Source organism: Pseudophryne corroboree, chromosome 8, assembly GCF_028390025.1.
Source record: "Pseudophryne corroboree isolate aPseCor3 chromosome 8, aPseCor3.hap2, whole genome shotgun sequence".
NCBI lineage: Eukaryota > Metazoa > Chordata > Amphibia > Anura > Myobatrachidae > Pseudophryne > Pseudophryne corroboree.
Genome location: NC_086451.1, coordinates 68,683,120 through 68,827,298, shown reverse-complemented (window position 1 = coordinate 68,827,298; position 144,179 = coordinate 68,683,120). Strand labels below are relative to the sequence as shown.

Here is a 144,179-nt window from a genome sequence, read left to right as displayed (position 1 = left end):
TCACCAAGGCGTCCACCGCCACTGCTTGCGGGTCCCTCGACCTGGAACAATATCGCTGAAGCTTCTTGTTGAGAAGAGAGGCCATAATCTATTTGAGGTACACCCCAAAGATATGTTACCTCCGTGAACACCTCCGGATGGAGTCCCCACTCTCCTGGATGGAGATCATTTCTGCTGAGGTAGTCCGCTTCCCAGTTGTCTACTCCCAGAGTGAAGATTGCTGACAGCACCAACGCGTGTTTTTCTGCCCAGAGGATGATTCTTGTTACCTCTGACATTGCAGCTCTGCTCTTCGTTCTGCCCTGTCGGTTGATGTAAGCCACTGTCGTTACATTGTCTGACTGCACTTGAATGGCCCGATTTCTCGGAAGATGGGCCGCTTGGAGAAGACCATTGTAGACGGCTCTTAGTTCTAGAATGTTTATCAGCAGACTGGCTTCCAGACTTGACCACCTTCCTTGGAAGGTTTCCCCTTGAGTGACTGCGCCCCAACCTCGGAGACTTGCATCCGTGGTTAGAAGGATCCAGTCCTGAATCCCGAATCTGCGGCCCTCCAGAAGGTGAGGGAGTTGCAGCCACCAGAGGAGTGAAATCCTGGCCTTTGGTGACAGACGTATCCTCTGGTGCATATGTAGATGGGATCCCGACCACTTGTCCGAGCATGAAACCTCCCATACTGTAGAGCCTCGTAAGAGGCCACCATCTTCCCCAGAAGGCGAATGCACTGATGAATCAACCTCAGGACTGGCATCAGGACATCCTGGACCATCGTTTGTATCACCAACGCTTTTTCCTTTGGAAGAAACACCCACTGCACTTCCGTGTCGAGGATCATTCCCAGAAAGGACAACCTCCTGGTTGGTTCCAAATTTGATTTTGGAAGATTCAGGATCCAACCGTGTTCCCTGAGCAGGTGGGTCGTGAGAAGGATGGACTGTAACAGCTTCTCCTTGGACGGTGCCTTTATCAGCAGATCGTCCAGATATGGAATTATGTTCACCCCCTATCTGCGGAGGAGAACCATCATTTCCGCCATTACCTTGGTGAAAACCCTTGGTGCTGTGGAGAGGCCAAATGACAGAGCCTGGAACTGATAGTGACAGTCCAACAGTGCGAATCGGAGATAAGCCTGATGCGGCGGCCAAATTGGAATGTGGAGGTACGCATCCTTGATTTCCAGGGACACCAGGAATTCCCCCTCTTCAGACTTGATATCACCGCCCTTAGAGATTCCATTTTGAACTTGATCTCCTTCAGAAAAGATTTTAGGTTCAGAACGGGCCTGACCAAACCGTCCGGTTTTGGTACCACGAAAAAGGTTTGAATAGTAACCTTTGTTTTGCAGATGAGGAGGGACCGGTACAATAACCTGTGCCTCCACCAACTTCTGGACGGCTGCCTGCAGGACAGCCCTGTCTGCCAGCAAAGCTGGCAAGCCTGATTTGAAGAATCGGTGAGGAGGGAGATCTTGAAATTCCAGCCTGTACCCCTGGGACACGATATCTTGCACCCAGGGATCCAGGCCGGACGACACCCAGACGTGACAGAAAGCCTGAGTCTCGCTCCCACCAGCCCCACCTCCGGGTCGTGAGGTCCACCGGCATGCGGAGGACTTCGGCATACCTGAAGCAGGTTTCTGTTCCTAGGAACTCGCCGCAGCTGGTTTCTTGGATTTGGGCCGGCCTCCCCTAAAGAAGGTGTTGGACGGTCTGGCCTTTCGGTGCTTGGCAGCCCGAAAGAGCTGTGATGCAGTTGAAGAAAAGGGTTTCTTCGTAGCAGGTGCAGCTGAGTGAAGAAAAGGTGACTTACCTGCCGTAGCCATGGAGATCCACGCATCTAACATTCCCCAAAGAGAGCCTGACCTTTGTAGGGTAGGGTCTCCACACTTCTCTTGGATTCCGTGTCGGCAGACCACTGTCGCAGCCACAGTCCTCGATGAGCTGAGACAGACATGGAAGAAATTCCAGCAGCCATGGAACCCAGGTCTTTCATGGATTCTACGAGAAATCCTGACGAATCCTGAATGTTACGCAAAAACAATTCTACATCAGATTTATCCATAGTATACAAATCTTCAAGTAATGTGCCTGACCACTTTACTATAGCTTTGGCAATCCAAGCACTGGCAATAGTGGGACATAATATAGCCCCTGAAGTCGTGTACATGGATCTAAGCATATTATCAATTTTACGATCAGCCGGCCCTTTCAAGGCGGTAGATCCTGGAACAGGTAAAACCACCTTTTTTGAGAGTCTGGATACAGACGCGCCAACAATGGGCGGGTTTTCCCATTTTTTTCTAACCTCCACAGGGAAAGGAAACGCCACCAGGACCCTTTTAGGGATCTGGAATTTTTTATCAGGGTTTTCCCATGCTTTTTCAAAAATAGCATTTAATTATTTTGACAGAGGGAAGGTTAGCAATGCTTTCTTATTTTCAGTAATGTGAGCCTCCTCAACCTGCACAGGTATTGTATCAGTAATATTCAACGCATCCCTAATGGCCTCTATCATCAACTGCACCCCTTTTGCAAGAGATGCTACCCCGCTCAACACATCCCCATCACCGTCCTCAGTGTCAGAATCGGTATCCGTGCCATCTTGCATAATCTGTGCAAGAACACGTTTTTGGGAATATACTGCGGGGGGGCCCTGAGGTAACAGAACTGGGCCAGACTGCCATAGAGCTCTGTAAAGCCTGAGTTGCAGACTCATTTTGTGCCACCCTAGTAGAAATCTGAGAAATCATAGATTTGATAAAGGATAACCACTCAGGCTCCCTTGCTGGTATCTGTGCTAAAACAGTGCAATCGTGATTACATGGAATGGGATCATCCTGAGAGGACATATCCTCTGCAGCATATGACACAGAGTCCCTAGACATAGCTTAATGGAGACCACAGACACTCCACACTGGCGAGGGCAGACAAAGTTTCACCCCCAAGAATGGCAAGAGAGAGACAGAGATTGGAGCCTACCCACACACAGCGCTTTTTAGGTAAAGGGAGACCCCCAACATGCACGGATACAGCCTCCCCCCCTTCTACAACCCCCTGGTACCGTGAGAGATAGCTAGAGTTGTTCTGGAGGGACTTGTTCTTCACTGACAGCGTTGTGTAGGCAGGAAAATGGTGCTGAATGCTGCTGGGTCCGCTCTGAGAATCTCCGCCCCCAAAATGGCGCTGTCTTCACGCTCTTCATAGGATTATACTGGCCTGAGGAATTATGCTGGCAATGATCCCGGGACCCCGACAGGCTGTGTGACCAGTGTAGGCGCTGGCTCAGGGCGTCCCTCGCGGTGCCGCACTATGTACCACTGGGCCCCGGAGCACAGTTTGTACTGCGCTCCATACCCTGTTGCCACCATCTACACACCAGCTCCCCGCTTACTAGGAGGGTCGGTGACTCACTCGCCACCAATCTTCTGGCTCTGTAAGGGGGTGGCGGCATGCTGCTGGTGTGAGCGATCCCCTGTGGCAGGGAATGATCGATCCCCTCAGGAGCTCAGTGTCCTGTCAGCGGAGATAGTGGCTCAGACTCCGCAGGGCGGACACTACTCCCCCCCTTAGTCCCACGAAGCAGGGAGGCTGTTGCCAGCAGCCTCCCTGTAAAATAACAAACTATAAAAAAAAACTTTTTCTAAAGAAGCTCTGTAGAGCTCCCCTAGCTGTGACCGGCTCCTCTGGGCACATTTTCTCAAATCGAGTCTGGTAGCAGGGGCATAGAGGGAGGAGCCAGCCCACACTCTCAAACTCTTAAAGTGCCAATGGCTCCTGGTGGACCCATCTATACCCCATGGTACTAATGTGGACCCCAGCATCCTCTAGGACGTAAGAGAAATGTTACTACCGTACCGATCCTAGTTCTTGTATCTTTTTCCGACTAAACTTATTAGTGGACTCTTATTCCCGATTCAGAGGCGTGACTTCATGATTGTTAAATCCAACGGTCACCCCTCAGTCTAACGGAGACAGCAGATCCACAATCTGTCTTTTCCTTTAACTCTCCCTCTCTCCCTTTTCCCTCCCTCTCCCTTCCCACTCTTTTTGGAGTCCTGAACCTAGACTCCAACTCTTGTGTTGCAATTAGGTGCACTCTCATTGGCAAGGCAGAGACAGAGTGTAACCTCCTACTACCATTCCTTACCGCAGACGTCCAATCTCGTCCGATCTTGAAAGCCAAGCGGTGCTGGGCCGGGTCTGTACCTGGAAGGGTGACTTCCAGAGAATACCGGGTGTTATAGGACCAGCCGCTCTGACCTAATGCCAATAGCAGGATCACCACTTTTCCTTCATTTTACTCTAATTCCCATTTTGGGACTTGTATCTTGATTGTCTTTTTATAAGACTAGAGGTAGACTCATTATCGGAATAATCATTGTATATATATATATAGACGCCTTTATCTTTTGAGCACTGAACTCAGGGCAACCAGAGTCCAGTATTTGGTTGCTCCCCAGATGCAGATTGACCTATTGAGGTCTGATTAATACAAAAACCTTTAGTACTGGACCGTATGAGAGGGTTTTGGTACTGATTGTGTCCATATTCCCTTTTTAAATCCACAATTTATGTGGATGGACCAGAACAAACATTCTTTTTAATCATCCATATGTTGTGTGTTAAACGTCCTTTTGCTGCTGGATAAAAATAGGATTTTAATACCTACCGGTAAATCCTTTTATCCTAGTCCATAGAGGATGCTGGGGACCCCAAAAGGACCATGGGGTATAGACGGGATCCGCAGGAGACATGGGCACACTATAAGACTTTGAATGGGTGTGAACTGGCTCCTCCCTCTATGCCCCTCCTCCAGACCTCAGTTATAGGAACTGTGCCCAGGGAGAAGGATTTTTGTTAAACTAAGGGCGAGATACATACCAGCTCACACCACAACACACCGTACAACTGGATTACCAGGAATACCAGATAACAGTATGAACTAAAGACAGCAACAAGCTGAATATAACCGATACACAATCTTCGTGTAACCGAAAACAACAAGTATCAAAACAACTGCAAGTAATAGTCCGCACTGGGATGGGCGCCCAGCATCCTCTACGGACTAGGAGAAAAGGATTTACCGGTAGGTATTAAAATCCTATTTTCTCTTACGTCCTAGAGGATGCTGGGGACTCCAAAAGGACCATGGGGTCTATACCAAAGCTCCAGACCGGGCGGGAGAGTGCGGACGACTCTGCAGCACCGATTGAGCAAACATGAGGTCCTCATCAGCCAGGGTATCAAACTTGTAGAACTTAGCAAAAGTGTTTGAACCCGACCACGTAGCTGCTCGGCAAAGTGGAAGCGCCGAGACTCCTCAGGCAGCCGCCGAAGATGAGCCCACCTTTCTGGTAGAATTAGCTTTCACTGATTTCGGTAACGGCAATCCAGTAGTACAGATCCAGCGTGCAATAGTCTGCTTGGAAGCAGGAGCACCAATTTTGCTGGGAGCATATAGGAGAAACAGAGCCTCTGATTTCCTAATTTGAGCCATTCTGGCGATATAAATTTTCAAAGCTCTAACCACATCGAGAGATTTTGACATAGCCATGGTACCCGTAGCCACAGGCACCACAATGGGTTGTGTGTATGTGGATGGGTAAGCAATGATATGTACAGGCGCTAGCTTTGTAGGTATAAAAACTGAAAAGGTTCCTTAGCTTCTATATGTGAGGGTATTGTCCGATCTTCCCAATGTTGGTCTTGATAGAGTCTTCTAACGGATTAATCCACAGTTTCACGGATTATGCAAAATAAATGAAGAGACCATATAGTGTGATACGTTTCATATAAATTTGCTGCCCCTCCACCAACGCGTTTCAACCCGTACCCGGGTCTTTTTCAAGGTTATGAGTGTGTCTTAGCATGTCCCTGCTATTTAAATCTCCCTTCTCCAATCAGGGATGTCCCTCGCAGTAAATAAGTTTGTTCAGCTGTGTAGATAGCTCAACCAATTATACAGGCTATACCGGATCCCATGACAGATTTTCAACTTACTCCCTCCCCTCGTTGTCAAGGTCACCAACCCAAACATCCTTCGTCCGTTGCCGCTATGTGTCCGCGGGTTCCGTCCTCGCTGCTTCCTGTTAGCGGTTCCCATAGATACCGGTCTGTGCGTCATGGTCCTGTCCTCCCGCGTTGTTTATCGATCTCCAAGACGACCAAACGCTCCCCGGCTCACGTCCTGACCACTTCCTATTACTGGTTCCCATGGTTACAGTTCTAACAATCCTGAACGCTTACGCTCCGTCTTTCAATTTGTCCTTGATCTTCATAGTGACCAGGCGCCTTGCTGTCCCCGCATCATCTTCTGACTGGACAGGTTTTTCTAGTAACAGGGGGCTGCTTTCATAGTGACTCCTTGCAATTATGTGTGCATATTTAGCCTCAAAAAGAAAAGATAGTACATAAATGCGAGACAAGAGTGCACCTCCCTGAAGGGGCCCATGGTGCTATAATGGCCTAATGATGTTGGTCAATTATAAGCATGGAGGTGTACAAGACCTAAATGATGGTCCTGGGTGGACCTAACGGGATGTATAGGTTTGCCTAAAGAAGTTTATAAAAACCACTTCAGTTCGAAATCTGAGTTGAGCCCATGTGGTTTGAGTGTATTGAGTTCGTAAATGATTTTCATCTCGGCCTTTGCTAGTTGTGTACCTGTGTCTTTCTGTCGACTATGTCCCTCAACGAGTTTGATCCCAGCAAAAAAATAAAGAGAATCATCCGGACCATAGGATTCCACCGATGTGGCATGTGTCTAGGATGCAGGAATGTTAAAAGTGAGCAGAGGAAAATAGAAAAAATAAGAATTTACTCACCGGTAATTCTATTTCTCGTAGTCCGTAGTGGATGCTGGGTACTCCGTAAGGACCATGGGGTATAGACGGGCTCCGCAGGAGACTGGGCACTCTTAAAAGAAAGATTAGGTACTATATCTGGTGTGCACTGGCTCCTCCCTCTATGCCCCTCCTCCAGACCTCAGTTAGGGAAACTGTGTCCGGAAGAGCTGACATTACTAGGAAAGGATTTGGAATCCAGGGTAAGACTCATACCAGCCACACCAATCACACCGTACAACTCGTGATAACTATACCCAGTTAACAGTATGAACAATTACTGAGCCTCTCTCAACAGATGGCTCATACAATAACCCTTTAGTTAAGCAATAACTATATACATGTATTGCAGAGAGTCCGCACTTGGGACGGGCTCCCAGCATCCACTACGGACTACGAGAAATAGAATTACCGGTGAGTAAATTCTTATTTTCTCTGACGTCCTAGTGGATGCTGGGTACTCCGTAAGGACCATGGGGATTATACCAAAGCTCCCAAACGGGCGGGAGAGTGCGGATGACTCTGCAGCACCGAATGAGCAAACTCAAGGTCCTCCTCAGCCAGGGTATCAAACTTGTAGAATTTTGCAAAAGTGTTTGAACCCGACCAAGTAGCAGCTCGGCAAAGTTGTAAAGCCGAGACCCCTCGGGCAGCCGCCCAAGAAGAGCCCACCTTCCTCGTGGAATGGGCTTTTACTAATTTAGGATGCGGCAGTCCAGCCGCAGAATGTGCAAGCTGAATCGTGCTACAGATCCAGCGAGCAATAGTCTGCTTAGAAGCAGGAGCACCCAGCTTGTTGGGTGCATGCAGGATAAATAGCGAGTCAGTTTTTCTGACTCTAGCCGTCCTGGAAACATAAAGTTTCAGGGCCCAGACTACGTCCAGCAACTTGGAATCCTCCAAGTCCCTAGTAGCCGCAGGCACCACAATAGGTTGGTTCAAATGAAACGATGATACCACCTTAGGGAGAAATTGGGGACGAATCCTCCATTCTGCCCTTTCCATATGGAAGATCAGATATGGGCTTTTACATGACAAAGCCGCCAATTCTGACACACGCCTAGTCCAAGCTAAGGCCAAAAGCATGACCACTTTCCACGTGAGATATTTTAGCTCCACGGTCTTAAGTGGCTCAAACCAGTGGGATTTTAGGAATCCAACACACGTTAAGATCCCAAGGTGCCACTGGAGGCACAAAAGGGGCTGAATATGCAGCACCCCTGTAACAACGTCCGAACTTCAGGCAGTGAAGCCAGTTCTTTTTGAGAGAAAAAGGGATAGGGCCGAAATCTTGGCCTTTATGGATCCTAATTTTAGGCCCATAGTCACTCCTGACTGTAGGAAGTGCAGGAATCGACCCCCCTGGAATTCCTCTGTAGGGCCTTCCCGGCCACACACCAAGCAACCTATTTTCGCCATATACAGTGAAAAAGTCTTGCTGTCACGTCTTTCCTAGCCTTTATCAGCGTAGGAATAACTGCATCCGGAATGCCCTTTTCCGCTAGGATCCGGCGTTCAACCGCCATGCCGTCCAACGCAGCCGTGGTAAGTCTTGGATCAGACAGGGTCCCTGTTGCAACATGTCCTGACTGAGAGGCAGAGGCCATGGGTCCTCTGAGAGCATTTCTTGCAGTTTCGGGTACCGAGTCCTTCTTGGCCAATCCGGAGCAAAGAATATTGTTCACACTCCTCCGTTTATTACAATTCTCAGCCTTTGGGTCTGAGAGGAAGAGGGAATATATAGACCGACTGGAACACCCACGGTGTTACTAGTGCGACCACAGCTATCGCCTGAGAGTTCCTTGACCCAGCGTAAAACCTTTTTTATCTTTTTATTGAGGTGGGACGCCATGTAGTCCACCTGAGGCAGTTTCCATCAATTTGCAAAACTGCGTGAAGACTTCCTGATGAAGTCACCACTTTCCCGGGTGGAGGTCGTGTCCACTCCCGGAATGAACACTGCTGACAGTGTGCTTACTTGATTCTCCGCCCAGCGAAGAATTCTGGTGGCTTCTACCCTCGCCACCCTGCTCCTTGTGCCGCCCTGGCGGTTTACATGAGCCCCTGCAGTCTGACTGGATCAGAACCGGTTGGTCGCGAAGCAGGAACTCCGCTTGACTTAGGGCGTTGTATATGGCCCTTAGTTCCAGGATATTGATGTGAAGGCAAGTCTGTTGGTTTGACCACAAACCTTGGAATTTTCTTCCCTGTGTAACTGCCCCCCACCCTCGGAGGCTTGCATCCGTGGTCACCAGGACCCAGTCCTGAATGCCGAATCTGCGGCCTCGAGAAGGTGAGCACTCCGCAGCCACCACAGGAGAGACACCCTGGCCCTGGGGGATAGGGTGATTAACCGATGCATCTGAAGATGTGATCCGGACCACTTGTCCAGTAAGTTCCATTGTCCTTGCATGGAACCAGCCGAAGGGGATGGCCTCGTATGATGCCATCATCCTTCCCAGGACTCGAGTGCAGTGATGCACTGACACCTGTTTTGGTTTTCAATGGATTCCTGACCAGTGTCATGAGCTCCTGAGCTCTCTCTATCGGGAGATAAACCCTCTTCTGGTCTGTGTCTAGGATCATGCCTAGGCGAGGCAGATGAGCTGTAGGAACCAACTGCGACTTCAGAATATATAGAATCCAGTCGTGTTGCCGTTTCACTTCCAGAGAAGGTGATACGCTGTCCAGCAACTGCTCTCTTGATCTCGCTTTTATGAGGAGATCATCCAAGTATGTGATAATAGTGACACCTTGCTTCCTCAGGAGCACCATCATATCCGCCATTACCTTGGTGAAATTGGTAATGACAATCCCGTACCGCAATTCTGAGGTACGCCTGATGAGGTGGATAAATGGGGACACGAAGGTATGCATCCCTTATGTCCCGATTCATTTCAGGCTTGCAATGACCGCTCTTAGCGATTCCATCTTGAACCTGAACCTTTTCAGGTATATGTTCAGGGATTTTAATACAATATGGGTCTAACCGAACCGTCTGGTTTCGGGATTATAACATGGTCGAATAATAACACCCTCTTGTTGAAGGAGGGGACCCTTGACCACCACCTGTTGAAGATACAATTTACGAATTGCAGTTAACACTGGCTCCCTCTCTTGGGGGGAAGCCCGCCGGGTCCTCGGTGAGGGGGCATCTTCTCACAGTCCAGCCTGTATCCCTGCGATACAATTTCTATTGCCCAGGGATCTAACAGGGAGTGAACCCACTTGTGGCTGAACTTACGAAGGCGTGTCCCCACCGGGCCTAGCTCCGCCTGTGGAGCCCCAGCGACATGCGGTGGATTTTTGTAGAGGCCGGGGAGGACTTCTGTTCCTGGGGACTAGCTGTGTTGTACAGCTTCTTTCCTCTGCCCCGGCTCTGACAAGAAAGGACGCACCTCAGACTTTCTTGTTTCTTTATTCGAAAAGCTGCATTTAATAATGTCGTGCTTTCCTAGGCTATGCAGGAATATAAGGCAAAATATCAGAATTACCAGCTATAGCTGTGGAGACCAGGCCCGAGAACCTTTCTCCACACAATCCTCAGCCTTCCATATGCCTCTTAAGTCGGCATCATCTGTCCAATGTATATTCTACAGGACACGTCAAGCAGAAATCGACATAGCTTTTGTGTCTAGGACCCAGTATACTCATGTCCCTTTGGGCATGCTTTATAATTATATATTTATCACTTAAGACAGCATCTTAAAATATTTATATGCATACTAGGGTCTCAATCTCTGCTGATAAGGTACCTGTCCACGCTGCCACAGCGCTATAAACCCATGCCAACACAATCGCCGGTCTTTGTAGTATACTAGAATGTGCACACTATCTGCAGGATCCCTGAGAATAGCTAGTGCAAACAGGACACCCAAGGGGAAGATTCTCAACACATCCTGGCCCTAGTGGGGAAAGGATACAGCCTGAGAATTCTCTTGTGGGAAGCTGCCGTCTCTTGTCTGGAGATTCCCGCTCTTTTTCCTCCTGAGAGGAGGGAAATTTACCTCAGCATTCTTCCCCTTAACATGTGTACTCTCGTGTCAGGGACAGATGAGTCATCAGTGATATGCAAATCATCTTTTATTCCAATAATCATATATTGAATATCTTTTAGCCCTCTTGGCTGTAACTTTACATTATCGTAGTCGACAGTGGAGTTAAACTCCGTGTCGATACTTTGTTATTTTGGATAGTGAACATAGAGAGACTCTGAAGGACTCTGTGACATAGGGACAGACCAGGGTAGATTTCCTTTCTGTTCCCTAACCTTTTGTGCAATAATTTTACCTCAGCACTTACACATATCCAAACAGGTGTCGGCGTTGTCGACGGAGACACCCTCCCACACACATATCCGCTCTATCACCTCCTTAGAGGAGCCTTTTACCTCAGACATGTCGACACACGCGTACCGACACACCACACACACAGGGGATGCTCTATTTGAAGACAGTTCCCCCACCAGGCCCTTTGGAGAGACAGAGAGAGAGTATGCCAGCACACACCACAACGCTATATAATACAGGGATGTACACTATACTGAGTGATTTTTCCCCTATAGCAGCTTATATACACAGTTTTGCGCCTAAATGTATGTGCCCCCCCTCTCTTTTTTACCCTTTGTGTACCAGGATACTGCAGGGGAGAGCCTGGGGAGCTTCCTTCCAGCTGAGCTGTGAAGAGAAAATGCAGCCGGTGTGCTGAGGAAGGCCCGGCCCCCTCAGCGGCGGGCTTCTGTCCTTTTATGTACTTTAATGGTGGGGGTTAATGCACATATACAGTTTATCAGACTGTATTATGTGCTTTTCGCCAAGTAAGGTAATCTAATTGCTGCCCAGGGCGCACCCCCCCCCCCCCAGCGCCCTGCACCCATCAGTGACCGGAGTGTGTGGTGTGCTAAGGGAGCAATGGCACACAGCTGCAGTGCTGTGCGCTACCTTAATGAAGACCGGAGTCTTCAGCCGCCGATTTTCAACTTCTCTTCGTTCTTCTGGCTCTGCAAGGGGGACGGCGGCGCGGCTCCGGGACCGGACGACCGAGGACTGGGCCTGTGTTCGATCCCTCTGGAGCTAATGGTGTCCAGTAGCCTTAGAAGCCCAAGCTAGCAGCAAGCAGGTAGGTTCGCTTCTCTCCCCTCAGTCCCACGTAGCAGTGAGTCTGTTGCCAGCAGATCTCACTGAAAATAAAAAACCTAACAAATACTTTCTTTTCTAGGAAGCTCAGGAGAGCCCCTAGGGTGCATCCAGCTCTGGCTGGGCACAGATACTAACTGAGGTCTGGAGGAGGGGCATAGAGGGAGGAGCCAATGCACACCAGATATAGTACCTAATCTTTCTTTTAAGAGTGCCCAGTCTCCTGCGGAGCCCGTCTATACCCCATGGTCCTTACGGAGTACCCAGCATCCACTAGGACGTCAGAGAAAATGGAAATAAATGGGATACAACATCAGGTTGAAGAGTTTATTACATGCAACAGTAGCAACATCATATATGTAATAGAATGCTCCTGTAATCTATTTTATGTAGGGAGGACCTCCAGACCATTGAAAATTCATCTGGGGGAACACCTCCGGAACATTAGAAAGGGATTAGACACACATTCTCTGTCTAGTCATTTCAAGATTAGACACAGTTGCTCCACTAATCACATTAAACAATTTGCTGGGATCAAACTCGTTGAGGGACATAGTCGACAGAAAGACACAGGTACACAACTAGCAAAGGCCGAGATGAAATTCATTTACGAACTCAATACACTCAAACCACATGGGCTCAACTCAGATTTCGAACTGAAGTGGTTTTTATAAACTTCTTTAGGCAAACCTATACATCCCGTTAGGTCCACCCAGGACCATCATTTAGGTCTTGTACACCTCCATGCTTATAATTGACCAACATCATTAGGCCATTATAGCACCATGGGCCCCTTCAGGGAGGTGCACTCTTGTCTCTCATTTATGTACTATCTTTTCTTTTTGAGGCTAAATATGCACACATAATTGCAAGGAGTCACTATGAAAGCAGCCCCCTGTTACTAGAAAAACCTGTCCAGTCAGAAGATGATGCGGGGACAGCAAAGCGCCTGGTCACTATGAAGATTAAGGACAAATTGAAAGGCGGAGCGTAAGCGTTCAGGATTGTTAAAACTGTAACCACGGGAACCAGTAATAGGAAGTGGTCAGGACGTGAGCCGGGGAGCGTTTGGTCGTCTTGGAGATCGATAAACAACGCGGGAGGACAGGACCATGATGCACAGACCGGTATCTATGGGAACCGCTAACAGGAAGCGGCGAGGACGGAACCCGCGGACACATAGCGGCAACGGACGAAGGATGTTTGGGTTGGTGACCTTGACAACGAGGGGAGGGAGTAAGTTGAAAATCTGTCATGGGATCCGGTATAGCCTGTATAATTGGTTGAGCTATCTACACAGCTGAACAAACTTATTTACTGCGAGGGACATCCCTGATTGGAGAAGGGAGATTTAAATAGCAGGGACATGCTAAGACACACTCATAACCTTGAAAAAGACCCGGGTTCGGGTTGAAACGCGTTGGTGGAGGGGCAGCAATGGTGACAGAGTCTTCTTCGGATACCAGGAGAGGTGAGGGGTCCAGGGAGCGATTCCGGAGTGCCGACTGGCAGTACATCTATCTCCACACCTCCAGAGTATTTGTGCTCACTTACTCTGGTTCTCTGGTAATTGATTCAATTCGACTGTTACCCACACTACCCCATGAGTGTGTTTAGGAGTAAAAGGATTTGTTTTTATGTTTCATCATACATTTGCCTGTTACCATTTGTCATCTGGTAATTGTTTGTATTTTACGATCAGGATTCCGGAAAGGGATCATTGCACATGTTTTTAATTTTTTCTTGTGAGAGTATTAAACTATATTATGCTATGCGGTTTTTACACTTTCTTGCATAAAATCCACGGCAGACCTGGCTGTATTCACCCGGAGGGGGACTACCAACTTCAATTAAGGAGGATAGATATATGCTGATTGACTCCGCAGTCTGGTAATACAGCCATACATACCATTATTGTACCATTGCATGGGTTTTACCGTCTGGAGGAGGTGCGAGGCATTGAATTGACCAGTTGCAGGGTGTTCTGGGGGATTACCCACGATAACCAGTAGCTACATGCTATTTTTTCACTGATAATTAAGCCATTTCTATCATTTCCTGCACCATTGCATGGGTGTCATTTTGCAGAGGAGGTGCGAGGCACTTAAATGAGTATTGGCTGTTTTCTCTGGGAATTACACACGATCTCCCACTTAGGACTCCACAGGGGAATGGTGCATCTCTCCCACCCGTCTATATATTGTGTTTCATAAAATGTACTACACCATAGAGTTCTCTATTCATTTTTCATAATCCGTGAATGGGTGCTATCGTCTGAAGGAGGCGTGAGGCACCAAACTGACCAGTTGCAGATCTTTTAGGACAAGGAGGAGAGTTGATTAATGCTAACTTATTCTCCACTCTGGTAATTGAGCCATTTCTATCATTTCCTGCACCATTGCATGGGTGTCACTATCAGGAGGAGGTGCGAGGCACTAAATTGTACATTTGCTGTTTGTCTCTGGTAATTACAAACAATCACCCATTTAGGATTCCATAGGGGATTGTTGTATCTGTCGAAACTATCTACACTTGAAATTTAAATGAAACGTATCACACTATATGGTCTCTTTATTTATTTTGCATAATCCGTGAAAACTGTGGATTAATCCGTTAGAAGACTCTATCAAGACCAACATTGGGAAGATAGGACAATACCCTCACATATAGAAGCTAAGGAACCTTTTCCGTTTTTATACCTACAAAGCTAGCGCCTGTACATATAATTACTTACCATCCACATACACACATTTACGCTTTAGGAGTTTTGGAGAAATTCTCCTTTTAGCAATCATTTACAGGCTGCTGACATTAGCGCACTTCAGGACACCCTTACACCCCTTTTTGCACCACAATGGGTTTGTCAGGAATCGACTTACTGCAGCTGCATCTGTCCGCCGGTGCGGTCTCCGTCTGGGGCTCCCACGTCTCGCTGCCACTGGTCACCTTGTCGCCAAATGTCATCCTGGGCCTAGGGACACTCCTGTGGTCAGCAGGTGTGCATGCACGCCGCGTTCCCGCCGGGCCGCGGCATGGGCGCCGCCATGACAGTTCCCATCAGCCAATCCGGAGCTTGGCCGCACCTCCCCATTCACTCCCAGCCAATACCTGCAGACCGGGGGGTATATCAGGAGCAGCAGGGTGAGTCAGTCCTTGCCTTGGACTTCGTGTCATTCCTCTGACCTGTGTCGCTGGCTCCGTTCTCCAGTTCCTCTGAGTTCTTACTCTGCCTTCCAGTCTGATCCTGCATTGCCGTGGAACCACAAGCACCTGCAACCTGGATGCTTGTGATTAAGCCTCTTCAAGTTCCTCTGTGAATCTACTCTACATTCCAGTCTGGTCCTGTCAGGCTGGGGAACTACAAGCACCAGCAACCCGGGTACCTGTGATCAAGCTTCATACCTTTACCAGCTACAGTGTGCTCCAGCCCTCTGCTGTAGAGACTTTCCTCCAGGTGCATCTCACTATCTGCACCTGTTCATCAGCCTGCAAGCTGCCAGTGTTATTCAACCTGCACTGAGGATTTCAACACTTGTCTCCTGCAATTGTTACCTGGCTTGCTATTCTCACCATCATCCCTGCTGTGTTCCATGATCCAGGAACCATCGGTTTCCACACCGATACATCGATCCCCTGATCGATTGTTACATACCATACAGACTTTGCCATAAGACTTTCAACTTCTTTACTACTTATTCATTATTGCATATCCTATGTTACCATCAAGTATTCCTGCTGCCATACTACCTGTTAAAACTGTTTAATAAACAACTTAGCACACATGCGCAGGAATCCTATCCGGCCTCCTCGTTTTCTCCATCCTATCTCCGCTGACCCACTAGCGCCCCCTCCGGGAACACAAACTAGACAGAACCTGACAGGGTTGGTTTATGTGAAACGAAGAAACCACCTTCAGCAGAAATTGTTGACGAGTTCTCAATTTCGCTCTAGCCTCATGGAAAATCAAATAGGGGCTCCTGTAAGACAAAGCCGCCAACTCCGACACCCGTCTTGCGGACGCCAAGGCAAAAAGCATGACCACTTTCCAAGTGAGAAATTTCAACTAAACCTTTCGCAAAGGTTCAAACCAGTGAGACATAAGAAATTGTAACACCACGTCAAGATCTCACGGTGCCACGGGTGGCACAAACGGAGGATGGATGTGCAGCACTCCCTTCACGAAAGTCTGAACCTCTGGAAGGGCGGCCAATTCTTTTTGAAAGAAAATAGATAAAGCCGAAATCTGCACTTTAATGGAACCTAATTTCAGGCCTGCATCCACGCCTGCCTGCAAATAAAAATGGAGGAAACGACCAAGCGGAAACTCCTCCGTAGGAGCTTTCTTGGCTTCACACCAAGACACATACTTTCGCCAAATACGGCGATAATGCTTCGCCGTGACCTCCTTCCTAGCCTTAAGGAGTGTGGGGATGACTTCACCAGGAATACCCTTTCGAGCTAGAATTTGGCGTTCAACCTCCACACCGTCAAACGCAGCCATGGTAAGTCCTGGAAGACGCATGGCCCCTGCAGTAACAGATCCTCTCTGAGAGGAAGAGGCCAGGGATCTTCTATGAGCAATTCCTGAAGATCCGGATACCAGGCCCTCCGTGGCCAATCTGGGACGATTAGTACCGCCTGAACCCTTGTTCTTCTTATGATCTTCAACACTTTTGGAATGAGTGGAAGTGGAGGGAACACATATACCAACTGAAACACCCACGGATTTACCAGGGCGTCCACTGCACTTGCTTGAGGTTCCCTTGACCTGGAACAATACCTCGGAAGCTTCTTGTTGAGGGGAGATGCCATCATGTCTATTTGAGGAATTCCCCAGCAACTTGTCACTTCTGCAAAAACCTCATGATGAAGACCCCACTCTCCTGGATGGAGATCGTGTCTGCTGAGGAAGTCTGCTTCCTAGTTGTCGACGCCCGAAAGGAAGCCCGCCGACAGAGCGCTCACGTGCTTTTCCGCCCAGCGAAGAACTTTTGTGGCCTCCGCCATCGCCGCTCTGCTCTTTGTTCCGCCCTGGCGGTTTACGTACGCCAATGCTGTTACATTGTCCGACTGAATCAGGACAGGTAGCCCTGGAAGAAAGTGTTCCTGGCTTGACCATTTTCCCTGGTAACTTCTTCCTTGCGTGACTGCTCCCCAGCCTCGGAGACTTGCATCCGTGGTCAGCAGGGCCCAATCCTGGATCCCGAACCTGCGTCCCTCTAGGAGGTGAGAACTTTGAAGCCACCACAGGAGAGATATTCTGGCCCTGGGAGATAGACTTATTTTCCGGTGCATGTGCAGGTGAGACTCGGACCATTTATCCAGCAGGTCCCACTGAAACACCCGAGCATGAAACCTGCCAAACGGAATGGCTTCGTAAGCCGCAACCATCTTCCCGAGCACTCGAGTGCAATGATGAATCGACACTCTTGCCGGTTTCAGGATCTCCTTGACCATGCACTTGATTTCCCAAGCTTTTTCCGTTGGAAGAAACACTCTCTGCAGTTCCGTGTCCAGGACCATGCCCAAGAAAGGCAGCCGAGTTGTCGGAATCAACTGTGACTTTGGCAAATTTAGAATCCAACCATGATGTTGCAGAATCGTCAGGGAGAGTTCCACGTTTCTTAGCAACTGCTCCTTTGATCTCGCCTTTATCAGGAGATCGTCCAAGTACGGGATAATTGTGACACCCTGCTTGCGCAGGAGTACCATCAATTCCGCCATCACTTTGGTGAAGATCCTCGGAGCCGTGGAAAGACCAAACAGCAAAGTCTGAAATTGGTAATGACAATCCTGCACCGCAAACCTCAGGAAAGCTTGATGTGGAGGACATATTGGGACATGTAAGTAGGCATCTTTTATTTCGACAGACACCATAAAATCCCTCCCTTCTAGACTGGAGATCACTGCTCGAAGAGATTCCATCTTGAACTTGAACGTTTTCAAATACAGATTGAGGGATTTTAGGTTCAGGATCGGTCAGACTGAGCCGTGCGGCTTTGGTACGACAAAGAGCTCGAATAAAACCCTTCTCCCCGTTGAGACAGGGGTACCGGGACAATGACACTCTGGTGACACAGCTTTTGTATCGCAGCACTCACTACTTCCCTTTCTGGGATAGAAACTGGCAAGGCTGATTTGAAAAATCGGTGGGGGGTATCTCCTGAAACTCCAGTTTGTACCCTTGGGATACTATGTCTAACACCCAAGGATCTAGGCCCGAGTGAAACCAGACCTGACAGAAGAGTCGGAGACGCGCCCCACCGGTACAGACTCCCGTAGGGGAGCTCCAGCGTCATGCGGTGGACTTGGCAGAGGCCGGGGAGGACTTCTGGTCCTGGGAGCCTGGCACTGCAGGGGACCTTTTTCCCCTACCTCTAAATTTAGAGGCAAGGAAGGACGACCCTCTTCCTTTTTTGTATTTATTAGGCCGAAAGGACTGCATCTGATAATGGGGCGCCTTTTTCTGTTGTGCTGGAACATAAGGAAGAAAAGATGACTTACCCGCTGTAGCAGTAGACACCAGGTCAGCGAGGCCGTCACCAAACAAGACACTACCTTTATATGGGAGAGCTTCCATAGCTTTCTTGGAGTCGGCATCAGCATTCCATTGATGAATCCACAGCGCTCTCCTGGGCGAGACTGCCATGGTATTGGTCCTTGATCCCAAGAGGCCAATATCCCTCGCCGCATCCTTTAGGTAAGCTGCAGTGTCCCTGATATAACTGAGAGTCAAAATAATGTTATCCCTATCCAGGGTATCCATGTCAGATGCCAAATTATCCGCCCACTTAGCAATAGCACTACTCACCCATGCCGACACCACGGCAGGTCTCAGGAGTGCACCCGTAGTGACATAAATGGCCTTTAATGTCGTTTCCTGCTTACGATCCGCAGGGTCCTTGAGGGCAACAGTGTCGGGAGACGGAAGCGCCACCTTCTTGGACAGCCGTGACAGAGCCTTGTCCACACTGTCGTCAGAGGGGAAAGGATATGCCATAAAACTTCTCTTGGGAATCTGCCACCTTTTATCAGGAGATTCCCAAGCCTTTTCACAAAGAGCGTTCAGATCATGAGAGGGGGGGGGGGGGGGAACGTCACCTCAGGCTTCTTTCCCTTATACAAACAAACCCTTGTATCAGGAACAGCAGGTACTTCAGAAATATGTAAAACATCTTTAATAGCCACAATCATGTACTGAATACTCTTAACCAATTTTGGATGTAAACTGGCCTCACTATAGTCGACACTGGAGACAGAGTCCGTGTCAGTATCTGTATCCGCTATTTGGGTAAATGAACGCTTTTGTGTCCCTGAGGGGGCCTGTACCTGAGACAAGGCATCCTCCATGGATTTCCTCCACGTTTGTGTCTGAGAATCAGATTTATCCAGCCTTTTTTGTCAATAACGTCACATTTGCATTCAATGTACCCAACATAGTCACCCAATCAGCAGTCGGCAGTGCCGACAGAGTCACTCCCAAATCCTTCTCTGCGCCCCCAGCAACCTCCTCCGGGGAGGAGCACTCAGCCTCAGACATGTCGACACACCGTAAAGGCACGCACACACACACACTGGCTATAGGGGACAGACCCACAGGGAAGCCTGTTAGAGAAACACAGAGGGACTTACCAGCTCACACCCCAGCACCTATTTCAATACTGAGAAAGAAAATCAGATGTCTGCGCTGTTATAATAGCACCAAATTACTGTGCCCCCCCCCCCCCCCCCCTTTTGCTCCCTGTTACTTGATCAGGAGAGTGGAGGATCCGGGCCAGCGTCTCTGCAGTCTGTGAAAAGAGAAAATGGCGCTGGTAAGCTGTGAGGGCTAAGCCGCGCCCTCAACTCGGCGCGCTGTAGTCCCGCTCAATTTTGAATCTTTATACTGGCGGGGGATTATATTTAGTGCCTAGGCACGTATAATATATCTCTTTAGCCAGTGTTAACCTCAGTAACATGCTGCCCAGGGCGCCCACCCTGCGCCCTGCACCATGCAAGTGCCGTTGGAAGTATGTGTGGGAGCATGGCACACAGCGCTGTACCTCGTTACCAAAGTCTTCTGCCGTCACTGAAGTCTTCTGTTCTTCTATATACTCACCCGGCTTCTTTCTTCTGGCTTCTGTGAGGGGGGTGACGGCGCGGCTCCGGGAACAAGCAGCTAGGCGCACCAAGTGATCGAACCCTCTGGAGCTAATGGTGTCCAGTAGCCTAAGAAGCAGAGCCCTTAACTCAGAAGAAGTAGATCTGACTTCTCTCCCCTCAGTCCCACGATGCAGGGAGCCTGTAGCCAGCAGGTCTCCCTGAAAATAAAAAAACCTAACAAAGTCTTTCCAGAGAAACTCAGGAGAGCTCCCCTAGTGTGTGTCCAGTCTTTCTGGGCACAGAATCTTACTGAGGTCTGGAGGAGGGGCATAGAGGGAGGAGCCAGTTCACACCCATTCAAAGTCTTATAGTGTGCCCATGTCTCCTGCGGATCCCGTCTATACCCCATGGTACTTTTGGAGTCCCCAGCATCCTCTAGGACGTAAGAGAAACAATTTTAATAACTAAATAAAAGTTAGGTCTTAAGATAGATAATACCTCACATTCTTTTCTATCTAATAACTAAGAGTGCGCCCAGACCAAGAGTCTTCTTTTCTCTTATAGCCAAAACAAAAGAAATGTAACCTGGCGCTAGTAATGGGCTATAGCCAACCTATGTTCTTTATGGTATATTACCACACTTACAATTAATGAGCAGCAGTAGGAGAATTAGACTTGGGGTTACAAGTCCAATAAAACACCCGGAACACCAGGTGTATACAATAGACACTAGAAACTTTCCCCCTGCGCAATAAATTAAAATAAATAAACAAACGGTATGGCTGAAATTCAAATGATTCTGATTCCAATAGTTTATATAATATAGTTTAATAAAAAAAGTTTATACATACATTTGACCGGTCATAAAAAATAATAAAAACCACATTTCATATTAAGTATCACTATGGAGGTGGATCCAAATTATTGTGTGCACACAAAATATGTATATATAAAAAAAATAGCAATTTATGAACTATAAAATACAGCTTATGAAGTCCATATTTCTTATTGCGGAACTAGCATGACACCTGGATACTGATTATTTCCACCATGAATTGGTTTTAACATTTCCTTAGTGACTTGCTTGTATTTATGTTAACAGCGCAGTGTGTTTAACAGCTCCAAGACGGAGCCTTACGTGTGGTCTCCACAGGCAGTCAATGCAGCGAGGACGAATCCTAATATCGTGAGAGGTAGACTCTGGCTGCGGGATCCGGCACTCTGCTGGCGGCCATAGTTTATGTTTCTCCCGTCCTTAGCGCTCTGTGAGTCCCGTCCTCTGCTCGTGTGCTGCATGCACCAGTATGCGGTCTCCTCGCGGCTCATAATGGACTTGTCAATCAGCAAAGTTTAAATCCAATAAAGGGGTCCAATACTGCTGACGCGTTTCGCTCCTTTTAAAGGTGCTTTATCAAAGAATGATCTCCAAATGCTTCAGGACCCTATTTAAAGGTAGTATCCTTCACTCCCTATTGGTGTATATTAATACATCAATAGGAGTGAAGGATACTACCTTTAAATAGGGTCCTGGAGCAGGTCATGGTGCAGACTAGCGAGGAGGGACGCAGTGATGGGGAACTAATGCAGAGGGAGAAATAGGAGCTGACAGCTGAGCTCTGGGTCCAGCAGCTGAACAGAGATGGACATAGCCAGCTTGGCACAAAGTAACATGGTGTCTCAGGTCACAAAATCACCAAGTCATTGTATGATGTAAGGGGTTTCTCATACTCAGCCCTCAGGACCGCTGACAGGCCACGTGCTGCAGACCCCCTAGCTGGGATACAGGTGGGCTCATCACTCGCTGTATCTGTCGCATTTCAAAACTTGCAGCGCATTCATTCCTGACTGACAGAGTCTCGGGAGACACAGGAGGTCTGGAAAACATGACCTGGAAGGGGTCATGAGGACCAAGTTTAAGAAACACTGACCTGAACAATTGCTGTATGTGAAAAGGGACCCCCAGCGGAAATTTTTAGAACAGATTGCAAGAAACTGTAATAATTAAAATTTTTATTTATTAAACTTAGTTCTGGTTTGGCAATAAAGTGTACATATATAAAAATATCTCTAAGTTGAGGCGTCACAGTATATTGTCATACACAATTAATAAGGTGTGTGAATGTAGAATGGTACCTATTACCCGTAAACACAAACATAAAAAAAAGATTGATTACTCACTAGAGCAGTGTATGTATTGTATAAAAACACGAACACTTTGTACTCTATGAGATAGAGGGAGTAAGTCGTAAAAGCGCACCCCCTTATCTATATATACTATGATTCACTAAACTGGTGAAGGTGAAAGTTTCTAATACAGTAGGCGATCTGTGAGTGTACCTGGTGAAAGCGTTTCGAATAAGATGAGGGTATTTTTCAGGGATATTGAATGGGAAGGTTTGTTTTTAGGAAAAAATACTACGGAGAAATGGGAGGTACTAAAATTCCTGCTAGCTAAAAATACACTCAAATTTATTCCTATGAGCAGCAAAAAAAGGAATAAAAATCATAAACCGATGTGGCTTAACAAAAAGATAAAGGAACTTATGGGCAAGAAAAGGCGAGCATTTAAAAAAAAATACAAATCTGACGGGGAAGCAGTCATTTCAGCACTATAAGGAATGTAACAAAATTTGCAAAAAGGAAATAAGAGCGGCTAAAGTAGAAACTGAAAAACTAGTAGCAAAGGAAAGCAAAGCGAATCCCAAAAAATTATTTAAATACATTAATAGCAAGAGATTAAAGAAGGAGAGTATATGACCTTTAAAAGACAAGTTGGGAGTCTTAAGCAAAAATGATAATGACATAGCGGACACACTAAATGAGTTTTTTTCAACAGTATTCACTAGAGAGGACCCAATTCAGGGACTGACACACAATCTCAATAAATGAGAATATCCCACTGATAGATACTTATTTAAGCGAGGAAGTAGTCTGTGACCGATTAAAACATTTAAAGATAAATAAATCACCAGGGCCCGATGGTATTCACCCAAGGGTTCTAATGGAGCTTCACTCTGAACTGGCAAAACCGCTATCTTTGATCTTTAAGGATTCAGTTATATCAGGTATGGTTCCCAAAGACTGGCGTATAGCGGAAGTAGTGCCTACATTCAAAAAGGGAAGTAAAGCTGAACCAGGTAATTATAGACCAGTTAGTCTTACATCTATAGTGGGGAAAGTATTGAAGGTATTCTAAGAGATAGTATTCAGAAGTTCCTTGAAGTCAATAAGGTCATTAAAAGGAATCAACATGGGTTTATGAAGGACAGATCCTGTCAAACCAACTTACTTGGCTTTTATGAAACAGTAAGCGCAAACCTAGATCAGGGTAAAGACGTGGATGTAATCTTTTTAGACTTTGCCAAAGCGTTCGATACTGTACCACACATGAGACTTATCTACAAGCTACAAGAATCAGGGCTAGGAAGCACAATATGCACTTGGGTCAAAAACTGGTTAGATAATAGGGAGCAGCGCGTTGTGGTTAATGGATCTTTTTCAACTTGGACTGAAGTGCTAAGTGGTGTGCCGCAAGGCTCAGTATTAGGACCGCTATTGTTCAATATTTTCGTTAACGACCTAACAGGTCTAGAGAGCATGGTGTCAATTTTTGCAGATGATACCAAATTGTGTAAGGCTATAAATACAGAGGAGGATGCCGAGTCTCTTCAGGACGACTTAGTTAAATTAGAAGCATGGGCAGCCAAATGGAGAATGCGCTTCAACACAGACAAGTGTAAGGTAATGCACTGTGGTAACAAGAACAGAAATTACACCTACCTACTAAATGGGGTAAAATTAGGGGATTCTGTACTGGAAAAGGACTTCGGTGTCCTCATAGATAGCAAACTAAGCAGTAGTACCCAAAGTAGGACTGCAGCAAAGAAGGCTAATAAGATATTAGCATGCATAAAACGGGGTATTGATGCTAGGGACGAGAATATTATACTCCCGTTATATAATTTCCTAGTGAGGCCACACCTTGAATACGGTGTACAATTCTGGGCACCGTACTACAAAAAGGATATCCTGGAGCTAGAAAAGGTTCAGAGGAGGGCGACCAAACTAATTAAGGGCATGGAGACGATGGAATACAAGGAAAGGCTTGAAAGACTAGGCATGTTTACATTGGAAAAGCGGAGACTAAGAGTGGATATGATCAACATCTACAAATATATAAGGGGACAATACACAGAGCTTGCGCAGGACCTGTTTTTGGTTAGATCAACACAGAGGACTCGTGGACACTTGCTCAGGTTAGAGGAGAGGAGATTCCGCACAATACGGCGTAAAGGCTTTTTCACGGTAAGGTCAATACATGTTTGGAATTCCCTGTCTGAGGGAGTTGTAATGGCGGAATCTGTCAACACCTTTAAGAATGGGTTAGATAAATTCCTAATGGATAAGGATATCCATGGTGCATAGTCATGCATTATAGTTACTATAAATAGGGATAAAATGCAATGGCTGACAGCAGCATCAGTCAGAAATTTTAGTCAAATCATCATGCATAGGAGACCACAAATAGGTTGAACTCAATGGACAATTGTCTTTTTCAACCTCAGATACTATGTTACTATGAATCCGCAATGATCTTTCAAAGTCCAGCCTGTTGCGGGTACCATCCAAATAGGCTATAGCAACATAATAAGTCTCTGGGGGAATTTATTTGAATGACCCGAGATCTCCCTGTTCAGTAAACGGTTACCCAAAAATTATCTGATGAACACAGGTACTTATAATATAGGGCCTGATTCAGTATGCAACACAGAAATGTGTAAATCGCCGCAGCGTGCATGGACTTAGATTGCGATCGCAATCTAAGTTCTGTTGGGGAGCAGTGACGGGGCATCGTTGCGGCGTTGGGAGGGAGTGGTCCGGACAACTTAGGCGTGTCCGGACAGTTTGCAGGGCAGGCTGTGGCGGCCTCATGACTAGAGATGAGCGGGTTCGGTTTTACTCGGTTTTACTCGGTTCTCAAAACGGCATCTAATTGGCTCACGGATGTCACGTGTTTTGGATAGCCAATAAGATTCGGTTTTGAGAACCGAGTAAAACCGAATCCGCTCATCTCTACTCATGACGTCACCCGCAGCGACCCAAAACATGACGGCCTGGTGATTGCTGCAAAGGCAGGGGGGCTACCCTAATGATACGAGCAACTCTTATTTTAGTGGAGTGGAATGACCTGGCATGCGGGGCGGCCTTGCCCTGTACTGTGCGGCCCCCACATGCTAGGGAAACGAGTTACTCAACTACAACTCAAGCTGAATCGGGACCATAATCTGGTTAGACGTCTGTCTTTCGCATGAGACTGACAGCAGTGAACTAGCTGACGTGCATGTGTGTGACTAAAGGCCCATACACACTGGGCGATTTTGAGCTGAAAGCAGCTCACTTTTGGTGTGTTGAGCTGCTTTCAGCTCAAAGCCGTCCAGTGTGTATGCACAAGCGATGATGCACGCTCTGGCTTCATCCGTGGTGGCCGTCGTTCATCTACTGGTATTACCAGTAGATGAACGGCGGGGTGAGCAGTTTTCCATAGCGTCTTGCTATGGAAAGCCGGTGACATCGCTTGACAGGGAGGAAAAGCTCTCAGTGTGTATGCACCTTTAATGGAAAGTATGCCTTTTTGCAGATGACACAAAGGTATGCAACAAGGTAGACACACCAGGAAGGGTAAAACAAATGACTGAGAATCTAGGTAGACTAGAGCACAGGTTCTCAAACTCGGTCCTCAGGACCCCACACAGTGCATGTTTTTCAGGTCTCCTCACGGAATCACAAGTGAAATAATGAGCTCCACATGTGGACCTTTAAAAATGTGTCAGTGACTAATTAATACACCTGTGCACCTGCTAGGTTACCTGCAAAAATGCACTGTGTGGGGTCCTGAGGACAGAGTTTGAGAACCTCTGGACTAGAGGAATGGTCACGTGTGGCAATTATAGTTTAATGCCAAAAAATGCAAAATCATGCACTTGGGTCTCAAAAATCCAAAGGCCAAATATAGTATTAATTGCACCATACTGGAAACTACTGAGGAGGAAAGGGATCTAGGAGTCACTATTTCAGGTGACTTAAAGGCAGGTAAGCAATGTAACAAAGCAATGAGGAAGGCTAGTCAGATGCATTGGGAGAGGAATCAGCAGCAGAAAGAAAGAAGTAATAATGCCACTGTATAGGTCATTGGTACGGCCTAATCTAGAATACTGTGTTCAATTCTGGAGGCCATATCTTCAGAAGGATATTAATACATTAGAGACTGTACAAAGAAGGGCAACTAAAATGGTGCATGGCCTACATCACAAAACATACCCAGAAAGAAGAGCAGAGAAGGGAAAGGGGACACATGATAAAACCCTTGATATATTTGAAAGTTTCTAACAAAGTCCAAGAGGGAAACATTCTCCAAATGAAAAGAAGCAATAGGACACGAGGACATGCACTGAGACTGGAGGGGGGGAGGTTCAGGGGAAATTTGAGAAAAAATTACTTCACAGAAAGGGTAGTGGACAAGTGGAATAGCCTCCCATCAGAGGTGGTAGAGGCTAAGACAGTAGAGCAATTTTAACGTGCATGGGACAGACATAAGGATATCCTTACAAAGAAATAAGGATCAAATAAGTTTTGAGATAAAAAAAATGGTTAAAAAAAGGAGCAGACTAGATGGGCCAAGTGGTTCTTATCTGCCATCAAATTCTATGTTTCTATGACATGCTTATTACAGGCAACTGATGATGGCTGCGGGGAAGGTTAGGGTTAGGCTGCGGGGGTAGGTTATGTTGCGGGAGGGTTGGGTTTAGGCTGCTGCAAGGGAGGGTTAGGGAGACATTGGGGAGGTACACTTACCTTCCCCATGTGGGGATTCTCAATAGCGGGATGCCGCAGTCAGTATTCTGACCCCAAGCATTTAATTTTCAACCCTTTAAAACACACCTTGCCACGTGCCTGACATTACACCCCAAATAAGCACACATGCAAAGATACATGCATTTTTGGCAGTAAACAGTGTTCTTTATTACATGTATATAGTACATGTAATATATTAACACAAAGGTACAATTATATTGCACAGCAACACACCCTCTTTTCACTTACATTTAAAAGTGTATTTCTGATTGGAATTTGCAGCTTTAATAAGCAATGGCTTAGTTAGTAAATAGTCATAAAATTCAGAACAGTTTAAAGAAGAAAAATTTACTTTACACTGAATTTTTGGCTTTTACAGCAGCAGCATCCAGCTTAGGGCGATTCTCTGTCCAAATGTCCCCATCACTGAAAACACCCGTTCGGTAAAGGCATTGCTTACAGGTATGGACAAGACATATTGAACCACTTTATGCACTTTTTGCACAGATCACACAACACATTTTTTAAATATAAAGGTCCACTTTGCGCCACAGAGCTCATTGTTGCAATCGGAAAGAACGTTGGGGAGAACTATCCTTACACACACCACTCCGTATAGAGAGCATCCATATCCACAAGAAGACAATTTTAATTTAATTACAGCTTCCTCTAGCTCTGCCCAGGTGATGGCGGCTGTGAGACTGAACACTCTCAAGGCATAAAAATGGTTGCAGTCACTGAAGTCGTACGACTGTTGCAAATAGTCAATGGCACGTTGATAAAAACGGTTCAACCTGTTTTGCAGTTGCTCTTTTCTTTGCGCTGAAAGATGCTCCAGACACATGTTAACCTTAAAACCATAGAACCCATGTGTTTCAGTTCATTCGGCAAACTTTCCATTACTTCATACACCTGCAGAGAGGAACCAGTGGCCTTGCTCCAAGTGTAGAATTATAATGTGAAACATTCCTAAAACATTGTAGTAGAAATACAGGTATGCTTCTCCAGGAGTTGGCAGATCTGATTCAGCACTTTCACTGTCCGATCCCCTTGATAAAAATTTCCATAAAATTGGATCACACTCTTCTTCACCTAGCTTAAAAAAAAAAAAAAAAGAGGGATCCGGTCTCTAAGTCGACAGTAACTAGGTTGACCACTATTGGCCGACAGTAACTAGGGCGACAGGGTCTCTAGGTTGACAGGCCAAAAGGTCGACATGAGTTTTTCATAATTTTATTCTTTTTTTGAACCTTTTCATACTTAACAATCCACGTGGACTACGATTGGAACGGTAACCTGTGCAGAGGGAAGCGGCAGCGGAGCGAGGGACCTTGCTCAAAGCATGCTGAGCGAAGCGAGCCATGCGAGGGGACATGGCGCACTAATTGGGGTTCCCAGTCACTGTACAAAGAAAACAACACCAAAAACCTATTAAAAACTCATGTCGACCTTTTGACCTGTAGACCTAGACCATAACGACCTAGAGACCCTGTCAACCAATAGTGGTTGACCTAGACACTGTCGACCTAGTTACTATCTACCTTCCATACCACCCCCAAAAAAATAGGCCTTGATGGCTGCCCATTTCTCTACTAAACGCGTCACAGCGGGATAAATAGACAGCCACTTGGTTGGAATGTGCCATAATACACTGCTCAAAAAAATAAAGGGAACACTAAAATAACACATCCTAGATCTGAATGAATGAAATATTCTTATTAAATACTTTGTTCTTTACATAGTTGAATGTGCTGACAACAAAATCACACAAAAATTATCAATGGAAATCAAATTTATTAACCCATGGAGGTCTGGATTTGGAGTCACACTCAAAATTAAAGTGGAAAAACACACTACAGGCTGATCCAACTTTCATGTAATGTCCTTAAAACAAGTCAAAATGAGGCTCAGTAGTGTGTGTGGCCTCCACGTGCCTGTATGACCTCCCTACAATGCCTGGGCATGCTCCTGATGAGGTGGCGGATGGTCTCCTGAGGGATCTCCTCCCAGACCTGGACTAAAGCATCCGCCAACTCCTGGACAGTTTGTGGTGCAACGTGGCGTTGGTGGATGGAGCGAGACATGATGTCCCAGATGTGCTCAATTGGATTCAGGTCTGAGGAACGGGCGGGCCAGTCCATAGCATCAATGCCTTCGTCTTGCAGGAACTGCTGACACACTCCAGCCACATGAGGTCTAGCATTGTCTTGCATTAGGTGGAACCCTGGGCCAACCGCACCAGCATATGGTCTCACAAGGGGTCTGAGGATCTCATCTCGGTACCTAATGACAGTCAGGCTACCTCTGGCGAGCACATGGAGGGCTGTGCGGCCCCCCCAAAGAAATGCCACCCCACACCATTACTGACCTACTGCCAAACCGGTCATGCTGGAGGATGTTGCAGGCAGCAGAACGTTCTCCTTGGCGTCTCCAGACTCTGTCACATGTACTCAGTGAGAACCTGCTTTCATCTGTGAAGAGCACAGGGCGCCAGTGGCGAACTTGCCAATCTTGGTGTTCTCTGGCAAATGCCAAACGTCCTGCATGGTGTTGGGCTGTAAGCACAACCCCCACCTGTGGACGTCGGGCCCTCATACCACCCTCATGGAGTCTGTTTCTGATCGTTTGAGTAGACACATGCACATTTGTGGCTTACTGGAGGTCATTTTGCAGGGCTCTGGCATTGCTCCTCCTGTTCCTCCTTGCACAAAGGCAGAGGTAGCGGTCCTGCTGCTGGGTTGTTGCCCTCTTCCACATCTCCTGATGTACTAGCCTGTCTCCTGGTAGCGCCTCCATGCTCTGGACACTACGCTGACAGACATAGCAAACCTTCTTACCACAGCTCGCATTGATGTGCCATCCTGGATGAGCTGCACTACCTGAGCCACTTGTGTGGCTTGTAGACTCCGTCTCATGCTACCACTAGATTGAAAGCACCGCCAGCTTTCAAAAGAGACCACAATATCAGCCAGAAAGCATAGGAGCTGAGAAGTGGTCTGTGGTCACCACCTGCAGAACAACTCCTTTATTGGGGGTGTCTTGCTAATTGCCTATAATTTCCACCTCTTGTCTATTCCATTTGCACAACAGCATGTGAAATTGATTGTCAATCAGTGTTGCTTCCTAAGTGGACAGTTTGATTTCACAGAAGTGTGATTGACTTGGAGTTACAGTGTGTTGTTTAAGTGTTCCCTTTATTTTTTTGAGCAGTGTATATTTTGCCAATTCAAATCCACAAATCGGTAAAACTCCTTGAGATAAGCCACGTTTTTAACAGAGATGGAGAATTCATTGTAAATCTTAATAATCAACATTTCAACATCCATATCGCCAAAACCTTTTCCAGCTTGTTTCGCTGTACAGTGAACAATGTGACAGTTGCAAACAGCGGGAATTAAATTGGGATTGTCCCTCTTCAAGTTCTGGACAGCAGATTTATGTTTACCATAACTCATAGCTGCATTATCAGAGGTGTAGGCTGTTACTTTATTAATGTCCAAGTTGTAGTTTTTTAGAATGTCCCTGATGCGGTCCGCAACTGCATCTGGTGTTTCATCATCGTCATAAAAGTCGAGCACTTTGGTGTGAATCCTTTCATCTGTATAAAATTGTAGGCAAAGAGGAAAAACGTGCAGATTTTTCCTGTTGACTGCATCGCTTGCAATGGAGTAAAATTAATCCCCGAGTTTCTTGCGTATTATTTCCACGGAGTGAGGAGCTAATACGTTGCACATGATTGCCTCGCAGTTCGTGCTCTCAAAGATATTTTGGAATCTTGGAAGCATTTTAGAGTCAATTTTAAAGTGCAGTCCTTGACAGATACGAATGGTGGTGTTGGGTGTAGTGGAAGACATTGGCAATCTCAGCTAGAACCACGTCATCATCCTTAATGGTGTTGTTCTTCACAAAAATATTCTTTAGTACTTCACCATGAGAATCGCCACGGACCCTCCCTTTATGTTTCTCAGAGTTTTTGTGTGATTTAACAGCTTTAAGTCCGTCCCATTTAATGAGAAAGGAAGTTAAATACTGAGCAATTTTTAGCCTTCTGCAAGGGCATCGGGAGGTAGGGCATACACTTTTAAAGACGGACTAAGGGATATATTCAATTAGGGTGGAAAGCTGCAGTCTGTCGAAAAAGACGGCAGTTTTCGACTTTTTAAGGTCGAATCGTGATTCGACCTTTTCAATCCCAGCTAATTTTATTCGACAAGTCGGGGAATTCGACTTGTCGAATAGTATGTGAATCGGCGATACAGCTGCAGATTCACGTACTTTTGAGGAAAACAGGGCCAAATTCGACGTTTCAGACCACCTCAGTCCGATATAAAAAAAAGTCAGACTGAGATGAGAGACCTTAGTGGAGGAGAGGGGGGAGAGTCGCGGGGAGATGGGGGAGAGCAGCGCTGGAGGATGTCACAGCCACCGCTCACAGCAGCGTCCACCCGACTCCAGCAAGCGAGACCTCGCTTGCTGGAGCCGGGTGGACTCTGCCAAGAGCGGCGGCTGTGATGCGGGGAGTGGAGGGACGTGGAGACATGAGACGGGAGCGGGGCGGCGGGCTGCAGAGCACTACCTCTGATGGGTCCCCCCGGCTGCTGCAGTTACCTCTACCTGACAGGGAGAGGCAGAGAGACAGGGGGGAGAGCAGCGGGCAGGCGGGGGAGAGCAGCGGCTATATAGCCACTGCTGCAGAGCTGCTCTCCCCCGTCTGTCCGCAGCTCTAAGCTCCTGCATCTCAATTCAACTTTTTTTAAAGTTCAATTGAGAATGCATCGAATAGCCCAGGTCGGATTCATTCCGACAAATGAATGTCGGAACAGATCCGACTTCAATTGAATATACCCCTAAATCCTGACCTCCCAATGCGACCGTTGCAGGAGTGTACCCAGCTTTATATTCCATCAGATATCTCCCATAAGCCATTGGGCACCTCCACTTGCCCTTTTGTATGCCATCCAAGCTCCCAAATACCCCTTTAAATGCCATTAAAACCCTCTCCACATAACCCTTTATATGCCATTTGACGACTCCTCCACATGCCCTTTATATGCCATTGGAACTCTCCTCCACACAACCTGACACGTTCCGTCAGTCCCCATCCTCTGCACCATTAGATCCCCTCCTCCACACAGCCCGTTACGCACCATCAAAACCCCACCGCCATTAGACCCCCTCCATCACTCGCCACGATATGTGCCGTCAGAAAACATCCTCCGCACCCCCAATGTGTCAACAGACCCCCTCCTCCACACAACCCGTTACGTGCAGACACCCGCAGTTCCCCACAACCTGTTACGTGCTATCAGAACCCGTCTTCCACATGCCCCAGTAAATGCCATCAGAACCCCCCTCTTCCACACACCCCGTTGCATGCCATCAGACCTCTGCAATTCCCCACACCCCGTCACGTTCCATCAGACCCCCCTATTTCACATACCCCTTTACATGCCATCAGAACTCCCCTCTTTCACACACCCCATTATATGCTGTCAGACCCCTTCACGGTTACGTGCCATTAGACCCCAACTCCTCCACACACCCCTTTATATGCCATCATACCCCCTCTGCCACTTGCCACTTTATCTGCCGTCTGACTCCAGGTAACACAGCTTGTCTTGCAGAGACTCCGGACAGATGTCCTGATCTCTGTACTGTCCGGATAATCCCGGACGGGTGTCAGCCCTACTTATACATGTGGTGTCCTCTCCAATCCTCCTGCTCGGTTCTCCCCTGCGACTGATTCTGCAGCTGAACGCTGTCTCTTTGCCGAATGGCAACCCCGGCTGCCGGCCCCTGCAGGCAGGATATAGCCCGGTGCCGGCACATTGTTACTGGTTCCCAGTCCTTCTCTCTACCCTTCCTCCCGCCAGCTACAGAATCCAGCCTGTCTGACTCTGTCTGTGTGTTGTTTGTTCCCCTCTCCCGACCCGTCCTCACTTTTTTCCTCCTGAGCGCACGCTTCCTGGGTTTCTCCTCTACCACTCCCATTTCCGGCTGTGCTCCCAGAGCTTGCTGGGAAATGTAGTTTTCTCTTCCCAATGAGGCAGGGAGGAAATGGAAGATGACCATGCTCAGACCAGAATAAAGAGAGACACCCCAGAGATAACTGAACGCGTGGGGAGAAAATAATTGTTATCTTTGTCCGTTCTATTCTGTTTATTATTATTTTAATTACTAACCAACAAGATGGCCGCCGTCCCTCGCTGCCGCGACACCTCTGAAACACGCCGTGCGGCGGCGTTTAGGCGCAGGAGCCCCGCCCTCTGAGCGCCCTGGTGACGTCTGTGGTAAGCGCGCACTGCCCGTCGCACGGAGAATTTGGCGGATTTCGGGTCCCGTCTCTCGCTAGCACCGGAGGAGGCGGCGTCGGTGGTTACCGGGAGGCTTCCCCTGGGACAGGGGCACACGGGCCGCCGACATCATGGGCTTCCTGAAGTTAATTGAAATTGAGAACTTCAAGTCGTACAAGGGTCGGCAGATCATCGGGCCCTTCCGCAGGTTCACCGCCATCATCGGCCCCAATGGATCCGGTGAGTCCCGGCAGCTGGGCGGGGATGCAGGACGGGGACATGGGGCACACTGGGGTAGTGTGACGGGGGTGGCATGCAGAAATCAGCTGCTGCTGTTGCTGTGCAACTGGTCCCTGCTTTTCCAAGTTCCCAGCTAAGCTGTCCCTATTTTTGATGGTGCAGTCCCAGGTTTTGGTTCTGGCTGCTATCAGTTATGTATATAGCACACACGTAGGCCGTAGCGCTGTACAGAGAATTGCCATTCACATCAGTCGCTGCCCCAGTGGAGCTGACAATCTATATTCCCTGCCACATGTCACACTAGTGTCAGTCCACTTTTTGTCATTAGCCGATTAACCTACCAGTATGTTTTTTGATTTGTGGGAATGGGTCAGAGAACTTGGAGGAAACCATGCAAGCATGGAGAGAACATACAAACTCCACACATGACTGGAAATGGAATTAATGTCCTCAGTGCAGTTAGGCATTATTGCTAACCATTACGCCAACTGTGCTGCCTAGTTGTGATACTACTGATGATACCTAACCTGCAACAGTATTTCTCTACCCGATCCATCTGTTTATTTTGTACAAACAAAGCGTATGAATTGGACGCGTACATGATCACAACCGCAACCTGTGTCCCTGCATAAAAACATGAATACACTCACCGATTAAATACTTATTCCCGCAGTATGCAGCAATAAGAAATTATGTTTTTTGGGGGGAAGCATGACATCCGTGATACCTTAGCTCCAAACCATAAACTACATGTCTTTATGACTGTTCTTTTATGATAAGTGAGAGTTTGGCATCATACGAGCCATTTGTTGGCGCAAGCTTGTTAGTAGCCTTGTGTGTTACAAGAAGTATCAGATTGTATAAAGTACAGGAAACCATTGCACATACTGTCAGGAGAAGAATCCTGCTAGACGCAGCTTTCCAATAGATTGATGAGGAGAGACAGGTTATGATGAGAGACAGGTTATGGACAGGCCAGTAAGAAGGGCTATTGCAGTAGTCAGTTTGGGAGGTTAAAGCATGAATTGAAATCATTGCAGTGTATTGTGGAGATAGGCCAAGAATTATTAAGCCTTGGAGCATGTTGACATGCACTGTGATAAAGTATCAGCCAATCATCTCCTAACTGCCCTGTTACAGGCTGTGTTTTAAAAATGACAGCAGCTGATTGGCTGGTACTGTATCACCGTGCTATTTATCACTCTCCAAGGCTTGATAAATCTGGGCCATAGTTGTGCAACTGGATTCAGAGACTGATTGTGTTCGGGATGCAAAGGATATTTTTGAGTCAAAGATGATATCTATGCAGTGAACTTGAGCTGTAGCGTTTATTAGCAGCATTGATAGAGATGCAAGTTCTGCTGGAATTATTAGCGCCATTTCATAGTATGAGGTGGTGAGAAGAAGGGGCATGCAAGGAGAGACTGCAATTAAGATTTTGGCCACGTAGTTCTCTACAGATATTTGGCGTGCTGCAGATTTTGCAACTTTTTGTGTGTTTTTTTCTTTAAATATGTCTTTGCATTACTAATGTAACAAAAGTACAATGCATTGGCTACTGGGGCTAACATTACAGTAACATCTGTGTGCGACTAAATCCCAAATCTAGGTAAAAATAAGCCAGACATAGTTTATAAAGCAGTGATAAATGGGAGGTGATAATGCACCAGCCAATCATTACGGGTTTGAAAAATGACAATTAGGAGCTGATTGGCTGCTGCGTTATCACCTTACACTTCCCACTGCTTTATCACTTCTCTTGCGTTAATACATCTACCACTTTGTGTGCAGCAAAGTCATACAATTCAGGTGAGAGTACGGAAATCTCCATATGATGCAAAACGCTGTGTGAAGGAGAACACGTCTGCTCTCCCAACTGGAAGGGGATAATGTGCCTTCACACAGGAGATCAGGATTATGGCTTCAGCTGTTTATATTTACTATTATTTTCTTTCCTGAGAGATCTCCTTAAACATCATGAAACTGCATAACATGTTAGGGCATCACTCGATGTTGACACCACAGGTTCCTGATCACATTAGGTCCAGTTGCCACAACTAATTTGCATCATTTACTTTGGAACTTTTGCTTTATGATGATAATGTAGTGATCCCAGTTCTTTATGTTTTTTTGTTTTTATCGTTAGGGAAGTCAAATCTTATGGACGCGATCAGCTTTGTGCTGGGGGAGAAGACGAGCAATTTGAGAGTGAAGACGCTTCGTGACCTTATTCATGGAGCACCTGTGGGGAAACCTGCGGCTAACCGTGCTTTCGTGAGCATGGTTTATGAAGAGGACCTCGGCACTGAGAAGATCTTTTCCAGACATATCATTGGTAATACATTGCAAGAGTGCCATCGTGTGGCGGATCAGTAATGGTGGAATGGTTGCAAACCTTTTATAATGCAGATTTCAAAGATATAACAATTGGAGAATTGAAATAAAATCTTTGCAAGTTTTCTACAGACCAAATGCAGTAGTCCACGATTTATGTGAGCCGGCAAGTAGGTCACTAGATTTAAAGCGGCAATCTGTTCAAAGGTAAAAGCAATCTAGTTGCCGCTTTAAGTGTAGTGACTATCGCGCCGAATCGCGGCGTCTCCCGTAGTTTATTCGGCCCCACATGTAGAAATGTTTCCTGAATTCTGTCGAAGTCGAAAAATATTGCAGTACACACATCACGTACAAACGCCGCACAGATGGCCTCCGTGCGCGTACTTGTTCTGCCGTGCGTGCACATATTCGCAATTTGCGTATGGTCGCTCCCGCGGTCCTGCGTATTAGCGCGTGGTATGAGTATTTACGGTAGTGTTTGTAGTCGCATGGAAAAGCCATAAAAACACATTACATATTAAATCCAAATAGTGCACAATGTACACACAGTCTCCCCTGCACTACACCAGCAAGTTACACTAGTTTAAATGGTATCAGAACAAAGGGATTCACCTTTACAGGATAGGAGGGGACAGAACTAGGTTATAAGGTGGTGTTTGGTATCCAGCTGTAGGGTATATTAAGGGCAATATTCCGGTGTTGGTTTGCAGAATATCGCACGTTCCTGCGAATAGTTATGTGCAGGAGCAGAATATAAATATTAACTGTATTTACTGTACATTTGGTATGCATGTACGTATGTACCATTGACTGTAGCCATTATTCTACTGTATTGTTATTGTAACCCCCCTTTCAGTAATTATATGTTGGTGTGTCAGAACCCGGCATTTTAAATACAATCTGGTGTCGTGTTTCCTTTCCCTGCTAAGGTTATAAGTGTATTATAGTCACGTGTAGATGCTAAGGGCTCACGTAGTACCTTTGGGTGTGTACGCACTGAGTGTACTTTGTACGGCCAGCGCGCCGTTGCACGCAAAGTACGTACACGGTACGGGGCTCTGTACGCTAAAGGTGTAAAAAGTACGTAGGCTAAGGATTGAGTACAGCGGCCGCAGCGGCTCCATTTAAAGTGTATTAAATGTCTTTTTAAAGTGTTGCTTTTATTCCTGAATGTAAACCGACGTTTACAATTCAGAAGGTAAATCGCATCAAAGTTATTATATATGAAGTAATTTCATGTAACACACACATCTTATGCAGCACTTTATAGAGAATTTTGCAGTCATTTCCATCGGTCCCTGCAACATAGGAGCTTACAGTCTATATTTCCTACCTGTATACACACAAATATATACTGGGGTTGAGTTTCTTTTTTTTATCAGCAGTCCATTAACCTGTCGGTATGGTTTTGGAGTGTGGGAGGAAACTGGTGCATCTGGAAGATGTACAAGAAAACATACAAACTCCACACATATCCACCATGATCGTGAATTAATGCTGCCCATTTGTGATCATACAAATGATACACAGCATGGAATAATGAAATATCCGCTTTTACTGCCATATTTAACTGGGTTTTGTGTATAAGGGCTGTGCAAATGTGTTGATCACAAATATGCAAATCCATCTTTATAGCAAGAAAGAGAATGTTTCATTGGCATGCTTTATCCTTGTTTTTCTCCTGCTATAGGTGGATCCTCTGAGTACAGAATCAACAGCAAGGTGGTTCAGCTAGCTGAATATAGCGATGAGCTGGAGAAGCTGGGGATCCTCATCAAAGCCAGGAACTTCTTGGTTTTTCAGGTACAGTGATGCTGGGTTTGTACACCCTTGGTGGATGACACATTATATGGGCAGGTGGCAGGAACTCTGTAGTCTCCTCTACGTCATACCCCAGAGCACAGCGGAGTGGTGTATTTTCTTTGTCAGCAGATGGGAAGGCTCTTGTACAGATTCTTAGATCTCTTGGCTTTTTATGCTGAGCTTGCAGGAAGAACCCCAAGCAGCTCGGAGCAGGGTCCTTCTGCTGAACAGGGCAGCAAAGTGGTAACTTGCTATCCACTGCATGCTGAAGGGCAAACTAGGGAATTAATATTTACCATGTTAGTGTTCCCCCTAGGAATTTCTGAGGGTAGGGCGCCGGTTTGTTGGGACACTTGTGCGTGCATCTGAAAAGGGGGTGTGACTGTGCAAATAGTGGGCGTGGCTCTAATATGTCTTTAAAGTGGGCGGTTCGGCCCCCAAAGACATGACTATAGGGGACGTGGACGGCCGGGGGTGTCTCTAAAGGGGGTGTGCCTAGCATCTACAGGGGCACTGGGCTTCCCCCAAGCACTCTCCCGTAGCGCAAATGGATGCTGTGCGCATGTGCACGGCATCTATACACGCTGGGAGAGCAGGAAGCGGGCAGGCTGTTTTAGCAGTGTGCCGCAGAAACGGTAGGGCAGGTTTTGCACTTAAAAAATCGGGCAGGGCACGGCGCCCTGATAAAACCGCCTAGCTTGAACTCTACATATGACTAAACTTCTCGAAGCATATGGGTACACAGAGTATTAATTTGAAGTGTGGCAGACGCTGGTTGTAGGAAGCGGTTATTTTTCTGCTGCGGGGTACACTGGGCTCCACAAGGATAGACATTGGGGTGTAGAGTAGGATCTTGATCCGAGGCACCAACAGGCTCAAAAGCTTTGACTGTTCCAAGATGCACAGCGCCGCCTCCTCTATAACCCCGCCTCCCTGTACAGGAGCCCAGTTTTGTAGTTGGTGCCGCAGATAGCAGGCACATAACAGAGGGGCTGCTCCAGGCAGCCCTAAGAAGAGTTTTTTTATGAAGAAAAGTGAAGACTTCAAGGGCAGCAGCAGTGTTACATGTCAGAAGACATTCACTGCTGCAGCTCCATCTCTCCCCAGCGGCGCTGTACACTCCCGAGCCCTGGTTGCCGGGTACCTACAGCAGGAGGCTCCGGTTTTCTTCTCGTCAGGCACACACGACTGGGGCTCTCCGGGATCGCGTGGCCGTGCTTCGGGAGGTGGTTAGTGGGTCCCGCTAGCGGGACCTGTACTGTATCGCGATCCGGCGCGGCCGGTGGGAGGCGGGCCGCGCGCGCTGGTGGTGGACACTGTGGCATACAGGCGATCCCACTAGATCACCAGGGCATGGGACAGGTCAGGTTTTCTCTATAAACCGTTTTATTAGAGCCTGCAGTACCCGGTGGTTTTGCCAGCAGGGGGATAGAGCTTGGACCTGAACCCCCAGCCCCAGGGCGCCATTTCCAGTAAATGTTCCCGCCCTGGAGCTGCATATCTGTCTCTCCCTCACTCCCTGTCAGTGTTTGGGTGCCATTTCTCTCAGCTACACTGTTCCTGGGACTGCTTGGGCAAATCCTCCTTTGTAAAGCCGCCTGATAGTCAGCGCTGTGACTTTAGAAGACACTTAAGTATTCTACATGTCATTTGGACAGTGATCGTTAAGAAAGAGTGCATTTAGTCAGGGTTCTCTGGTACAAGTACCCTGTGATATACATCCAGTTCTTACTGTGCAGTGTTATATCTATTGACTACATAGAGATATATATATATATATATATATATATATATATATATATATATATATATATATATATATATATCTCTAAGAAGTATAAGACCTTTCTCGCGCTAATGATATATAGAGCTACACCTTAGGGAAAATACCCCCTGTTAGACGGGGTACAATGATTATGAGCAACAAAGAAAAAGTTTCCCCAGGGAGCTGGTGATATTCTTTGGTATGTCAAAAATATTTTCACTTGTACAATAAAATAGTCATAAGAAATAGACTTATTTTTTTTATAAAACACAGTAAAAATGAGCTGTATCACAATATGTCCAAAATGACAATCAACAATGTTTCGTACAGATATTGATGTTGGTAACAATTCATTTCAGTCACATATCGACATGATGATTCATCCTCCTTGAAGGAATGACAAAATCGCTGTCTTAACCCAACGCGTTTCGTCTTACAGATCACATCAGGGGTTTTTATTTATAATCTAAACAATGTAAAGAACATTTCATCAATATATAATTTCGTTTATCTGCAATGTGCTCATGTCAACTGTAATTATAATTTCTCCTTCATCCACTAGGGGCCACTGGAGCGTAGTTACAATGGGAAATAGTAGGTAGTAATTGGGAGCTGGCACTTTAAAAATTCTCACACTGTGGCTAGCTCCTCCCCTACTATCTCCCCTCCAAGCCAGTCTTAGTTTAGTGCCTGAGGTGAGCTGGTTCACTTGGGTTTAGCTGAAGAATTTTTTCTTTTTCTTTATTATTTTATTTTTCTTTCACACATGCACAGACTGGCAGCTCTGCCACTGCCAGCCTGCACCGCGGGAGCTGCCGGCGGGGTCCCATCGCAGCTGCGTGCGGCTCGGGATGGGCCCCGGCTGAGGGAGACACTGAGCTCTCCTGAGTTGGCGGACACCGCTGCGTGCGGCGCGTGTAGGGGCCACTCCATCCAGCAGAAGATTCCGGCAGCATATGGCAGCGGTGAGTATCAAAAATGGTCGGACACCGCTGCGTGCGGCGCGTGTCGGGGCCACTCCATCACAGAAGATTCCGGCCGGACACCGCTGCGTGCGGCGCGTGTCGGGGCCACTCCATCAGAAGGACAGCGGTGAGTACAATCTCCCCCCCTCCAGACTGATGTGTGATTTTTACATAATGTGTGCAGAGTGAGACTCTTAGATGTGATGGTCTTTACTGTGTTGTGTCCTGCATAACCTATCCCCTACATCTAGCAAAGGCGCAACCAGTGTTTGAATCTCACTGAAGGATGATTTACTAACCCCCTTATAACGCTGCAGTGCATCAGCAGAAGAGAGGGCGCACTTACTGGTTTGAACTTGGCGCCATTATGTGGGGGGCGGAGCTTCAGCCCGCTCTGTAAGCGGGCTCAGCGCTCTTCAATCCCCGGCTGCAGCAGACAGGCAGCCGGGTGATACATTTACACTACCCGGCCGCAGCATACAAGCTTACAGGCAGCCGGGTAATACATAGCGGGTTTTTAAATTTAAAAAGTGGCGCCGGAACAGAGGGGCGGAGCTAACTCCCGCTCCGTCCGGCGGGCTCAGACTCTCAGCTGCATACAGGCGGCCGGGGCGGTTACACACCGCTCCCTGGCCGCAGCATATATTACAATATACAGGCGCTCCCCGGCAGCAGCAGACAGGTGGCCGGGGGTTACATTTACCCGCACCCCGACCGCAGCAAGGCGGCCGGGGGATACATTGGCACGCCGAGGCAGGGGGGGTGGAGCTAACTCCCGCTCTGTACGGCGGGCTCTCTCCGCTCCCCGCGCCGCTGCAGCACGCCGCTCCAGTGTGTGTGGGTATGTTAGTCTCACACTAAAGGCTCATTCCTCTCCTGGCTGTGCAGGGAGGATTTCTTTGCAAGGAGGGGTGAGTAAAGGCTTATAACCCGCTTTACTCAGCGGGCTCCCAGGTCTCACTGTCGCTAGGCAACAGACCCTGTCTCTGGGTTTTTTTAGCTTTTCCATACTTCATGCTGCTGAAATATAGCTACATTCCTCCCTGCAGTAGAGTCCTCTACCCGGCATTTCCCTACATGCAAATCAGGGAACCTGCTCTATTACAGTAGCTGGGACTCAGCTCATTAATAATTTAAAAATCTACTGTGCAGTATTTATTTACCTACAAATACACAGTATTTATCTACCCTATTGGGTTCACATAGACAGTATTTATCTACCCGGTTGGTTTCACGGTGGTGTGTGTGTGTGTATATATACATATATAGTTATGTTTGTGTATATATGTATGTATGTATATATACATATATAGTTATGTTTGTGTATATATGTATGTTTGTGTATATATGTATATATATATATATATATATATATATATAATATATATTAAGTGTGTGTGGGTATGTATATAGATATATCCATAAAATACCAGATATAGGGGATAAAACAAACACTTCCGCAATGTTTTCTAATAACAGAATACCCCACCTTGCCACATAACATTTTCCCCCATCTTTTCTCACAGGCTGGTCACCATTTTGAAAAGCCAGCGGAACCTCCGAGAAACATCTGGTGCACCTTAATTAGCGGTACACTAAATACAGGGCGGGGTGTTGCCTTCCCTTTATTATTCCTTGGTGTCACTAGTTACTAATGCTATTAGTAATTTGGGGAATGTGTGTAAGGCATCAGACAAATAGCGCTGTGGCTCAGTATGCTAGTAGCGGGTATCTGAACAGGAGTTTGAATCCAAACAAAACTTTAAGGAGAGTTCCTATAGCCTATGGCTAAGACTCCTGTCCCACAGCGCAGCGTTACTGGTTCAGGTCTCCGCTGCTCCAGAAAGTTTATTTGAATCGTGTCGGTCACTACACATTATAGTGCAGACCTTACATAGGGCTCTGTTTATTTAACCCACCTTTTCTCCTTTCGTTTGTCTCACCTGGGATAGTCAAAGAATTCCCTCTTAGGTGTGAAGTATGCGGTGGAGCCATCTGCAAAGCCCTCCACGCACCTGCAGGACACTCCTGTTTGAACAGCTCAGATTATGCAGGTAATGTCACTGTTAACCAGAGACCTTGTACGTCATTTCACCTTTCCAAAAGGAACCTTGCTAACATTCCATGCATTACTGATGTCTGTTTTCTGTGGATCTGAACCAGTGTCTCAGAATATACAGGTGCATTATACAGCAGTTCATCTGATACTGCAGGTAAAGGAGGCGGACACGTCGAGTCCATCAGGGTTCCACGCCAATGACGAAATGACAGCGACTGGTCCAGTTTCGGATGAGCTGGGCAGGCTCCGGTAGGCGGCCGACAGACACCCGAATACACAATATCAGGTATCAAACAATGTTTGTTTTCCTATCCTTTCCCCGCAGATGGCAGGAGATGGTATCAGAACCTCTCTAGGGTATACACCTCGGTGTATCGCCGGTCCATCAAGCCGCCGTTTTCCTGAGGCAACCTTGCTCAGGGATCCATCAACATATGCGGCAGCGTGGTTCTACCGTGTCCGGAGCAGGTAGGTTGGGGAACAATTGTCCTCTAGGTTACAGGATGCTTCGCATCAGGATCAATTGATACTTTGGTACAGGTCAGAATCACGATTCTGCTTTATGTTCTTTGGAGGTCTCCACGTCTGCAGACTCGGACCCTGCATCTTCGCTTGGGCTGTCTTAACCCGACGACCTCTGGGGCTGCGACAGTGACAGGTGAACATGAAATCCTACGGGGCAGATGGTTCTGGGGAAGGAACTTTCTGCAGGATTTCTTGAACCATTGGAGGTAAGTCCACTTTGCTTTCTCCTACTACTGCCCCAGCTCCAAGACAGACCTTTACCGGTCTTTCCTTTAGATTTTTCCGTGCCCTTTCAGGCTTTCGACTCCACACGGGTGATATCTTCGTCGCCAGGGGTTCTCAGGGTAAAAAGGCTGAAGCAGAGGTTCAACATCCTCGGTCCAGTCTGATTTTATGTCCTCCTATACACCCATTACACAGACTTTCCTACCACCTGGAGGGTCCCAGGGTAGGCGCAGGTCAATGGGAGAAGGCTTGGGCGGTTACAACCGTCTCAGGAGTCCCTCTGCATGGGTCGGCCGATTTACGATGACAAGAGAGTCATACTGCAGGCTGCGCTCCATAGGTTTCTAACCGCAAAGGGTGTTGATCCCTGTTTTTCACATATCATTTGAATTAGGACAGTTCTCAGGCCTTTGTTTTCTTTTCACGTTCCGAAGCCAAGTGGCTCGGACAGGCCTATTCTAGCCTTACAATCCTTTTAGTCTGTGATTGCTAGTTTGAACAAGAAAGGGAGTTTTACGTGTCCCTTGTCTTCAGAGATGCCTGTTTACTGATTTCCGTTGGACAGGCTTTTCTCAGATTCGCATTACAGGATTCTAATTTTCACTGTCAGTCCTTTCCTCTTCTCTCTTCCGCTCCCACAGAGTTTAGGAAGATCACAGAATAACTCTTTTTCAAGGGCAGTGGGTGACGTTGGTTCCCTAATGGGACAATTTACTGCTACTATCCCACTCTGTACATTAGGTGGCTTCGGAATATCCGGAGGATCCAGGAGCTTCTGATTCGACACAGATCCAATTTATGCTCCTCATAGACGTTTCTCAACACGGTCCGTCAGAGGATTTTTCATTCCTCTGCACCAGATACTCTATTCCTTCAGTCAAGTTGCGACGCAATGAGTGGTCGCCTCCATTCCTCTCTGAGCGGGGGACAACAATCTTCTTTCCAGATCAAGCCACCAGGTCAGACTCCTGGGTGAGGGAACATTCCCCGGAGTTTTGTCAGCTGGTCCGCTGTGGGCGGAGATTTCGGATCGACCTCAGGGCGTTCTGACTGACTCTTTAACCCTTTATTACTCTCGGACGTGAGCTCTGGCGGCAGTAGCCGAGGAGGCCCTCAGGGCTCCGGGGAGTTTTCTGGTTATTCTATCCTGCCTCCTTTTCTATTTCTACCTCATGTTCAGTAACACAGGAGGGGATTATGCGTGCTAGTCCTCTCGGTGGCGCTGGTTGGGCCACGCATGACTTGAAGATACAGATACGCCTGTTGTCAGTAGAGGAGCCTTGGCTCCTACCTCGACTGGACTGTCTACTTCAACAGGCTCCTTTTTTTTTTCTCCTTGTTCAATCTTACACTGGTTTCGTTTACCCGTGTGACTGTTCACGAGACCTCAGGAGGGAGGAGTTCCCTAGTTCGGTTAGGCCTACTGGGCCCCGATTTCAGAAGTCTGTTACCTCTTCTCGCTTTTGCCACTTTTGGAAAACTTTATGGGACATAATAAGGATAAAAGGGGTTTTTCCCCCTTCTTCCAGTTACCATTCATCTTTGGTTTCTCTGGGAGGTTTTGCTCCGCTGCGCTTCAAACCACACTGACCGGAATTTTAGGTCTCTGCCTTTTTCGCTTTTCTTCCAAATGAGATTAGCCTAGCGGCCGTAAGTTCGGCCTCTTTTTCAGGGAGTACTCTATTGGCAACTCCCCTGGCTGTGCTTCGGCCTCAGCGGTCGTTTCTTCCAGAGGGGATGTCCATTTTTCATATAAATCTGACACTAGTGTTTTTCAGTCCTCTCTGAATGTTGTCAGGGCTCGCCAACGCTCTCTACAGAGGTCTCAGGCTATTCGATTAAGTGTTTTTCTTCTTTGTTCTGTACGATGCTCCCGTGCTAAATAGCCGGGGTCCCAGCATACGCTGGGCAGTTGGATACATCTGACCATCAGACAGTCTTCTTGGCGGTTACTAGGGAGCCTCCGTTTTCCATTTCAGCGCACTTTACGCGCTTTGTAAGACCTTCGTGGGCAGCTGCCCGCGGGGTCTCCATGAATATTTTGTCGGGCGGCTACTTGGTCAAACCGACATTCGTTTTGTCAAATTCTACAAGTTTGACACTTTTACGGCCTCTGCATCACTGTTTGGCCGAGCAGTTTTTACAGGACTCTCAGCGCTTTCCCACCCGTTTTTGGGAGCTCTGGGACGTCCCCATTGTAACTACGCTCCAGTGGCCCCTAGTGGATGAAGGAGAAATCAGGATTTTGGTACTTACCGATAAATCCCTTTCTCCGATTCCACAGGGGCCACTGGACGCCCGCCCAGCGCTGTTCCTCCTGGTTTTTTGCTTAACGGTTTGCAGATCACCATATGACTGCTTGTTGAGTTCAGGCTAGCCGGTTGTTTGTTAGGTTCTGTTCCAGGTTTAGTTTGTGTTCGCCTGGTTTACAGGGCGTCGCTAACCTCCTCTACCTTACGGTTTGGTTATTACAGCTCTCCTCGGGCACAGTTTTACGTAGACTGGCTTAGAGGGGAGATAGTAGGGGAGGAGCTAGCCACAGTGTGAGAATTTTTAAAGTGCCAGCTCCCAATTACTACCTACTATTTCCCATTGTAACTACGCTCCAGTGGCCCCTGTGGAATCGGAGAAAGGGATTTATCGGTAAGTACCAAAATCCTGATATATACATACCAAAAGATCACAGTATGAACAAGCAACTTAGCGTGTCTTCAAAAGGTAAATAAAAACACTTAAAAGTGATATTGAACTAGATTTCGCCACATGGGATATCTGTAAAATTATAACATGTGTTACACTTATATAATGGCAGGAAAAAAGGATGTACGATGAGGGGTGGAGGAGTAAACTGAATAAAAAGCAATGGGATTTTTCTTTGATGGATCAAAATTGACCTATTTGATATGTACTACCATTAATATTATTATTAATATATAATCAAGATAATTATATCGTTATAGAAACTTATCATATTCATAATTTATAAGCTGGATGGAATGGGGGACATAATATTACTCATATGTGGTAATTTTATATAATTCTATAATAATATTAGTATGATACAATTATACATACCAATTCGACAGATTATTAGATGAGACTCATTTTATGCTTATCCACTGAACCAAACTTGGTTTGGAGGTTTCTAAGAGCAATTGTATTGGAACCTATAATGGAAAACAAATTCCTAATACTATATGGGTACAGCACATATGAATACTGGCCCATGGTTTATTTTTCATACATACCAATTATATTGAAAACAGCTCGTAGAGCAGCTTTTCACTAAATCACATCAAAACGTGAACAGATAACCGTAATCGTACCTATAATGAAGCAGAATGTATAAATGAGGAAACGATGGTGTAGGTACTTTGATAATTCTGGTCAGCATTAGCTATGTCAGAATTATATATAGAAATATATATTTTAAAAAGGTATTGGTATTGATATTGGTCATTATTGGTCATTAACCATTATTGGTCATTACCCAAAAAGACTGAGGATTTTACCACAATTCTTTCATATCAATACTATCTAGCTTAATGTGGCTGGGAATATAAACTCTTTCGCTGTGAGTAGTAATATACTGAAAAATTGTGGTAAAATCCTCAGTCTTTTTGGGTAATGACCAATAATGGTTAATGACCAATAATGACCAATATCAATACCAATACCTTTTTAAAATGGATATTTCTATATATAATTCTGACATAGCTAATGCTGACCAGAATTATCAAAGTGATTATATATTAATAATAATATTAATGGTAGTACATAACAAATAGGTCAATTTTGATCCATCAAAGAAAAATCCCATTGCTTTTTATTCAGTTTACTCCTCCACCCCTCCTCGTACATCCTTTTTTCCTGCCATTATATAAGTGTAACACATGTCATAATTTTACAGATATCCCATGTGGCGAAATCTAGTTCGATATCACTTTTAAGTGTTTTTATTTACCTTTTGAAGACACGCTAAGTTGCTTGTTCATACTGTGATCTTTTGGTATGTATATATGATAATTACAGTTGACATGAGCACATTGCAGATAAACGAAATGATATATTGATGAAATGTTCTTTACATTGTTTAGATTATAAATAAAAACCCCTGATGAAGTCTGTAAGACGAAACGCGTTGGTTTAAGACAGCGATTTTGTCATTCCTTCAAGGAGGATTAATCATCATGTCGATATGTGACTGAAATGAATTGTTACCAACATCAATATCTGTACGAAACATTGTTGATTGTCATTTTGGACATATTGTGATACAGCTCATTTTTACTGTGTTTTATAAAATAAATAAGTCTATTTCTTATGACTATTTTATTGTACAAGTGAAAATATTTTTGACATACCAAAGAATATCACCAGCTCCCTGGGGAAACTTTTTCTTTGAGATATATATATAGATATATAGATATATATATATAGATATATATATATATATATATATATATATATATATATATATATATATATATATATATATATATATATATGCTAGTCCAGTGCAGTATTATTGTTTGTAATAACCTCTGCATTGTACAACTGTGACTATATGTGTGTGCATTAGCTTGCTGGGTGATTTTCATTTCGTGTCTCTCACTCAACTTGCTATCCCTATATTCTATAACCTAAGGGGGCTTGGTGTGCGTCAGGTTTATAATATAATATAGGATATTCACAAGATATACTGTAATTGTATTTCAATAACGTCCTAGTGGATGCTGGGGACTCCGTAAGGACCATGGGGAATAAACGGGCTCCGCAGGAGACTGGGCACTCTAAGAAAGAATTAGTACTAATGGTGTGCACTGGCTCCTCCCTCTATGCCCCTCCTCCAGACAGTTAGAATCTGTGCCCGGACTGAGCTGGGTGCATTTTAGTGAGCTCTCCTGAGCTTGCTAATAAAGTATTTTAGTTAGGTTTTTTTATTTTCAGAGAGCTTCTGCTGGCAACAGACTCTCTGGGGAGAGAAGCAAACCTACTAACTGCGGCTAGGTTGCGCTTCTTAGGCTACTGGACACCATTAGCTCCAGAGGGTTCGAACACAGGATCTTAACCTTGGTCGTCCGTTCCCGGAGCCGCGCCGCCGTTCCCCTCGCAGAGCCAGAAGACAGAAGCCGGCAGAAGCAAGAAGACATTGAAATCGACGGCAGAAGACTCCTGTCTTCACATGAGGTAGCGCACAGCACTGCAGCTGTGCGCCATTGCTCCCACACACTCCGGTCACTGTAGGGTGCAGGGCGCCAGGGGGGGGGGGGCGCCCTGGGCAGCAATTATGATACCTCTTGGCAAAAGTCACATATATACAGCTGGGCACTGTATATATGTATGAGCCCCCGCCATTATTTTTACACAGAAAGCGGGACAGAAGCCCGCCACTGAGGGGGCGGGGCTTCTTCCTCAGCACTCACCAGCGCAATTTTCTCTCCACAGCTCCGCTGAGAGGAAGCTCCCCAGGCTCTCCCCTGCAGTCTCCAGGTAGAAAGAGGGTAAAAAAAGAGGGGGGGGCACATAAATTTAGGCGCATAAATCAGTTATACAGCAGCTACTGGGTAAACACTAAGTTACTGTGTAATCCCGGGGTTATATAGCACTGGGGTGTGTGCTGGCATACTCTCTCTCTGTCTCCCCAAAAGGCCTTGTTGGGGGTCCTGTCCTCGATTAGAGCATCCCCTGTGTGCGCGCGGTGTGTCGGTACGATTGTGTCGACATGTTTGACGAGGAAGGCTACGTGGAGGCCGAACAGGTGCAGATGAATGTGGTGTCTCCGCCGACACCTGATTGGATGGATATGTGGAAGGTGTTAAATGATAATGTAAACTCCTTGCATAAAAGGTTGGATAAAGCTGAAGCCTTGGGACAGCCAGGGTCTCAACCCATGCCTGACCCTACAGCTCAGAGGCCGGCAGGGTCTCAAAAGCGCCCACTATCCCAAATTGTTGACACAGATGTCGACACGGATTCTGAATCCAGTGTCGATGGCGATGAGGCAAAATTGCAGCCTAAAATGGCTAAAGCCATCCGCTACATGATTATAGCAATGAAGGATGTGTTGCATATATCAGAGGAAAACCCTGTCCCTGACAAGAGGGTTTATATGTTTGGGGAGAAAAAGCAAGAGGTGACTTTTCCCCCTTCACATGAATTAAATGAATTATGTGAAAAAGCGTGGGATTCTCCTGATGGGAAAGTGCTGATTTCCAAAAGATTACTTATGGCGTATCCTTTCCCGCCAACGGACCGGTTACGCTGGGAATCCTCCTCTAGGGTAGACAAAGCGTTGACGCGCTTATCCAAGAAAGTGGCCCTGCCGTCACAGGATACGGCCGCCCTAAAGGATCCTGCGGATAGGAAGCAGGAAGGTATCCTGAAGTCTGTTTATGCACATTCCGGTACTCTGAGGCCAGCAATTGCTTCGGCCTGGATGTGTAGTGCTGTAGCAGCATGGACAGATACTCTGTCTGAGGAAATAGATACCCTGGACAGGGAGACTATTTTACTGACCCTGGGGCATATCAAAGACGCTGTCCTATATATGAGGGATGCCCAGAGGGACATTTGCCTACTGGGCTCTAGAATAAACGCAATGTCGATTTCTGCCAGAGGGTCCTGTGGACTCTGCAATGGACAGGTGATGCCGACTCTAAAAAACACATGGAGGTTTGACCTTATAAGGGTGAGGAATTGTTTGGGGACGGTCTCTCGGACCTAGTTTCCACAGCTACGGTTGGGAAGTCAAATTTTTTGCCATATATTCCCTCACAGCCTAAGAAAGCACCGTATTACCAAATGCAGTCCTTTCGTTCACAAAAAAGCAAGAAAGTCAGAGGTGCATCCTTTCTTGCCAGAGGCAGGGGTAGAGGAAAGAAGCTGCACCATACAGCTAGTTCCCAGGAACAGAAGTCCTCCCCGGCTTCCACTAAATCCACCGCATGACGCTAGGGCTCCACAGGTGGAGCCGGGAGCGGTGGGGGGGGGCGCGTCTCCGAAATTTCAGCCACCAGTGGGTTCGTTCACAGGTGGATCCCTGGGCTATACAGATTGTGTCTCAGGAAAACAAGCTGGAATTCGAAGTGATGCCCCCTCACCGTTACCTATAATCGGCCCTGCCAGCTTCCCCCATAGAAAGGGAGGTAGTGTTAGCGGCAATGCAAAAGTTATATCTCCAGCAGGTGGTGGTAAAGGTTCCCCTCCTTCAACAGGGAAGGGGTTACTATTCCACAATGTTTGTGGTACCGAAACCGGACGGTTCGGTCAGACCCATTTTGAATTTAAAATCCCTGAACATTTATCTGAAGAAATTCAAGTTCAAAATGGAATCGCTCAGAGCGGTCATTGCAAGCCTGGAAGAGGGGGATTTTATGGTGTCTCTGGACATCAAGGATGCTTACTTGCATGTCCCCATTTATCCACCTCATCAGGAGTACCTCAGGTTTGTGGTTCAGGACTGTCATTACCAATTCCAGACGTTGCCATTTGGCCTGGCCACGGCACCGAGAATATTTACCTAGGTAATGGCGGAAATGATGGTGCTCCTTTGAAAGCAAGGAGTTACAATTATCTCATACTTGGACGATCTCCTCATAAAGGCGAGGTCCAGGGAGCAGTTGTTGATCAGCGTAGCACACTCTCAGGAAGTGTTGCAACAGCACGGCTGGATTCTGAATATTCCAAAGTCGCAGCTGATTCCTGCGACGCGTCTGCCCTTCCTGGGCATGATTCTGGACACAGACCAGAAGAAGGTGTTTCTCCCGGCGGAGAAGGCTCAGGAGCTCGTGACTCTGGTCAGAGACCTCCTCAAACCAAAACAGGTGTCGGTGCATCACTGCACGCGAGTCCTGGGAAAGATGGTGGCGTCATACGAAGCCATTCCCTACGGCAGGTTACATGCGAGGATCTTTCAGTGGGATCTGTTGGACAAGTGGTCCGGATCTCCTCTTCAGATGCATCGGCTGATCACCCTATCCCCCAGGGCCAGGGTGTCTCTTCTGTGGTGGCTGCAGAGTGCTCACCTTCTCGAGGGCCGCAGGTTCGGCATACAGGACTGGGTCCTGGTGACCACGGATGCAAGCCTCCGAGGATGGGGGGGGGCAGTCACTCGGAAGAAACTTCCAAGGGCTGTGGTCAAGTCAGGAGGCTTGTCTGCACATCAATATCCTGGAACTAAGGGCCATATACAACGCCCTGAGTCAAGCGGAGCCTCTGCTTCGAAACCAACCGGTGCTGATTCAGTCAGACAACATCACTGCAGTGTCCCATGTAAACCGCCAGGGCGGTACAAGAAGTTGGGCGGAGAATCACGTACAAGCACTGTCAGCAGTGTTCATTCCGGGAGTGGACAACTGGGAAGCAGACTTCCTCAGCAGGCACGACCTCCACCCGGGAGAGTGGGGACTTCATCAAGAAGTCTTCACGCAGATTGCAAATCGATGGGAACTGCCACAGGTGGACATGATGGCGTCCCGCCTCAACAAAAAGCTAAAAAGGTATTGCGCCAGGTCAAGGGACCCTCAGGCGATAGCTGTGGACGCACTAGTAACACCGTGGGTGTTCCAGTCGGTCTGTGTTTCCTCCTCTTCCTCTCATACCCAAGGTGCTGAGAATCGTAAGAAAAAGAGGAGTGAGAACAATACTCATTGTTCCGGATTGGCCAAGAAGGACTTGGTACCCGGAACTGCAAGAAATGCTCACAGATGACCCATGGCCTCTGCCTCTCAGACAGGACCTGTTGCAACAGGGACCCTGTCTGTTCCAAGACTTACCGCGGCTGCGTTTGACGGCATGGCGGTTGAACGCCGGATCCTAGCGGAAAAATGCATTCCGGATGAAGTTATTCCTACGCTAATAAAGGCTAGGAAGGACGTGACAGCAAAGCACTATCACCGTATATGGCGAAAATATGTTGCTTGGTGTGAGGCCAGGAAGGCCCCTACAGAGGAATTCCAGCTGGGCCGGTTCCTGCACTTCCTACAGTCAGGAGTGACTATGGGCTTAAAATTAGGATCCATAAAGGTCCAGATTTCAGCCCTATCCATTTTCTTTCAAAAAGAACTGGCTTCTCTTCCTGAGGTTCAGATGTTTGTTAAGGGAGTGCTACATATTCAGCCCCCTTTTGTGCCACCAGTGGCACCTTGGGATCTCAATGTGGTGTTGGGTTTCCTGAAATCCCACTGGTTTGAGCCACTTAAGACCGTGGAGCTAAAGTTTCTCACGTGGAAAGTGGTCATGCTATTGGCCTTAGCCTCGGCTTGTCATGTAAAAGCCCCTATCTGGTTTTCCATATGGACAGGGCAGAATTGCGGACTCGTCCGGAGTTTCTGCTGAAGGTGGTGTCATCTTTTCATTTGAACCAACCTATTGTGGTGCCTGCGGCTACTCGTGACTTGGAGGATTCCAAGTTGCTTGATGTAGTCAGGGCTTTGAAGATTTATGTAGCCAGAACGGCTGGAGTCAGAAAAACTGACTCGCTGTTTATCCTGTATGCATCCAACAAGCTGGGTGCTCCTGCTTCAAAGCAGACTATTGCTCGCTGGATTTGTAACACGATCCAGCAGGCTCATTCTGCGGCTGGCTTGCCGCATCCAAAATCAGTAAAAGCCCATTCCACAAGGAAAGTGGGCTCTTCTTGGGCGGCTGCCCGAGGGGTCTCTGCATTACAGTTTTGCCGAGCTGCTACTTGGTCGGGTTCAAACACCTTAGCTAAATTCTACAAGTTTGATACCCTGGCTGAGGAGGACCTTGTGTTTGCCCATTCGGTGCTGCAGAGTCATCCGCACTCTCCCGCTCGTTTGGGAGCTTTGGTATAATCCCCATGGTCCTTACGGAGTCCCCAGCATCCACTAGGACGTCAGAGAAAATAAGATTTTACTCACCGGTAAATCTATTTCTCGTAGTCCGTAGTGGATGCTGGGCGCCCGTCCCAACTGCGGACTTTCTGCAATACGTGTATATAGTTATTGCTTAATAAAGGCTATGTTATGTGGCATCCGTTGGGTGATGCTCGTTTGTTGTTCATACTGTTAACTGGATATGTTATCACGAGTTGTACGGTGTGATTGGTGTGGCTGGTATGAGTCTTACCCTGGATTCCAAAACCCTTTCCTTGTAATGTCAGCTCTTCCGGGCACAGTTTCCTTAACTGAGGTCTGGAGGAGGGGCATAGAGGGAGGAGCCAGTGCACACCATTAGTACTAATTCTTTCTTAGAGTGCCCAGTCTCCTGCGGAGCCCGTCTATTCCCCATGGTCCTTACGGAGTCCCCAGCATCCACTACGGACTACGAGAAATAGATTTACCGGTGAGTAAAATCTTATTTTTCTCTGTGATTTTAGTCACCATATCTCTCCTGTATCCCTGCTTGTGCTGACTACATTGCGCAGGGGTTTGGGTAAGAGGTATTGTACTGCTGACAATTGTACTGTGTTACCTGATATTGCAAGTTATATCATGTCTGCTTCTGAGGGTAACGGTTCTGGGGCTGAACACACTACTGGTGTTGCTGACGCCACAGATCCCTATGAGGAGAATATAGCAGCTGAGGGCTCTGGTTCTGGGGGCTCCTTGCCCCCCAGTGGGACTGTGGCAACTGGGGTATATAATGACCCACGGTGGGCTACCTTCTCCACACTTCTGAATACGCTAGTTACTAAACTGACGCCCCCTATGGGACCTCCTATGCTGGTTTAACCGTATGTGGTCCCCACGGCTAACCCGCTGTGGGCAGATAACTTGTCTGCTCAATTGAAGAAATTGAACCAGTCTTTGACTACAAAAAAGTCTGACGCTCGCCTAAGACTAAGGGATCCTCTAAGCGAGCTCTTACCTCCTCACAAGCCACTGCTGTCACTGACACCTCGTCTGATGAAGATGGCGACTACACTGACCCCACAGATTCTGGCACAGATACTGCTGATGGGGAGGGTAGGTCACAAGTGGATGTTCCTGATCTCTTGGAGGCTATTAAGTTGATTCTACAGATTACGGATGATCCCGAGCCATCCATCCCTCCTAGGAAACCAGATAGGTTCAAGCGTCAGAAGGTGATTAAACAAGTTTTCTCTTATGTCCTAGAGGATGCTGGGTACTCCGTAAGGACCATGGGGTATAGACGGGATCCGCAGGAGACATGGGCACTATAAAGTACTTTTAGTATGGGTGTGCACTGGCTCCTCCCTCTATGCCCCTCCTCCAGACCTCAGTTAGATTTTGTGCCCAGAGGAGATAGGGTGCATTACAGGGGAGCTCTCCTGAGTTTCTCTGTTTAAAGATTTTTGTTAAGTTTTTTATTTTCAGGTAGCACTGCTGGCAACAGGCTCCCTGCATCGTGGGACTGAGGAGAGAGAAGCAGACCTACTTAACTGATAGGCTCTGCTTCTTAGGCTACTGAACACCATTAGCTTCAGAGGGAGTCGGAACGCAGGTCTCACCCTGCCGTTCGTCCCGGAGCCGCGCCGCCGTCCTCCTCGCAGAGCCGGAAGATAGAAGCCGGGTGAGTATTAGAAAAAAGAAGACTTCAAGGCGGCAGAAGACTTCAGATCTTCACTGAGGTAAGCGCGCAGCGGTAACGCTGCGCGCCATGGCTCCCGCACAACACACACAGAACAGGCACAGAAGGGTGCAGGTCGCAGGGGGGGCGCCCTGGGCAGCAATAAACCTCTGGACTGGCAATTTTGGGTGCATTAGGCTGCGGAGGCAGTAAATACACAAACCCCCGCCATTTTTTATATATTGAAGCGGGACCGAAGCCCGCCGTTGGAGGGGGCGGAGCTTGATCCCTCAGCACTAACAGCTCCATTTTCTTCACAGAAGCTGCAGAGACGCTGGCTCCCCGGACTCTCCCCTGCTGAACTCAGAACAGAGGGCTAGAAAAGAGGGGGGGGGGCACATTATTGGCGCAGTGAGTGTATATCTTATTGATTTAATTATAAAAGCGCTATTCCAGTGTCAGTGGGCCCTGGGTGTGTGCTGGCATACTCTCTCTCTGTCTCTCCAAAGGGCCTTGTTGGGAAATTGTCCCCTCATAGTTATATCCCGGTGTGTGTGTGTGTGGGTTGTCGGTACGTGCGTGTCGGCATGTTTGAAGCGGAAGGCTCGTCCAAGGAGGAGGTGGAGCAGATGAGTGGTGTGTCCCCGTCGGCGGTGCCGACTCATGAGTGGATGGATATGTGGCATATGTTAAATGCAAGTGTGGCATCATTACATAAGAGACTGGACAAAGCAGAGTCCAGGGAGACAACAGGGGGTCAATCCACGGATTGGACCGAGTCACAGGGCCCTTCAGGGTCTCAGAAACGTCCCTTGTCACAAATAGTAGACACGGATACCGACACGGAGTCTAACTCCAGTGTCGACTACGATGAAGCAAGATTGCACCCTAGGGTGACAAAAAGTATTCAGTGTATGATTATTGCAATAAAAGATGTTTTGCATATCACTGAACCCTCTGTTCCCGACACAAGGGTACACATGTTTAAGGGGAAGAAGCCTGTAGTGACCTTTCCCCCATCCCATGAGTTTAACGAGTTATTTGAAAAAGCGTGGGAAACTCCAGATAAGAAACTGCAGATTCCCAAAAGGGTTCTTATGGCGTACCCTTTCCCTACACAGGACAGGGTACGTTGGGAATCCTCTCCCAGGGTGGACAAGGCTTTAACACGCCTGTCCAAGAAGGTGGCGCTGCCGTCTCCGGACACAGCGCCCCTCAAGGATCCTGCAGACCGCAGGCAGGAGACTACGTTAAAGTCTATTTATACACATACTGGTGCTTTGCTCAGGCCGGCAATTGCGTCGGCATGGGTATGTAGCGCAGTTGCAGCTTGGACAGATACCTTGTCAGCTGACCATGATACCCCAGACAGGGATACCATTTTATTAACTTTAGCCCATATTAAGGACGCAGTCTTATATATGAGAGACGCTCAGAGAGACATTGGACTGCTGGGTTCCAGAGCCAATGCCATGGCTATTTCTGCGAGACGAGCCTTATGGACCCTTCAATGGACGGGTGATGCGGACTCAAAAAAAGCATATGGAGGTTTTACCTTACAAGGGTGAAGTGTTGTTTGGGGAAGGGCTCGCGGACCTGGTTTCCACAGCTACCGCGGGTAAATCTACCTTTCTCTATCGTCCTAAGTGGATGCTGGGGTTCCTGAAAGGACCATGGGGGATAGCGGCTCCGCAGGAGACAGGGCACAAAAGTAAAGCTTTTACAGGTCAGGTGGTGTGTACTGGCTCCTCCCCCTATGACCCTCCTCCAGACTCCAGTTAGATTTTTGTGCCCGGCCGAGAAGGGTGCAATTCTAGGTGGCTCTCATAAAGAGCTGCTTAGAGAGTTTAGCTTAGGTTTTTTATTTTACAGTGATTCCTGCTGGCAACAGGATCACTGCAACGAGGGACAGAGGGGAGAAGAAGTGAACTCACCTGCGTGCAGGATGGATTGGCTTCTTGGCTACTGGACATGAAGCTCCAGAGGGACGATCACAGGTACAGCCTGGATGGTCACCGGAGCCACGCCGCCGGCCCCCTCACAGATGCTGAAGCAAGAAGAGGTCCAGAATCGGCGGCTGAAGACTCCTGCAGTCTTCTTAAGGTAGCGCACAGCACTGCAGCTGTGCGCCATTTTCCTCTCAGCACACTTCACACGGCAGTCACTGAGGGTGCAGGGCGCTGGGGGGGGGCGCCCTGGGAGGCAAATGAAAACCTTTAAAAAGGCTAAAAATACCTCACATATAGCCCCAGAGGCTATATGGAGATATTTACCCCTGCCTAAATGTACTAAATAGCGGGAGACGAGCCCGCCGAAAAAGGGGCGGGGCCTATCTCCTCAGCACACGGCGCCATTTTCTGTCACAGCTCCGCTGGTCAGGAAGGCTCCCAGGTCTCTCCCCTGCACTGCACTACAGAAACAGGGTATAACAGAGAGGGGGGGCAGAATAAATGGCAATATATTAATATAAAAGCAGCTATAAGGGAGCACTTAATCATAAGGCTATCCCTGTCATATATAGCGCTTTTTGGTGTGTGCTGGCAGACTCTCCCTCTGTCTCCCCAAAGGGCTAGTGGGTCCTGTCTTCGTATAGAGCATTCCCTGTGTGTCTGCTGTGTGTCGGTACGTGTGTGTCGACATGTATGAGGACGTTATTGGTGTGGAGGCGGAGCAATTGCCAAATATGAGGATGTCACCTCCTAGGGGGTCGACACCAGAATGGATGCCTTTATTTGTGGAATTACGGGATAGCGTCAACTCGCTTAAGCAGTCGTTTGCCGACATGAGGCGGCCGGACACTCAATTAGTGTCTGTCCAGGCGCCTCAAACACCGTCAGGGGCTGTAAAACGTCTCTTGCCTCAGTCGGTCGACACAGACCCAGACACAGGCACTGATTCCGGTGGTGAAGGTGACGAATCAACCGTATTTTCCAGTAGGGCCACACGTTATATGATTTTGGCAATAAAGGAGATGTTACATTTAGCTGATACTACAGGTACCACTAAACAGGGTATTATGTGGGTTGTGAAAAAACTACCAGTAGTTTTTACCGAATCAGAAGAATTAAATGACGTGTGTGATGAAGCGTGGGGTGCCCCGATAAAAAACTGCTAATTTCAAAGAAGTTATTGGCTTTATACCCTTTCCCGCCAGAGGTTAGGGAGCGCTGGGAAACACCTCCTAGGGTGGACAAAGCGCTAACACGCTTATCAAAACAAGTGGCGTTACCCTCTCCTGAGACGGACGCACTTAAAGATCCATCAGATAGGAGGATGGAAAATATCCAAAAAGGTATATACACACATGCAGGTGTTATACTACGACCAGCTATTGCGACTGCCTGGATGTGCAGTGCTGGGGTAGTTTGGTCAGAGTCCCTGATCAAAAATATTGATACCCTGGACAGGGACAATATTTTACTGTCGTTAGAACAAATAAAGGATGCATTTCTTTATATGCGTGATGCACAGAGAGATATCTGCACACTGGCATCACGGGTAAGTGCTATGTCCATTTCGGCCAGAAGAGCTTTATGGACACGACAGTGGACAGGCGATGCGTAGAGGAGTTATTTGAGGTCGGTCTATCGGATTTGGTGGCCACGGCTACGGCCGGGAAATCCACCTTTCTACCTCAAGTCACTCCCCAACAGAAAAAGGCACCGACCTTTCAACCGCAGCCCTTTCGTTCCTTTAAAAATAAGAGAGCAAAGGGCTATTCATATCTGCCACGAGGCAGAGGACGAGGGAAGAGACAGCAACAGGCAGCTCCTTCCCAGGAACAGAAGCCCTCCCCGGCTTCTACAAAAGCCTCAGCATGACGCTGGGGCTTCGCAAGCGGACTCGGGGGCGGTAGGCGGTCGTCTCAAAAATTACAGCGCGCAGTGGGCTCACTCGCAGGTAAATCCCTGGATCCTGCAGATAATATCTCAGGGGTACAGGTTGACATTAGAGACAGAGCCACCTCGCCGTTTCCTGAAGTCTGCTTTACCAACGTCCCCCTCAGAAAGGGAGACGGTTTTGGAAGCCATTCACAAGCTGTATTCTCAGCAGGTGATAGTCAAGGTACCTCTTCTACAACAAGGGAAGGGGTATTATTCCACTCTATTTGTGGTACCGAAGCCGGATGGCTCGGTAAGGCCTATTCTAAATCTGAAGTCCTTGAACCTATACATAAAGAAGTTCAAGTTCAAGATGGAGTCACTCAGAGCAGTGATAGCGAACCTGGAAGAAGGGGACTTTATGGTATCCTTGGACATCAAGGATGCGTATCTCCACGTTCCAATTACCCCTCACACCAGGGGTACCTCAGGTTCGTTGTACAAAACTGTCACTATCAGTTTCAGACGCTGCCGTTTGGTTTGTCCACGGCACCTCGGGTCTTTACAAAGGTAATGGCCGAGATAATATTTCTTCTTCGAAGAAAAGGCGTATTAATTATCCCATACTTGGACGATCTCCTAATAAGGGCAAGGTCCAGAGAACAGCTAGAGATGGGTTTAGCACTATCTCAAGAGGTGCTAAAGCAGCACGGATGGATTCTGAATATTCCAAAATCCCAATTAATGCCGACAACTCGTCTGCTGTTCCTGGGGATGATTCTGGACACAGTTCAGAAAAAGGTTTTTCTTCCCGAAGAAAAAGCCAAGGAGTTATCTGACCTGGTCAGGAACCTCCTAAAACCAGGAAAGGTGTCTGTACATCAATGCACAAGAGTCCTGGGAAAAAATGGTAGCTTCTTACGAAGCAATCCCTTTCGGCAGATTCCATGCAAAGGGATCTGTTGGACAAATGGTCAGGGTCGCATCTTCAGATGCACCTGCGGATAACCCTGTCGCCGAGGACAAGGGTATCCCTTCTGTGGTGGTTGCAGGAGGCTCATCTATTGGAGGGCCGCAGATTCGGCATACAGGATTGGATCCTGGTGACCACGGATGCCAGCCTGAGAGGCTGGGGAGCAGTCACACAGGGAAGAAATTTCCAGGGAGTGTGGTCGAGCCTGAAAAAGTCTCTTCACATAAGCATTCTGGAACTAAGAGCAATCTACAATGCTCTAAGCCAGGCGGAACCTCTGCTTCAAGGAAGACCGGTGTTGATCCAGTCGGACAACATCACGGCAGTCGCCCATGTAAACAGACAGGGCGGCACAAGAAGCAGGAGGGCAATGGCAGAAGCTGCCAGGATCCTTCGCTGGGCGGAGAATCACGTGATAGCACTGTCAGCAGTATTCATCCCGGGCGTGGACAACTGGGAAGCAGACTTCCTCAGCAGACACGACCTTCACCCGGGAGAGTGGGGACTTCATCCAGAAGTTTTCCACATGCTATTAAACCGTTGGGTAAAACCAATGGTGGACATGATGGCGTCTCGCCTCAACAAAACACTGGACAGGTATTGCGCCAGGTCAAGAGATCCGCAGGCAATAGCTGTGGACGCGCTGGTAACACCTTGGGTGTACCAGTCGGTATATGTGTTTCCTCCTCTGCCTCTCATACCAAAGGTATTGAGGATTATACGGCAAAGAGGAGTAAGACTAGTGGCTCCGGATTGGCCAAGAAGGACTTGGTACCCGGAACTTCAAGAGATGGTCACGGACGATCCGTGGCCTCTACTTCTGAGAAGGGACCTGCTTCAGCAGGGTCCTTGTCTTTTTCAAGACTTACCGCGGCTGCGTTTGACGGCATGGCGTTGAATGCCAGATCCTAAAAGGAAAAGGCATTCCAGAAGAAGTCATTCCTACCTTGATAAAGGCAAGGAAGGAAGTCACCGCGAAGCATTATCGCCGTATTTGGCGAAAATATGTTGCGTGGTGCGAGCAGCGGAGTGCTCCGATGGAGGAATTTCAACTGGGTCGTTTTCCTACTTTTCCTGCAATCAGGATTGTCTATGGGTCTCAAATTGGGATCTATTAAGGTTCAAATTTCGGCCCTATCAATATTCTTCCACAAAGAATTGGCCTCAGTCCCTGAGGTCCAGATTTTTATCAAAGGAGTACTGCATATACAGCCTCCTGTGGTGCCTAAGGTGGCACCGTGGGATCAAAATGTAGTTTTAGATTTCCTCAAATCCAATTGGTTTGAACCACTAAAGAATGTGGATTTGAAATATCTCACATGGAAAGTGACTATGTTACTGGCCCTGGCTTCGGCCGGGAGAGTATCTGAACTGGCGGCTTTGTCTTATAAAAGCCCTTATTTAATTTTCCATTCGACATAGGGCAGAGCTGCGGACGCGTCCGCATTTTCTCCCTAAGGTGGTATCAGCGTTTCACCTGAACCAGCCTATTGTAGTGCCTGCGGCTACAGACGACTTGAAGGACTCCAAGTTGTTGGACGTTGTCAGAGCCTTAAAAATATACATTTAAAGGACGGCTGGAGTCAGAAAATCTGACTCGCTGTTTATACTGTATGCACCCAACAAGTTGGGTGCACCTGCTTCTAAGCAGTCGATTGCTCGTTGGTTTTGTAACAAAATTCAACTTGTACATTCTGTGGCAGGCCTGCCACAGCCTAAATCTGTTAAGGCCCATTCCGCAAGGAAGGTGGGCTCATCTTGGGCGGCTGCCCGAGGGGTCTCGGCATTACAACTCTGCCGAGCAGCTACGTGGTCAGGGGAGAACACGTTTGTAAATTTTTACAAATTTGATACCCTGGCAAAGGAGGACCTGGAGTTCTCTCATTCGGTGCTGCAGAGTCATCCGCACTCTCCCGCCCGTTTGGGAGCTTTGGTATAATCCCCATGGTCCTTTCAGGAACCCCAGCATCCACTTAGGACGATAGAGAAAATAAGAATTTACTTACCGATAATTCTATTTCTCGGAGTCCGTAGTGGATGCTGGGCGCCCATCCCAAGTGCGGATTATCTGCAATACTTGTACATAGTTATTGTTAACTAATTCGGGTTATTGTTTAGGAAGCCATCTTTCAGAGGCTCCTCTGTTATCATACTGTTAACTGGGTTTAGATCACAAGTTGTACGGTGTGATTGGTGTGGCTGGTATGAGTCTTACCCGGGATTCAAAATCCTCCCTTATTGTGTACGCTCGTCCGGGCACAGTACCTGGCTGGAGTCTGGAGGAGGGTCATAGGGGGAGGAGCCAGTACACACCACCTGACCTGTAAAAGCTTTACTTTTGTGCCCTGTCTCCTGCGGAGCCGCTATCCCCCATGGTCCTTTCAGGAACCCCAGCATCCACTACGGACTCCGAGAAATAGAATTATCGGTAAGTAAATTCTTATTTTTTACCTTTTGTTCCCCAACAGGAAAAGAAAACTCCACAGTATCAGATGCAGTCCTTTCGGTCGCAAAAGTCCAGAAGAGGTCGGGGCTCCTCCTTCCTTGCCAGAGGTAAGGGTAGAGGAAAAAGAACACCTGCTTCGGCTAGTTCCCAAGAGCAGAAGTCCTCCCCGGCTTCTACAAAATCCACCGCATGACGCTGGGGCTCCTCTAAGGGAGTCCGCACCGGTGGGGGCACGCCTTCGATTCTTCAGCCAGGTCTGGGTTCGGTCAGACGTGGATCCTTGGGCGATGGAAATTGTTTCCCAAGGCTACAAGCTGGAATTCGAAGAGGTGCCCCCTCGCCGATTTTTCAAGTCAGCCTTACCAGCTTCTCCCCAAGGGAGGGAAGTAGTGTTAGCTGCAATTCAAACGCTGTGCCAGCAGCAAGTGATTGTCAAGGTTCCCCTGGCCCAACAGGGAAAAGGGTATTATTCGACCCTGTTTGTGGTCCCGAAGCCGGATGGTTTGGTCAGACCCATTTTAAATCTAAAATCCCTGAACCTGTACTTGAAAAAATTCAAATTCAAGATGGAATGGCTCCGAGCTGTAATATCCAGCCTGGAAGGGGGGGATTTTATGGTGTCTCTAGACATAAAGGATGCTTTCCTTCATGTCCCCATATATCCCTCTCATCAGGAGTACCTGAGATTCGCTGTACAGGACTGTCATTACCAGTTTCAGACGTTGCCGTTTGGGCTTTCCACGGCCCTGAGGATTTTCACCAAGGTGATGGCGGAAATGATGGTGCTCCTGCGCAAACAAGGAGTCACAATTATCTCATACTTGGACGATCTCCTGATAAAGGCGAGATCAAGAGATCAATTGCTGAAGAACTTGGCGCTCTCCCTGAGAGTGCTCCAACAGCACGGTTGGATTCTCAATCTGCCAAAGTCACAATTGGTTCCAACGACTCGACTATCGTTCCTAGGCATGATTCTGGACACGGAACGAAAGAAGGTTTTTCTCCCGTCGGAAAAAGCCCAGGATCTCCAGAACATGGTCAAAGACCTGCTAAAGCCAAAAAGAGTGTCAGTTCATCAATGCACTAGAGTTCTGGGAAAAATGATGGCAGCCTACGAGGCCATCCCTTTCGGCAGGTTTCATGCGAGGACTTTTCAGTGGGACCTTCTGGACAAGTGGTCCGGGTCCCATCTACAATTACATCAGACAATAACACTGTCCCCCAGGGCCAGAGTATCTCTCCTATGGTGGCTGCACAGTGCTCACCTTCTAGAGTAGGGGTGGGCAAAATACGGCCCGCGGGCTGGATGCGGCCCGCAAACCGATCCTGCCCGGCCCACTGCCTCCCACCAGCGAGTAATGATAAGCGGCCCGACCGGCTGAGCTGCTTGTCATTGCTCTGCACTGCAGTACCTCCAAGCTGCCAGCGGCGCCTCTCTCCCCTGCTGCGTTGTAGCAGCCTCCTCCTCCTCCAGAGTCCCCAGTGACAACGGCTGTGTTCAGCCAAAAAGGGGGTGGAGCTATGTGCAGATGGGGGGGGCCTACACGGGACCTCGGGGCGGAGCTACACGGGACAAGAGGCAGACTGCTACAGATCCATCCTTCCTGCCACTGCCAGCCAGATCAGTAAGTAAATGGGAAAAGTGAAAGAAAGTGTGTGTGTGTGTGTGTATTTGTGTGTGCGGGCAGTGGCGTCAGACTTTTTTTAGGTTGCGGGGAGAGAACTTCAGCTCTCGCTGTACCATCCACTCCTGTGTTATGTCACCCCCGTGTTCTGTCACGTGTCACCCCCCCGTGTTCTGTCACGTGTCACCCCCCCGTGTTCTGTCACGTGTCACCCCCCCGTGTTCTGTCACGTGTCACCCCCCCGTGTTCTGTCACGTGTCACCCCCCCGTGTTCTGTCACGTGTCACCCCCCCGTGTTCTGTCACGTGTCACCCCCCCGTGTTCTGTCACGTGTCACCCCCCCGTGTTCTGTCACGTGTCACCCCCCCGTGTTCTGTCACGTGTCACCCCCCCGTGTTCTGTCACGTGTCACCCCCCCGTGTTCTGTCACGTGTCACCCCCCCGTGTTCTGTCACGTGTCACCCCCCCGTGTTCTGTCACGTGTCACCCCCCCGTGTTCTGTCACGTGTCACCCCCCTCGTGTTCTGTCACGTGTCACCCCCCCCGTGTTCTGTCACGTGTCACCCCCCCCGTGTTCTGTCACGTGTCACCCCCCGTGTTCTGTCACGTGTCACCCCCCGTGTTCTGTCACGTGTCACCCCCCCCGTGTTCTGTCACGTGTCACCCCCCCCGTGTTCTGTCACGTGTCACCCCCCCCGTGTTCTGTCACGTGTCACCCCCCCGTGTTCTGTCACGTGTCACCCCCCCCGTGTTCTGTCACGTGTCACCCCCCCCGTGTTCTGTCACGTGTCACCCCCCCCGTGTTCTGTCACGTGTCACCCCCCCCGTGTTCTGTCACGTGTCACCCCCCCGTGTTCTGTCACGTGTCACCCCCCCCGTGTTCTGTCACGTGTCACCCCCCCGTGTTCTGTCACGTGTCACCCCCCCCGTGTTCTGTCACGTGTCACCCCCCCCGTGTTCTGTCACGTGTCACCCCCCCGTGTTCTGTCACGTGTCACCCCCCCCGTGTTCTGTCACGTGTCACCCCCCCGTGTTCTGTCACGTGTCACCCCCCCGTGTTCTGTCACGTGTCACCCCCCCGTGTTCTGTCACGTGTCACCCCCCCGTGTTCTGTCACGTGTCACCCCCCCGTGTTCTGTCACGTGTCACCCCCCCGTGTTCTGTCACGTGTCACCCCCCCCCCCCGTGTTCTGTCACGTGTCACCCCCCCCCGTGTTCTGTCACGTGTCACCCCCCCCCCCGTGTTCTGTCACGTGTCACCCCCCCCCCCCCGTGTTCTGTCACGTGTCACCCCCCCGTGTTCTGTCACGTGTCACCCCACCGTGTTCTGTGTGCGGGCAGTGGCGTCAGACTTTTTTTAGTCTCGTGTCACCCCCCCGTGTTCTGTCACGTGTCACCCCCCCGTGTTCTGTCACGTGTCACCCCCCCGTGTTCTGTCACGTGTCACCCCCCCGTGTTCTGTCACGTGTCACCCCCCCGTGTTCTGTCACGTGTCACCCCCCCGTGTTCTGTCACGTGTCACCCCCCCCCGTGTTCTGTCACGTGTCACCCCCCCCCGTGTCCTGTCACGTGTCACCCCCCCCCGTGTTCTGTCACGTGTCACCCCCCCCCCGTGTTCTGTCACGTGTCACCCCCCCCCCCGTGTTCTGTCACGTGTCACCCCCCCCCGTGTTCTGTCACGTGTCACCCCCCCCCGTGTTCTGTCACGTGTCACCCCCCCCCGTGTTCTGTCACGTGTCACCCCCCCCCCGTGTTCTGTCACGTGTCACCCCCCCCCCCGTGTTCTGTCACGTGTCACCCCCCCCCCGTGTTCTGTCACGTGTCACCCCCCCCCCGTGTTCTGTCACGTGTCACCCCCCCGTGTTCTGTCACGTGTCACCCCCCCGTGTTCTGTCACGTGTCACCCCCCCCCGTGTTCTGTCACGTGTCACCCCCCCCCGTGTTCTGTCACGTGTCACCCCCCCCCCCGTGTTCTGTCACGTGTCACCCCCCCCGTGTTCTGTCACGTGTCACCCCCCCCGTGTTCTGTCACGTGTCACCCCCCCCCGTGTTCTGTCACGTGTCACCCCCCCCGTGTTCTGTCACGTGTCACCCCCCCCCGTGTTCTGTCACGTGTCACCCCCCCCCCGTGTTCTGTCACGTGTCACCCCCCCCCCGTGTTCTGTCACGTGTCACCCCCCCCCCCGTGTTCTGTCACGTGTCACCCCCCCCGTGTTCTGTCACGTGTCACACCCCCCCCCGTGTTCTGTCACGTGTCACCCCCCCCCCCCGTGTTCTGTCACGTGTCACCCCCCCCCCCCCCCGTGTTCTGTCACGTGTCACCCACCCCCCCCCGTGTTCTGTCACGTGTCACCCCCCCCGTGTTCTGTCACGTGTCACCCCCCGTGTTCTGTCACGTGTCACCCCCCGTGTTCTGTCACGTGTCACCCCCCGTGTTCTGTCACGTGTCACCCCCCCGTGTTCTGTCACGTGTCCACCCCCCGTGTTCTGTCACGTGTCACCCCCCCCCCGTGTTCTGTCACGTGTCACCCCCCCCCCCGTGTTCTGTCACGTGTCACCCCCCCCCCGTGTTCTGTCACGTGTCACCCCCCCCCCCGTGTTCTGTCACGTGTCACCCCCCCCCCGTGTTCTGTCACGTGTCACCCCCCCCCGTGTTCTGTCACGTGTCACCCCCCCCCCCGTGTTCTGTCACGTGTCACCCCCCCCCCCCGTGTTCTGTCACGTGTCACCCCCCCCCCCGTGTTCTGTCACGTGTCACCCCCCCGTGTTCTGTCACGTGTCACCCCCCCGTGTTCTGTCACGTGTCACCCCCCCCCGTGTTCTGTCACGTGTCCACCCCCCCCCCCCCCGTGTTCTGTCACGTGTCACCCCCCCGTGTTCTGTCACGTGTCACCCCCCCCCCCCCCCGTGTTCTGTCACGTGTCACCCCCCCCCCCCGTGTTCTGTCACGTGTCACCCCCCCGTGTTCTGTCACGTGTCCACCCCCCCGTGTTCTGTCACGTGTCCACACCCCCCCCCCGTGTTCTGTCACGTGTCCACCCCCCCGTGTTCTGTCACGTGTCACCCCCCCCGTGTTCTGTCAGTGTCGCCTCCCCCCCCCCCCCGTGTTCTGTCACAGTCAACCCCACCGTGTTCTGTCACCGTGTCGCCCAGAGCGCACTCTGTACTATTACACACACACCGCCCCGCCCCCCCCCCCCCCCCCCCCCCGCGCGCGCTCGGGCCACGTGGCGCCTGAAAAGTGGGTGTGACCTAATTTAGAATGGGCGTGGCTTGGTGGGTCTTTTCTCTTTTGCTCCGGAGATGCTGGCTGACCCCGGAGACTGGACTGTGTGTGTGCTGGCTCTTATCTGTGACAGGAGCCGAGTGCTGCAGGAGATTATCTCACTGCAGCACTCGGCTCCTGTCACAGCAAAAGAGCTGGCACTTTGGTGTCACCCCGTCCAAGGGGGACACCCGAGTGCCGGTCGCACCCGCCTTCTGACACCACTGGTGTCACCCCCCATGTTCTGTCACTGTGTCACCCCCACCATGTTCTGTCACTGTGTCACACCCCCTGTGTTCTAACACTGTGTCACACCTTTCCCCAGGGGCTATAAGACACTGGATAATTTGCTTGCTGCGAAATAATTATCCTAAATAAAATGTTAATGTGTAAAAGGGGACTCTACCTGCCGTAATGTGTGTAAAAGGGGCTCTACCTGGTGTAATGTGTGTAAGTGGCGCTGTGTGGCGCAATTTGAATAATGGAGACTATTGTGCAGCCTTATATGAATCTGTATTATTTTTTGCCCACACCCCTTCCACATGAATCCACGTCCCTATATTTTTGGCAAGTGGGGGGAGCTGCTATTTTGTTTGTGGCCCTCGGATACTGACAGGAAATGTGAAGTGGCCCCTCAGCTGAAATAATTGCCCACCCCTGTTCTAGAGGGTCGCAGGTTCAGCATTCAGGACTGGGTTCTAGTAACCACTGACGCGAGCCTCCGAGGATGGGGAGAAGTCACGCAAGGAAGACATTTTCAGGGAATATGGTCAAGCCAGGAGGCTTGTCTGCACATCAACGTGCTGGAATTAAGGGCCATATACAACGGCCTTCGACAAGCGGAGAATCTTCTTCGCAACCTACCAGTTCTGATTCAATCAGACGATGTCACAGCCGTAGCTCATGTAAACCGCCAAGGCGGGACAAGGAGCAGAATCGCGATGGCGGAGGCCACCAGGATTCTACGCTGGGCGGAAAATCACGTAAGCGCTCTGTCAGCTGTCTTCATTCTGGGAGTGCACAACTGGGAAGCAGACTTCCTCAGCAGTCACGATCTCCATCCAGGAGAGTGGGGACTTCATCAAGAAGTCTTTGCAGAGATAACGGGTCTCTGGGGAATTTCTCAAATAGACATGATGGCGTCACGCCTCAACAAGAAGCTTCGGAGGTACTGTGCCAGGTCCCGGGACCCTCAGGCAGTAGCAGTGGACGCCCTGGTGACACCATGGGTGTTTCAGTCGGTCTATGTGTTCCCTCCTCTGCCTCTCATCGCAAAAATTTTGAGGATCATAAGATAAAAAAAGAGTACAGACGATACTCATTGTTCCAGACTGGCCTCGAAGCGCCTGGTACTCAGATCTTCAGGAAATGCTCACAGAAGATCCTTGGCCTCTACCTCTCAGGGAGGACCTGTTGCAGCAGGGGCCCTGCGTGTTCCAAGACTTACCGCGGTTACGTTTGACGGCATGGCGGTTGAACGCCGAATCCTAGCTGGGAAAGGTATTCCGGAGGAGGTCATACCTACTCTGATAAAGGCTAGGAAGGAGGTGACGGCGAAACATTATCACCGTATCTGGAGGAAGTATGTCTCTTGGTGTGAAACCAAGAATGCTCTACGGAAGATTTCCATCTGGGCCGTTTTCTCCACTTCCTACAGACAGGAGTGGATATGGGCCTGAAGTTAGGGCCGAAATCTGTACTTTAATGGAGCCTATCTATATTCTTTCAGAAGGAATTGGCTTCTCTCCCAGAAGTCCAGACTTTTGTAAAGGGAGTGCTACACATCCAGCCTCCTTTTGTGCCCCCAGTGGCACCCTGGGACCTTAACGTGGTGTTACAGTTCCTTAAATCTCACTGGTTTGAACCCCTTCAAACGGTTGAATTAAAATTTCTTACCTGGAAGGTGGTCATGTTATTAGCCTTGGCATCTGCAAGGCGAGTGTCAGAATTGGCGGCCTTGTCTCACAAGAGCCCCTACTTGATTTTTCATGTGGATAGAGCAGAGTTGAGGACTCGTCCTCAATTTCTGCCTAAGGTTGTGTCTTCATTTCATATGAACCAACCTATCGTGGTACCTGTGGCTACGAGTGACTTGGAGGACTCCAAGTCCCTGGATGTAGTCAGGGCCTTAAAGATTTATATAGCCAGGACGGCTAGGGTTAGGAAAACAGAGGCTCTGTTTGTCCTGTATGCAGCCAACAAGGTTGGCGCGCCTGCTTCGAAACAGACTATTGCCCGCTGGATCTGTAACACGATTCAGCAGGCTCATTCTACGGCTGGATTGCCGTTACCAAATTCGGTAAAGGCCCATTCCACTACGAAGGTGGGCTCTTGGGCGGCTGCCCGGGGCGTCTCGGCATTACAGCTGTGCCGAGCAGCTACCTGGTCGGGTTTAAATACTTTTGCAAAATTCTACAAGTTTGATACCCTGGCTGATGAGGACCTCGCGTTTGCTCAATCGGTGCTGCAGAGTCATTTGCACTCTCCTGCCCGGTTTGGAGCTTTGGTATAAACCCCATGGTCCTTACGGAGTCCCCAGCATCCTCTAGGACGTAAGAGAAAATAAGATTTTAAACCTACCGGTAAATCTTTTTCTCCTAGTCCGTAGAGGATGCTGGGCGCCCGTCCCAGTGCGGACTAAATCTGCAAGACTTGTATATAGTTGTTGCCTACATAAGGGTTATGTTACAGTTGGAATCGGTCTTTGACTGATACTGTTCTTTGTTCATACTGTTAACTGGTTACGTATATTCCAGGTTATATGGTATGATTGGTGTGGGCTGGTATGAATCTTGCCCTTAGATTAACAAAATCCTTTCCTCATATTGTCCATCTCCTCTGGGCACAGTTTTCTAACTGAGGTCTGGAGGAGGGGCATAGAGGGAGGAGCCAGTGCACACCCATACTAAAAGTTCTTTATAGTGCCCATGTCTCCTGCGGAGCCCGTCTATACCCCATAGTCCTTACGGAGTCCCCAGCATCCTCTACGGACTAGGAGAAAAAGATTTACCGGTAGGTTTAAAATCTTATTTTACCTCATTCTGACCACCTAGTGGATATACGTCAGGATTTCTGGGAAAATCCAGGGAAGAAGTTTGTGCCTCACAAGAAGATGCTGGCTCGCTATCCCCTCGCGCCAGAGCTGTCAAAAAATTGGGAAATGCCTCCTCCAGTGGACTCGCAAGTGGCAAGGATGGTGGTTTCCTCAGCTCTACCTGTCACTACTGTCACGTCTCTGAAAGAGCCTACGGATAAACGTGTGGAGGGTTGTCTGAAAGCGATTTACACCCTCATGGGTGCTGCACAAAGGCCCACTATTGCAGCGACATAGGCTGCAGAGGCTATTGAAGCGTGGGCCTTAGAGTTGGAAGCTGAAATCTCTTCTGACCATGCTAGACAGTGCTTGTCATATATTGTCACAGCTTCTCACTATATTAAAGAGGCGGCTTCTGATGCCGGTATTCTGGAAGCCAAGGCCTCTACTACGTCAGTCCTGGCTCGCCGGATATTGCGGCTGAGATCCTGGTCAGTGGATCTGGATTCCAGAAAAACCCTGGAGGTACTCCCTTTCAAGGGAGATATTCTGTTTGGGGAGGACTTAAATAAGATAGTGGCTGATTTGGCTACTGCCAAAACTGCCTGTCTGCCAAGTACCGTTCCTTCTGTGTCGAAGGCTAAAAGTACTTCCTTTCGTCCTCCAGGTAAAGCAAAAGGTCAGGCGTACCACAAGCAGGCCCGCTCTTCCAAACCTGGTAAGCTAAAGCCCAAAGAGCCTGGGCTGCCCGTCAGCCAGCTTCCTAGACCGATAAGCCGGCCGCATGACGGGGCGGGCCTCCCCCTGGGGGATACCAGGGTGGGGGGCCGGCTTCTAGGGTATACCCGGGATTGGTTGAAGTCCACTTCAGATGCCTGGGTACGGGAAGTCGTCACACGAAATTACGCCATAGCCTTCAAAAACCGCACCCCTCATCGATTTTGCCTGACAGACGTCCCTTCGGACCAAACAAAGGCAAAAACTCTCCATTCGTTAGTACAGACCCTCCTGGACACAGGAGTGGAAGTATAGGTGCCTCTTGCTCAGAGATGCCAGGGGTACTATTCTCCGCTATTTCTAGTCCCGAAACCGAATGGGCTCTCAACCTCAAGGCATTGAACAAGTTTGTGAGAGTCTCCAAGTTCCGTATGGAAACCATACGCTCTATTGTTCTGGCCTTGGAACATGGGGATTATATGGTCTCCCTGGATATACAGGATGCTTACCTGCATATTCCTATAGCAGTGTCACATCCGCAATACCTGAGGTTTGCGATTGGCAACCTCCATTACCAGTTTTGGGCGTTGCCTTTTGGTTTAACCATGGCTCCGCGAGTCTTCACCAAAGTTATGGCGGTGATGACGGCGGTACTCTGCCGTCAAGTGGTCAGGATCCTACCGTATCTGGACGACTTGTTGATCCTGGCAAATTCCCCGGAACTTCTCCTACGTCACCTAGATCTAACTGTCCGGTTTCTGCAAGCCCACGGGTGGCTCATCAACTGGAAGAAATACTCCCTGGTCCCTGCTCAGAGCATGGTGCACCTGGGAGCGCTATTGGACACACACACAACCAGCGTTTGTTCTTGTCTCAGGAGAAAGTCCTGAGGCTTCAGGACAGGATTCGTTGCTTCCTCTCTCGTCCGCAAGTGTAGATACATTCGGCGATGCAGGTGCTGGGCCTCATGGTGTCAGCATTCGACAGGGTGGAGTATGCTCAATTCCATTCTCGCCCCCTCCAGAGGCTGATTCTGGCCAAGTGGGACGGCCTGCCTCACCGGATCAGGTCTCACATGATCTCATTGACTCCGGAGGTCCGTCTGTCGCTGTACTGGTGGCTCCAGGACCAACGATTGTGCAGGGGCCTTCCTTTCTGGATATCCGACTGGGTCATGTTGACGACAGATGCCAGTCTAAGGGGTTGGGGCGCGGTGTTGGAGCAACACTCCCTTCAGGGGTCGGTGGACCAAGGAGGAGTCTCTCCTCCCGATCAACATTCTGGAATTGCGGGCGGTCTTCAATGCGTTGAACCTGGCCCAGCATCTAATTCAGAACCGTCCTGTTCAAGTACAGTCAGACAACGCCACCACAGTGGCTTACATAAATCATCAAGGTGGTACTCGAAGCCGCTTGGCAATGAAGGAAGTCTCACGGATTCTTCAATGGGCGGAACGCCATCTACCGGCCATATCAGCGATATTCATTCCGGGAGTCCTGAATTTGGAAGCGGACTTTCTCAGTCGTCAGGACGTACACGCCGGAGAGTGGGGCCTCCATTCAGAAGTGTTTCAACTCCTAGTGGAAAGGTGGGGCCTTCCAGACGTGGATCTGATGGCGTCTCGACACAATCACAAGGTTCCGGTCTTCGGAGCAAGGACAAGGGATCCTCAAGCAGCATTCGTGGATGCGCTGGCGGTGCCGTGGAAGTTTCGGCTGCCGTACGTGTTCCCTCCGGTGTCACTCCTGCCCAGGGTAATTCGGAAGTTCAAGCAGGAAGTTCAAGCAAGAAAAAGGAAATCTGCTTCTCATAGCTCCAGCGTGGCCCAGGCGGCACTGGTTCTCAGACCTTTAGGGCCTCTCGTCAGAGCGTCCTATTCTACTTCCACAACGCCCAGACCTCCTCGTTCAGGGCCCGTGTCTACCAGGACCTGGCCCGGCTGTCTTTGGCAGCGTGGCTCTTGAAGCTCCCGTCTTGAGGGCTAAATGGTTTTCTGAGGCGGTCATTCAGGCCTCCCTCAAGGTTCAAATTTCTGCCTTGTCGGTGTGGTTTCAGAGAAAAATTGCGACCTTACCTGATGTGCATACCTTTACTCAGGGTGTGTTGCGTATTCAACCTCCCTATGTCCCGCGGTTTTGGAGGTGTTACAAGAGTCTCCGTTTGAACCTCTTGGTTCAGCTGATCTTAAGTGGCTTTCCCTTAAGGTGGTGTTTCTGCTGGCTATTTCCTCAGCTAGAAGAGTGTCTGATTTGGGTGCCTTGTCTTGTAGTTTCCCATATCTGATATTTCATCGTGACCGGGCGGTTCTTCGGACTCGTCCCGGATATTTACCTAAGGTGGTTTCTTCGTTCCACCTTAATCAGGAGATTGTGATTCCGGCACTTGTTTCTCCTGATCTGTCTCCCAAAGAGCGGTCTTTGGATGTGGTACTAGCTCTCCGTATCTATGTGAAGAGAACTGCTTCTATTAGGAAATCTGATTCTCTCTTTGTTCTGTTTGGATTTCACAAACGGGGCTGGCCTGCTCACAAGCAAACTTTGGCCAGATGGATTAGAATGGTGATTGCACATGCTTATGTGAGGGCTGGTCTGTCAGATCCTGCTCATATTACAGCCCATTCTACTCTGTCCGTTGGACCTTCTTGGGCGGCCCGCCGTGGTGCGACCCTTGAACAATTGTGCAAGGCGGCTACGTGGTCCTCAGTGAACACGTTCATAAGGTTCTATGCCTTCGATACTGCCGCTTCCCAGGATGCTTCCTTTGGATGCCGGGTTCTTGTGCCCGCTACAGTGTGTCCCGTCCCATGAGGAACTGCTTTAGGACATCCCCAATGTCTATCCTTGTGGAGCCCAGTGTACCCCGCAGCAGAAAACAAGTTTTATGGTAAGAACTTACCCTTGTTAAAACTCTTTCTGCGAGGTACACTGGGCTCCACAAGGCGCCCACCCTGACGCACTTAGCTTCTTTGGGTTGGTATGGTATTAGCCGCTGACACTTCTCCTGTCGTGAGAGTGTGGTGTATGTGGCTACTAACTGTTGTCGTCTCTCTTCCTGCTACTGCATTGGGCTGGTTAACTAAAAACTGAGCTCCTGTGCAGGGAGGCTGGGTTATAGAGGAGGCGGCGCTGTGCATCTTGGGAACAGTCAAAGCTTTTGAGCCTGTTGGTGCCTCGGATCAAGATCCTACTCTACACCCCAATGTCTATCCTTGTGGAGCCCAGTATACCTCGCAGAAAGAGTTTTAACAAGGGTAAGTTCTTACCATAAAACTCATTTTTATTGCCCCGCCCCATAGGTGTAGCAGCCTAATTCCGCTGTAACTGTGCTAAACTAGAAGATTTTTTTTCCTTGTTTCTCTGAACCCTTGTGAAAACTTAATGTCTTGAACTAAACTCTAAACCAGTGATGGCTAACCTTGACACTCCAGCTGTTGTTGAACTAGACATCCCAGCATGCCCTGCTACAGTTTTGCTATTTGGCCATGGTAAAACTGATGCAGGGCATGCTGGGATGTGTAGTTCAACAACAGCTGGAGTGTCAAGGTTAGCCATCACTGCTCTAAACTTAAGGCATTGTAATTACACCTTTCAGGTAGTTCTTTCTTAGCACGCAATACTGTTTCAGTAAATCTTCTTTTACCTGTAGGGGGCAGTAGAGTCCATTGCCATGAAGAACCCCAAGGAGCGCACGGCTTTGTTTGAGGAGATAAGCAGGTCGGGTGAGCTGGCGCAGGAATACGACAAACGCAAAAAAGAGATGGTCAAGGCGGAGGAAGACACACAGTTTAATTATCACCGCAAAAAGAACATTGCCGCCGAGAGAAAGGAAGCTAAACAAGAGAAGGAGGAGGTTGGTATTGGCTGCTTTGTGTTTCACCTCATTGTGGACCTGACACTTTATTATGTGTCTCTGATGCTTTACTACGTAGCGTGTTAGGTTTGCTAAATCTAGCACACGCAGCAGGTTAGTCACGAGTAGCGTTTGCTCCAATTCTGAACTCCGTGCTCTTGTGGCGGATGGAGGGGTGTATATATTCAATCAACATTCGATATTCATTGTGTTGACATGAGAACGTTACATGGTTGTAATGTCACTTTGCTTGACATGTTAACCACGTCAATATGAAATGTCGACAAAACATCCCTCATGGTCTAGATGTGACTTACCTAGTCTGGCGGTTCAATTGGTGTCTTCCTGGTCCGTCGTGACGTTAGAATAACTTCCAACAATGATTAATATCAATCCTATCCTTTACCTCCTCTCCCATAGGCTAACCTAACTCTCCACCTCCGGTCCATGCAGATTGTCTACAGTTCACAAGTCTACATTGTGAAAGTGACACCATTGCTTGCGCCGACGTGTTCAATGTTGTCATCATAGCTCTTAACCTTTTTATAGCTACTTCCCTTCTTGGAGGAGCCTGCCTAGTAGAGGTAACAGTGCTAGTGTACTATGAGCAGAATGATTTGTCCCCAGTGAACAGGGTTCCAGGTGTACCATCGTGTACTACTTTTAGGTCCAGTAAACTTTCAATTTGTCCAATGAGATAAATGCAGTTTCTTTGTGGAAAGAGTCTGGACCATTAACATGGTCTCTCTCTCTCTCTCTCTCTCTCTCTCTCTCTCTACACAGGCAGAACGGTACCAACGCCTAAAGGATGAGGTAGCCCGAGCCCAGATCCAATTGCAGCTCTTCAAGCTCTACCACAATGAGTCTGAGATTGAAAAGCTGAATAAGGAGCTGTCCTCCAAGAACAAGGATATTGACAAGGACAAGAAGAACATGGACAAAGTGGAAGAGCAGCTGAAGGAGAAGAAAAAGGAGCTGGGCAAGATGATGCGAGAACAGCAGTCCATCGAGAAAGAGATCAAGTAAGTGATAGTGTATCGCAGTAAATGAGCAGTGCTTCCATGTTCATATGATGTCTGCTGATGTTACTGGTCCAGCATTGGTAATTGGTCTCTGTCTGCATTTTGGTTCTGGTGCTGATTTTGTCGTCTTTGAAAGGGGCAATTTTTCCTCATTGGTTACGTCTAACTTCTGTGTACTGTCCTCCCCTCCGCCCAATAGAGAGAAGGACGCAGAGCTTAATCAGAAGCGCCCGCAGTACATCAAAGCCAAGGAGAACACCTCTCACAAGATTAAGAAGTTGGAAACTGCCAAGAAATCCCTTCAGAATGCTCAGAAGCAGTACAAGAAGCGCAAAGGAGACATGGACGAGCTGGAGAAGGAGGTGCAGTCTGTGGAGAAGGCCAGGCAAGAGTTTGAGGAAAGGATGGAGGAGGAGAGTCAAAGCCAAGGTCGGGATCTTACACTGGAAGAAAACCAGGTAAAGGATCCACAACAAGCTTTATGCTGCCTCTAAGTGTCCCTATTGTCTGTCAGTTTATGTATAGAGATTGTATTTTTCACACCTGTCGATTTTGTCTTCCAGGTCAAGAAATATCACCGATTAAAAGAGGAGGCCAGCAAAAGGGCCGCCACGCTCGCCCAAGAGCTGGAGAAATTCAACAGAGACCAAAAGGCCGACCAAGATCGCCTCGATCTGGAGGAGAGGAAAAAAGTGGAGACTGAAGTATGAGCGCGGACATATTTTATTTCTTTGTATCACCAACCGAAGCTGTAGAGTGACTGGCTTTTATAGCTTTGTGGGTTTGATCATTGTGTTTTGATTTGTAATTCAGGCAAAAATCAAACAAAAGCTGCGTGAAATAGAGGAAAACCAGAAGAGGATTGAAAAGCTGGAGGAATATATAGCAACCAGCAAGTATGTAGAATTCCTAGTTTCATATTGTCTTCTATTATTATAATAATAATAATAATAATAATAATAATTGGCTGCCTGATTTGTTCCAAGCACCATGAAGAAAGAAGTATGGGCAAGTGTGTCCTTGTGTAGATCAGGGGAAGGGAACCCTTTTCTGTTTGGGTGTCAGATGATCAACATTATAAGTCTTGGTAGTGTCACCACATTGCAGCATCCACATGTAGTTGCAGAATCAATAGATGGGTAATATATTAAGTGCTTCCTCGTCCTTCCTTATTTAAAGTTAGTTTTCTCAGGCTAAACTGATTATTTGTAGTCTGGAGATTATGATATGCTTATAATTTTGTGCTGTCAGGTGACTGTGGACACTAGTTACTGAGGTCGGGTTCACTCACCAGAGGCCCGGGCTTTGCTGGGTATGCAGGACACTCTTCCTCAGTTTGGAGAGAGTCTCCAAATGGATCTCCCCTGGGAGGGTAGGAGGTGGAGCAGGAGGGGAGCAGCATGCCTAGTAGGAGAGGGGGCATCTGAAGACGTCCCCGTATGCCACCTTGAGGCACTAGTGCGAAGAGTTGCCTACTCCTGGTGAAGATGTGTACACTTGAAGTTTAGTAGAACATTGCTTCAGCCATTATCTTTTATCATCTACCAAATGTTTCCCCAAACTTCCCATTCTTCTCACATTTACTACTCATGGAACACATCTGTTCACAATATCAAACTGTCTCTATGGGCTTCCTCCTATTGGGTGCGAGTTGCAGGTTGCCATTTATGGTGGGTCCCTATAAATCTCCTTTTGAAAATCACTACAGACTAGTGATCATATTTTAATAATAGCCTTGCACCTCCTCTATAATGCATAATCCTATTTGAAAATGAGAAACCATTCAGCATGTCCAAAATTTAGTGATGGAGGCTGTTCTTTCTGGGACTTGATATGGAAAAGCCCCCAGCTGTGAGTATTCAGGTATTCAGTTGTAGATGCTATATGCAGGACAGCGGTACCCAATCCAACCATAACCCAGATAATTGCTCTGTTTGACCTCCCCTTTAGTACATAGGGGGTGATTCAAAGGCGATTGCTGCGCTTTTGTGTGCGTGTGCGCACCCAGTAATTCCCTGTGAGATGCTAAAAGCGGTCACGGGGCGGGAGGGGGCGTTAGAACTAAGGTGGCCAATCCCGCGATCGGGATCGGCGGGATGCCGGGATTTAGGCCCAAAAATGGCAGAGTTACAATCCCGGGATTGGAAGCTCCAATCCCGGGGATTGAGGGATCAGCGTTGAGCGTCCACAGGACGCTCAAGCGCTGCCCGGCTTCCTCCTTGTGGCTCCCCAGGGCAGCGTGAGAGGTCACGCTGCGCTGTCAGCTGCTGGTGGGAGCTGCCAGCAGCATCCACAGGATATTCCCCTCCCGCCCGCCCCTGGTATATGGTGAGTTATATGTGCGGGGCGAGGGGGCGGCCACCTAGGTAAAAGCCAATCCCGGGAATCCTGGGATTGGCCATTTTTCAATCCAGATACCCGGGATTGAAAAAATGGCCCGGGATTGGCTTCCCTAGTTAGAACGCCCTTGGTGGGGCGCAGTCCAGACAACGCAGGCGTGTCCGGACCGTTGCGGGGGCGGGCCGTGACGTCTGCGTGACGTCACACGCAGCCGCTGCGATCCGGAATGCGGCGGGCAGCCGCCTGCCAGCGTAGCTAGGCTGCATAGGTAGGGAGCTACTTGGCAGGTGCGAAAGCTTCGCCGCCGTGAGAAGCTTTTGCACTCGCGTGGGGGGTGGGTAGGGCCTGACTTGCGAGGCGGACTAGCCCTGTGCTGGGTGTCCACTCACATGTCAGAGAAACTGATCGTAGATGTGCTAAATTTAGCAGAACTACAATCAGGTCTGAATCACCCCCATAGTCTCAGCAAATCTAACATGTCTGTAGCCTACTGACTCTTGCTAAAGTTTTTATTGGCGGTCCTAGGGTAGCAAGTGACTCTCTTGGTTTTCTTTTTCTTTTCTACTTCATCCAGTAGGGGACACTGGAGGATCTTTACGGTGGGGTATAGATGGTGGTCCAGTGGGAACCTGGCACTTTAAATTGTTTAGAATAGTGACTGGCTCCTCCCCTCTATGCCGCCCCTACAGACCAGTTTGAAAAATGTGCCCGAGGGAGCCGGTTCTCTCTCTGGGCTTCTCCAGACATTTTTTTTTTTCTTCTCTTTTATTTAAGAAGACTGAGGACATACAGCCAGCCTACTGCCACTGTCTGACTTCACCGCGGGAGCTGACGGTGGGACTCTGGCACAGCTTTCTTTAGTCTGCAGCGAGGGCTCCCAGCTATAAGGACATCAGTCCTTGAGGTAATTCCTTTGGAGCTGCGTGCAGCGGCCTGTAAGGTCCCAACAGCTTGTGCCCAGCCGTTTCAGCCTGGCAGGGCGTGAGTATAGCCCGGAGCTCTGATTAGCAGAGCTCCGGGAGAAGCACTTCCCAGAGGGCACGCTCTCCCCAGTGCTGGTACTACAGCGCCCGGCGCTGTATTTCAAAGTTAGACAAAGCACTTTTGAACTTGCGCGCAGGGGACACACCTTCTTCTCCTTCCTGGCGTGACAGCACCATTACAGGCGTGGTTTCCAGCAGCAGCGGGGCTGGCGACCTGTACACGAGGCAGCGGCCATCTTGTCACTCACCATTCAGGAGGGACCTGGTAGCGGGAGTTACGGGGGAGATAGAGAAGGGATGTAAATTTGATTATTTTCTGCAGAAACGCCTGTTGTAGTTAGTGTTCTGTAGCTATTGTAATAGGGTGGCTGTGACTGGCCCTCTCCTGTATGCTCCTCCTTCTCTAAAGATCTTTTCTGTTTATTTATAGGTGTGTAAGTGTGGGACAAGATGGCAGGCAGGAGCACTTCTGCTTCACGGAAGCTATATGCCTGTAAAAAGTGCTCATCCAAGTTCACACTGAGGGTTCCCTGTACTGTGATACATGTGAGTCAGCGAACCCAGTGGAAAGTAGTGCCACTACGCAGGACCCCACTCCTACTTGGTTAACTAACATGGCTGGGGTTATGTCTGATCTTACTGTGGAACTGGCTGCTTCTCGTTAGGATAGAGAAGCATCCAGGTCCCAGGTTTCACTACCTGAACTAGATTGGGCACAGAGTTTAGCCAAATCAGTAGAAGGGTTAAGACAAATGATGGGGGCGTCTAAATCTCGGTGAGATCCATCCTGAATTTGAACCATCTCAATCCTTTCCTGAGAATATTCAAATTCAAAATGGAGTCCCTGCGCTCTGTAATAACAGGTCCAGAAGCAGGGGACTTTCTCGTGTCTATAGACATCAAGGACGCTTATCTCCATATACTGATTTGGCTCCCGTATCAGAGTTTCCTCAGGTTTGCGGTAAAGGATTTATAATTTCAATTTCAAGCCTTGCCTTTCGGTCTTCAGCGCCTCTATTCTTTACAAAGGTAATGGCAGCGATGATGGCACAATTACGATCTCATGGGGTGAATATTGTTCCCTACTTGGACGATCTCTTCTTAAAGGCCCAGTCACAAGAGAAGTTGATAAGCCCAAGCCTTTCTTGTGAGACACGGCTGGATCATAAATGTCCAAAAGTCTCACTTGCAGCCGACGCAGCGGCTTCAGTTCTTGGGTATGATCGTGGACACTGTACAGCAAAAGATTTTTCTTCCTCAGGACAAGATTCAATCCATTCAGGAATGGGTTTGTCTCGTCCTTCAGCATCGCAGAGTATCCATTCATCTGTGCATTCAACTACTAGGAAGGATGGTAGCTGCCTTCGAGGCAGTACAATATGGCAAGTTCCACTCCCGGCATCTTCAACTAGATCTCCTTTCTCAGTGGTCAGGTTAACATCTTTTCATGCATCAGATAGTTCAGCTACGACCCAGGACTCGTCTGTCACTGCTTTGGTGGCTGAACACGGCGAATCTGTCCAAGGGGAGATCCTTTGTTGTCACAGATTGGGTGCTCCTCACGACCGATGCCAGTCTCCGTGGATGGGGAGCGGTGACTCTGGATTGCCAATTCCAGGGCATTTGGACTCAACAAGAACCTACTCTATCTATCAATATACTGGAACTTCAAGCTGTCTACAATGCTCTCCTAGACGTGCAATATGCGTGCAGTCAGACAACGCCACAGCAGTGGCATACATAAATCGCCAGGGTGGAACCAGCAGCAGGGCAGCTATGAAGGAGGTAACCAGGATCCTGTTATGGGCCAAAAATTACACAGTAGCAATATCGGCAGTGTTTATACCAGCAGTGTAGAATTGGGAGGCCGATTACTTAAGTCGTCAAGATATGCATCCGGGCGAATGGGAATTACATCCTCAAGTATTTCAGCAACTGGTAAATTGATGGGGACTTCCGCAGATAGATCTCGTGGCATCCAGAAGTTATCACAAACTTCCTCGGTATTGCTCTCACACCAGGGATCCCGCAGCAGAAGCGGTGGATGCACTGACGGTTCCTTGGAATTTCCAGTTTGTGTATCTGTTTCCTCTGTTACTGCGTCTACTCAAGCGAATCAAACGAGAAAGGATCAGGGTCCTACTCGTGGCGCCAGACTGGCCTCGAAGAACGTGGTACAGCGACCTACATTACTTACTCATAGACGACCCGTGGCCTCTACCTCTACGACAGGATCTACTATGGCTGGGGCCTTTCGTTTATCCAAACTTACAGCGGCTTCGTTTGACGGCCTGGCTGTTGAAAGGGAAATCTTAAAGCATAAAGGAATTCCATCTCTAGTTATCCCTACGATGCTGAGTGCTAGAAAAGAGGTCACACTATTACCGTATATGGAAAGCCTACATCTCTTGGTGTGAGCAGCGTCCGTTTTCTGTGTCTTCTTTTGCATTGGCTAAGCTTCTCCTTTTCCTCCAGGCTGGTTTCTCAGCTGGGTTGAGTATTGGATCTTTCATGGTTCAAGTCTCTGCCCTTTCAGTTTTTCTCTAACGTCCTAGTGGATGCTGGGGACTCCGTAAGGACCATGGGGAATAGACGGGCTCCGCAGGAGACATGGGCACTTTAAGAAAGAATTTAGATTCTGGTGTGCTCTGGCTCCTCCCTCTATGTCCCTCCTCCAGACCTCAGTTTGAATCTGTGCCCGGACGAGCTGGGTGCTGTTCAGTGAGCTCTCCTGAGCTTGCTGTAAGAAAGTATTTTGTTAGGTTTTTTGTTTTCAGGGAGCTCTGCTGGCAACAGACTCCCTGCATTGTGGGACTGAGGGGAGAGAAGCAGCCCTACTCTCTGCAGATAGGTCCTGCTTCTTAGGCTACTGGACACCATTAGCTCCAGAGGGATCGTACACAGGATCTCACCCTCGTCGTCCGATCCCAGAGCCGCGCCGCCGCCCCCCCTCGCAGAGCCGGAAGACAGAAGCCGGGTGAGCATAAGAAGCAAGAAGACTTCGAAATCGGCGGCAGAAGACTCCAGTCTTCACTGAGGTAGCGCACAGCACTGCAGCTGTGCGCCATTGCTCCCACACACACCTCACATACTCCGGTCACTGTAAGGGTGCAGGGCGCAGGGGGGGGGGGGGCGCCCTGGGCAGCAATTAGGACCTCTTTGGCAAAAGTTTGGCATATATACAGTGGGGCACTGTAGATATGTATGAGCCCCCGCCAAAAATTGTACATTGAAGCGGGACAGAAGCCCGCCGCTGAGGGGGCGGGGCTTCTTCAGCACTCACCAGCACCATTTTTTCTCCACAGCTCCGCTGAGAGGAAGCTCCCCAGGCTCTCCTCTGCAGATACACGATAGAAGAGGGTAAAAAGAGAGGGGGGGGGCACATAATTAGGCGCAAAAATCATTATAACAGCGGCTACTGGGTTAACATTAAGTTACTGTGTTATTCCTGGGTTATATAGCGCTGGGGTGTGTGCTGGCATACTCTCTCTGTCTCTCCAAGGGGCCTTGTGGGGGAACTGTCTTCAAAAAGAGCATTCCCTGTGTGTGTGGTGTGTCGGTACGCTTGTGTCGACATGTTTGACGAGGAAGGCTATGTGGAAACAGCGGGAGCAAATTAATGTGGTGTCTCCGCCGACGGCGCCGACACCTGATTGGATGGATATGTGGAAGGTTTTAAATGATAATGTTAATTTCTTGCATAAAAGGTTGGATAAAGCTGAAACCTTAGGACAGTCAGGGCCTCAGCCCGTGCCTGATCCTGTCGCAGAGGCCGTCAGGGTCTCAGAAGCGCCCACTATCCCAAATTGTTGACACAGATTCCGACATGGATTCTGACTCCAGTGTCGATTACGATGATGCAAAGTTACAGCCTAAATTGGCTAAATCCATCCGTTATATGATTATAGCAATTAAGGATGTGTTGCACATCACAGAGGAAACCCCAGTCCCTGACAAGAGGGTTCATATGTATGGGGAAAAAAGGCAGGTGGTGACCTTTCCCCCTTCACACGAGCTAAATGAGTTATGTGAAAAGGCTTGGGAATCTCCAGATAAAAAACTGCAGATTTCCAAACGGATGCTTATGGCGTATCCTTTCCCGCCAACGGACAGGTTACGCTGGGAATTCTCCCCTAGGGTGGACAAAGCTTTAACACGTTTATCCAAGAAGGTAGCCCTACCGTCACAGGATACGGCCACCCTCAAAGATGCTGCAGATAGAAAGCAAGAGGGTACCCTGAAGTCCATTTATACACATTCAGGTACCTTACTGAGGCCAGCGATCGCGTCGGCCTGGGTGTGTAGTGCTGTAGCAGCATGGACGGACACCCTGTCTGAGGAACTGGATACCTTAGACAAGGATACTATATTAATGACCCTGGGGCATATAAAAGACGCTGTCCTATATATGAGAGATGCTCAAAGAGACATTAGTCTACTGGGCTCTAGAATAAATGCTATGTCGATTTCTGCCAGAAGGGTCCTGTGGACTCTGCAATGGACAGGTGATGCCGACTCAAAAAGGCACATGGAGGTTTTACCTTACAAGGGTGAGGAATTGTTTGGGGAAGGTCTCTCGGACCTGGTCTCCACAGCTACTGCTGGAAAGTCAAATTTTTTGCCATATGTTTCCTCACAACCTAAGAAAGCACCGTATTACCAAATGCAGTCCTTTCGATCACAAAAAGGCAAGAAAGTCCGAGGTGCGTCCTTTCTTGCCAGGGGCAGAGGAAGGAAGCTGCACAACGCAGCTAGTTCCCAGGAACAGAAGTCCTCCCCGGCTTCCACTAAATCCACCGCATGACGCTGGGGCTCCACAGGCGGAGCTAGGCCCGGTGGGGACGCGTCTCCGAAATTTCAGCCACAAGTGGGTTCACTCCCAGTTGGATCCCTGGGCAATAGATATTGTGTCTCAGGGATACAAGCTGGAATTCGAAGAGATGCCCCCTCACCGATACCTCAAATCGGCCCTGCCAGCTTCCCCCCTCGAGAGGGAAATAGTGTTAACTGCAATTCACAAATTGTATCTTCAACAGGTGGTGGTCAAGGTTCCCCTCCTTCAACAAGGAAGGGGTTATTATTCGACCATGTTTGTAGTACCGAAACCGGACGGTTCCGTCAGACCCATATTGAATTTAAAATCCGTGAACATATACCTGAAAAGGTTCAAGTTCAAGATGGAATCGCTGAGAGCGGTCATCGCAAGCCTGGAAGGGGGGGATTTTATGGTGTCTCTGGACATAAAGGATGCATACCTTCATGTCCCCATTTATCCACCTCATCAGGCGTACCTCAGATTTGTGGTACAGGATTGTCATTACCAATTTCTCTGACGTCCTAAGTGGATGCTGGGGACTCCGTCAGGACCATGGGGAATAGCGGCTCCGCAGGAGACAGGGCACAAAATTAAAAGTTTGACCACTAGGTGGTGTGCACTGGCTCCTCCCCCTATGACCCTCCTCCAAGCCTCAGTTAGGTTTTTGTGCCCGGCCGAGAAGGGTGCAATCTAGGTGGCTCTCCTAAAGAGCTGCTTAGAATAAAAGTTTGTTAGGTTTTTTATTTTCAGTGAGTCCTGCTGGCAACAGGCTCACTGCAACGCGGGACTAAGGGGAGAAGAAGCGAACTCACCTGCGTGCAGGATGGATTGGCTTCTTAGGCTACTGGACACTAGCTCCAGAGGGATGATCACAGGTACAGCCTGGATGGGTCACCGGAGCCGCGCCGCCGGCCCCCTTACAGATGCTGAAGAGAGAAGAGGTCCAGAAATCGGCGACTGAAGACGTCCCAGTCTTCTTAAGGTAGCGCACAGCACTGCAGCTGTGCGCCATTGCTCTCAGCACACTTCACACCGCGGTCACTGAGGGTGCAGGGCGCTGGGGGGGGGGCGCCCTGGGCAGCAATGTAATTACCTTTACTGGCTAAAAATACATCACATATAGCCCCTGGGCTATATGGATGTATTTAACCCCTGCCAGGATTACAGAAAAAACCGGGAGAAGAGCCCGCCGTGAAGGGGGCGGGGCCTATCTCCTCAGCACACAGCGCCATTTTTCCCACACAGATCCGCTGGTGGGGAAGGCTCCCAGGCTCTCCCCTGCACTGCACTACAGAAACAGGGTTAAAACAGAGAGGGGGGGCATATTTTGGCGATATTAATATATATTAAGCTGCTATAAGGGAAAACACTTACTATAAGGTTGTCCCTGTATAATTATAGCGCCTTGGTGTGTGCTGGCAAACTCTCCCTCTGTCTCCCCAAAGGGCTAGTGGGGTCCTGTCCTCTATCAGAGCATTCCCTGTGTGTGTGCTGTGTGTCGGTACGTGTGTGTCGACAGGTATGAGGACGATGTTAGTGGAGGCGGAGCAATTGCCTGTAATGGGATGTCACCCCCTAGGGAGTCGACACCGGAATGGATGGCTTTATTTATGGAATTACGTGATAGTGTCAACACGCTACAAGGTCGGTTGACGATATGAGACGGCCGGCAAACCAATTAGTACCTGTCCAGGCGTCTCAAACACCGTCAGGGGCTTTAAAACGCCCATTACCTCAGTCGGTCGACATAGACACAGACACGGACACTGACTCCAGTGTCGACGGTGAAGAAACAAACGTATTTTCCAGTAGGGCCTCACGTTACATAATCACGACAATGAAGGAGGCGTTACATATTTCTGATACTACAAGTACCACAAAAATGGGTATTATGTGGGGTGTGAAAAAAAAAAAACTACCTGTAGTTTTTCCTGAATCAGATAAATTGATTGAAGTGTGTGATGAAGCGTGGGTTACCCCCGATAGGAAGTTGCTAATTTCAAAGAAGTTATTGGCATTATACCCTTTCCCGCCAGAGGTTAGGGCGCGCTGGGAAACACCCCCTAGGGTAGATAAGGCGCTCACACGCTTATCAAAACAAGTGGCGTTACCGTCTCCTGATACGGCCGCCCTCAAAGATCCAGCTGATAGGAGGCTGGAAAATACTCTAAAAAGTATATACACACATACTGATGTTATACTGCGACCAGCAATCGCCCCAGCATGGATGTGCAGTGCTGGGGGGGTTTGGTCGGAATCTCTGACTGGAAATATTGATACCCTGAATAGCGACAATATTTTATTGACTATAGAGCATTTAAAGGATGCATTTTCTTTATATGCGAGATGCACAGAGGGATATTGGCACTCTGGCATCAAGGGTAAGTGCGCTGTCCATTTCTGCCAGAAGAAGTTTATGGACGCGACAGTGGTCAGGTGATGCGGATTCCAAGCGGCATATGGAAGTTTGCCGTATAAAGGGGAGGAATTATTTGGGGTCGGTCTATCGGACTTGGTGGCCACGGCAACAGCCGGAAAATCCACCTTTTTTACCTCAGGTCACCTCCCAACAGAAAAAGACACCGTCTTTTCAGCCTCAGTCCTTTCGTTCTCATAAGAACAAGCGGGCAAAAGGCCATTCATATCTGCCCGAGGCAAAGGAAAGGGTAAGAGACTGCAGCAAGCAGCTCCTTCCCAGGAGCAGAAGCCTTCCCCCGCTTCTGAAAAGTCCTCAGCATGTCGCTGGGGCCCTACAAGCGGACTCAGGTCCGGTGGGGGGGTCGTCTCAAGAATTTCAGCGCGCAGTGGGCTCACACGCAATTCGACCCCTGGATCCTGCAGGTAGTATCACAGGGGTACAGATTGGAATTCGAGACGTCTCTTCCTCGCAGATTCCTGAAGTCTGCTTTACCAACATCTCCCTCCGACAGGGAGACGGTGTTGGAAGCTATTCACAAGCTGTATTCCCAGCAAGTAATAGTCAAGGTACCCCTACTACAACAAGGAAAGGGGTATTATTCCACGCTGTTTGTGGTACCGAAGCCGGACGGCTCGGTGAGACCTATTCTAAGTCTGAAATCTTTTGAACACTTACATACAAAGGTTCAAGTTCAAGATGAAATCACTCAGAGCAGTGATAGCGAATCTGGAAGAAGGGGACTTTATGGTGTCCTGGGACATCAAGGATGCTTACCTCCATGTCCCAATTTGCCCTTCACACCAAGGGTACCTCAGGTTCGTGGTACAAAACTGTCACTATCAGTTTCAGACGTTGCCGTTTGGATTGTCCACGGCACCCCGGGTCTTTACCAAGGTAAAGGCTGAAATGATGATTCTACTTCAAAGAAAAGGCGTATTAATTATCCCTTACTTGAACGTTCTCCTGATAAGGGCAAGATCCAGAGAACAGTTAGAGGTCGCAGTAGCACTATACCAAGTAGTGCTACAACAGCACGGGTGGATTCTAAATATTCCAAAATCCCAGCTGATCCCGACAACACGTCTGCTGTTCCTAGGGATGATTCTGGACACAGTTCAGAAAAAGGTTTTTCTCCCGGAGGAGAAAGCCAGGGAGTTATCCGAGCTAGTCAGGAACCTCCTAAAACCAAGAAAAGTGTCAGTGCATCAATGCACAAGAGTCCTGGGTAAATGATGGCTTCTTACGAAGCGATTCCATTCGGCAGATTCCACGCAAGAACTTTTCAGTGGGATCTGCTGGACAAATGGTCCGGATCGCATCTTCAGATGCATCAGCGGATAGCCCTGTCTCCAAGGACAAGGGGGTCTCTTCTGTGGTGGTTGCAGAGTGCTCACCTTTTTGGAGGGCCGCAGATTCGGCATTCAGGACTGGGTCCTGGTGACCACGAATGCCAGCCTGAGAGGCTGGGGAGCAGTCACACAGGGAAGAAATTTCCAGGGAGTGTGGTCAAGCCTGGAGACTTCACTTCACATAAATATACTGGAGCTAAAGGCAATTTACAATGCTCTAAGCCTGGCAAGACCTCTGCTTCAGGGTCAGCCGGTGTTGATCCAGTAGGACAACACCACGGCAGTCGCCCACGTAAACAGACAGGGCGACACAAGAAGCAGGAGGGCAATGGCAGAAGCTGCAAGGATTTTTCGCTGGGCAGAAAATCATGTGATAGCACTGTCAGCAGTGTTCATTCCGGGAGTGGACAACTGGGAAGCAGACTTCCTCAGCAGACACGATCACCACCCGGGAGAGTGGGGACTTCACCCAGAAGTCTTCCACATGATTGTGAACCGTTGGGAAAAACCAAAGGTGGACATGATGGCGTCCCGCCTCAACAAAAAACTGGACAGGTATTGCGCCGGGTCAAGAGACCCTCAGGCAATAGCTGGGGACGCATTGGTAACACCATGGGTGTACCAGTCAATGTATGTGTTCCCCCCTCTGCCTCTCATACCCAAGGTACTGAGAATTATAAGGCGAAGGGGAGTAAGAACGATACTCGTGGCTCCGGATTGGCCAAGAAGGACTTGGTACCCGGAACTTCAAGAGATGCGCACGGAGGATCCGTGCACTCTACCTCTAGACTTACCGCGGCTGCGTTTGACGGCATGGTGGTTGAACGCCGGATCCTGAAGGAGAGGGCTCCGACAGGGGAATTTCAACTGGGTCGATTCCTACATTTCCTGCAAACAGGATTGTCTATGGGCCTCAAATTGGGGTCCATTAAGGTTCAAATTTCGGCCCTGTCGATTTTCTTCCAGAAAGAATTGGCTTCAGTTCCTGAAGTCCAAGCTTTTGTCAAAGGAGTACTACATATACAGCCCGGTTGTGCCTCCAGTGGCACCGTGGGATCTCAATGTAGTTTTGGGATTTCTCAAATCCCATTGGTTTGAGCCACTCAAATCGGTGGATTTGAAATATCTTACATGGAAAGTGACCATGCTACTGGCCCTGGCTTCGGCCAGGAGGGTGTAAGAATTGGCGGCTTTATCGTACAAAAGCCCATATCTGATTTTCCATTGGGACAGGGCAGAACTGCGGACGCGTCCTCAGTTTCTCCCTAAGGTGGTATCAGCGTTTCACCTGAACCAACCTATTGTGGTGCCTGCGGCTTCTAGCGACTTGGAGGACTCCAAGTTGTTCGACGTTGTCAGAGCCTTAAAAATATATATATATATATTTAAAGGACGGCTGGAGTCAGAAAGGCTGACTCGCTGTTTATACTGTATGCACCCAACAAGCTGGGTGTTCCTGCGTCTAAGCAGACGATTGCTCGTTGGATTTGTAGCACAATTCAACTTGCGCATTCTGTGGCAGGCCTGCCACAGCCAAAATCTGTAAATGCCCACTCCACAAGGAAGGTGGGCTCACCTTGGGCGGCTGCCCGAGGGGTCTCGGCATTACAACGCTGCCGAGCAGCTAAGTGGTCAGGGGAGAACACGTTTGTAAAATTCTACAAATTTGATACCCTGGCTAAGGAGGACCTGGAGTTCTCTCATTCGGTGCTTCAGAGTCATCCGCACTCTCCCGCCCGTTTAGGAGCTTTGGTATAATCCCCATGGTCTTGACGGAGTCCCCAGCATCCACTTAGGACGTCAGAGAAAATAAGAATTTACTTACCGATAATTCTATTTCTCGTAGTCCGTAGTGGATGCTGGGCGCCCATCCCAAGTGCGGATTGTCTGCAATACTTGTACATAGTTATTGTTACAAAAATCGGGTTATTATTGTTGGAAGCCATCTTTTCAGAGGCTCCTCTGTTATCATGCTGTTAACTGGGTTCAGATCTCAAGTTGTACAGTGTGATTGGTGTGGCTGGTATGAGTCTTACCCGGGATTCAAAATCCTTCCTTATTGTGTACGCTCGTCCGGGCACAGTATCCTAACTGAGGCTTGGAGGAGGGTCATAGGGGGAGGAGCCAGTGCACACCACCTAGTGGTCAAACTTTTAATTTTGTGCCCTGTCTCCTGCGGAGCCGCTATTCCCCATGGTCCTGACGGAGTCCCCAGCATCCACTACGGACTACGAGAAATAGAATTATCGGTAAGTAAATTCTTATTTTCAGACGTTGCCGTTTGGTCTCTCCACGGCACCGAGAATATTTACCAAGGTAATGGCGGAAATGATGGTACTCCTGCGGAAGCAAGGTGTCACAATTATCCCATACTTGGACGATCTCCTCATAAAAGCGAGGTCAAGAGTGCAGTTGCTGATCAGCGTAGCACGCTCTCTGGAAGTGTTACGACAACACGGCTGGATTCTAAATATTCCAAAGTCGCAGTTGATTCCTACGACTTGTCTGCCTTTCCTGGGCATGATTCTGGGCACAGACCAGAAAAGGGTTTATCTCCCGATGGAGAAGGCTCAGGAACTCATGACACTGTTCAGAAATCTATTAAAACCAAAACAGGTGTCTGTGCATCACTGCACGCGAGTCCTGGGAAAGATGGTGGCATTATACGAGGCCATTCCCTTCGGCAGGTTTCATGCGAGGACCTTTCAATGGGATCTACTGGACAAATGGTCCGGATCACATCTTCAGATGCATCGGTTAATCACCCTATCCCCCAGGGCCAGGGTGTCTCTCCTGTGGTGGCTGCAGAGTGCTCACCTTCTCGAGGGCCGCAGATTCGGCATTGATGACTGGGTCCTGGTGACCACGGATGCAAGCCTCCGAGGGTGGGGGGCAGTCACACAGGGAAGAAATTTCCAAGGTCTGTGGTCAAGTCAGGAGACTTGCTTTCACATCAACATCCTGGAACTAAGGGCCATATACAACGCCCTACGTCAAGCGGAGTCCCTGCTTCGCGACCAACCGGTTCTGATTCAGTCAGACAACATCACCGCAGTGGCTCATGTAAACCGCCAAGGCGGCACAAGGAGCAGGGTGGCGATGGTAGAAGCCACCAGAATTCTTCGCTGGGCGGAGAATCACGTAAGCGCACTGTCAGCAGTGTTCATTCCGGGAGTGGACAACTGGGAAGCAGACTTCCTCAGCAGACACGACCTCCACCCGGGAGAGTGGGGACTTCATCAGGAAGTCTTCGCACAGATTACAAGTCGGTGGGAACTGCCACAGGTGGACATGATGGCATCCCGCCTCAACAAAAAGCTACAGAGGTATTGCGCCAGGTCAAGAGACCCTCAGGCGATAGCTGTAGACGCCCTGGTGACACTGTGGGTGTTCCAGTCGGTCTATGTATTTCCTCCTCTTCCTCTCATACCCAAGGTGCTGAGGATAATAAGAAAAAATAAGAATTTACTCACCGGTAATTCTATTTCTCGTAGTCCGTAGTGGATGCTGGGAACTCCGTAAGGACCATGGGGAATAGCGGGCTCCGAAGGAGGCTGGGCACTCTAGAAAGATCTTAGACTACCTGGTGTGCACTGGCTCCTCCCACTATGACCCTCCTCCAAGCCTCAGTTAGGATACTGTGCCCGGACGAGCGTACACAATAAGGAAGGATTTTGAATCCCGGGTAAGACTCATACCAGCCACACCAATCACACCGTACAACTCGTGATATGAAACCCAGTTAACAGTATGAAACAACAGAGCCTCTCAACAGATGGCTCAACAATAACCCGATTTAGTTAACAGTAACTATGTACAAGTATTGCAGATAAACCGCACTTGGGATGGGCGCCCAGCATCCACTACGGACTACGAGAAATAGAATTACCGGTGAGTAAATTCTTATTTTCTCTGACGTCCTAGTGGATGCTGGGAACTCCGTAAGGACCATGGGGATTATACCAAAGCTCCCAAACGGGCGGGAGAGTGCGGATGACTCTGCAACACCGAATGAGAGAACTCCAGGTCCTCCTCAGCCAGGGTATCAAATTTATAGAATTTTGCAAATGTTTGCCCCTGACCAAGTAGCAGCTCGGCAAAGTTGTAAAGCCGAGACCCCTCGGGCAGCCGCCCAAGATGAGCCCACCTTCCTTGTGGAATGGGCATTGACAGATTTTGGCTGTGGCAGGCCTGCCACAGAATGTGCAAGCTGAATTGTATTACAAATCCAACGAGCAATAGTCTGCTTGGAAGCAGGAGCACCCGGCTTGTTGGGTGCATATAGGATAAACAGCGAGTCAGATTTTCTGACTCTAGCCGTTCTGGAAACCTATATTTTCAGTGCCCTGACAACGTCTAGCAACTTGGAGTCCTCCAAGTCCCTAGTAGCCGCAGGCACCACAATAGGCTGGTTCAGGTGAAACGCTGACACCACCTTTGGGAGAAACTGGGGACGAGTCCTCAATTCTGCCCTATCCATATAGAAAATCAGATAAGGGCTTTTACAGGACAAAGCCGCCAATTCTGATACTCGCCTGGCAGAAGCCAAGGCCAATAACATAACCACCTTCCACGTGAGATATTTCAGATCCACGGTTTTTAGTGGTTCAAACCAATGTGATTTTAAGAAACTCAACACCACGTTGAGATCCCAAGGTGCCACAGGGGGCACAAACGGGGGCTGAATATGCAGCACTCCTTTAACAAATGTCTGAACTTCAGGTACTGAAGCTAGTTCTTTTTGAAAGAAAATCGACAGAGCCGAGATCTGTACCTTAATGGAGCCCAGTTTTAGGCCCATATTTACTCCTGCTTGCAGGAAATGCAGAAATCGACCTAGTTGAAATTACTCCGTTTGGGCCTTTTCGGCCTCACACCATGCAACATACTTCCGCCATATGCGGTGATAATGAGTTGCTGTGACCTCTTTCCTGGCTTTAATAAGCGTAGGAATGACTTCCTCCGGAATGCCCTTTTCCTTCAGGATCCGGCGTTCAACCGCCATGCCGTCAAACGCAGCCGCGGTAAGTCTTGGAACAGACAGGGCCCCTGCTGTAGCAGGTCTTGTCTGAGCGGCAGAGACCACGGGTCCTCTGAGATCATCTCTTGAAGTTCCGGGTACCACGCTCTTCTTGGCCAATCCGGAACCACGAGAATTGTGTTTACTCCTCGCTTTCTTATTATTCTCAATACCTTTGGTATGAGAGGTAGAGGAGGGAACACAAACTGACCGGTACACCCACGGTGTCACTAGAGCGTCCACAGCTATCGCCTGAGGGTCTTCCACCTGTGGACGACCCCATTGATTTACAATCATTTGGAAGACTTCTGGATGAAGTCCCCACTCTCCCGGGTGGAGGTCGTGCCTGCTGAGAAAGTCTGCTTCCCAGTTGTCCACTCTCGGGATGAACACTGCTGACAGTGCTAGTACATGATTCTCCGCCCATCGGAGAATTCTTGTGGCTTCTGCCATTGCCATCCTGCTTCTTGTGCCGCCCTGTCGATTCACATGGGCGACTGCCGTGATGTTGTCTGACTGGATCAGCACCGGCTGGTGTAGGAGCAGGGATTTTGCTTGACTTAGGGCATTGTAAATGGCCCTTAGTTCCAGAATATTTATGTGAAGGGCAGTCTCCTGACTTGACCATAGTCCTTGGAAGTTTCTTCCCTTTGTGACTGCCCCCCAGCCTCGTAGGCTGGCATCCGTGGTCACCAGGACCCAGTCCTGTATGCCGAATCTGCGGCCCTCCAGAAGATGAGCACTCTGCAGCCACCACAGAAGAGACACCCTGGTTCTTGGGGACAGGGTTATCAAGCGATGCATCTGAAGATGCGATCCGGACCACTTGTCCAACAGGTCCCACTGAAAAATTCTGGCATGTAACCTGCCGAATGGAATTGCTTCGTAAGAAGCTACCATCTTTCCAAGGACCCGCGTGCAGTGATGCACCGATACCTGTTTTGGTTTTAGGAGGTCTCTGACTAGAGAAGACAACTCCCTGGCTTTCTCCTCCGGGAGAAACACTTTTTTCTGGACTGTGTCCAGAATCATTCCCAGGAACATTAGACGTGTCGTGGGGACCAGCTGTGACTTTGGGATATTCAGAATCCAGCCGTGCTGGCGCTGCACTTCCTGAGATAGTGCTACTCCCACTAACAACTGTTCCTTGGATCGTGCCTTTATTAGGAGATCGTCCAAGTATGGGATAATTAAAACTCCCTTTTTTCGAAGGAGTATCATCATTTCCGCCATAACCTTGGTAAATACCCTCGGTGCCGTGGAGAGTCCAAACGGCAGCACCTGGAATTGGTAATGGCAATCCTGTACCACAAATCTGAGGTACTCCTGGTGAGGATGGTAAATGGGGACATGCAGGTAAGCATCCTTGATGTCCAGGGATACCATGTAATCGCCCTCGTCCAGGCTTGCAATAACCGCCCTGAGCGATTCCATCTTGAACTTGAATTTCTTTATGTATGTGTTCAAGGATTTCAAATTTAAAATGGGTCTCACCGAACCGTCCGGTTTCGGCACCACAATAGTGTGGAATAGTAACCCCGGCCTTGTTGAAGTAGGGGTACCCTGATTATCACCTGCTGGGAATACAGCTTGTGAATCGCTGCTAGCACCGCCTCCCTGTCTGAGGGAGCAATCGGCAAGGCAGATTTTAGGAACCGGTGGGGTGGAGCCGCCTCGAATTCCAGCTTGTATCCCTGAGATACTATTTGAAGGATCCAGGGATCCACCTGTGAGCGAGCCCACTGATCGCTGAAATTCATGAGGCGGGCCCCCACCGTACCTGGCTCCGCCTGTGGAGCCCCACCGTCATGCGGCGGACTTGGAAGAGGAAGCGGGGGAGGACTTTTGTTCCTGGGAACCTGCTGTTTGCTGCAGCCTTTTTCCCCTACCTCTGCCTCTAGACAGAAAAGACCCTCCTTTTCCCCGCTTGTTTTTCTGGGTCCAAAAGAACTGAACCTGATAAAATGGCGCCTTCTTAGGCTGTGAGGGGACATGGGGTAAAAATGCTGACTTCCCAGACGTTGCTGTGGAAACTAGGTCGGAGAGACCATCCCCAAATAATTCCTCCCCTTTATAAGGCAAAACTTCCATGTGCCTTTTGGAATCTGCATCTCCAGTCCACTGGCGAGTCCATAAGCATCTCCTAGCAGAGATGGATAATGCACTTACTTTAGATGCCAGCCGGCAGATTTCCCTCTGTGCATCTCTCATGTATAAGACTGAGTCTTTGATATGGTCAATTGTTAGCAGAATCGTGTCTCTGTCTAATGTGTCAATATTTTCTGACAGTTTATCTGACCACGCAGCGGCAGCACTGCACATCCATGCTGACGCAATAGCTGGTCTAAGTATAATGCCTGAGTGTGTATATACAGACTTCAGGATCGCCTCCTGCTTTCTATCGGCAGGTTCCTTAAGGGCGGCCGTATCCTGGGACGGTAGTGCCACCTTTTTAGACAAACGTGTGAGCGCTTTATCCACCCTAGGGGGTGTTTCCCAACGTAACCTATCCTCTGGCGGGAAAGGGAACGCCATTAGTATCTTCTTAGGAATTACCAATTTCTTATCAGGGGAAGCCCACGCTTCTTCACACACTTCATTTAATTCATCTGACGGGGGAAAAAACTACAGGTAGTTTTTTCTCCCCAAACATAATACCCTTTTCTCTGACGTCCTAGTGGATGCTGGGAACTCCGTAAGGACCATGGGGAATAGCGGCTCCGCAGGAGACTGGGCACAAAAGTAAAAGCTTTAGGACTACCTGGTGTGCACTGGCTCCTCCCCCCATGACCCTCCTCCAAGCCTCAGTTAGATTTTTGTGCCCGAACGAGAAGGGTGCATACTAGGTGGCTCTCCTGAGCTGCTTAGAGTAAAAGTTTAAATTAGGTTTTTTATTTTCAGTGAGTCCTGCCGGCAACAGGCTCACTGCACCGAGGGACTAAGGGGAGAAGAAGCGAACTCACCTGCGTGCAGAGTGGATTGGGCTTCTTAGGCTACTGGACATTAGCTCCAGAGGGACGATCACAGGCCCAGCCATGGATGGGTCCCAGAGCCGCGCCGCCGGCCCCCTTACAGAGCCAGAAGACAGAAGAGGTCCGGGAAATCGGCGGCAGAAGACGTCCTGTCTTCAATAAGGTAGCGCACAGCACTGCAGCTGTGCGCCATTGCTCTCAGCACACTTCACACTCCGGTCACTGAGGGTGCAGGGCGCTTGGGGGGGGGCGCCCTGAGACGCAATAAAAACACCTTAGATGGCTAAAAATACATCACATATAGCTCCTGGGCTATATGGATGCATTTAACCCCTGCCAGTTTTTCCTTAGGGAGAAAGGCCGCCGAGAAGGGGGCGGAGCCTATCTCCTCAGCACACAAGCGCTATTTTCCCTCACAGCTCCGCTGGAAGGACGTCTCCCTGACTCTCCCCTGCAGTCCTGCACTACAGAAACAGGGTAAAACAAGAGAGGGGGGGCACTAATTTGGCAGATTAATAAATACAGCAGCTATATAAGGGAAAAACACTTATATAAGGTTATCCCTGTATATATATAGCGCTCTGGTGTGTGCTGGCAAACTCTCCCTCTGTCTCCCCAAAGGGCTAGTGGGGCCCTGTCCTCTATCAGAGCATTCCCTGTGTGTGTGCTGTGTGTCGGTACGTTGTGTCGACATGTATGAGGAGGAAAATGGTATGGAGGCGGAGCAATTGCCTGTAATAGTGATGTCACCCCCTAGGGAGTCGACACCTGACTGGATGGTCTTATGGAAGGAATTACGTGATAGCGTCAGCACTTTACAAAAGACTGTTGACGACATGAGACAGCCGGAAAAACAGTTAATACCTGTCCAGGCGTCTCAAACACCGTCAGGGGCTCTAAAGCGCCCGTTACCTCAGATGGTCGACACAGACCCAGACACGGACACTGACTCCAGTGTCGACGGTGAGGAAACAACCGTGTTTTCCAGTAGGGCCACACGTTACATGATCACGGCAATGAAGGAGGTTTTGAACATTTCTGATACTACAAGTACCACAAAAAAGGGTATTATGTGGGGTGTGAAAAAACTACCCGTAGTTTTTCCTGAATCAGATGAATTAAATGAGGTGTGTGATGAAGCGTGGGTTTCCCCCGATAAAAAACTGCTAATTTCTAAAAAATTATTGGCATTATACCCTTTCCCGCCAGAGGTTAGGGCGCGTTGGGAAACACCCCCTAGGGTAGATAAGGCGCTCACACGCTTATCAAAACAAGTGGCGTTACCGTCTCCGGATACGGCCGCCCTCAAGGAGCCAGCTGATAGGAAGCTGGAAAATATCCTAAAAAGTATATACACACATACTGGTGTTATACTAAAACCAGCAATCGCCTCAGCCTGGATGTGCAGTGCTGGGGGTGGCTTGGTCGGATTCCCTGACTGAAAATATTGATACCCTGGACAGGGACAGTATATTATTGACTATAGAGCATTTAAAGGATGCATTTCTATATATGCGAGATGCACAGAGGGATATTTGCACTCTGGCATCAAGAGTAAGTGCGCTGTCCATTTCTGCCAGAAGAGGGTTATGGACGCGACAGTGGTCAGGTGATGCGGATTCCAAACGGCATATGGAAGTATTGCCGTATAAAGGGGAGGAGTTATTTGGGGTCGGTCTATCGGACCTGGTGGCCACGGCAACGGCTGGGAAATCCACCTTTTTACCCCAGGTCACCTCTCAGCAGAAAAAGACACCGTCTTTTCAGGCTCAGTCCTTTCGTCCCCATAAGGGCAAGCGGGCAAAAGGCCACTCATATCTGCCCCGGGGCAGAGGAAGGGGAAAAAGACTGCAGCAGGCAGCCTCTTCCCAGGAACAGAAGCCCTCCCCCGCTTCTGCCAAGTCCTCAGCATGACGCTGGGGCCTTACAAGCGGACTCAGGTACGGTGGGGGGTCGTTTCAAGAATTTCAGCGCGCAGTGGGCTCACTCGCAAGTGGACCCCTGGATCCTGCAGGTAGTATCTCAGGGGTACAAATTGGAATTCGAGACGTCTCCCCCTCGCCGGTTCCTGAAGTCTGCTTTACCAACGTCTCCCTCCGACAGGGAGGCGGTATTGGAAGCCATTCACAAGCTGTATTCCCAGCAGGTGATAATCAAGGTACCCCTCCTACAACAGGGAAAGGGGTATTATTCCACGCTGTTTGTGGTACCGAAGCCGGACGGCTCGGTGAGACCTATTTTAAATCTGAAATCATTGAACACTTACATACAAAGGTTCAAATTCAAGATGGAGTCACTCAGAGCAGTGATAGCGAACCTGGAAGAAGGGGACTATATGGTGTCTCTGGACATCAAGGATGCTTACCTCCATGTCCCAATTTGCCCTTCTCACCAAGGGTACCTCAGGTTTGTGGTACAGAACTGTCACTATCAGTTTCAGACGCTGCCGATTGGATTGTCCACGGCACCCCGGGTCTTTACCAAGGTAATGGCCGAAATGATGATTCTTCTTCGAAGAAAAGGCGTCTTAATTATCCCTTACTTGGACGATCTCCTGATAAGGGCAAGGTCCAGGGAACAGTTAGAGGTCGGAGTAGCACTATCTCAAGTAGTACTACGACAGCATGGGTGGATTCTAAATATTCCAAAATCGCAGCTGATTCCGACGACACGTCTGCTGTTCCTAGGGATGATTCTGGACACAGTCCAGAAAAAGGTGTTTCTCTATCGTCCAAGTGGATGCTGGGGTTCCTGAAAGGACCATGGGGAATAGCGGCTCCGCAGGAGACAGGGCACAAAAAGTAAAGCTTTTCCAGATCAGATGGTGTGCACTGGCTCCTCCCCCTATGACCCTCCTCCAGACTCCAGTTAGATTTTTGTGCCCGGCCGAGAAGGGTGCAATTCTAGGTGGCTCTCATAAAGAGCTGCTTAGAGAAAGTTTAGCTTAGGTTTTTTATTTTACAGTGATTCCTGCTGGCAACAGGATCACTGCAACGAGGGACAGAGGGGAGAAGTGGTGAACTCACCTGCGTGCAGGATGGATTGGCTTCTTGGCTACTGGACATCAGCTCCAGAGGGACGATCACAGGTACAGCCTGGATGGTCACCGGAGCCGCGCCGCCGGCCCCCTTGCAGATGCTGAAGTAAGAAGAGGTCCAGAATCGGCGGCTGAAGACTCCTGCAGTCTTCTAAAGGTAGCGCACAGCACTGCAGCTGTGCGCCATTTTCCTCTCAGCACACTTCACACGCAGTCACTGAGGGTGCAGGGCGCTGGGGGGGGGGCGCCCTGGGAGGCAAATGTAAACCTATATAAAGGCTAAAAATACCTCACATATAGCCCCCAGAGGCTATATGGAGATATTTAACCCCTGCCTGTATTCACAAAATAGCGGGAGACGAGCCGCCGAAAACGGGGCGGGGCCTATCTCCTCAGCACACGGCGCCATTTCCTCTCACAGCTCCGCTGGTCAGGACGGCTCCCAGGTCTCTCCCCTGCACTGCACTACAGAAACAGGGTAAAACAGAGAGGGGGGGCAAATTTAATGGCAATATCTTGATATATATAAAGCAGCTATAAGGGAGCACTTATTATAAGGCTATCCCTGTCATATATAGCGCTTTTTGGTGTGTGCTGGCAGACTCTCCCTCTGTCTCCCCAAAGGGCTAGTGGGTCCTGTCTTCGTTTAGAGCATTCCCTGTGTGTCTGCTGTGTGTCGGTACGTGTGTGTCGACATGTATGAGGACGATATTGGTGTGGAGGCGGAGCAATTGCCAAATATGGGGATGTCACCTCCTAGGGGGTCGACACCAGAATGGATGCCTTTATTTATGGAATTACGGGATAGTGTCAACACGCTAAAGCAGTCGTTTGACGACATGAGGCGGCCGGACAATCAATTAGTGCCTGTCCAGGCGCCTCAAACACCGTCAGGGGCTGTAAAACGCCCTTTGCCTCAGTCGGTCGACACAGACCCAGACACAGGCACTGATTCCAGTGGTGACGGTGACGAATCAACCGTATTTTCCAGTAGGGCCACACGTTATATGATTTTGGCAATGAAGGAGGCGTTACATTTAGCTGATACTACAGGTACCACTAAACAGGGTATTATGTGGGGTGTGAAAAAACTACCTATAGTTTTTCCTGAATCAGAAGAATTAAATGACGTGTGTGATGAAGCGTGGGTTGCCCCTGATAAAAAGCTGATAATTTCAAAGAAATTATTGGCATTATACCCTTTCCCGCCAGAGGTTAGGGAGCGCTGGGAAACACCTCCTAGGGTGGACAAGGCGCTAACACGCTTATCAAAACAAGTGGCGTTACCTTCTCCTGAGACGGCCGCACTTAAAGATCCATCAGATAGGAGGATGGAAAATATCCAAAAAAGTATATACACACATGCAGGTGTTATACTACGACCAGCTATAGCGACTGCCTGGATGTGCAGTGCTGGGGTAGTTTGGTCAGAGTCCCTGATTGAAAATATTGATACCCTGGACAGGGACAATATTTTACTGTCGTTAGAACAAATAAAGGATGCATTTCTTTATATGCGTGATGCACAGAGGGATATCTGCACACTGGCATCACGGGTAAGTGCTATGTCCATTTCGGCCAGAAGAGCTTTATGGACGCGACAGTGGACAGGCGATGCGGATTCAAAACGGCATATGGAAGTTTTGCCGTATAAAGGGGAGGAGTTATTTGGAGTCGGTCTATCAGATTTGGTGGCCACGGCTACAGCCGGGAAATCCACCTTTCTACCTCAAGTCACTCCCCAACAAAAAAATAAAAAAGGCACCGACTTTTCAACCGCAGCCCTTTCGTTCCTTTAAAAATAAGAGAGCAAAGGGCTATTCATATCTGCCACGAGGCAGAGGTCGAGGGAAGAAACAGCAACAGGCAGCTCCTTCCCAGGAACAGAAGCCCTCCCCGGCTTCTACAAAAGCCTCAGCATGACGCTGGGGCTTCTCAAGCGGACTCGGGGACGGTGGGAGGTCGTCTCAAAAATTACAGCGCGCAGTGGGCTCACTCGCAGGTAGATCCCTGGATCCTGCAGATAATATCTCAGGGGTACAGGTTGGAATTAGAGACAGATCCACCTCGCCGTTTCCTGAAGTCTGCTTTACCAACGTCCCCTTCCGAAAGGGAGACGGTTTTGGAAGCCATTCACAAGCTGTACTCTCAGCAGGTGATAGTCAAGGTACCTCTTCTACAACAAGGGAAGGGGTATTATTCCACTCTATTTGTGGTACCGAAGCCGGATGGCTCGGTAAGGCCTATTCTAAATCTGAAGTCCTTGAACCTGTACATAAAGAAGTTCAAGTTCAAGATGGAGTCACTCAGAGCAGTGATAGCGAACCTGGAAGAAGGGGACTTTATGGTATCCTTGGACATCAAGGATGCGTATCTTCACGTTCCAATTTACCCCTCACACCAGGGGTACCTCAGGTTCGTTGTACAAAACTGTCACTATCAGTTTCAGACGCTGCCGTTTGGTTTGTCCACGGCACCTCGGGTCTTTACAAAGGTAATGGCCGAGATGATGATTCTTCTTCGAAGAAAAGGCGTATTAATTATCCCATACTTGGACGATCTCCTAATAAGGGCAAGGTCCAGAGAACAGCTAGAGATGGGATTAGCAATATCTCAAGAGGTGCTAAAGCAGCACGGATGGATTCTGAATATTCCAAAATCCCAATTAATGCCGACAACTCGTCTGCTGTTCCTAGGGATGATTCTGGACACGGTTCAGAAAAAGGTTTTTCTTCCCGAGGAAAAAGCCAAGGAGTTATCCGACCTGGTCAGGAATCTCCTAAAACCAGGAAAGGTGTCTGTACATCAATGCACGCATCTTCAGATGCACCTGCGGATAACCCTGTCTCCAAGGACAAGGGTATCTCTTCTGTGGTGGTTGCAGAGGGCTCATCTATTGGAGGGCCGCAGATTCGGCATACAGGATTGGATCCTGGTGACCACGGACGCCAGCCTGAGAGGCTGGGGAGCAGTCACACAAGGAAGAAACTTCCAGGGAGTGTGGTCGAGCCTGGAAAAGTCTCTTCACATAAACATTCTGGAACTAAGAGCAATCTACAATGCTCTAAGCCAGGCGGAACCTCTGCTTCAAGGAAGACCGGTGTTGATCCAGTCGGACAACATCACGGCAGTCGCCCATGTAAACAGACAGGGCGGCACAAGAAGCAGGAGTGCAATGGCAGAAGCTGCCAGGATCCTTCGCTGGGCGGAGAATCACGTGATAGCACTGTCAGCAGTGTTCATCCCGGGAGTGGACAACTGGGAAGCAGACTTCCTCAGCAGACACGATCTTCACCCGGGAGAGTGGGGACTTCATCCAGAAGTTTTCCACATGCTAATAAACCGTTGGGAAAGACCAATGGTGGACATGATGGCGTCTCGCCTCAACAAAAAACTGGACAGGTATTGCGCCAGGTCAAGAGATCCGCAGGCAATAGCTGTGGACGCGCTGGTAACACCTTGGGTGTACCAGTCGGTGTATGTGTTTCCTCCTCTGCCTCTCATACCAAAGGTATTGAGAATCATACGGCAAAGCGGAGTAAGAACGATACTAGTGGCTCCGGATTGGCCAAGAAGGTCTTGGTACCCGGAACTTCAAGAGATGGTCACGGACGATCCGTGGCCTCTACCTCTAAGACAGGACCTGCTTCAGCAGGGACCGTGTCTATTCCAAGACTTACCGCGGCTGCGTTTGACGGCATGGCGGTTGAACGCCAGATCCTAAAAGGAAAAGGCATTCCAGAAGAAGTCATTCCTACCTTGATTAAGGCAAGAAAGGAAGTCACCGCGAAGCATTATCACCGCATTTGGCGGAAATATGTTGCGTGGTGCGAGGATCGGAGTGCTCCGACGGAGAAATTTCAACTGGGTCGTTTCCTACATTTCCTGCAATCAGGATTGTCTATGGGTCTCAAATTGGGATCTATTAAGGTTCAAATTTCGGCCCTGTCAATATTCTTCCAAAAAGAATTGGCCTCAGTTCCTGAGGTCCAGACTTTTGTCAAAGGAGTACTGCATATACAGCCTCCTGTGGTGCCTCCGGTGGCACCGTGGGATCTAAATGTAGTTTTAGATTTCCTCAAATCCCATTGGTTTGAACCACTAAAAAATGTGGATTTGAAATATCTCACATGGAAAGTGACTATGTTACTGGCCCTGGCGTCCGCCAGGAGAGTATCTGAACTGGCGGCTTTATCTTATAAAAGCCCTTATTTAATTTTCCATTCGGATAGGGCAGAGCTGCGGACGCGTCCGCATTTTCTCCCTAAGGTGGTATCAGCGTTTCACCTGAACCAGCCTATTGTAGTGCCTGCGGCTACAAGCGACTTGGAGGACTCCAAGTTGTTGGACGTTGTCAGAGCTTTAAAAATATACATTTCAAGGACGGCTGGAGTCAGAAAATCTGACTCGCTGTTTATACTGTATGCACCCAACAAGTTGGGTGCGCCTGCTTCTAAGCAGTCGATTGCTCGTTGGATTTGTAACACAATTCAACTTGTACATTCTGTGGCAGGCCTGCCACAGCCTAAATCTGTTAAGGCCCATTCCACAAGGAAGGTGGGCTCATCTTGGGCGGCTGCCCGAGGGGTCTCGGCATTACAACTCTGCCGAGCAGCTACGTGGTCAGGGGAGAACACGTTTGTAAAATTCTACAAATTTGATACCCTGGCAAAGGAGGACCTGGAGTTCTCTCATTCGCTGCTGCAGAGTCATCCGCACTCTCCCGCCCGTTTGGGAGCTTTGGTATAATCCCCATGGTCCTTTCAGGAACCCCAGCATCCACTAGGACGATAGAGAAAATAAGAATTTACTTACCGATAATTCTATTTCTCGGAGTCCGTAGTGGATGCTGGGCGCCCATCCCAAGTGCGGATTATCTGCAATACTTGTACATAGTTATTGTTAACTAATTCGGGTTATTGTTTAGGGAGCCATCTTTCAGAGGCTCCTCTGTTATCATACTGTTAACTGGGTTTAGATCACAAGTTGTACGGTGTGATTGGTGTGGCTGGTATGAGTCTTACCCGGGATTCAAAATCCTCCCTTATTGTGTACGCTCGTCCGGGCACAGTACCTAACTGGAGTCTGGAGGAGGGTCATAGGGGGAGGAGCCAGTGCACACCACCTGATCTGGAAAAGCTTTACTTTTTGTGCCCTGTCTCCTGCGGAGCCGCTATTCCCCATGGTCCTTTCAGGAACCCCAGCATCCACTACGGACTCCGAGAAATAGAATTATCGGTAAGTAAATTCTTATTTTCTCCCGGAGGAGAAAGCCAGCGAGTTATCCGAGCTAGTCAGGAACCTCCTAAAACCAGGCCAAGTGTCAGTGCATCAATGCACAAGGGTCCTGGGAAAAATGGTGGCTTCTTACGAAGCGATTCCATTCGGCAGATTCCACGCAAGAACTTTTCAGTGGGATCTGCTGGACAAATGGTCCGGATCGCATCTTCAGATGCATCAGCGGATAACCCTGTCTCCAAGGACAAGGGTGTCTCTCCTGTGGTGGTTGCAGAGTGCTCATCTTCTAGAGGGCCGCAGATTCGGCATTCAGGACTGGGTCCTGGTGACCACGGATGCCAGCCTGAGAGGCTGGGGAGCAGTCACACAGGGAAAAAATTTCCAGGGCTTCTGGTCAAGCATGGAAACGTCATTTCACATAAATATCCTGGAACTAAGGGCCATTTACAATGCCCTAAGTCAAGCAAGGCCTCTGCTTCAGGGTCAGCCGTCAGCCGGTGTTGATCCAGTCGGACAACATCACGGCAGTCGCCCACGTAAACAGACAGGGCGGCACAAGAAGCAGGAGGGCAATGGCAGAAGTTGCAAAGATTCTTCGCTGGGCGGAAAGTCATGTGATAGCACTGTCAGCAGTGTTCATTCCGGGAGTGGACAACTGGGAAGCAGACTTCCACAGCAGACACGACCTCCACCCGGGGGAGTGGGGACTTCACCCAGAAGTCTTCCACATGATTGTGAACCGTTGGGAAAAACCAAAGGTGGACATGATGGCGTCCCGCCTCAACAAAAAACTAGACAGATATTGCGCCATGTCAAGGGACCCTCAGGCAATAGCTGTGGACGCTCTGGTAACACCGTGGGTGTACCAGTCAGTGTATGTGTTCCCTCCTCTGCCTCTCATACCCAAGGTACTGAGAATCATAAGAAGGAGAGGAGTAAGGACTATACTCGTGGCTCCGGATTGGCCAAAAAGGACTTGGTACCCGGAACTTCAAGAGATGCTCACGGAGGACCCGTGGCCTCTACCTCTAAGAAAGGACCTGCTCCAGCAGGGACCCTGTCTGTTCCAAGACTTACCGCGGCTGCGTTTGACGGCATGGCGGTTGAACGCCGGATCCTGAAGGAAAAAGGCATTCCGGATGAAGTCATCCCTACCCTGATCAAAGCCAGGAAGGATGTAACCGTGCAACATTATCACCGTATTTGGCGTAAATATGTTGCGTGGTGTGAGGCCAGGAAGGCCCCTACAGAGGAATTTCAACTGGGTCGTTTCCTGCATTTCCTGCAAACAGGACTGTCTATGGGCCTAAAATTAGGGTCCATTAAGGTTCAAATTTCGGCCCTGTCGATTTTCTTCCAGAAAGAACTGGCTTCAGTTCCTGAAGTTCAGACGTTTGTCAAGGGGGTACTGCATATACAGCCTCTTTTTGTGCCTCCAGTGGCACCTTGGGATCTCAATATAGTTTTGGGGTTCCTAAAATCACATTGGTTTGAACCACTCACCACTGTGGACTTAAAATATCTCACATGGAAAGTGGTAATGCTGTTAGCCCTGGCTTCAGCCAGGCGTGTCTCAGAATTGGCGGCTTTATCCTATAAAAGCCCTTACCTAATTTTTCATACGGACAGGGCAGAATTGAGGACTCGTCCTCAATTTCTCCCTAAGGTGGTTTCAGCGTTTCACTTGAACCAGCCTATTGTGGTACCTGCGGCTACTAGGGACTTGGAGGACTCCAAGTTGCTGGACATAGTCAGGGCCCTGAAAATATGTTTCCAGGACGGCTGGAGTCAGAAAATCTGACTCGCTGTTTATCCTGTATGCACCCAACAAGCTGGGTGCTCCTGCTTCTAAGCAGACTATTGCTCGTTGGATTTGTAGTACAATTCAGCTTGCACATTCTGTGGCAGGCCTGCCACAGCCAAAATCTGTAAAAGCCCATTCCACAAGGAAAGTGGGCTCATCTTGGGCGGCTGCCCGAGGGGTCTCGGCTTTACAACTTTGCCGAGCAGCTACTTGGTCAGGGGCAAACACGTTTGCTAAATTCTACAAATTTGATACCCTGGCTGAGGAGGACCTGGAGTTCTCTCATTCGGTGCTGCAGAGTCATCCGCACTCTCCCGCCCGTTTGGGAGCTTTGGTATAATCCCCATGGTCCTTACGGAGTTCCCAGCATCCACTAGGACGTCAGAGAAAATAAGAATTTACTTACCGATAATTCTATTTCTCGTAGTCCGTAGTGGATGCTGGGCGCCCATCCTAAGTGCGGATTGTCTGCAATACTTGTACATAGTTATTGTTACAAAAATCGGGTTATTATTGTTGTGAGCCATCTTTTCAGAGGCTCCTCTGTTATCATGCTGTTAACTGGGTTCAGATCACAGGTTGTACGGTGTGATTGGTGTGGCTGGTATGAGTCTTACCCGGGATTCAAAATCCTTCCTTATTGTGTACGCTCGTCCGGGCACAGTATCCTAACTGAGGCTTGGAGGAGGGTCATGGGGGGAGGAGCCAGTGCACACCAGGTAGTCCTAAAGCTTTTACTTTTGTGCCCAGTCTCCTGCGGAGCCGCTATTCCCCATGGTCCTTACGGAGTTCCCAGCATCCACTACGGACTACGAGAAATAGAATTATCGGTAAGTAAATTCTTATTTTTTGTGGTACCTGGATGTAAATCAGAAATATTTAACACCTCTTTCATTGCCTCAATCATGCAGTGAATTTCCTTAACGGGCATTAAATTTGACTCATCGTCGTCGACACTGGTGTCAGTATCCGTGTCGACATCTACTTGTGCCATCTGAGATAGCGGGCGTTTCAGAGCCCCTGATGACTTTTGAGACACCTGGACAGGCACGAGCTGAAGACTCGGCTGTCCCACAGTCGGCATGTCGTCAAATTTTTTATGTAAGGAGTCTATACGTGCACTCATTTCCTGCCATAAACTCATCCACTCAGGTGTCTGCCCCCCAGGGGGTGACATCCCTGCTAAAGGCATCTGCTCCCCCTCCACGTCATTATCCTCCTCAAACATGTCGACACAGCCGTACCGACACACTCCACACACAAAGGGAATGCTCAAACAGAGGACAGGACCCACAAAAAGCCCTTTGGGGGGACAGAGTAAGAGTATGCCAGCACACACCAGAGCGCTATATATATATACAGGGACTAACTGAGTTATGTCCCTAATAGCTGCTTTTCAATAAAATATATATACTGCCAAATTTAATGCCCCCCCTCTCTTTTCCCTCTTACTGGTACTGTAGATTGCAGGGAAGAGCCAGGGAGCTTCCTTCCAGCAGGAGCTGTGAGGGAAAAATGGCGCCAGTGTGCTGAGGAGATAGGCTCCGCCCCTTTTTCGCGGCCTATTCTCCCGCTTTTTATGGAATTCTGGCAGGGGTATTTACCTCATATATAGCCCCTGGGGCTATATATTGAGGTATTTTAGCCAGCCAAGGTGTTTTTATTGCTGCCTCAGGGCGCCCCCCCCCCAGCGCCCTGCACCCTCAGTGACCGGAGTGTGAAGTGTGTGAGAGGAGCAATGGCGCACAGCTGCAGTGCTGTGCGCTACCTTGGTGAAGACAGAGTCTTCATGCCGCCGATTTTCCGGACCATCTTCTGGCTCTGTAAGGGGGACGGCGGCGCGGCTCCGGGACCGAACATCAAGGCTGGGCCTGCGGTCGATCCCTCTGGAGCTAATGGTGTCCAGTAGCCTAAGAAGCCCAATCCGGCTGCAAGCAGGCGAGTTCGCTTCTTCTCCCCTTAGTCCCTCGCTGCAGTGAGCCTGTTGCCAGCAGGTCTCACTGAAAATAAAAAAATCTAAGACTATTACTTTCTAAGAGCTCAGGAGAGCCCCTAGTGTGCATCCAACCTCGGCCGGGCACGAAATCTAACTGAGGCTTGGAGGAGGGTCATAGTGGGAGGAGCCAGTGCACACCAGGTAGTCTAAGATCTTTCTAGAGTGCCCAGCCTCCTTCGGAGCCCGCTATTCCCCATGGTCCTTACGGAGTTCCCAGCATCCACTAGGACGTCAGAGAAAGAGGAGTGAGAACAATACTCATTGTTCCAGGTTGGCCACGAAGGACTTGGTATCCAGATCTGCAAGAAATGCTCACAAAGGACCCGTGGCCTCTGCCTCTAAGACAGGACTTGTTGCAACAGGGGCCCTGTCTGTTCCAAGACTTACCGCGGCTGCGTTTGACGGCATGGCGGTTGAACGCCGGATCCTAGCAGAAAAAGGCATTCCGGATGAGGTAATTCCTACGCTGATAAAGGCTAGGAAGGACGTGACGGCTCAACATTATCACCGTATATGGCGAAAATATGTTGCTTGGTGTGAGGCCAGGAATGCCCCTACGGAGGAATTCCAGCTGGGCGGTTTCCTTCACTTCCTACAGTCGGGAGTGACTTTGGGCCTAAAATTGGGTTCCATTAAGGTCCAGATTTCGGCCCTATCCATTTTCTTTCAAAGGGAACCGGCTTCTCTACCTGAAGTTCAGACGTTTGTAAAGGGAGTGCTGCATATTCAGCCCCCTTTTGTGCCTCCAGTGGCACCTTGGGATCTTAACGTGGTGTTGAGTTTCCTGAAATCACACTGGTTTGAACCACTCAAAATGGTGGAATTGAAATATCTCATGTGGAAGGTGGTCATGCTACTAGCCTTGGCTTCGGCTAGGCGTGTCAGAATTGGCGGCTTTGTCACATAAAAGCCCCTATCTGGTTTTCCATGCGGATAGAGCAGAATTGCGGACCCGCCCACTATTTCTGCCGAAAGTGGTTTCATCCTTTCATATAAACCAACCTATTGTGGTGCCTGTGGCTACTACTGACTTGGAGGATTCCGAGTTACTTGATGGTGGTCAGGGCTTTGAAGGTTTATGTAGCCAGAACGACTAGGGTCAGGAAAACAGAATCTTTGTTTATCCTGTATGCTTCCAACAAGCTTGGGGCGCCTGCTTCAAAGCAAACTATTGCTCGCTGGATCTGTAACACGATTCAGCAGGCTCATTCTGCGGCTGGATTGCCGCTGCCTAAATCGGTTAAGGCCCATTCCACAAGGAAGGTGGGCTCTTCTTGGGCGGCTGCCCGAGGGGTCTCGGCATTACAGCTTTCCCGAGCGGCTGCTTGGTCAGGTTCAAACACTTTTGCAAAGTTCTACAAGTTTGATATCCTGGCTGAGGAGGACCTTGTGTTTGCTCAATCGGTGCTGCAGAGTCATCCGCACTCTCCCGCCCGTTTGGGAGCTTTAGTATAATCCCCATGGTCCTTACGGAGTCCCCAGCATCCACTAGGGCGTTAGAGAAAATAAGATTTTACTTACCGGTAAATCTATTTCTCGTAGCCCGTAGTGGATGCTGGGCGCCCGTCCCAAGTGCGGACTTCTGCAATGCTTGTATATAGTTATTGCTTAAATAAGGGTTATGTTATAGTTGTATCAGGGTTGATCTGATGCTCTGTTGTTGTTCATACTGTTAACTGGGTAAGGTTATCACAAGTTATACGGTGTGATTGGTGTGGCTGGTATGTATCTTGCCCTGGTTTATCAAAATCCTTTCCTTGTACTGTCAGCTCTTCCGGGCACAGTTTCTCTAACTGGGGTCTGGAGGAGGGTCATTGAGGGAGGAGCCAGAGCACACCAGAATCTAAATTCTTTCTTAAAGTGCCCATGTCTCCTGCGGAGCCCGTCTATTCCCCATGGTCCTTACGGAGTCCCCAGCATCCACTACGGACTACGAGAAATAGATTTAGTGGTAAGTAAAATCTTATTTTTTCCAGAAAAGATTGGCCTTATTCCCGAAAGTACAGACCTTCCTCCAGGGTGTTATCTGCCTTAAACCTCCTTTTATCCCTCCTACTGCTCCTTGGGATCTGGATACGGTTCTAACGTTTTTGCAGTCATCTTTATTTGAACCACGGTGGAGTTAAAAATTTCTTACATGGAAGGTAGGTTTGCTTCTGGCCCTGGCTTCGGTGCGGCAGGTTTCTGAATTAGGAGCTCTGTCGTGCCGTATTTAATATTTCATGAGGACAGAGCGGAACTACGCACTCATAGATAATTTCCACCTAAGGTTGTTTCAGCATTTCACCTTAATCAACCTATTGTAGTCCCGGTGATATCAGGAGATTCTCCTTCTTCCAGATCCCTGGATGTAGTTCGGGTTTATGTAGTGTTTATGTAGACCGAACAGCTGACTTACGCAAGACTGACACTCTCTTTGTTCTCTATGATGCTGCCAAGCCTGGTTGGCCGGCCTCCAAACAAACTTTAGCTCGTTGGATTGACAAGCTTATCTTGCAGTCTCTCTTCCTCCACCGACTTCGGTTTTCAGCCCACTCCACTAGATCCGTCGTTTCGTCCTGGGCGGCTGCTAGAAGAGTTTTCTCTGATGCAGTTGTGTAGAGGAGCAACTTGGTCGGGGAAACATACGTTTGTAAAATTCTACACATTTGATACCTTTGCAGTGTCGGCTTCTTGGTTTGGCTGAGCAGTGCTTCAGGACTCTCTGCGCTTTCCCGCCGGTGTTGGGAGCTCTGGGACGTCCCCACCGTAAAGATCCTCCAATGTCCCCTAGTGGATGAAGGAGAAAACGGGATTTTGGTACTTACCGGTAAATCCATTTCTCCGATTCACACTGGATGTCCTCCCAGCGCTGGCCGTTTTTTTTTTTTCTTGGGTTTTGTTCTTTTCTTCAGGTTAGGAGATTGTTGGAGAGTTCTCTCCGGTTCAGTTGACTTTTGACAATGACTGTTGCGTTTGGTGTTGTTAACCTTGTTTTTTTACTGTTTCTCTATTTCACCTCCTCCTCTGTTGGAGTATGTTGAGCCGTCTCCTCTCGATCTCAGTTTCCAAACTAGTCTGTAGGGGGGGCATAGAGGGGAGAAGCCAGTCACTATTCTAAACAATTTAAAGTGCCAGGCTCTCACTGGACCGCCAGCTATACCCCACTGTAAAGATCCTCCAGTGTCCCCTGTGGAATTGGAGAAATGGATAGACTGGTAAGTACCAAAATCCCGTTTTTAAAGCTTATCCAACTGATCGGTCCTGAGCAGTGTCTCTATACTAGCACAAAGTATTTTTAGCAGTCTGGTTAATTTTGGTCTTTCTAGATGAAATACTGTAGTGCATTGAATTGATATGTAGAGTGAATAGTGATTTGTGAACACAGTGTTTTGTTACACACCTGCTTGAAAACCCTTACACGTAGAAATAAATGTAAAAACAATTCCAAAAGTAAAAGCTTGTTTTTTTTTCTTGGTTTTTTTTTCTCCCATAATAAAATATCTCTGGTATTGCCATATGTTTTCTCTCTGTGGCAAGCCCCCGACATCTGTTTTTTCACCTCTGACTATGTATGTCATATACGTTCTGTGGCTCTGAATAGCTAGAGTGTACAAGGGCCCTGATTGTGTGACGAAGCTGAATTTACTAGTTTAGCCCTCCACCTTCTATGGGGCCCATGGTTTGACTTTTATAACACAATGGTTGTTATCCCTGTAATACAGGCAATCCTTGGAAGAGCAGAAAAATCTGGAGGAGACCTTAACGGAGGAGGTGGAAATGGCTAAGAGGCGCATTGACGAGATTAACAAAGAGTTGAACCAAGTCATGGAGCAGCTAGGAGATGCCAGAATTGATCGACAAGAGAACAGCCGACAGCAGCGCAAAGCTGAGATCATGGAGAGCATTAAGAGGCTGTACCCCGGGTCTGTGGTGAGTGTTGTAGGGTCGCTGCCCCAGTGGAGCTTATTTTTGGAGCATGGGAGGTACCCCCGCCCCCCCTCCCCCAAGCATGGAGAAAGTAAGGAGATTTTTGTCTTGCCTGTAAAATCCTTTTTTCGGAAGCCGTGGTGGACACTGGGACTGTGGGGTATGGTGTATGTGATATATAAATAATATAAAACCGCGCTGTGCCTGGGATTATTGTGCTTCAGCTGCTCTGTGTGTAAAAATGCTTGTAAGTGGGTATAACAAAGCGCTTGGATATGTGTAAATGCAAAAATGAATGTAACCATATGAGATAAATGGCTATATTGTAACCAGAGCAACAATATAAAAAATGGTGCAATACCTGTAAATAAAAAGGGTTAGTTAAAAAACAAAAGATTCTGATGTTTACAGCCCTTTTGTATTTTTACTGAGATCTCCAAACGGTGTTAAGGATTGCAGGGGTTCCGTTTTTTTGCCGTGCAGGCAGGTCCGTATATAGATAGTCCCGAATACCTGACTCTCCCTATACTACCAACCTTGTAGGTGGTGACGTCCGTCGTCCTCCGGCTGGTTCCCCCGCTCCGACTTGTTCCTTTCTCCGGCCGCCGCTCACTTGCGCTGTGCGGCGCTCGGTGAGTCCTTGCTGTCCCGATCTGTGAGGCGGCTGCAAAAACGGCTTCCAGAGGGTCAGCTGCGTGCTGGTGATAGGAAGCAAATGAAGTAATAACTTTGTCTTTTGGAGTCCGTTTTCCCAGTCTTTTCTCCGACGCGTTTCAGGCACAAAGCCCTTAATCCATGATTAAGGGCTTTGTGCCTGAAACGCGTCGGAGAAAAGACTGGGAAAACGGACTCCAAAAGACAAAGTTATTACTTCATTTGCTTCCTATCACCAGCACGCAGCTGACCCTCTTGAAGCCGTTTTTGCAGCCGCCTCACAGATCGGGACAGCAAGGACTCACCGAGCGCCGCACAGCGTAAGTGAGCGGCGGCTGGAGAAAGGAACAAGTCAGAGCGGGGGAACCAGCCGGAGGAGGACGGACGTCACCACCTACAAGGTTGGTAGTATAGGGAGAGTCAGGTATTCGGGACTATCTATATACGGACCTGCCTGCACGGCAAAAAAACGGAACCCCTGCAATCCTTAACACCGTTTGGAGATCTCAGTAAAAATACAAAAGGGCTGTAAACATCAGAATCTTTTGATTTTAACTAACCCTTTTTATTTACAGGTATTGCACCATTTTTTATATTGTTGCTCTGGTTACAATATAGCCATTTATCTCATATGGTTACATTCATTTTTGCATTTACACATATCCAAGCGCTTTGTTATACCCACTTACGGGTATGGTGTAGGAGCACTGCGGGCACCAAGGAGTTAAACTTCTGCAGAGTGCGGCAGATGCTCCTCCTCCCCTAAACCCTGCCTGCCCATGGGAAGCCAGCTGTAACTTAATAAGCCTCAAGAACAGGTACCGGAGAGAAGAAACCGAAAAGAAAAAGGACCGTCACACACATACACACTGTACTGCCGCGGTCAAGAGAGTCATGGCACGGTGTGCCAGTAGAAAGGACACCTCAGCAATGGAGCGTGCGGGCGGGCACCCAGTGTCCACCACGGCTTCCGAAAAAAGGATTTTACAGGTAAGACAAAAATCCCCTTTTTTCTGTCAGCCTGGGTTGTCACTGACACTGTGGGATGTCCCAAAGCTGCACTGAGGACACGACACCCAAAGGCCACATCAGCTGAGGCGAAGGTGTCAAACTGATAGAATTTGATGAAAGTGTTTGCGAAAGACCACGTAGCCGCCCTGCAAGGCAGTTCAGCAGAAGCGCCGTGGTGAACCGCCCAAGAAGGGCCAACCGACCGAGTGGAAGGAGCGCTGACGGATGCTGGAATAGGCCGCCCAGCCAGCAGATAAGCTTGTCTAATGGCAATGTGGATCCAACGGGCCAAAGTTTTAGAAGCAGGCCAGCCACGCTTGCAGACATCATATAGAATGAAAAGGGAGTCCGATTTGCGGAAGGATTCCGTTCTGGCAACATAGGTACGGAGAGCCCGTACAACATCAAAAGTGACCAAGGACTTCTCCAGAACATCTGTCGTGGTGGGAAGTAAGCACGGAACCACAATCTCTTGATTGATGTGGGACCTGGAAACTACTTTAGGAAGATAATCAATTCTAGTACGTAGGACTGCCCAATACGAGTGGAAAACTAGGAAAGGAGATCTGTGAGACAGGGCACTCAAGTCGGAAACCCGGCGTGCCGAAGCAATTGCCAACAGGAAGACAGTCTTCCAAGTAAGCCAAGAAAGGGCCACAGAATCCAAGGGTTCAAATGGAGCCCGCTGAAGCATCTGGAGGACTAAAGACAAGCCCAATGGATGAACAGGAGGGACAAAAGGAGGTTGCAAACGTAGCACCCCCTGCAGAAAAGTGTGAATAGCCGACAAATTGGCCACCTTTCGTTGAAAGAGAACCGAAAGAGCAGACACCTGCACTGTCAGGGAGGCAAGCCGAAGTCCCAAGTCCAAACCGGCTTGAAGAAGAGCCAAAACCCTGGACACCTGATATCTCAAGGGATTGAATTGACGATCCGAGCACCACTGAAAGTACAGTCGCCACACTCTATGATATATGCGGCCGAAGACTGTTTTCTGGCTGAGAGCATAGTGTCAATGACTGGGTCCGAGAACCCCCAAGCTCTTAAGACCGACCTCTCAACAGCCACCCCGTCAAAACCAGGCGGGGTAGGTCTGGGTAAAGGTAAGGGCCCTGGGATAGGAGGTCCGGACGAAGAGGCCGGTGAAATGGAGGCTGAATGGAGAGGCTGCAAAGAACCATGTACCAAGTCTGTCTTTGTCAATCTGGGGCGATGAGGATGGCCGTGACCCGCTCCTGCTTTAGACGTCTGAGTACATGTGGTAGGAGAGCAATCGGCGGAAACACACAAACCTTCGGAAAGGACCAGGAAGCTACCAGAGCGTCCACCAGAAATGCTCCTGGATCTCGAGTTCGAGATCCGTATCGAGGAAGTTTGTGATTGTGACGGGAGGCCATCAGATCTATGTGCGGCCGACCCCAGCGAGTCACTAGAAGGTGGAACACCTCTGGGTGAAGTGACCATTCTCTGGAATGGACGTCTTGTCGACTCAGAAAGTCCGCCTCCCAATTCTGTATTCCGGGGATGTAAATCGCAGACAGAGCTGGTAGGGAGCTTCCTGCCCAACGGAAGGATGTGACCGACCTCTTGCATGGCGGCCTGACTTCTGGTGCCGCCTTGATGGTTGATATAAGCGACCGCCGTCGCGTTGTCTGTCTGGATCCGGACAGGCTTGCCGAGAAGAAGAGGGCCCGCTTGGCAAAGAGCTCTGTATATTGCTCGGAGCTCCAGGACATTGATGGAGTCGTCTCTTGAGCCGACCAATGACCCTGGAAGGAGTGGCTGCCCGTGACCACTCCCCAGCCCCGTAGGCTGGCGTCCGTGGTCAGAATGACCCAGTCCTGGATCAGGAATGGGCGGCCCGTTGTGAGATGGGATGACTGAAGCCACCACAGGAGTGACAGGCGAGTGTCCCTGGACAGAGAAATCCGTCTGGACCTGAGTTGGAGATGTGACCTGTTTCAGCGACTAAGCAATTCCAGTTGCAGTGGTCTGGAGTGGAATTGGACATGCTCCACCATTTCGAAACGAGACCATCTTGCCTAGGACCCTCATGCAAAGATGAATGGAAACACTGCGATGTTTGAGGAAAGCTTTGATTAACGTCGGGATATCCACTACCTTGTTCCTGGGTAGAAACACACGCTGAACCTTTGTGTCCAGAATCGCCCCTAAATGAAACATGGACTGGGACGGAGTTAGGCTGGACTTGCGCCAGTTGATCAGCCAGCCATGGGATAGCAACAGCGCAATTGTGACCCTGAGATGCTGTTGTAAGGCCATTTGAGGCTGAGCGAGGAGAAGAAGGTCGTCCAGGTATGGAAGAATCCTGATTCCCTGTAAGCGCAGTTGGGCCGCCATGACTTTGGTAAAGACTCTCGGTGCTGTGGAGAGACCGAAAGGCAGGGCCCGTAACGGATAGTGGTTGCTCCGAAGAGCGAAACGCAAGAACCGTTGATGGTCCGGCTGAATAGGGATGTGTAGGTAGGCGTCCTGACTGTCCAAGGAGGCCATGAAGTCTTCCGGTTCCAGCGCCTGCATGATGGATCGGAGAGACTCCATCCTGAACCTGGGAACACGAAGAAAAAGACTCAACTTCTTCAGGCTGAGAATGGGTCTGAAAGAACAGTCTGGCTTTTGTACCAGGAACAGATTTGAGTAGAAACCAGTACCCCTTTGAGGAGAGGGGACGGGAACAATGAACCCTGCCGTCAGGAGGGAACTGATGGAAGAATGAAGGGCGGTGGCCTTGCCCATGTCCACTGGCGGGCTGGTGGTAAAAAATTGACGAGGTGGCCACTCCAGAAAGGAAAGGGCGTATCCCCTGGATATTATGCCTGACACCCAAGAGTCGGACGTGGAGGTTAGCCAGATGTCGGCGAATAGTAAAAGCCGACCGCCCACCATGGAGGACCCCTCACGTCATGCTGAAGGTTTGTCTGGTTGCTTAGGGGTTTGACGACGTCCGACCCAGGACTGTCAACTTTTCGGTTTGGTAGATTTAGAAGAGGAACCCTGTTCACGGGAGGAGGACTGACCCTTTGGTTTGCCCTGAGGGTGAAAGGAGTGAAAGGAAGATTGCTTGGACTTTGGAGCCGAAGGCAGAAAAGCAGTCTTGGAGTTGCCAGGTCAGTCACAATTTTATCCAATTCAGGTCCAAAGAGGATGTCACTTGTAAAGGGGAGAAATTCTAAAAGTTTCTTAGTCATTATCCGTTCTCCACGAGCGAAGCCGCAAGGCACGCCTAGCTGCCACCGTGACTGCAGAGATTTTGGCAGCGAAATGTACCCGAATCTATAGCTTCCTCACCCTAGCTTCTCTGATATGGTCCACCATGGAGAGTAAATCCGATCGTCGTGTCCCAGATTGGTGGCCATCCGTTAGAGCAGGCTTTCCCAACCACGGTCCTCAAGGCACACTAACAGTGCATGTTTTAGTGATATCCAGGCTTCAGCACAGGTGACTTAATTAGTAGCTCACTTATTCTGATTTAACCATCTGTGCTGCAGCCTGGATATCACTAAAACCTGCACTGTTGGTGTGCCTCGAGGACCGTGGTTGGGAAAGCCTGCGTTAGAGCATTTGCCCAACTACCGATGGCTAAAGACATCCAGGCCGAGGCAAATGAAGGACGGGTAGCTGCGCCTGCATTAGTAAAGATTGTCTTGAGGAATTGGTCCAACTTTTTATCAGCTGGATCCTGTAAAGACTTGACATCAGGAATAGGCAGTGTAGTTGACTTGACCAATCTGGCCACATGAGCATCCACGGGAGGGGGAGTCTCCCACTTCTTTTGTTCCTCTTCCGGTACCGGATAGAAGTTAAGAATGCGGCGAGACACCAGAAATTTTTTATTCGGGTGCACCCAAGGTTCCTTGAAAGCAGGGCTCAGGTGAGTAGAGGGAGGAAACACTGCAAGATCCTTCTTCTTACGTTTGAAGAAAGGCACCTCAGCATCTGCAGGCGCATCAGTATCTTTAATCTGCAGCTGCAGACGAACAGCCTTGATGACATCATCCACTCTTGTCTGCGTCATACGGTCGTCCTGAGACTGAAGGGTATCGTCCCCCGCAGTCTGCGAAGAAGCTTCCTCATCCGAGGAGACGTCTGACTGGGTATCCTCCATAAGTGAGAGGACAGAAGATCCCCGGCAGGACTTTTGCTGAATGGTAGAAGTCGGAGCCTGTTGTAGGGAATTGGAAACCTGTACCAAGCTCTGCACAGATTGAGAAAGATCGCGCACCTACGTTGGCTCCGCAGAGGGTTGCTGTGGGGGCTGAGACAGTGGCTCTGCGGGAAAGACTGACACAGAAGGCGGCGTTAACCTGGAGGCTACCAGTTGAGAAGCCAGCTCCCGCATGGCTGAAGAGAAAACCACCCAATCAAATACACTCGGGGCCGGTACGGAACCACTCGGCGCATCTGATGAGCAGCACTCACAAAGGCCTGTGTGGTCTTGTTGCAAACAGGAACATTTTTCCTTGCAAGGGTATGCGTGTAGCCCAGGAGCGTCCGTTCCTTCTGGGGAGGCTTTGGAAGAAGTCCCTCTAGATGACATCTCCAAACCTGTAAGGGCAGTACACTGCACACACTCAAAAAAAAAATATATATAAATATATACACATGTACTGTGTGGCCCATACACAGTAAGGACTACTGTTAAAAGAAACAGCAGACCCAGGAAGCTAACTAAAATTACAATATATGAAAGATGATAAAAAAAAAAAGGCTACCCTAAGACCCTAACAATACCACTTGCAATGTCACACTAAAATAAATGTAGAGGCACACAAGTACCCCACCACCTGCACAGAGAAAGGGTTGAAGGGGACAATTAACCTGACACCAGGACAGTGAGGTATAGGGGAGCAGGACTGCAATCCTCTCTGCTGGGCTGTCGGCTGCAGATGGCTGAAAATGCCCGACCAGCTAAGAAAGGAGGGAGGAGAGAAATTCCCCTTGGCGCCTAAACCCTGGACAGGCTATGGCCAAGGGGCTGGGGGCGGAATTGCAGGGGATCACCGCCCCCTCCTGGAATCCCAGGGACATTAGATGTATCCCCTCTGAAATATGGCCGCCAAGTCCCTGGTGGTCAAGCGGTGGCTCAGAAAGGATGGAGACCTGCTGCCAGGACCACCGGGGACTGCTCCCTCCCCGCCAGTGGTGTTGCCGCAAGCACCGGCGGGAAGCCGCTTACCAAGTTCCCCTCCGGCTGCTGCTCTTTCGCCACTTGGCGCCGTGTAGGAGAGGTGGACGGTAAGAGCGGCCGCGGAGGTCCTTTCACCGGCCGCCGGACGGATGCTGCATCCAGCAGCAGCGCTCACACCAGCGCTGATGCTGCTACTAAGTTTCCCCTCCGGCTGCGGCTCCTCCGTGTGCAGGAGAGGTAGCTGGTGAGAGCGGCCATGGAGGTCTGTTCACCGGCTGCCGGAGGGGAGCAGAATCCAGCAGCAGCAGCGCTGACACTAGCGCTGCTGCTGAAGTAGAAAAAATAAATAAATAAATGAACAAAGAAATAAATGAAAAGAAGTTTAGATAGGGCTGTAAATAGCTCGCGCCTTAAAAACATGCCTGTGCTGAAGGCACCAAGAAAAAACTGGCTTCCCATGGGCAGGCGGGGTATAGGGAAGGAGGAGCCTCTGCTGCACTCTGCAGAAGTTTAACTCCTTGATGCCCGCAGTGCTACTACACCATACCCCACAGTCCCAGTGTCCACCTAGACTGACAGAAAAAAAAAAACTCGGGTCTGTCCAATATATTGTGTTCTATTACGTATTTACCAATAAACCGTGTCCTAATAAGTAAGTAGCCAGATATCACTGCAGCTTTATGAAGAAACATAATATAATAATCCTATTTGTGACAGTCTGTGTCTGTCTGCTGTCGTTACATCTGTTCCCTAAACTGTTATATAATTCATCTTCCACCAGTATGGCCGCCTGATTGACCTGTGCCAGCCCACACAGAAGAAGTACCAGATTGCCGTCACTAAGGTGCTTGGAAAAAACATGGACGCCATTATTGTTGACTCTGAGAAGACTGGAAGAGACTGCATCCAGTATATTAAGGAGCAGCGAGGAGAGCCAGAGACTTTCCTTCCTCTGGATTACCTGGAGGTATTAATACGTTACTGCTTCCGTAGTGTTGGTGTCTGTTCATAGCATACTCTGTGGGGGGGGGGGTTTCTGTCAGTATTGCTAATCTTCGGCGATGTTCATTTGTACAGGTAAAACCTACAGACGAGAAGCTGCGTGAGCTGAAGGGGGCTAAACTGGTCATTGACGTAATCCGCTATGAGCCACCGCACATTAAGAAGGCCCTGCAGTATGCATGCGGTAACGCCTTGGTTTGTGATAATGTGGAAGATGCTCGCAGGATTGCCTTTGGAGGACACCAGAGGCACAAGGTAGGTATTCAGTGCACGTCCGTAGAAATGATGGTAAAGGGGAGGCTGGGGGGCATCAGATGCGACCACATCAAGCTGAGCTTTACCTGACACAGGTGTGGCTAATCAGAATCACCTGCTGCTGGGAGATTATCTTCCTGCAGTTTTCCATCTGAGTGATCTGCTGGCCCCTCTGCACCTACGGCTGCCTTGCAGGTCTGCCCTGCTCACCCCATACTACACCGTTCGGAGAGCCACAAAGGGGTTGTCCAGATGCAAGAAGAAAATCTTTTGCAGTCATAGCGCACAAGGCTTAATGTAAACGAGGCTCCTCAACAGTCTTTCCTCATAGGATCTCCCACCTCCTGCTGCTACTAGCTCTTCTTCTTGCAAGACTGTGATGTCCTTCAAGAGTGTCGCTGAGGACAGAGACAGCAGCAGTTGAGACAAGAAAATCGTTAGTGAATGATGTGAGGGTTATTCAGACCTGGTCGCTCCTCTGCGAACTTGCAGAGGTTTGTGATCAGATAGCAGCCGTCCAGACAGAGTGAATGCTCGCTCCGTGCAAGTCTGCGTACGCCTTGTGAAAGTCTCAGCGATCGCCGGTCAGCTGCAAATCCGTTCTCTACTCACTCACCATCAAATTGCAATGTGTGGTTAGCCGAGGACCTACTCCTACAGTGCGATACAATCAGGCTGATCAGGGCCGGAAGTGAAGTCGCACACCCTACCTGAAAACGCTTGGGAACGCCTGCGTTTCTCCTGACACTCCCAGAAACGGCCAGTTACTACCCCCAAAAACTGGCCTCCTGTCAATCAACTTGCGTACGTCTAGTGATCATAAAAGTCGCAATCCGTAGTAGCGGAGTGAAGTTTCTCTTTCCTGTAGTTGCAAACAGTATGTATCTGACTGGTTGCATCCTGTGCGACCAGGTCAGATAAAGCATTTGCTGGCAAGTAGTTAAGGCAGATTTTTTTTTTTTTAAAGAATTATTTTTTTACTTTTTGTAATCTTTCACTGAGTTCTATTGTGATGATCAGTGGTGACCGTATTAATGAAGGCGTGTCTGTTTCCTTCCTCCGCTCTAACTGTTGGTTATTTGTTTCTAAACAGTGGAACTATCTAATTCTGAAGCAACAACTTTTTTCCCCACTTACAGACAGTCGCTCTGGATGGGACCTTGTTCCAGAAGTCGGGAGTCATTTCTGGGGGTGCTAGTGACTTAAAGGCTAAGGCCAGACGGTGGGACGAAAAAGCAGTGGATAAACTTAAGGAAAAGAAGGAACGCTTAACGGAGGAGCTTAAGGTGAGCTGGGCGTGATGCATAGTTATTACAAGTTTCTCTCCAGTTAAGTAGTGTAAGAAAACAATTTTAAGAGAGTGATTGCAAACCTAACCGCTGCTCTCTTCCTTACAGGAGCAAATGAAAGCCAAGCGCAAAGAGGCTGAGCTGAGACAGGTCCAGTCCCAGGCTCACGGCCTGCAGATGAGGCTTAAATATTCCCAGAGTGACTTGGAGCAGACCAAAACCCGCCACTTGGCAATGAACATGCAGGTACCTATGGAAGAGGGGGATCATGGACTGCACACCCTAATTATATGTGTGGGGGAAGGTGCTACCATGCTGGGACTTTTAGTTCCACAAAGAAAGAAAATACAGTGCTGATGTCTGCGTTCTGCAGCAAATAAAAGGCAGTGTTAGTCTTAATTGCTTACGAACAAACCAGTGTGTCTATATCTACTCGGTCTAGTGATCACATGACATCTGCTGTGGTCAATCTGTACTGTCTTGGTCATTTCATCACGGGCAACAACCTTGTGATTGGTCAGTTTTTGTTATTAAAATGTTTCGTGTAAAGTGCTCCTCTCATCACAGACATCAAGTTTAAAAATAAAAATCTGCCCAATACCCTCCCATCCTGTTTGTATTACTCCTTTACATAACTATTTCTAGCTTATCTTTTGTTTTTGTTGTTTTGTGGAACTGTTTTTCGTGGTATTAAGATTACATGAATAGTACACTTGCTGCAGAGGCCGCCGGCGACTGACAGCACAACTCTGCGGGCCCATGTAAATGCCCACCCAGTTCTGACGTCAGGCAGAAATCATTTGGCTGACGATCGGTAAGTGTGTATGCACTTACCATCTTGCCGATACGGCGGCCTAGTGTGTACAAAGCATAACATAGTAAATATATTTTCTCTGACGTCCTAGTGGATGCTGGGAACTCCGTAAGGACCATGGGGAATAGCGGGCTCCGAAGGAGGCTGGGCACTCTAGAAAGATTTATGACTACCTGGTGTGCACTGGCTCCTCCCACTATGACCCTCCTCCAAGCCTCAGTTAGATTTCGTGCCCGGCCGAGGTTGGATGCACACTAGGGGCTCTCCTGAGCCCTTAGAAAGAAAGTATAGTTTAGGTTTTTTATTTTCAGTGAGACCTGCTGGCAACAGGCTCACTGCAGCGAGGGACTAAGGGGAGAAGAAGCGAACTCGCCTGCTTGCAGCCGGATTGGGCTTCTTAGGCTACTGGACACCATTAGCTCCAGAGGGATCGACCGCAGGCCCAGTCCTTGGTGTTCGGTCCCGGAGCCGCGCCGCCGTCCCCCTTACAGAGCCAGAAGCAAGAAGAGGTCCGGAAAAACGGCGGCAGAAGACATCAGTCTTCACCAAGGTAGCGCACAGCACTGCAGCTGTGCGCCATTGCTCCTCATGCACACTTCACACTCCGGTCACTGAGGGTGCAGGGCGCTTGGGGGGGGCGCCCTGAGCAGCAATAAAAAACACCTTGGCTGGCAAAATACCACAATATATAGCCCCAGAGGCTATATATGTGGTAAATACCCCTGCCAGAATCCAGGAAAAAGCGGGAGAATAGGCCGCGGAAAAGGGGCGGAGCTATCTCCCTCAGACACACTGGCGCCATTTCTCCTTCACAGATCCGCTGGAAGGAAGCTCCCTGGCTCTCCCCTGCAGTCTACACTTCAGAACAGGGTAAAAACAGAGAGGGGGGGCACTAAATTTAGGCGCAATAGATATATAATATAAAAAGCAGCTATAGGGGACATAACTCAGTCCCTGCATTATATAGCGCTCTGGTGTGTGCTGGCATACTCTCACTCTGTCCCCCCCAAAGGGCTTTTGTGGGTCCTGTCCTCATTCGGAGCATTCCTTGTGTGTGTGCGGTGTGTCGGTACGGCTGTGTCGACATGTTTGATGAGGATAATGATGTGGAGGCGGAGCAGATGCCCTTAGAAGGGATGTCACCCCCTGCGGGGCAGACACCTGAGTGGATGGGCTTATGGAAAGTAATGAGTGCACGTATAGACTCCTTATATAAGAAAATCGACGACATGCCAAATGTGGGACAGCCGACTTCTCAGCTCGTGCCTGCCCAGGCGTCGCAGGGGTCGTCAGGGGCTCTAAAACGCCCGCTACCTCAATCAGACCCAGATGTCGACACTGATACTGACACCAGTGTCGACGACGATGAGTCTAACCTGATGCCCACTAAGGCCATTCACTGCATGATTGAGGCAATGAAAGAGGTGTTACACATTTCTGATATAAATACAGGTACCACTAAAAAGGGTATTATGTTTGGGGAGAAAAAACTACCCGTAGTCTTTCCCCCGTCAGAGGAATTAAATGAAGTGTGTGAAGAAGCGTGGGCTTTCCCTGATAAAAAATTGGTAATTCCTAAGAAGGTACTAATGGCGTTCCCTTTCCCGCCAGAGGATAGGTCACGTTGGGAAACACCTCCTAGGGTGGATAAAGCGCTCACACGTTTGTCTAAAAAGGTGGCACTACCGTCTCCGGATACGGCCGCCCTCAAGGAACCTGCTGATAGAAAGCAGGAGGCGATCCTGAAGTCTGTATATACACACACACACAGGCATTATACTTAGGCCAGCTATTGCGTCAGCTTGGATGTGCAGTGCTGCCGCTGCGTGGTCAGATAAACTGTCAGAAAATATTGACACATTAGACAGAGACACGATCCTGTTAACCATAGACCATATAAAAGACTCAGTCTTATATATGAGAGATGCACAGAGGGAAATCTGCCGACTGGCATCTAAAGTAAGTGCATTGTCCATTTCTGCTAGGAGAGGCTTATGGACTCGCCAGTGGACAGGAGATGCAGATTCAAAAAAGCACATGGAAGTGTTACCATATAAGGGTGAGGAATTATTTGGGGATGGTCTCTCGGACCTAGTTTCCACAGCAACGTCTGGGAAGTCAGCGTTTTTACCCCATATCCCCTCACAGCCTAAGAAGGCGCCGTTTTATCAGGTTCAGTCCTTTCGGACCCAGAAAAACAGGCGTGGAAAAATTCCTACGCTTATTAAGGCCAGGAAAGATGTTACGGCAAAGCATTATCACCGCATATGGCGGAAATATGTTGCATGGTGCGAGGCCAAAAAGGCCCCAACAGAGGAATTTCAACTAGGTCGATTTCTGCATTTCCTGCAAGCAGGAGTGAATATGGGCCTAAAACTAGGCTCCATTAAAGTACAGATCTCGGCTCTGTCGATTTTCTTTCAAAAAGAACTAGCTTCAGTACCTGAAGTTCAGACATTTGTGAAAGGAGTGCTGCATATTCAGCCCCCATTTGTGCCTCCTGTGGCACCTTGGGATCTCAACGTGATGTTGAGCTTCTTAAAATCACATTGGTTTGAGCCACTAAAAACCGTGGATCTGTAATATCTCACGTGGAAAGTGGTCATGTTATTGGCCTTGGCTTCAGCCAGGCGAGTGTCAGAATTGGCGGCTTTGTCATGTAAAAGCCCTTATCTGATTTTCCATATGGATAGGGCGGAATTGAGGACTCATCCCCAATTTCTCCCTAAGGTGGTGTCAGCGTTTCACCTGAACCAGCCTATTGTGGTACCTGCGGCTCCTAAGGATTTGGAGGACTCCAAGTTGCTAGACGTTGTCAGGGCCCTGAAAATATATGTTTCCAGGACGGCTGGAGTCAGAAAATCTGACTCGCTGTTTATCCTGTATGCACCCAACAAGCTGGGTGCTCCTGCTTCTAAGCAGTCTATTGCTCGCTTGATTTGTAGTACAATTCAGCTTGCTCATTCTGTGGCAGGCCTGCCACAGCCAAAATCTGTGAATGCCCATTCCACAAGGAAGGTGGGCTCATCTTGGGCGGCTGCCCGAGGGGTCTCGGCTTTACAACTTTGCCGAGCAGCTACTTGGTCAGGGGCAAACACGTTTGCAAAATTCTACAAATTTGATACCCTGGCTGAGGAGGACCTGGAGTTCTCTCATTCGGTGCTGCAGAGTCATCCGCACTCTCCCGCCCGTTTGGGAGCTTTGGTATAATCCCCATGGTCCTTACGGAGTTCCCAGCATCCACTAGGACGTCAGAGAAAATAAGAATTTACTCACCGGTAATTCTATTTCTCGTAGTCCGTAGTGGATGCTGGGCGCCCATCCCAAGTGCGGATTGTCTGCAATACTTGTAAATAGTTATTGTTAACTAAAGGGTTATTGTTGAGCCATCTGTTGAGAGGCTCAGTTGTTTTCATACTGTCAAACTGGATATAGTATCACGAGTTGTACGGTGTGATTGGTGTGGCTGGTAAGAGTCTTACCCGGGATTCAAAATCCTTCCTTATTATGTCTGCTCGTCCAGGCACGGTGTCCTAACTGAGGCTTGGAGGAGGGTCATAGTGGGAGGAGCCAGTGCACACCAGGTAGTCCTAAATCTTTCTAGAGTGCCCAGCCTCCTTCGGAGCCCGCTATTCCCCATGGTCCTTACGGAGTTCCCAGCATCCACTACGGACTACGAGAAATAGAATTACCGGTGAGTAAATTCTTATTATTTCTTTTATTTACTAACATACTGCCAAATGAAACGGTGCCTAAAAAAGAAAAATACCTTTGCCAGAGTAGTAGTAATTCCCTGTGAAATGGGCACAGTGACACAACATGGAAATTTACCTCATAATGGCCGCCTGATTTCTCCGCCATCATAAAGTAAAGACTTGGGAATAACCTGCTTTCTGACGTGTTGCTGAGTAATGCTATGAATGTGTGTGAAACAGGGTTGGTTGTTTTTCTTACCCAGGAAAAATCTAAGCTGGAGAGTGAGCTGGCTAACTTCAGCCCGCGCATTAATGACATCAAGCGGATTATACAGAGCCGAGACCGGGAAATGAAGGAACTGAAGGAGAAGATGAATGTGGTGAGTACCAAGCCATTTCCAGTCATATACTGGTAGCATTAAATGCTCATTACTAACAGTAATACATACCTGTGCTGCCCGTCAGGTGGAAGATGAGGTGTTTGAAGAGTTCTGCCTGGAGATTGGAGTCCGTAACATCCGAGAGTTTGAAGAGGAGAAGGTGAAGCGACAGAATGAGATTGCAAAGAAGAGGTATTTCATATTAATTTCCTTTTGCATCCAATCTGTGGGACACTGTAGTATTGACTGTGGGTTAGAGGGCTGGCCTAGGAGTATAGACATTAGTTTAGTAAAAAGCTCTGCCCCCATTTTACCTCAATCAAGACTTATGATACTTATAATTGGGGATGTATCTTCTCTGCCATTTAAAATTGGCAGCTCTAAATGAACCTCCGATAAGTAATAAGACCTAGCGTCCGCAAGCAGCAGCGTGTGATTGGGACTTCCGCTAGTAATCTACCATTCCTCTTGCCCTTGTAATGACAAATGTGTGCTTCCTGTAATATAATTTGTCCAGGCTTGGGGTAAATAATCATCTCGTGCCACTGCAGGCTTGAGTTTGAGAACCAAAAGACCCGTCTGGGTATTCAGCTGGACTATGAGAAGAATCAGCTGAAGGAGGACCAAGGAAAAGTGCAAACCTGGGAGCAGTCTGTAAAGAAGGATGAAAACGAGATAGAGAAGCTCAAAAAAGTAAGTGTGAATTTTTATGTTTCATCATGATTATGAAGGTTAACGGTGCTCTCGCAGCTTGTTCCAAAGGGTGGGCGATGGTTTTCTGTCTTTTATTTGCTCCTCCCATCGGAAACCTCAGAGAATTACACTTTATCCATGGATGACGCTTGGCCAGAGTTCTTTTGGCTTTTTACAGCAGAGGAGGTGGCCTGGGGCGGTATTCCTGGCGAAATCAGTGCCAGGTCACTGCTAAAGGGTTTCTCATCTTTAGGGAGTCTACAACAAGGCTGTAATCATCAGAGTAGAGCAGTTGTCCAGTCTTGGGAGAGATCACACAACACGTTGCGAAGTAGTCCTGGTTTCAGACATACAAATCCCTTGTGCGACTGACATTGGGCCAGGGGGTAACAAGGAAGCACTTATTTTATAGGAAGGTTCATAGAACAGTCTCCCAGCAGAGATGTAGGGGAGTCATTTATCGATGACGAAATCACAGTGGGTAAGCCAAAATTTGTTAGGACTTCAACAAATATATCCTCTCCTGTAATTTATTGTATTGGTTATATCAGTCTGCAAATGCTCATTACAAATGAAATTCCTGTGTGGGCCGTGCTCATATAGATGGAGGGGACACACTGATATCAGTCTTTTGATGGCTCTAGGAGGAGCAGAGACACATGAAGATCATCGACGAGACAATGGCTCAGTTGCAAGATCTGAAAAACCAGCACTTGGCCAAAAAGTCAGAAGTCAATGACAAGAATCATCAAATGGAGGAAATTCGCAAGAAGCTAGGGGGCGCCAACAAGTCAGTATTACCTTACAATGTACTTTAGTTCTGTGCAAGCAGAAGCTATTTCCTCTAGTAAAATAAGCAAATACTGAGCACTACTGAAGTGTATTCATCCTCTATGAAATCTGTTTGAGTTCCAGTTTAGGGGATTTGGACAGTTGTATTGGCACATGTGTTCAGTGCGCTTGAAATCTTGCACTCAACCCACACATAAGTTTAGCCAGTATGATTTCCTCCAGGTAGCAGGGTCTCCTCTTTCCGCTGTCTTGGAATCTTGACTTTTTTAATATTCTTATTCCCATCCCACTTCAGTCACCTACAGTCTTTCCGGAAAGCAGATTGTGAGATTTTGCAGCAGAGTGGTCATTTACTGTATAGATGGGGGTATTATCACCATGCTGACAGCTGACTGGGGAGTGATTACTGGTGGAATATAGATAAGGGTATTATCACCATGCTGCCCCTGAATGGGGAGTGATTAGTGGTGCAACAAGTTTGTTATATACATTTGCTAATATATAATAAAAATGAGATGTGTACAGTGATCGCGCTGAGACCAAAAAAAAGTGGGTCCCATGGACCCCTCACTTTTAAAAATTGGGGTCCTACCTGTTCTTTTCTGGGTCCCATCGGAATGAAGGTTTTAATTAGTCTTATTAATGATTCAAATATAAAAACACAAACTTGATTTGGACACTACAAAAGTGGTGCAAGGGGGAGGATGGGGTGACGATGCTGCTGGGCTGTGTAGCACACAGGACACCCCGCACTATAGATGTAACTAAACATTTTGGTGCCCTTGTGGCAGAAAGAGAATTGGTGCTCCCTCACCCACACTGAAGACTGCGACAGTTGTGCCAATTTTTAGGGGCGTGGCTTCACGGGGAAGGGGCGTGGTCACATACTATCAATTCACATTACTCCACACAGCAGTGCCGCTTATACACATTGCACCAGGTAGAACCTCCTATACACACTGAGCCAAGGAGAGCACGTTATACACATTGCGCCAGGCAGAGCACGTTATACACATTGCACCACACATTGCGCCAGGCAGAGCACTTAACAATTATATGATTCAAAAACAGGACAACATTATTAAATAATACATTTTATATATGTAATGGGTTTATGGTGCCGCTATAATAGGAGCCCCAGACTGGATTTAGACACTACAAAAGTGTTGTAGGGGAGGGAGGGGTGAGAGGGTGACAATGCTGCTGGGCTGTTATCATATCGGAAGTAAGCGTTCAGGATCCCGGCTGTCGGGAACCCAGCAGCCGTAATACCGACGCCGGAATCCTGACAGCCGCCAGAATACTGACGCTGGCATCCCGAGGAGATCAGGATCCTGGCAACCGTATCCTGACAGTCAGGATCCTGAAGGTACGTATGCACTGCCGCCACTGGTTTAGCGGGCGGGGGGGCGGGGGGGGGGGGGGGGTTATGGTGTTGGGGAGGTTAGGGTTAGGCTGCAGAGAGGGGGGATAAGTGTTGTGTTAGGCATTAAGGGGGAGGGTTAGGTATAGGCCGCGGGAAACGGAGGGTTAGGGGTGGGAGGTTAGGGTACCCTCTGCGCCCTTGTCGATGCTGGTGTCTGTATACTGAATGCCAGCATCCTGACCACTGACTTCGGACACTTGGTACAACCACTGGATTCGAGTCATGCTGCCTGTAATTTATGTGCTGACTGATCAACTTCAGTGACTTTCACTGTCCTGGCTGCCTTTACAGTAACCAGCAGCAATCAGCAGTAACCAGCAGCAACCAACAAAGACAGCCAGCACAGCGAGTGTCACTGAAGTTGATCACTCAGCACATAAATTACAGGCAGCATGACTCGAATCCAGTGGTTGTACCAAGTGTACTGTATGCTGCACAGACCAGCAGCACTCTCACCCTCACCCCATGCAACATTTTTGTGGTGTTTAACACCTGTTTGCCGGCGCCATGCAGCTCCCATCTCCGCCTTCCCACTGATATGAGCAGCCCCCCAGCCGCCACCGCAAGTCCAGCTCACCCTTCCGCACAGCACGTACAGTCCGCGGTCACTGGCGTTCACCTCCCCCGCAGCATGTAGCGTGTCGCAGAGCTGTCCTCGCGCTCTGTCCGGCCCCCGTGAAGCTGCAGCAGGTGATGGGGGGGGAGCCGCTGCCGCAAGAGGACTGAAAAGGCTCCGCTCCATCCTATATTACAGGGGGCTTCCTCTATTACACGAAGCTTAAAGACAACCAGCTTCAGTGGAGCGCATCCCCGGGGACCCACACAGTTTAGAAAAGGGAGTCCCCGGACCACAGAACTGGGTAAAATGCAAACACTGGTGTATTGTACATAAAGGCCTGTTATAGGGGCCTAATTCAGTAAGGATAGCACATTCTGCTAATTAGCACAATTTGCTATCCTTTGGATCGCATGCTGGGGGCTGGGCAAGGCCGCCCAGCATGCTGACCCGAGCCTCCCCCCACTTCAACAAGCAGAAATTGTGCTTGTTAGCAGAAACTGTGGAAGCCTCCTGCCGGCGCAGCTTAGCTGCGGCCGCAGGAGACTCACCGCCATCTTCCTGATTGCGGCGGCTGCGTATGACGTCACGCAGCCGCCTTGATCAAGACCCTGACACGCCCCCGTTCGTCCACCCCCGCAAGGCTCCGTCTCCTCCCTGGAACCGGAGCGTTGCCGTCCCCCGCGACCGCATCTGTTTTTCTCAGAAATTGCTGTTGGATCACTTATTGCAAACCAACCATAATACACTAAAAAGCTCTGATTTTGCTAGTATCTAAAGAGGTTTTATCTTCTGGCCCTGATGTCACGAAACATATAGCAGGACAGTCCGCACTAAAGGCTGATCTCGGACACCGCCAGGTGGCAGCATCACCATACAGTGTGCAAATTGATTAGAAAATTAGTTGGTATAATAGTCTTGAAATTATAATTGATGTATCTGGCTGAAGTGTTCATTGAAATCAGTGACTGTAAAACATTCTTTACATTCTGGCTTAATGAATGCTGCATGCCTGAGAGGAGGCCTCATTTCCATTGTCTGCTGCTTCTCTCAGGGAGATGACACATCTACAAAAGGAAGTCACTGCCATTGAGACCAAGCTGGAGCAGAAACGCAGCGACCGCCATAATTTGTTGCAGGCCTGCAAGATGCAGGATATCAAGTTACCCCTGTCTAAAGGCACCATGGATGATATCAGCCAAGAAGAGGTGAGAAATTGAGGGGAGGGATCTTTCAAACTAATAGATAGGGCAGTACTCATAGTGACAGCCTCATAGCGATCTGTAGGGGCCTGTTCATGCTATGCATTCCGCCCGCTGAGTCCAGTTCTGGACAGATCACCCGTGACGGCTTTGCAGCCGCCAGGCTGTTCTTATACAGTAAGGCAGTTCTCTCTGATATTACATGTTGGGACTAGGTATCGCGCACAATGTTAAAACATTAAGAATGACTTCAGGACACATTCCTAGGGTGGATCCCAGGGAGAAGAATCTGTGGGCAGCTCTCAGAGAACCTCCACGGTGTACGCCCGGGAAGCTTTAATCGAAATAGACTACAGTGAGCTCTCCGAGGACCTAAAGGTAAGCTGCTGTTTTGTCTGCTGGAAGGGGATTTCTGGCACTACGTTCTTGTGGCACTGATCACTATCATTGTGGCAGGAGGCCGTGGCAGACGATGACATCAAGCAGGAAATGAGTGCGCTGCAGCAGAAGCTGAATGAGCAGCAGAGTGTCCTACAACGTATCTCTGCCCCCAACATGAAGGCCATGGAGAAACTGGAGAGTGTGAGGGACAAATTCCAGGAGACATCGGATGGTGAGTTGGCATATGCTGGATCACCTTGGTCTGATACTGTTCCAGCCTGTTCTGCTCCATCCGCCTCTCTACTGCTCCGTCCCCCTCACCCCCCTTCCATCCAGTGCTCTATCCCCCCATCACACCGCCCATGCTCAGTTCTCCTCCATTGCATGTTTAAATGCTCTTAATGTTTTGTTGTGTTCACTGAACTGAAAACTTCTGACAGTGTGTGGGTTGAGCAAGTAATAGAGTAATACGTGTTTATCTACTGCAGAGTTTGAAGCTGCCCGTAAACGAGCTAAAAAAGCCAAGCAGGCCTTTGAGCAAACAAAAAAGGAGAGATTTGACCGGTTTAACGCATGCTTCGAGTCTGTGGCAACGAATATCGATGAAATCTACAAAGCGCTATCTAGAAATAGCAGCGCCCAGGTAATAATGACAGTCACTGTTAATACAGTGTATGGGCAGTTGTACGTCCTTCACCTGGCTCTTAACGGTTCTTCTAATGCATGCAGGCTTTCCTTGGACCAGAGAACCCAGAAGAGCCCTACCTGGATGGGATCAACTACAACTGTGTGGCTCCTGGGAAACGGTTTAGGCCCATGGACAACCTGTCTGGAGGAGAGAAAACTGTGGCGGCTCTTGCTTTGCTCTTTGCAATCCACAGGTGAGGGTACAAAACAAATATCAATCGGAAGATTTTCCACCTAAGTTTTCTTTCAGAGATAATGGCACTTTTACTGGATCTGCAGACTTAATAAAATGGGTGACTACCTTTCTCATGGCCGTCTGTCCAGCTTAATACAGCCTCAGAGCTGGAGCTTTGTCTTGTTGGCCTGTATATCTGGGTTCGGTGTGGTTTACCGCAGCTGGGGATGCCTAATGTCAATATACAGACATCGGCATCTCGTGCGGTGGAATGCTGGCAGGAGGGCGAGCACAACTAAGCCCCTTGCGGGCTTGCTGCACTCGTCACGTTTTGGGCTCCGGTTCTGTTCTCCCTCTATGGTGCCCCGACAGGGGTCCCGGCGTCTGTTTTGTGACCGCCGGGATCCCGACTATCGGTATACTAACGGCATACCGTATATATGCCCTTTAGGGAGGCAGTGGCGCTGGGGTATTTTCCGTTCAACCTAAGTCTCCAGCTTGCTTCTAAATGGAGATATCCTGATTCCAGCCTTGGCTGAGCTGTATCGAGTACGCCCTTTACAGGCCACCTGGACTTCTGTCCACAGGTGTAATACGTGTTCATGTGTGTTCTTTTGGACGGAAGAAATTATATATGTACAGATTTGTGATATTTACCTTTAAGCACATACATTATAGTTTGGTAGGTTTTAGTTTTGCTGTTTAGGTGATATGTAGAAGATGTATTCGAGGTAGGGAAGTTACTTTACAAAAGAGTATATGGCTGCTGTGGGCATCAGCACAACTGTGCCATGTTGTTAACTAGGGTTTGTATTGTAATCTGATAAACACTGGATATTTATTGTAGGATGTATTCTGATAACCACGCTTTTATATTACATCCCTAGTTACAAACCATCCCCCTTCTTCGTGCTGGATGAAATAGACGCTGCCTTGGATAACACAAACATAGGGAAGGTGAGTAAATGAAGGACTCTGGCTTTGCTCTGATGTAAGAGCTGCATGTATCAGCTGGACCGTCCCAAACCCTGCTGTAAGCCACGTCTCTCTGTATACCTTACTGTTTTATGGCCTTTACTTCCTTTTGCCGGTAACATGTTAGGTGAGGGTGTATGTGCCGGTAACATAGCGGGTGAGGATGTATGTGCCGGTAATATATCGTGTGAGGATGTATGTGCCGGTAACATAGCGAAAGAGGATGTAGGTGCCGGTAACATGGCGGGTGAGGATGTATGTGCCGGTAACATATCGTGTGAGAATGTATGTGCCGGTAACCTATCGTGTGAGAATGTATGTGCCGGTAACCTATCGTGTGAGGATGTATGTGCCGGTAACATAGCGGAAGAGGATGTATGTGCCGGTAACATATCGTGTGAGGGTGTATGTGCCGGTAACATAGCGGGAGAGGATGTATATGCCGGTAACATAGTGGGAGAGAATGTATGTGCCGGTAACATAGGGGTGAGGATGTATGTGCCGGTAACCTAGCGGGTGAGGATGTATGTGCCGGTGACATAGCGGGTGAGGATGTATGTGCCGGTAACATAGCGGGAGAAAATGTATGTGCCGGTAACATAGCGGGAGAGGATGTATGTGCCAGTAACATAGCGGGTGAGGATGTATGTGCCAGTAACATAGCGGGAGAGTATGTATGTGCCGGTAACATAGCGGGAGAGGATGTTTGTGCCAGTAACATAGCGGGAGAGTATGTATGTGCCGGTAACATAGCGGGAGAGGATGTATGTGCTGGTAACATAGCGGGAGAAAATGTATGTGTCTGTAAGCTATCGGCTGAGGATGTATGTGCCGGTAACATAGCGGGTGAGGATGTATGTGCCGGTAACATAGCCTGCGAAGATGTGTGTCGCTAATATATCGGCTGAGGATGTATGTGCTGGTAACATAGTGGGAGAGAATGTATGTGCTGGTAACATATCAGGTGAGGATGTATGTGCCGGTAACATATCGGGTGAGGATGTATGTGCTGGTAACATAGCGGGTGAGGATGTATGTGCCGGTAACATAGCAGGTGAGGATGTATGTGCCGGTAACATAGCGGGAGAGGATGTATGTGCCGGTAACGTAACATAGGGGTGAGGATGTATGTGCCGGTAACATATCGGGTGAGGATGTATGTGCCGGTAACATAGCAGGTGAGGATGTATGTGCCCTTAACATAGCGGGAGAGGATGTATGTGCCGGTAACGTAACATAGGGGTGAGGATGTATGTGCCGGTGACATAGCGGGTGAGGATGTATGTGCCGGTAACATAGCGGGTGAGGATGTATATGCCGGTAACATATCGGGTGAGGATGTATATGCCGGTAACATATCGGGTGAGGATGTATGTGCCGGTAACATAGCGAGTGAGGATGTATGTGCCGGTAACATATCGGGTGAGGATGTATATGCCGGTAACATAACTGGAGAGGATGTATGTGCCGGTAACAGCGGGAGAGGATGTATGTGCCGGTAACATAGCGGGAGAGGATGTATATGCCGGTAACATAGCGGAAGAGGATGTATGTGCCGGTAACATAGCGGGAGAGGAGGCATATGCCGGTAACATCGTGGGAGAGAATGTATGTGCCGGTAACATAGGGGTGAGGATGTATGTGCCGGTAACATAGCGAGTGAGGATGTATGTGCCGGTAACATAGCGAGTGAGGATGTATGTGCCGGTAACATAGGGGTGAGGATGTATGTGCCGGTAACATAGCGAGTGAGGATGTATGTGCCGGTAACATATCGGGTGAGGATGTATGTGTCGGTAACATAACTGGAGAGGATGTATGTGCCGGTAACATGGCGGGAGAGGATGTATGTGCCAGTAACATAGCGGGAGAGGATGTATGTGCCGGTAACATAGCGGGAGAGGATGTTTGTGCCGGTAACATATCGGGAGAGGATTTATATGCCGGTAACATAGCGGGAGAGGATGTATGTGCCGGTAACATAGCGGGAGAGGATGTATGTGCCGGTAACATAGCGGGAGAGGATGTATGTGCCGGTAACATAGCGGGAGAGGATTTATATGCCGGTAACATAGTGGGAGAGAATGTATGTGCCGGTAACATAGGGGTGAGGATGTATGTGCCGGTAACATAGCGAGTGAGGATGTATGTGCCGGTAACCTAGCGGGTGAGGATGTATGTGCCGGTGACATAGCGGGTGAGGATGTATGTGCTGGTAACATAGCGGGAGAGGATGTTTGTGCCGGTAACATAGCGGGAGAGGATGTATGTGCCGGTAACATAGCGGGAGAGGATGTATGTGCCGGTAACATAGCGGGAGAGGATGTATGTGCCGGTAACATAGCGGGAGAGGATGTATGTGCCGGTAACATAGCGGGAGAAAATGTATGTGTCTGCAAGCTATCGGCTGAGGATGTATGTGCCGGTAACATAGCGGGTGAGGATGTATGTGCCGGTAACCTAGCGGGTGAGGATGTATGTGCCGGTGACATAGCGGGTGAGGATGTATGTGCTGGTAACATAGCGGGAGAGGATGTTTGTGCCGGTAACATAGCGGGAGAGGATGTATGTGCCGGTAACATAGCGGGAGAGGATGTATGTGCCGGTAACATAGCGGGAGAGGATGTATGTGCCGGTAACATAGCGGGAGAGGATGTATGTGCCGGTAACATAGCGGGAGAAAATGTATGTGTCTGCAAGCTATCGGCTGAGGATGTATGTGCCGGTAACATAGCGGGTGAGGATGTATGTGCTGGTAACATAGCGGGAGAGGATGTTTGTGCCGGTAACATAGCGGGAGAGGATGTATGTGCGGTAACATAGCGGGAGAGGATGTATGTGCCGGTAACATAGCGGGAGAAAATGTATGTGTCTGCAAGCTATCGGCTGAGGATGTATGTGCCGGTAACATAGCGGGTGAGGATGTATGTGCCGGTAACATAGCTGGCGAAGATGTGTGTGTCGCTAATATATCGGCTGAGGATGTATGTGCTGGTAACACAGTGGGCGAGGATGTATGTACCGGTAACATAGTGGGCGAGGATGTGTGTGTCTATAACATAGCGAGCGAGAATGTGAATGTCGGTAACATAGCGGGCGAGGATGTATGTGTCGGTAATATATCGGCTGAGGATGTATGTGCCCCATCACATTGTGTGTCAGGTTATGTTAGCATACGTCCACTGTATTGGGTCCTGTAGCTCAGCAAAGGGGCTTATTCTTCATTGACTTGCACGCTGCACAATTCCCCTAATATCACTGATGTTTCCATGTAGGTGGCCAACTACATTAAGGAGCAGTCCATGACATGCTTCCAGGCAATTGTCATCTCCCTTAAGGAGGAGTTTTACACCAAGGCGGAGAGTCTGGTCGGGGTGTATCCTGAGGTAAGTACACAGTGGTTATAGATGGAGACTTGTGTCTGTGGTTGGCAGTAAGGCCGCCTGGAAGTCACTGATCTGAGGATATAGTTTATCCTTTCACTGGAACCTTGTGTTGTCAGGGATAGTGTATCGGCTCACTGTCCGACTGCTAGTAAATATTAGAGGACTAGCAGCTATATACTAGTTATGTCCTCTTCCTATCCATTGTCTCCACTCCCTTTTTATAATACAGATGTATCCTCATACATCCAGCCTCAATGCAGCCGGAGATGGCTGGCGTGAGTGAGCCGACAGGTCCCGCGCAGCTCTGCTACCGTCTGGCGTCTTACTTGCAATGCGATGCAGCTAGGATGCACCAGGTGACTGATGATTGATCCGATATGTAACACTTGTATATCTTTGTGCGACTGGGTCTATAACGGAACACTGCATGAAAAAAGCCACGGCCGCAGCATCATAGCACTTCGTATGCAGATTCAGACACACTGTCGCACACAGATATACAAGTCTCCTGGTGTGTCCTAGCCACATTGTGTTACAACTAAAACGCAGTTTCAGCCAAAAAGTCACAGACACTAGAAGAGCCTCACAGGATCTGGCATGTCAGGAAGAGAAATTTGGTTGCGACAGCAGCAAAGATCTACATATACCTGTATCTCAATTTGGCTCTCCTCTTATTGTGCGTGGATTCAATTAGAAAACACTATAATGGCAGTATCTGGGAGCACCGCTGCTGCACAGCCGGATTGCTGGAGAATTCTGCATAGTTACAGCCACGTGCTAACCACTGGGGGGCAGATGTATTAATCCTGGAGAAGTGATAAAGCAGTGATAAGTGGAAGCTGATAACACACCAGCCAGTCCGTTCCTAATTGTCACTTTACATATTGGAGCTGATAGGTGCGAGGTGATAACACACCAGCCAATCACTGCTTTATCTCTTCACCAGGCTTAATACGGGTGGTCTTCAGTATGCCGGCGGTCGGGCTCCCGGCGACCAGCATACCGGCGCCGGGAGCCCGACAGCCGGCATACCGACACTTATTCTCCCTCGTGGGGGTCCATGACCCCCCTGGAGGGAGAATAAAATAGTGTGGTGCGCGTAGCGAGCCCGCAAGGGGCTCATTTGCGCTCGCCACACTGTCGGTAAGCCGGCGGTCGGGCTCCCGGCGCCGGTATGCTGGTCGCCGGGAGCCCGACCGCCGCATATCGTAGTGAACCCCTTAATACATCTGCCCCTGAGTGCTTTACATGCAGCTGGCATTATACATCACAGCGTGGTATCTGCACTCTCTTCTGGTATAACAACTGGTAGAGGTGCATTCAGTGAAGCCTTTGGGCAGTTTCAGTTGGGCTGATTCCCCTCCTCCCTCCTCTTCACCTTCTTTTTCTTTCCCCTTCTGGGTGTGACCTCACCACTTCTCTTAAGTCCTACAACTTCTCTCTGCTACAAACTATTAAAATTGGATTATAGTCTGACGTTTTTCTTCTACGCATGTCAAGCAATACATGTTATTTTATTGTATCGTACGATCATTACTCAGTGTATCTCAACTTTGGTGACTTATACCCGTTCATTTTATATAGATATGTTGAGGTTATGAAGACCTCTGTATGGGTGTCTTGTGTAATGTCTCTTATCCTTTTGAATAAAATTTTCTTTAAATAAAAAAATAGAAGGAAATTGAAGGTTAGAAATTTCCAAAGTCCCCAGCCAGGAGTGTAGCACTTAGCCAGAGATAGGCAACTCCTGCTGCGGGACAACCAATTTACTCCAATAGGGGGTTTCTCACTACAGGACAATACAGGGCAGAATATATGATGTAGAAAAATGTATGAAGCAACTGTCCCTTAAGGTGGGTACACACTATTAGATATATCTGCAGATCAATTGATCTGCAGATATATCTATGTACGGATCGGGCAGTGTGCTGTGCATACACACAGCCCGATCCGTCGGGGGACTGACGTCATGAACTGGGCGGGCGCTCGCGCCCGCCCAGTTCACCTGTCAATCACCGCCGGCCGCCGCAGCATGTGTACGGGCGGTCGGACGACCGCCCCGTACACACACAGCGACGGGCCAATATATCGTTAGATATATTGGCTGTCGGCTGTGCTGCGCGGCCGACGCGATACGTCTGTGAACGACGGAGTTCACAGACGTATCGCCCGTACACACTGGCCGACGGTCCCGCGATGTATCGGCCGTTCAAGAGAACGGCCGATACATCGACCAGTGTGTACGGGCCTTTACATACAGTGGTGGCTGCTGTTTTGTTGGATGAAGCAACATCAGTTTCCAGTGAATTGGTAGGGTTAGTTTTCTTGCACTGTGTGATCAGAAGTGGTCCCTTTAATGCAGGGGTGGGGAACCTTTTTTCTACCGAGGGCCATTTGGATATTTATAAAATCCTTCGGGGGCCATACAAGTCTGCCCCCGCGCGACAAAAAAATGGGTGTGGCCAGTTAAAATGGGACGTGATACACATATGCCCCCAATAGTGCAGTGCCAGATCCACAATTGCCCCCACAGTGCCAGGTATACAAATTCCCCTCACAGTGCCAGGTATACAGATGCCCCCACAGTGCCAGGTATACAGATGCCCCCACAGTGCCAGGTATACAAATGCCCCCACAGTGCCAGGTATACAAATGCCCCCACAGTGGCAGGTATACAAATGCCCTTCACAGTGCCAGGTATACAAATGCCCTTCACAGTGCCAGGTATACATATACCCCCACAGTGCCAGGTATACAGATGCCCCCACAGTGCCAGGTATACAGATGCCCCCACAGTACCAGGTATACAATGCCCCTCACAGTGCCAGGTATACAATGCCCCTCAGTGCCAGGTATACAGATGCCCCCCACAGTGCCAGGTATACAGATGACGGCGGCGGCGTGTAGGACTTGAAACCAGCCGCCAGTTCGAGAGCCAATCAGAGCTCGCGGACCGGCAGCCGCGGCTCCTGATTGGCTGCCGGCCCGCGAGCTCTGATTGGCTCACGAACCGGCGGCTGGTTTCAAGTCCTACACATAGCCGCGCTCTACTCCGTGTGGTGACAGCTGAGACACGCTGCCGCCGGACTGTGCGGCGGCGTGTCTCACTGAGAGGAGCGGGTAGGCCGGACCAAACGGCTTCGCGGGCCTTATACGGCCCGCGGGCCGGAGGTTCCCCACCCCTGCTTTAATGGATCTTCCCATGTAGTGACCTCTAGTGGTTGAACTAGTAACTGCAGCTCAGCCTTACTGCAACAATGAAATGCATTTGTCCATAGGTTACATGTGACTGAAAAATGTGACTCTGGTAAACTTAACTGAAGTCGCTTGTCTGTAGCATGCTGATGGAATGTTTTGCATGCTGACAGCTTAAATGCTATTGGTAAAAGACTATTGTGGTGGGATATTTTATAATGGTTTGACACTGTACTGATCTCATGTATCCATACATTGGGTAGGGAATAGCACTATAGGAAACCCCCCTCAGGTCTGTAATCATTATTCTTTTGTCTTTGCAGCAAGGAGATTGTGTCATCAGCAAAGTACTAACCTTTGACCTTACGAAGTACCTAGATGCCAACCCGAATCCAAATGAGCAGTAGTGGTCTTATTCCTTCTGATGGGGTGTGTTTTTATTTTTTGGGGGGGATAGGTGGGTGGCATGGGGATACTCCAGTTTTCTGTGCTTAGTCGATGAGCAGCCTTGACTAGGATGGAACTTTTTAACTTATCATGACATTTCAAGAGATCTCTCTGATCCAGGGATTTTGTAAACGGACTCACTGGGGAAGAAGATGAGGGCAAATCAGAATTCCCCCCACAGCTGGTGCTGTACTGAAACGCTGTCCCTCGTCCATCCTTCCTTGTTTTGGTCAACCATGGTGTAATTATCCATTTTATGTTATTTTTTGGCCTTTTTTCTTTTTATATCCTCTCCGATTTGTGGCATTGTCTTTAGCATTGGTCTCACCCTTAGTGGTTTTTTTTTTTTATTAGGAGGTTGTTGCTTTTTAAAGCTTTTAACGATGTCTGTGATGGCTTTTTAATTTTATTGTTTTACCTGTTTTTAAAGCTGCAAATTATGTGCAAAATAAAAAAAGTTAAATTTTATAGTGTCTCTTTAACATATCCTGGCTTCTTCATCTAATAGATATGGATGCAATTGGGTATATACTGTCATTTAAGAGTACATCCTCTTTCAAAACCGTGTTTTTACTTATCAGGACCTAATTCATAACCAGTCCTCAGTAAACCCTAACAATTGGTAAATCTGATCTCCTGTGACAAATACAATACAACAGATTTTTTTGTTGGTATTCCGCAATAAATAAACCAGCAAGCAGCCATGTTTATTAAGTACATATGTCAGAGCAGTTTCCCTATCCAGGAAAGTTACTGAACAAGTGCATGACTTTGAAGCAAAGTAGCCTGGAGCCCCTACTTTCCAAAAACACCTGCGTGCTTTGCCTTTTGCCAATTAGAATGTAAGCTCTCAGGGGCTTGCCGCCTTTATGCTTTGTTTTCATGTCTACATTTATTTTGCCCACTTTATGTTCCTGTTCTATTTATGTCCTCTTTTCACCACTAGCTGGCGCTGCAGAGCACTTTGCCAGTTTTACAGATCAATGATAAGGAACTGTTCTCCTTATCGCACCTTTCCTTACATATTTTCACAAGTAATAGGTATTCCCGTTGATGGTACGGATGGTGTAATGGTTAGCATTACTGCCACACAGCACTGAGGTCATGGGTACAATTCCCACCACGGCCCTAACTGTGTGGAGTTTGTATATTCTTGCCATGCTTACATAGTTTTCCCCTGGGTAGTCCAGTTTCCTCCCACAATCCAAAAATATACTAGTAGGATAATTGGCTCCTGACTAGGGAAGCCAATCCCGGGTATCGGGATTGAAAAAATGGGCAATCCCAGGCGGGTAACATCCTCTGCTCTCTCCTGGCGGCTCAGAGCAGCGGCTGACGGCGCAGCGTGACCGGAAGAAGGAAACTGGGCAGCGTCCTGTGGACGCTCAACGCTGATCCCTCAATCCCCGAGATTGGAGCTTCCAATCCCGGGATTTTTGGCCCTTAATTCCGGGATCCCACCGATCCCGAGTTTGGCCACCATACTCCTGACAAAAATAATGAATCCCTGTGTGTGTGTGTGTGTGTGTGTGTGTGTGTGTGTGTGTGTAAATATATATATATATATATATATATATACATGGGAAGACTAGATAGGCCAGGTGGTTCTTATATGCCGTCACATTTTGTGTTTCTATAATCCCTATCTAGGGTACTATTCTGTTTCTCCCTTTAAAACTGACTATTGTGGGTTGACCCTATGCATTCATGTGCATAACTGCTCCCACTTCCTTACAATGGACTGTTACTGACTGTACATGTGAAACATAAGTGAAAAGGATCAAACCTTTGCCTTCATTTCCCTCGTGGAACCAGTTCACATGAAAATACATTCATAATTTTATATATATATATATATATATATATATATATATATATATACACACACTGCTCAAAAAAATAAAGGGAACACTAAAATAACACATCCTAGATCTGAATGAATGAAATATTCTTATTAAATACTTTGTTCTTTACATAGTTGAATGTGCTGACAACAAAATCACACAAAAATGATCAATGGAAATCAAATTTATTAACCCATGGAGGTCTGGATTTGGAGTCACCCTCTAAATTAAAGTGGAAAAACACACTACAGGCTGATCCAACTTTGATGTAATGTCCTTAAAACAAGTCAAAATGAGGCTCAGTAGTGTCTGTGGCCTCCACGTGCCTGTATGACCTCCCTACAACCCACACAAGTGGCTCAGGTAGTGCAGCTCATCCAGGATGGCACATCAATGCGAGCTGTGGCAAGAAGGTTTGCTGTGTCTGTCAACGTAGTGTCCAGAGCATGGAGGCGCTACCAGGAGACAGGCCAGTACATCAGGAGACGTGGAGGAGGCCGTAGGAGGGCAACAACCCAGCAGCAGGACCACTACCTCCACCTTTGTGCAAGGAGGAACAGGAGAAACACTGTCAGAGCCCTGCAAAATGACCTCCAGCAAGCCACAAATGTGCATGTGTCTACTCAAACGATCAGAAACAGACTCCATGAGGGTGGTATGAGGTACATAATTCACTTTCGGATGGTTCTTGTGATTGATGCTGAGGGGCGTGGTCTTATACAGTATGGGAGGGAGAGGTGTTATTTCCCAGTCTTTATTTATTTCATTGTTTTTGTTTCTACTGACGGAAGATCACGTCAGCAGCATGTACATGTAGCTATCTCGTCTCTCTCACAAACTTGTTTTTTGGAGGGTTCACTAAACCGCACCTCAGCTGCTGCGCTACTCATTTACTACCAGGTGACTGGTACCTGCAGGTGGAATGAGGGAAATCAGTAGACTCATTTTAGCACTTATACCTGCAGTCTGTAGATGGCGCTATACACCACCTTTCTATCAGTAGATATACCCAGATTTGGGACTCCGTAAAGGGTGTGAAATATTTGTTTGGGTTGCAGACACCGTATTCTAACCACACACCCAGTGCTATAGGGACTGAAACTGTTCCTTCTATAATGAACCATCCCTATACTTCACCTTAAAGCCAGTCATGTCTATAATTAATGTTATTGTGTATTTATAGTGTATACCCAGTGAACTACATATCCCATCATGCCCTGCACAACATGACCATCCTCTGTCAGGCAGGGTATGTTGGGACTTGTAGTTCTAGCACATCTATAAAGCCACATGTTAGTCAAGGATTCGCAGTGACCACTTCTCCTCTGGGCAGCATGAAACCTATGGAAACTGGCATAAATAAGGGGCATAAGTTGCTGAGGCACAGTCCTACCCCCGCCAGTATAAAAAATGATTTCATAAAAGCTGAGGAGAAACGGTCCATTGAAGAGTGTAGCTTCCTCCTCAGTCAGCCAGCACACTGCTCACGCCATTTTCTCTCCTCAGGCTGCAGAGACCACGCTGGTCCTCCACTACTGAACAAGTATCAGGGTGCAAAACGGGGGGGCCACAGTGAATTTGGTGCTATATAATTGTGTGATTAACATTATAAAAGCGCTGCATGTCAGTGGGCATTTTGTGTTCACAGACATTGTGTTACTGGCGCTGGGTTGTGAACTGGCAAATCCTATCTGTGTGCCCCTGACAGATTTTACTGTGGGTCTGTCCCCTATAAGTCCCGGAGTGTCTGTGGTTGTGCACGTGTGTGACATGTCTGTGGCAGGGAATTCTTCCTCTGTGGGAGACATGTTAGGGGCACAGAGGTGTAATATGACACCAAGAGTCTGACTGGGTGAAAGGTTACATGATAGTGTGAATCATATTAGTAAGAGGTTGGACTGAATCTCATACAGAAAACCGAAAATAATCTGTTGAAGATGTGATTTTTAATAGTTCTGCCTTTCATCCACAGAGACCCCTCTGGGTCACATACAAATTTGCACAAGTAGTACAAACTGATACCGACACGGACTCTGATTCCTGTGTCGACACTAGTGATTCCAGGGCAATAGGTCCTAAGTTAGAAAAAAAACATTCAAAACATGTTTTAGCTATAAAGGTGGTGTTCGAAGTTACGAAGCCCCCTCTTTTACCACAAGGAGAGGGTTTACTTTAGTAAAGAAGTAATGTAATTTTCCCTCCACCTCAGGAGTTGAACAGTCTCTTTGAGAGAGTCTGACTAAACCTGAAAAGAAATTTCAGATTCCCAAAAGGAATTCAGGCAGCTTACCTTTTTCCAAAAGGTGGGAGTCACCCCGCATTTTAGACAGGGCCCTGTCATAAAAGAGAAAATGTGTTTCTCCCTGCGCCTGGAATGGCTTCACTTAAGGAGCCGACAGGCGCAAGTGAGTGAGGTGATCTATTGATGTGGCCAATGGGACACTACTCAGGCCTACCGTTGTCTGTGCGTGGGTGAGTAGTGCTATTGAGAAGTGGTCAGAAAACTTGTCATTAGACATTAACACAATAGATGGAGACGAGAAACTCCTAACGTTAGGTCATATCAAAGACGCTGCTGCGTACGTACTAGAAACCATGAAATACACTGGTCTCTTGGGATCAAGAACCGCTACCATGGCAGTATCGACTCGGAGGGCGTTGTGGATTCGCTACCACTCCACAGCACCGAGGGTATTCACCAAGGTGATGGCGGAGATGATGGTCCTCCTTCGTCAAAAAGGAGTCAATATAACTCCTTATCTGGACGATTTCCTGATAAAAGCGAGATCCAGTGAACAGTTGGTACAGAACATCGCACTCTCCCTGTCAATATTCTAACAACACGGTTGGATCATGAATTTTCCATGAGTATTCCAGTGGAAACTGTTCGACAAGTGGTCCGGGTCCCACCTACACAT

At 48.8% G+C, this 144,179-nt stretch overlaps 1 protein-coding gene and 1 pseudogene across 2 annotated transcripts; both read left to right on the top strand.

The window, feature by feature from the left end:
• Window positions 1–4,127: 4,127 nt before the first annotated feature.
• LOC134950120 (5S ribosomal RNA) lies at window positions 4,128–4,246 on the top strand (annotated as a pseudogene).
• Window positions 4,247–33,173: 28,927 nt separating this feature from the next.
• SMC1A (structural maintenance of chromosomes 1A) lies at window positions 33,174–139,885 on the top strand. Of its 2 annotated transcripts, none has more exons than XM_063936589.1 (25): window positions 33,174–33,443; window positions 35,590–35,778; window positions 37,468–37,580; window positions 74,145–74,348; window positions 75,132–75,370; window positions 75,570–75,828; window positions 75,934–76,074; window positions 76,184–76,266; window positions 111,049–111,256; window positions 118,849–119,034; window positions 119,145–119,324; window positions 120,464–120,610; window positions 120,722–120,859; window positions 125,386–125,502; window positions 125,588–125,694; window positions 126,054–126,195; window positions 126,840–126,985; window positions 130,024–130,177; window positions 130,451–130,549; window positions 130,628–130,784; window positions 131,041–131,195; window positions 131,282–131,433; window positions 132,302–132,371; window positions 135,665–135,775; window positions 139,294–139,885. In XM_063936589.1, the coding sequence occupies exons 1-25, from the start codon at window positions 33,335–33,337 to the stop codon at window positions 139,375–139,377; spliced, it is 3,690 nt and encodes a 1,229-aa protein (XP_063792659.1). In that variant the 5' UTR covers window positions 33,174–33,334; the 3' UTR covers window positions 139,378–139,885. The 2 variants fall into 2 exon arrangements, with proteins under 2 accessions (XP_063792659.1, XP_063792658.1); XM_063936588.1 differs by having other exon boundaries at window positions 130,439–130,549.
• The last annotated feature ends 4,294 nt before the right edge of the window (window positions 139,886–144,179 follow it).

What these genes read in the sequence shown, in the direction of transcription:
- SMC1A (XM_063936588.1), top strand. Translation starts at nt 33,335, where the DNA reads ATGGGCTTCCTGAAGTTAATTGAAATTGAGAACTTCAAGTCGTACAAG. An exon ending in GGCTGTACCCCGGGTCTGTG is followed by an intron (nt 111,257 to 118,848) that starts GTGAGTGTTGTA and finishes ATCTTCCACCAG; the next exon opens with TATGGCCGCCTGATTGACCT. An exon ending in TGAAGGAGAAGATGAATGTG is followed by an intron (nt 125,503 to 125,587) that starts GTGAGTACCAAG and finishes GCTGCCCGTCAG; the next exon opens with GTGGAAGATGAGGTGTTTGA.